This window comes from Drosophila albomicans, chromosome 3 (genome assembly GCF_009650485.2).
Source record: "Drosophila albomicans strain 15112-1751.03 chromosome 3, ASM965048v2, whole genome shotgun sequence".
NCBI lineage: Eukaryota > Metazoa > Arthropoda > Insecta > Diptera > Drosophilidae > Drosophila > Drosophila albomicans.
In genome coordinates, this window is record NC_047629.2 from 18,927,503 (window position 1) to 19,039,529 (window position 112,027).

General features: G+C 39.4%; 8 protein-coding genes across 11 annotated transcripts; 4 read left to right on the forward strand and 4 right to left on the reverse strand.

The window, feature by feature from the left end:
* Positions 1 to 29,377: 29,377 nt before the first annotated feature.
* LOC117569255 (netrin receptor unc-5) lies at positions 29,378 to 53,138 on the reverse strand. 2 transcript variants are annotated; one of them, XM_034250328.2, is made up of 10 exons: positions 52,216 to 53,138; positions 42,495 to 43,440; positions 40,973 to 41,257; positions 40,726 to 40,896; positions 38,005 to 38,058; positions 36,294 to 36,608; positions 33,260 to 33,388; positions 32,974 to 33,178; positions 32,025 to 32,098; positions 29,378 to 31,958 (listed from the first exon to the last, which is right to left on the reverse strand). In XM_034250328.2, exons 2-10 carry the CDS (start codon positions 43,156 to 43,158, stop codon positions 30,634 to 30,636), a joined length of 3,222 nt encoding a protein of 1,073 aa, XP_034106219.1. In that variant the 5' UTR covers positions 43,159 to 43,440; positions 52,216 to 53,138; the 3' UTR covers positions 29,378 to 30,633. The 2 variants fall into 2 exon arrangements, with proteins under 2 accessions (XP_034106219.1, XP_051860670.1); XM_052004710.1 differs by lacking the exon at positions 38,005 to 38,058.
* A 2,206-nt stretch (positions 53,139 to 55,344) lies between these two features.
* Positions 55,345 to 69,474, reverse strand: LOC117571363 (photoreceptor-specific nuclear receptor). Its single transcript, XM_034253472.2, has 9 exons — positions 69,429 to 69,474; positions 67,537 to 67,930; positions 60,640 to 60,743; positions 58,234 to 58,348; positions 58,092 to 58,147; positions 57,682 to 58,011; positions 55,845 to 56,212; positions 55,619 to 55,783; positions 55,345 to 55,558 (listed from the first exon to the last, which is right to left on the reverse strand). Exons 1-9 carry the CDS (start codon positions 69,472 to 69,474, stop codon positions 55,376 to 55,378), a joined length of 1,761 nt encoding a protein of 586 aa, XP_034109363.1. The 3' UTR covers positions 55,345 to 55,375.
* On the forward strand, positions 62,772 to 66,158 carry LOC117571304 (odorant receptor 42a-like). The gene is made up of 3 exons (XM_034253374.2): positions 62,772 to 63,728; positions 65,021 to 65,378; positions 66,023 to 66,158. Exons 1-3 carry the CDS (start codon positions 62,953 to 62,955, stop codon positions 66,107 to 66,109), a joined length of 1,221 nt encoding a protein of 406 aa, XP_034109265.1. The 5' UTR covers positions 62,772 to 62,952; the 3' UTR covers positions 66,110 to 66,158.
* Positions 69,475 to 74,271: 4,797 nt separating the features above from the next.
* LOC117567695 (ADP-ribosylation factor 6) lies at positions 74,272 to 76,461 on the reverse strand. Of its 3 annotated transcripts, none has more exons than XM_034247822.2 (5): positions 76,444 to 76,461; positions 75,313 to 75,426; positions 75,089 to 75,244; positions 74,875 to 75,021; positions 74,272 to 74,804 (listed from the first exon to the last, which is right to left on the reverse strand). In XM_034247822.2, the coding sequence occupies exons 2-5, from the start codon at positions 75,392 to 75,394 to the stop codon at positions 74,662 to 74,664; spliced, it is 528 nt and encodes a 175-aa protein (XP_034103713.1). In that variant the 5' UTR covers positions 75,395 to 75,426; positions 76,444 to 76,461; the 3' UTR covers positions 74,272 to 74,661. The 3 variants fall into 3 exon arrangements, with proteins under 3 accessions (XP_034103713.1, XP_034103712.1, XP_034103711.1); XM_034247821.2 differs by lacking the exon at positions 76,444 to 76,461 and adding an exon at positions 76,234 to 76,383; XM_034247820.2 differs by lacking the exon at positions 76,444 to 76,461 and adding an exon at positions 76,164 to 76,369.
* Positions 76,462 to 76,732: 271 nt separating this feature from the next.
* Positions 76,733 to 81,060, forward strand: LOC117567694 (uncharacterized). Its single transcript, XM_034247819.2, has 3 exons — positions 76,733 to 76,891; positions 76,989 to 78,299; positions 78,494 to 81,060. The coding sequence occupies exons 1-3, from the start codon at positions 76,847 to 76,849 to the stop codon at positions 80,513 to 80,515; spliced, it is 3,378 nt and encodes a 1,125-aa protein (XP_034103710.1). The 5' UTR covers positions 76,733 to 76,846; the 3' UTR covers positions 80,516 to 81,060.
* A 42-nt stretch (positions 81,061 to 81,102) lies between these two features.
* Positions 81,103 to 87,277, reverse strand: LOC117567602 (DNA repair protein complementing XP-C cells homolog). Its single transcript, XM_034247689.2, has 6 exons — positions 86,689 to 87,277; positions 85,800 to 86,626; positions 82,346 to 84,231; positions 81,770 to 82,237; positions 81,547 to 81,715; positions 81,103 to 81,491 (listed from the first exon to the last, which is right to left on the reverse strand). The coding sequence occupies exons 1-6, from the start codon at positions 86,895 to 86,897 to the stop codon at positions 81,214 to 81,216; spliced, it is 3,837 nt and encodes a 1,278-aa protein (XP_034103580.2). The 5' UTR covers positions 86,898 to 87,277; the 3' UTR covers positions 81,103 to 81,213.
* A 325-nt stretch (positions 87,278 to 87,602) lies between these two features.
* LOC117567603 (G patch domain and ankyrin repeat-containing protein 1 homolog) lies at positions 87,603 to 88,732 on the forward strand. Its single transcript, XM_034247691.2, has one exon. The coding sequence runs from the start codon at positions 87,680 to 87,682 to the stop codon at positions 88,679 to 88,681; it is 1,002 nt and encodes a 333-aa protein (XP_034103582.1). The 5' UTR covers positions 87,603 to 87,679; the 3' UTR covers positions 88,682 to 88,732.
* A 14,154-nt stretch (positions 88,733 to 102,886) lies between these two features.
* On the forward strand, positions 102,887 to 104,543 carry LOC117570388 (NADH dehydrogenase [ubiquinone] flavoprotein 1, mitochondrial). The gene has a single exon (XM_034252001.2). It carries the CDS (start codon positions 102,970 to 102,972, stop codon positions 104,476 to 104,478), a length of 1,509 nt encoding a protein of 502 aa, XP_034107892.2. The 5' UTR covers positions 102,887 to 102,969; the 3' UTR covers positions 104,479 to 104,543.
* Positions 104,544 to 112,027: the final 7,484 nt, after the last annotated feature.

Consider the following 112,027-nt stretch of genomic DNA (forward strand, 5'->3'; position numbering starts at 1 on the left):
TCAGTCAACTGTGTGTTGACTCTGTGTGTGCTGCTGTTGCGGCTGCTGCTGCTTCAGCTTCAGCTTCTGCCGCTGCCTGCCCCCGCTGGCAAAGAGTTGGGGGCACGATGGCTGGCTGCCAAACATGAATAATGCAACAGCAACAGCAACATCAGTGGCAGTGGCGGTGGCAGCAACGGTGGCAGCAGCCGCCGATTGTGGCATCACTTGGACCCCATGACAGGAATTTTGCGCTCGCTGGCAAAAGATGTTGGCTGGCTGGCTGCTGGCTGCTGGCAGCCTTGCTAACCAACAACTAAGAAGACGTTGCTTGTCTCTCTTGTTGTTGTTGTTGTTGTTGGTGTTGTTTCGTTATTCTTGTTGTTGTACGTTGTATATGCGTTTGCCTTTGGCATCTCTAAGGCTGGCCTCCTTCAGTACTTTTGCTGTTGCTGTTGCTGTAAAAGGCAAAAAGTTTTGAAGAAAATCGAGCAGGTCTTATTTATTTAGATTTTTTCTTTTGCCATTTTATGATATTTTTTTTTATACATTTTTATTATTACTTCGTTTTTTTTTTGTTGCTTTTTGCTTGGCTTTAAAGTTTTTTGTTGCTGTTGTTGTTGTTGCTTTGCTGTCGTTGTCGATTTCTTTTCTTGTACCTCTTCTGCATTGTTGTTGTCTTACTTTGATGGCTTATAAAAAAATCAAATAAAACTAAAAAAATAAAAAGCATTCAAGGGATGGCGTCTTCTCCTTCTCCTTCTGCTGCTGCTGCTGTTGGTGGGTGAGACTTTGGGTTGGAGACTTTTGCTCGCAAGTATCGGATTCGCATTGTCAGCTTTTCTTATTCGGTTTATTTTTCTTTAAAAAAGAAAACGAAAAAAACAACAACAAACATAAGTAGGTACACGAGTACATACGAGAAATGTTGAATACATATGTGTGCTATATCGTATATTATATACAACAAAACTTATATAAAAGTTCTTCGTACTCTGCTCGTTTCTTTTCTTTGGCTTTGGGCAAAATGTTTTCTGCAGTCGTGCAAAGAGTTCTGTTAAATGTTTTATGTTATATACACACAGAAGCATGGAGTGCAGCTAGGAAACATCTGAAAACTTTAAAAAACTTTAGAAAGTTGTACTTCCTAAAACTCGCATAATCCATTAGCAAGCTGTGCTACGACATTACGTATACGTCCCGTGGTATCTGCTTGTCATAACAATTTTATTAAAATGAGGTTACTTATAAAATGTAAAGTGTATTTCATTTTTGCAATGTTACAGTTTTTGTCGTTTGAAAGTTTCCATCTTTATTTTACTTTAAAAGTTGTTTAAGACTACTTTAAGTAGCTTGGTTCAATTTTTGTTTTGATTAATTAATGACGCAAGTGAGGAACTCTCTGATAGGGGTAGAAGTATCTCAACTTTCTTATGCTAATTCTGGCGTTTGTGGGATCCCATTAAATAACTTGTTATGTGGCTACATGGAAAACCAGAAAGCAAAACCAGAGGCAAACCAAAAATATATGCACCCTTTAGTCATATTTCCATATGGATTCATCCATTTCTTATGCATGCTGGATATGAAGACGAAATAAAAGGAGAGAAGGATCAATTAAAAGAATTGATAGATGCTCTCAAGTTGACAATGTGATTTTTATGCCACAATGGCGATGCTGGTGATGCTTCAGCTTCCACTGGAGGATGGATGGAGGATGCTTTCGCTCGGCTCCAGCTCCTGATGTTGCTGACGTTGATGTTTCTTGTTGTTGTTGTTGTTGCCGTTCTGTTGCTGTAGCTGCTGCTGTTGTCGTCGTAGTCGTTGCCGTTGTCGTTGTCGATGGCTGTCATTGAGTTTCGCATTTCAGAATAAAAATTCAAAAGTGCTGGGCATGTGCAGCAGCTTCAAAAAGGGGGTAACACACACAGGCACACACACACACACACCTGTTTTCTGGTTATCTGTATGTATGTGTGTGTGTGGCATGTTTGTACATCAACGCGCATATAACAAATAAACAAACAAACCAACATACAGAGAGAAAGAGGAGACTTTTAGCTTGTTGTGTGCGCTTGCAATTGTGAATAACAGCAGCAACAACAAAGAGAACTACAACAAGCACTGCAACAACAACAACAACAACAAGTAGAAGAGCCCAGCGTAAAACAACAATGTGCTGAAATCTTTTGCAAGTTTGCTGTTGTTGGCTGCCGCTCTCTGTTTTTCTTTTCTTTCATTTCAACCCAACGCAGTTGCCCCTTACTCGTATTTGCTTTTTATTTTTATTTTATTTTATTTTCATTTCATTTTTTTTTGTTTTTATTTGCAAGCTCTGTGTAGTAGGTTTTCTTGTATTTCTGCTGCTGCTCTTGTTGCTCGAAAGTGTTGAATGTCTGCGGAAAGTTACAAAGGTGGTGTCGTCGTCGTCGTCGTCGGCGGCGTCGTCGCTACTCCCCCATCTGCACCACCACCATCACCACCTCAATCCCTACATACATTCGTATACATGTATTCATCCCATTCCCCATTCTCAGTCTCACAGTCTGAGAGACCCATTGCTATGCTTAGCCAGAGCCTGAGGCACGCTCTTCAACATTTTCTGTGCCGCTTTGCAGTACATGAAGTTTGAATTTTTGTTATACCCTATAATCGCATGACCGAGAGTGATTAAGCGATTACAACGATGAGCTTTAAATGTATAAAAGTAAACAAATAGCAACAAGCAGCCACAGTGGTATAACATAAGACATAAAGAATGATAGTTAATATCCCTATAATTATACTATTTGGAGATGAGCTAAGCAAACCGGTGTAAGCTTTAAACATATTAAATTTAAATTGGCGTTATAAACTAGAACAGCTTTAAGATATATTAGGAACAATATTTTATAGTAAATCGACAAATAAAATAATGTAATAATGAATAAATAATTTGTATTCAATTTTAGAGTAAATCGAACAATAAAATAAAATGATTTAAATATTTAAAAATATTTCAAATTTTCGTTTTTTAGCTACATGTTTCTATTTACTAATCTTCTTCTGAAGATTCTATTTAAGTTGTTTAAAGAGATTTAACAAAATAAACACTAATATTATTTTTAATCTGTAAAACGTAGAAATTACTTAATTGTTCCACAACTTAAATGTAAATTTAATTTCCACATATTACATTTTAAACTTGTGCTTTTAAAGTGAACTCTTAAAATGTATATTTGGTTTAGAGTTTCCTCTTTAACAATTTCTACAAATTTTTACTGTTCTCTAATACAATACAGATATATTATACATTTGATTTTTTATGATTTAAGAATATAGTTTTGTGGAATTAGTCTTTCTATCATAATTTATTAATGAGTTTTGTAACTTTAAGTTTTTTGTCGCTTAAAAATCTTAAAGCAAACGTTCGAAATGATTATTCTTTATAATATACAAAATATTCTTGTAATGTAAATAGATCCTTTTATTAATTGCCAGGGTATCTGCAGATCATGCAACATCGTAAACAAGTCTTCTTTATTTGTTATCGTTTCTTGTTGGGCTTCTGGTACTTCTTGGCAGCTTCCTGGCACGTTTTGTGCTGGGTGTGGCAGGCGCACCCACTCATACTCACACACACACAGAGACACTCTTGTACTCGAACACACACACACACAGACACACACTTAGAGACAAAACATAGAGAAATGTATGGACGCCTGCCGCCGAAAAACCTGGACTTGAGTTTACTTGTCTTTTGCCGTTGAATTTGCCATTTCAACTTTTTGTTTTGAAACAGCTCCCACGTTGAGGTTTTCGGCTTCAAAATGCGATTGTGTGTGTGTATATATATACATATGCAAGTTTGTACGCTCCATAATATTTCCTAAAAGGATTCGAAACGAGGGCTTTGGTTTTGCGTGCAAAGTTTTTGTTGCTGTTGCAGTCGTTTTTCTTTTTTCTGTGTTTTTTGTGAATGCAACGCCAAAGCGCAGCACTTGTGTAACAAGCGTCGAACACACACACACACAAACAGCCACAGACACACTGAGAAGTGGAAACGTAATATCGGATTTTCGTATTTACGTAACTGCGGTTCCTTTACACACACACAGACACAGGCACACACACAGTAAAACACACACGAGAGGCAAAGAGTCGTTGCCGTCGCAGTAGTTTTTGTTGCTGCTTCTATGTACTTTTGAAACACCAAAAGGTTGCTTTTGTAGGGCATGCCCACTCACACACGCACAGATACACACTTGTCCTGCGCCGTGATCCTGCTTCGTCCTGCACAAAACAGCAGCAGCTACAGCAGCAACAGCAACAGCAACAACAAACAAAACAGCAGCACACCGCACTCGAAGTGAAACGTAAACTTTGACAACCATCCAGATGCCGTAGCCGATGACGACGTGGCGATGACGATGATGATGATGTGGAGTCCTAGCATCTGGTTGGAGCAAGGACCCGACCAGCAACCAGCTGCCAGCTGGCAACTACCGACACCGCCCGCAGTCACAAGAGCTCCACCTTGCAATTCCTTTGGAGCAGCTACAACATCATCAACATCATCATCATCATCATCGCCGTCACCCCTTGTATGTGTGTGTGCTGTGTGTGTGTTTTAGCCAAGTTTCAAAGGGCAAAATGGTTTTTATGTTTCTTTATGTGGGCGCTGGGCAAAAAGAATTTTCAACAGCCGCCATGTTGCCACCCCTAGCCCCATTTCTCCATTTCCATTTCCATCTCCCTTGTACCCCATTTTCCTTTTCCCCATAACCATCAAAGTTAAATAGACAGAAAATTGTGTACAATTTTGTGAGCTTGGATTTTTCAATTCGTTGCCTAGCATCATTGACTACTGAAAGACTCTGAAAGCAAAGAGCGTAGCGTATGTTTTTTTTATTTCTTTTTATTTATATGTTTTTTTTTTTTTGCTTTCTTTTTGTATTTTATTTGAGCCTTGGCTACGTTGAAAGCCGCGCACCACAAACATCCACAAGGGTGGCTCGATAGCTGCTGTTTGGGGGGAGAAATCTGCTCGATATAGAGCAAGGGGTATACGCATATCAATGTAAGATGGTGGATTCATTTTGATACTCTATTTTTTTCTCTTTTGGGGGACTGAGTTTGGCATTGGCAGATCTTCGGAGTGGGGGAGAAATTCACCACCAATGGGCGTGCCTTTGGGGTTTTTGTTATTTCTTGGCAAAAGAAAACTTTTTGACAAAAAGTTTCTCTCACAACAAAATGTGCGAGTATTGATGGACTTTGATAGTTTTGTGGATTTAATTTGATGATAAAATTTAACAAGAAGAAAGCTTTCGAAGTTTCTAAAAATGGATGAACATATTTATTCATTTTGAGTTTATTTTATTGGTATGCTTTTATAAAGAATTTGCTTATATTAAATAAACAAATACTGTTTGCAAGCTTAACCTTTTCCATGGAAAATTTGCCTATTTAACTTTTCTAAAAGAAACTTACAAAATTTTGTTTTAGCTTTTATAATTTTCTAAATAAATGATGTTAAAATTTAACAAGAGAAGAGCTTTAAAATTTTCTTAATGTTACCCACATATTAATTCATTACTGATTTAACTTATTTCTTAACAATAATTTATTTACATATCAAATAAATAAATTGTTCTTAGCAAAAACAATTGTTTCAACTTTAATAAATTTGCTAAAACACATAAATTCCGATGATAAAATAAAATATAACAAGGTTAACGTTTTAGAAAATTCTCAAATAGTGTAAACCTAATTCACTTTAAGCTCAACTTTTTTATAAGTTACTGGATATCTAGCTGAGGGAATAAAAATATTAATATTTTAATTTACAAGATAATATTTTGAATTAATTTTAATGATACAAAAAATCCCAACATTTACTTACGCAGACCAATATATGTAATATTTTTCGATTTTTCATTTCAAAAATTATTGAAATGAAATTCTATATTTTTAGTTAAACATAAAATGCTTCAACAATCTAAAATATAATATAAGAAAAACAAAAGATTTAGCAAACTTTTAGTTGATTTTTAAAACTTTGCTAGAATTAAAAAGTGGTTAAAAAAATTTAAGAAAATCTTAAAAGCTTATCGCTCATTAAATTTACTTTGGGACCCTGATACTTTCATTGAATAAGATCAACGATATCAATATTTAAATAATTGATACAAAAAAGTAAATACGCGAAAAGCGCTTTTTAAGGGTCACTAAAGCAATTGCCTAGGGAACGTGAATGTTGCATACAAAATTGTCTAGTATTGTGTTAAGCTCCTTTAAGCAGCTCATTGATCAACAAAAGCGATGCGATAACACAATAGAAGAGTGCACAACGAACCATATCATAGCAGACCAAAGAAGAGCAGACCTGAATACCAGACCGCAACAGGAGCAAAAAGAGGAATGAGGAAAGAGAAAAGTTTATGCCGCAGCACCCACTAAAATCGCACTCATTAATGCAGTGTGAATGACAATGGTAATGGCCATAAGTATGTGCGAGTGTGTGTGTGTGAGGCGTGTGCCGGTCATTTTGGTTGAACTTCTTTAATAGACAATGCGAGGAGGCGGCGAAACTGAAACTGAATTCTGTGTACCGAGTACCGAGAGTGCGGAGCGAAACAAGCGGGCGTGGCATGCGTGCGACCAGCCAAAGGTCTCTGCTACTGCTACATGCTACATGATACCTATTACTACCTTGCCACACCACCCGCTGTCCCGCTGCCCCGCATGCCCCTTGGTCCAACGAATGGAACGTGTACTCGTGCGTGTAACGCATCTCAAGTGATTTGTAAACAAATTAAAGGCGTGCACGTGTCGGCCTCGTTAAACTTCCACTCCGTCGGTCGCGTTCTCTCTCTCTCTCTCTTTCACTTTCTGGTTGTCTGGGCTCGGATGCGGATGCGTGTGAGCCGCCATCGTCGTCGTCGTCGTCTGATATCAACTACAATGCTGCAATAAGCTTTGCGGTGGGCGGTGGGCGGCATCGCCAGTCACCAGTCGACAATCGACAGTCGTTTAGTCGTTTTGTTTGCTTGGTTCACACAAAATGCGAACTGGGTTCATCATCATCACTCATAAGCATATTGTAATTATCGGTGGATGTAATCAGTGGCTCTGCACCCAAAGTCAGCAGCCCAAAAAAAAACAAACAAGATCCTCAAGCCTTTTGTTGCCGCTGATTGTGGTTTTAACTTTTATCCCTGCCTTGCCCCTTTGATGATATCAATTAACACGTGTCGTCCCAAAGAGCAAGTCAAGTGTTTGAGCATACACAAAACAAGAGTTATCAAAGGAATCGAGAGTGGTTTATGGGCTTATTTGGTAGTCAATTCAATGATTAGTTACAAGATATTAACTTACTCAGCAAATGGGAACTCAAAATCATTGAGGTATCTACATTTAAATCATTTTAAGCTGCGAGGGAAACGATTATGGACCAGCCTTTAGCATTTACATTAGAGCAGATAATTATTTTCATTCCCAGAGCATTAATATTGCAATTGACTTAAGCCATAGAGGAAGTTATTATCGACAAGGCAACGAAATTAGTTAAATTAAGAGCAGTACGTATGAGAAGGCTTAACTTGGCTTAATAGTAAAGCTTTAGCTTCTATGTGGTATACAAATTATGGAATAGAACAATTAATACAATTAATTTTGATTTTAGAGCTGAGAACATTATTTAAACGTAAGAGATATTTTAACTCAGATGTTAAAATTGGTGCAGACAGTAAACATTGGTATGCTTTTTACTCTACTATACTATATCAATATACCAAATAAATCCTTCGGTAAGTTTTAGTATTTTTGAAGTATGTTAATTCGGTATATTTTAAGAATAATACAGCACTGTTTTGATATTATTCACAATGCTTATCGGGTATCTCTCAGTCGAGCATACTCGACTGTAGCTTTCTTATTTGTTTTCTCTGTGTATGTGTAAAAATGTGTGTTAAAATATATTTTAGAGTATAATTTCTAATAGTAAAAATTTATAGAATTCTGATTTATAGAAAAATAGGTAAATAGTAATAATATTATATTATTTTCAATGCTCACAATCCCAAACCGATTAGTCGCAAAGTTCACTTCAATGTCTTTGAAATTTAAAATTTTTCTTCTTTAAAATTCTCGAGTAAACATGGCAAATATAAGACAATTAATTTTGGCAGCAAGCTATATTTTAACTCATTTGTTTGTTGATATTGATAACAAAAAGTTATATATGTTTATATTTTTGTTGTATAAATTTCTCTAATATTAATAAATATATTATTAATAAAGTATTGAACAGAGATTTCTTGAATGTACTTATATTTGGTAAATTTATGTTATTATATTTTAACAAGCTGAGAATCAGTCACTCCCTCTCTCTTTCTCTTTCTTTCTCCCTTTCTCTGTATCTCTTTCTCTCTCTCTTACTATCTCAAAAGTTATTTGAAAGCTTCGTCAAATATCAATCAAGTTGAATTTCTGTATTTCTCTTTCGCTTGCCAGTGGGAAGTGTTTCGCTGTCTAGATGCCAAATTAGAATCAAACATTTGTCAGCTACTCACGTCGCGTAGTCCGTTAAGATTCCCAGTTTGAGGCGAACAGCGACCGTTATGTGTTAGGACCCCGAGACCAAATAAGGTTGCCAATTTTTCTTCTCGAGCTGCCATATAAAAAATGTTGAACGCATGCAGAAGCCATTACAATAATGTGCAGTGAAATGTGTGACCGACTCGACTCGACTCAACGACGTCGACAGTCGACAGTCGTTGGTCGGCGTCTATTGGCCATGTTTATGGTTACTATTGGAGGGTTTTTTAAATAATTTGGTCCCCTGGGTCCTAATTTGTGACTTGCAGCGTATTGTGAAACACGATGTCCATGTCGATTGGCAAACGAAGCGATGCCGCCAGATTGACTCTTTGTCCTTATGGCACGAGATCCGTATACACAGCAGCGGCAGCAGCATCGGCATCATCGACTCTGGCGACAACTTTTATGTGTCCCTAAGGCACACAAGCCCAAGTGCTGGCAGTGCCATAATTCTTGGCGGCGCTGTCGTAAAAAAAAAAATGATTCCCGATGCTGAACACGTAATAACAGCCAAAGTAGGAACAGGATCCCCAGCAAGGTAAAGAGTGCAGAGCCAGAGATTTCATTGAAGCCATTTAGCTGATTATATGGCCGACATATGTTCGAGCATTTGATTTGATTAGCAAAACACATCGATGGCGCGACTCTGTTTACATGTGCAACACACACACACAATCTTAATGAAGTGGTCACTACTTGATTTGGCTTCTGATTCCAAGGGGAACGGAATCCAGTGTCAAATAGAGTTATGACTGCGATAATGCGCTCTAAAGCGTGCCGACAACGCCCTTGTACACTTCTTTTTTTGGGCATTGTGATTCCGTGTTTTGGGGTTGATTATTGCGGGGTGGGGGAGTGAGTGCAGCTGAAGCAAGAAGCAAGTTGCAAACAACCCTAATTGAAATTATGCGGCATGTCATTGCTGGGCGATTGCTCGTTTAGGCGTATTGCCAAGGGAGCGCTAAAGGATTTCATTCAGGAGTTGTTGTTGGCAGTGAACCTTTTGCGGCGGAACTGATTAGCAGACAATATGTCAAAAAGCTCAAAAGCGTGTGCACAGGTCCTGTTTGTCCTCAGAGAATACAGAGTGAACCAACCAACACACACACACACAGTGGAGAAGGGAACAAAGTCATGACAAATAAACGGATACATGTGTCGGCAATAGTTTTGCTCATTGCCGCGATAATAATCGACATGAAACAACAATGGCCTTTGTGTCCTGCCCGTTCGCATTCACCATCCTCAGTCCTCGGTCCTCGGTTCTCGGGTGCCCCCTTGTTGTATGTTGCAGGACTACGAAAATTACAGGATCGTTTATGGTACGTGGCAACGGGTACCCGCCGCGTATCTGTCTGTGTGTGTGTGTGCTTGTGTTTGTGTGTGTGTTTGTAGGCTTCAGTCGTCGACCTAAAAACAACCCTAAGGCGATTATCTCAAGTGCTTGTGCCCTGCCCGTAAAGTATGCAATGAGGACACACAGTCTGCTCGCCTCTCATCTCTGCTACTGTGTGTGTATGAGTGTGTCGGTGTGCGTGTGTGTTTGTAGATGGTTATCGATTACAGAGCGCGCGATGAAATCATTACTTCGAATTAAATAAACGTCATACTCGCTTTTCGTCAAAACAATTCCTGATGTCTCAATGCAAACGCTCGGAAAAGGGGTTCGCGGGAGTGCTGGAAAGGGAGAGTGGGGTGGGGGGAATACCCGAATACCCGAATCTAAATTTATGCTCTGTTTACCGGCAAACTCTCAAGCATATGAGTGCTTCGGTTTTGTTTACGGTAAACAAGCGGTAATTGTAATTAGTTGGGCTTTAATGAGTGCCAACCCATTGGTAACCGCCCACTTGTGGGCATGACCATTCAACTTTTTTGGGGTCTTTTGCTGTGACGTCACAATGTTAGCTTTCTAGCGCTGCCTGAGAGCTCAAACAGCTGTCCAATTGTCCAGTCACAACTCTCGCTGTCTACTATACAAAAATTATTATTATTTATTTTGTTGTGTACTTTACTGTTTTTTTTTCGCTTTTTTTTTGGTCATGTGTGTATTTTATTTATGCTCGTTACATTGTTTGGTAGCGCGTATTTGTGTATTTGTACAACTTTGTTGTGATTACGGCTGATAAAGCAGCCAAAGAAAAGTAAATCACAATAAACACCAGGAGTAGCAAACAGACAGCCCAACAGCAGACCATCTGAACCATCTGAACAGCAGACAAACAGTCGAATAGACCAAAAGACTAAGAGACCAAGAGACCGAGAGACCAAAGAGACAATCAGACAAGCAGACAAGGCGAAAGAAAGTGTGAATAAAGTCGCGCACAATGATTAACAACAATGGACACTAACAACAATGATATAGTATAATAATAAAAATGAAGAAATCGTAATAATAATTGTGACCACGTCATGAGCACGTCAGAGAATAACCTGCAAAAGAAACCGATGAACAACGCAAGCATACTCTGTAATTTGTAAAAGCAGTGATTAGAATTTTCTGTTTTTGATTGAAAATATTGCTTTTTTTTATTTATTAGTCTTTTTAAAAAAAATTTTTGTTGGGTTTTCTTTTTATTATTAAGCAAAAACAGTTAAACGAATAAATAATACACTTGGTTACAAACTACAATTGATAATAATACTTTGCCTTAACTTTAATTTAATTTGTTTCTCTTGAAAATTTTTTGTGGTTCTTTAGATAATGAAATGAACCAAAATTAAATAAATTGCTTAACTACACACTATAAATAAAATGAAATTTAGAATAAAACGTAGATTGAAAATATTGATTTTAAGAACTTTTCTATCTTAATAAAATAATCTAGACTTCGATGTAAAATTGGAATCTTAAGTTAAAAAATCTTATTTTTATATTATTATGTTATATTATTAAAATCATGCTTCAAGAATGTTTTATTCTGAAGAGAGATACAGCGAGAGAGAGAAAGAAAATTGCATATTAATAACTAGAATTAAAATCTTAAGTTAAAATATTTTCGATCTTAATAAAATCTGGAAATCAAGTCGTAAATTAATGAACATAAAAGTTTCTCAATAAAGAAATTGTAAAGTAAATAAAAACGTAAATTAAAAAATAAGGAATTAGATCAAATTTAAAGCTTAATACATATACAATTAAAAATAAAAAGAAACTCAAATTATACATTGCTTATATATTGTTTATATTGCTTTAACTCTAGAATGCATATACCCAACATAATGTTTATTTGAAGGAGTAAAACAATTGTTGGACACTTTCTGGGCCGTTGAGATGGTAGTGTAAATTAAGTTACTTTGTAGCCGGCTGACAGGCCTTCTTCCGTTTGGCTACTGGTCTTTGGGGGCCCCGAAAAAATATATAAAAAATAAAATAAAGAGAAGACCAAAGACCACAAATGAAAAACGCGACTGAAACCAGTTGCCGGTTGTTGTGTTGTTCATCATCGGTCAGATGGAGGCATTATAGCCATGTCGGATTCAATGGGTGTATGAGTATCGAGTGCGAGTGTGAGTGCGAGTATTTGCTCTCTGCATGCGTCAGCGTAAAATTAAATCGTCAACAGTTTTATTGATTGTTCGGTTCGGAACAATTTTTGCATGATCATTGCCGGCTTTTGATTTCATGGGCATTTCCTATAAACTTGTCGTGGGATTTATCTCCCCCTCCCGCTTCCAGCCCCAAGACAAACTGGCTTCCTCTACCTTCTACCTTGGCCCCGCCATAACTAAAATGCCGGCACGCACGCCTCAAATTATGAAAATCTCATACGCCTGCAACACAATGCGTTCGCTCTTCTTCTCTGGGGGCGTCGTAATGACACAATGCGCTAACTAAAATTGCCGGCCAAATTATAGCAATAGTCCAGGCCACAATCGATGACAGGAAATGCGAAATTCGGTAGCCCGTTTATTAACAAAAATATATATTGAGTAAAGTATTTCGCTGCGGAATGTTTTTTTGTATTTTTTTCTTTTTTTTTGGGCGAACCTGGCCGCAGGCAAACGAATCTACCTGCGTGCCACATGGAGGATCACATGATGATGATCACACGGCATAGGCGCTGCCATAAATTAGATGCTTATCTCTCTCGCTCAGAGTTTCTGGGAGGGGAGAATGAATAACATAGGAACGTTCGCATCGTGTCGCGTCGTGTCTCTGGGTGGTTGCCTCTCATTTTGTGGTGCCGAGCCAATTGAGTGGTAATTTTTATCATCTCTGTGGCGTCTGTGGCCCCATTTGAATCCTCGAATCCCAATCCCAACATCTTTTGGCGCATATTTGCTGACAAACGGAAGCGATATGTTCACATTGTTCGGCTTAAAAATACCTTAGCCTGTGACTGAGAACTGATCACTCTTTGGGGTCACTTCAAAGGAACCTTATGAGATTCTCTTTTTTGTTTTTATTTTCATTATTGTGTTGTGTGTTGTGTGTATTTAACCATTTGTTTACCCTGCGCTTGATTGACTTTTATTTGACTGTGCGAGTTCATAAAAAGTATTTAAGATTGCATTGCTAATCAACTGAGCACATAGATCGAAGCTGCTTTGTTTATATTGATTATATGCATGCCCATGGCGTAGGTGCGACTTTTGGTCACTCACCCAGTCCAGTCAGGCCTCCAATTGTTTGCCAATGGCTACGCCGATCGAGTATCGGTGGTCTCTCTCGATTTTGTGTAGGTGCAATGACAAACACTAAGTCGAAGTCGGAGTCGAAGATCAACGCCAACGCAGCGTGTAGTTCGGTAGTCGATCGATGGTTGTTGGTACTTCGTAGTTATTCGTAGTCTATGGCCTCATGATTGGAGGCGTACTTTCGGTTATGCCTATGGATTACATAGCACGTTAGCGGCTTGCTTCGGTTCAAGGTGTGAAATACTTTGATCATTTCTCTTAACCTCCGAGTAGGCTGATGTTAAACGATTGCCTTTTTATTTACTCGTTTCGATCGTTTTGTTAATAGCCGAAAGACTGCAGCGCATGCGTCAAACATTTTGAAATAAAAACCTATTGATTAACTTAATATTTAAATATTGATTTATTTATTTGTAAAAGTAGACAAAAAATTATAAAAAATCTTAGCCTACTAGGAGAAGAGTCATGTTAACTAAGGTCTTCGGCTACTAATAACATTCTTAATTTTACAAATTAATTATAAAGATATAGTTAACACTTAAAATTCTAGGTATGAATCAACAATGATGAAATATTTAAATAATCGATAGAAAATATAGTGAATATCAATATAAAATTCAAAGGAAACTTTTTGTTTTGTTAAAAATTATCTTGATTTTCACCTATAAATTTACTATATTGTATTTAACACACTAAATTTTTTAATTTCATTAATCTGTTGCAAATTAATCAATTCTCGATCACTTGTGAAATGAATGAATAGTTAATAAAAGTTACAATTGGTAATAGTGTTAGTATAATTTTGTTGAAATAAAATCATCGAATCGCAATTTTGATAAAGGTATGACTTTAGAATTTAAGATTTATTAAGATGAAGTTGTTTTTAATAATTTATTGTAACAAATTTAAATATGCAAATAAATATACTCAGTACTTTTAAAGTCATTACATTGTAAACAATTCTTTTTTATCGTTCTTATGTGTAATTTGTAAAGTCGCCACAAAAGGTAACAGAATACACATTAATTACAAAATTAATAAATTAAAACAAAAGAATTTCCATCAAAATTCCGAATAGTGTATTCATAAAAATTGATTTACAATTTTATTTTTGAAATTCATAATTCATAATATAATATTAATTAGTCATAAGTAAAGAGAGAGTTGTCTAAAGTACTCGTAAGCAAGCACATGTCTAAAAGGACATTGCTATGTCTATTATGAAAATCGCTGCTTTAATTGCTCAACAACCATTCAGTTAAAAATGTTCTTCAATTAATTGAAATAGCGACTAATGCATCTTCAATTTTCGTGGGTTTCAAGTAATTCAATCAAGCTGAAATCGAGCCCTAGGGATAACTATATATATTTCAGAGTGTGTATATCTAATTGATTATGGACAATATGCTGGCAAGTTTATTGCTCGCTCTGATTTGAAAGACGCCCCTGCAGGACACGCCCACCAGTTGGCAATGGGCGAAGTACAAGGGCAAAAAGTGTGTGTATTGTATTTAAACAAAAAAATCAGTAACTTATTATTGCTACTGAGAATTTGCGTCATTAAAAATAAATATGCTTGGCGTTTGTCTGGGGATTGGAAAAGCAACCGAATTGTAATTGAGGGGCGGGGCAGATGAGTGGGTGGGTGTCATGGGTTGAATGACGACGGCGACGACGACGACGACGACGTCGTTGTCGTGGTGGCTGCTGCGGCATTTCAGATTACCCAAGTGGTGTCAAATGACACGGTTTGCGTGCTTTAATCCATGGAAATACCTGCGGCGGTGCTGGCAACCCCGCCAAGGCTATTATACCGGTCACATGCTGGGTTTTTCGGGTGGCTGGGTGGCTGGATGGCTGCTTGGTGTTAGTGCAGTTGATGCTGATGCTGATGTTAATGGTGGTGGCTCTTTGCTGGCTGTGTTTGCTGGCAACTTGTGCGAAAATTTGTAAAAGTCAAAATCTATCTTTTAAGCAAACAGAAGCCTGACTGACTAACGCTCTCAGCACTCAGTTCAGGCAGTTCAGGTGGGTTGAGTTTGAGGTTAAGCTGCGCCCAGCGGGTTGCCCGGTGGGTGAGACGTCGACGACGACGACGCATTTGTACAAAGCATAATATTTTACCCTAAAGCTATGGCTTTTACATATACGAGTGCTGACTGACGTGACTGACGTAACTCTGATGCACACACACACACACACACACACACATATGGTTGTGCAGTTGTCGGTGCTTGATTATGTAAAATCCCGTGCACGTGCTCAAAGCAAAGATTTTTCCAATGCCGAACAAGCTGCACGTGTTTGACTGCTACCCAAAACCAAAAACGAGAGAGAGCAAAAAAAAAGGATCCCATACCAAAGTATCACCCACTCCCAAAATCGAGAAAACGCAACTCGACGGGGAGTTTGTTTTGCGCCGTGTGGCGTTTATTCTATTACACAAGTTTATTACGACAATCCTCGGCCGTAAGAAGAACATGGAACGTGTGCACATCAACAACATCATGCAAGTCAAAGAAACTCCTGGCAAGCAGGGCAAATTTTGCTATTAGGCAGTCATTAGAGCAGAAGAGCAGCAGCAGCAAGCTGCCACTGAAGGAGCTGGAGCATCTCAGAGCTAGCTGGCGTTTTTGATACGCTTCGCTTGCTCATAACCCAAGAGCACACCCAAATGCTGATGACGATGTTGATGACGATGTTGATGAGTACTAGTCGCAGTAGTATGTAGTATGATGCACTTAGCTAGCGTATGTGTGCTGGATACCCTGCTAGATCCTTCCCGCTGACTTGGGGTATTACAATTTTCCCGTGTTATCGTCGTTGTCGTCATTGCCGTGTCGAAAGTGTGTAATAAAGCGAAACGCTCCCACAAATTGAGGCACGCTACTTGAACCCTCAATTATGTGGCCATTGCCGACTCGCCGGTCCGGGCGCCCTCCTCCTTCTCTTCGTCCTCATGCTTTGTGAAATGAGTGCAACATATGTCTGTGTTTGCTTCATGGCTTTTGCTGCCGATTTGCACGCTATAATTGGAGCTGCTTTGACTCCCTGGGTTATGGGTTTTTCTCTCGTTTTCCTTTTTTTTTCGCTTTTGCCTTTGCTTTTGCTGTGGCTGCCTACTCGTCGGTCGGTGCTTATCATTGCTCTGTTTGGCAGCTGATTAAATTAAAATAAATCATTTAAAAAGGCGTCTGCAATGAATGGGGTCAGTACTTACACACATACGAGGAGGGAGAGACACTTGTGACAGGTGCAGCTGCACAGATAACCCTTCAAAAGGCAACGCCGCATTCGCATTCGCATTCGCATTCGCAGTTGCATTTTCAGTTGAATTTATGTTAATGATAATGGGGCGCTGCCAAACTGAAAAGTGACCTCAGCTGACAGCAAAGGGATAATCCAATGAGCAAACAATCCACGTGCTGTTGCTCCTGCATCCTTCCCTTCCTCTCCTCTCCCTTTCCCTTTCCCCTTCCCATTATATTTTCTGGTTCTTTTGGGTCGCAATGCAAATCGAAAATGGCTGCCATCGAAAGCTCAAAAGTTAATATAGCAACCTGTCGCTTTAGCCCTTCGTAACTGTAACTGTAACTGTGAACTGTGATCTATGACCAGTGTGACCAACCCCATCCTCGGGCATTAAGTTGTTTGTGCGTATGATTTGGGTGCTTTGTTTGGCTGCAAATGTTGTAACCAATTGCTGCGATATTCCATGAATAAAACCATGGCAAATAATGCGAAACCATGAAACGGGCTTTGATATATCGAGCCCCTTTTTTGTTGTTGTTGTTTTTGTTTTTTTGGTTTTGCTATTCATGACTGCTCGCATCGATGGACTCGTTTGCTGTGGGTAGTGTGCCATTCCAAGTGGCGTGAAATCACTTTAAAAATCAGTTTGTTGCCCAGCTGCAAACAATGCCTGGCATTTTGCACCCAGCAACAGCAGCAAAAACATCAACAACAACAACAACAACAGCAACAGAGACAACCCACGCACACGAACAATATGAACACGCAACTGTGTACAAAAGACAGAAAGATTGGATGTGGAACTGGGATTCAGATTCGGATGCGAATTGTGCAACAGCATAAAAAGCTATGGCACAGTGGATATAAATGCAGCAGATTATCTGAAAGTTTAAGAGGTATGTTCTTACTAAAAAATATTGAATGAAATGAAAAAGTATTTTTGAGTGCCTACGATAAATACAGAATGCACAAAAAACAAATAATATTGGCAATAACGCTTAGATTTGAAATAACAATTACAATTCAAACTGTACAACAATAAAATGAAAGAGAGAATATATCCATTATACCAAGGGGAAAAATTGGTTTCCTTTTTAGGTAAAAAATGATTTAACAGAACTTATGTTTCGATTTTAATTGGTCTTCTCAAAGCTTTAAGATGAAAACAAAATGAAAATTATATTAATAAATTATAAGAAAATTTTGTTAATCAATTTATTTTATAGTATAATAATGAAATATACATATGAAATAAGTACTTGTAATTAAGTTGAAATAAGTATAATCATGAAAAAAGTTAAATAAGTAAGTGGTTATAAATAAGTATAATAATGAAACCAATGAAAACAACTTTCGTTATTTTATTTTAATTTAAATATTTTATCAATCAAATTTTGTAAGCACAGTAATTTATTCTTCACAACTGTGCAAAAATATATAAATTGTGCAACATGAAAAAAAAAAGAATAACTGCTGCACAGTGGATACAATTACAGCAATTTTACCGAAAATATAAAATAAAAAACTTTTTTTTGTCAAAAGTGTGATGAATTAATAAAATAACTGATGTATATTGAAATCGTTCTTTATTCTCGTAAATTCAAGCTGTGTATGAAATCAATAAAGAAACAAAATATTGTTTATATATTCTTATAAATATTTGCTGGCGAGTGCCAACTTAGTTCTTAGCCCTTAAATAGCAGGAAAAGCTTAAAGAATTTACTTCTTTTCGTTCACCTCACCATTCTGAACGCCTTGTTGGGCATGAAATGCCATTGTGCGAGTAAAGAAGACATCACGGATTATCCCAATTATCGTTGGATTCAAGTGAATTTTTGCCCTGGCCTTTTCGCCCCTCAATTTCTGTGCTTTTCCCCTTCTCTCTCTCTATCTTTCTTTCTTTCATTTCTTTCCCTTTTTCAGTTTACTGTGAAGTGCTCTATCAATGCGTATCGTGAGCGTGTTTTGTGTGCGTTTTAAATTTCGCCTTTTTGTTTCCGACAGTGACATGAAATTGTATCAAATGAATTCACTACATTTAAGTGTATTTATTTGCGTACTTCGATGTGTGTGTGTGTGTGTGTGTAAGCATCTTAATGTTTGGATTTGTCTGTAGTCATTTGGTGGTCGATGTGTTGCTATTGGTTTCACTTAGAGCATCGCCGCATTTACAGTTTGTTGGGCGTGCAAAATGGCAGATTTAAAATGCAGCAGCTTAACAAATGCTAAGCCCATTGTCTGCCGCCTCTTGTGGATGCTGTCGATGCCAAGGCGATGTGGATGTCGACGTTGCTGCCGTTGGCGGTGCCGTTGCCGTTGCCGCTAAAACCAAAGTTGCCTTTTGTGTGTGCGCTCAACGTGGCGTATGCGCAATGCTGGTTTCTTGTGGAGAACGCATTGATTTTCCACGCTCTGTGCTTCCCAATTGAGGTAGCAAGCCAAGTGAAGTGGATAATGATAATGATGAAAATACTAAAGACGACGACGATGATGATGACGATGATGATGCTGATGATGTTAGGGAGCAGTGGCAAAAGGCAACGGCAACAGCGACGACAAAGGCAAAGGCAAAAGCAAGAGCAAAGCTAACGCATTTGGAAAATGGCTGCCAAAATGGAAAGACAAAAAGCCAGCATGACACCGAAAGACCAAATGCCTAGGGAGCAAGAGCATAAAAAGGGATTGGGGCTTGGGGCAGCTTCTGCGTCTGGATGCACGCGTGAGCAGAGGGAAAAACTATGTTGATGCTTGAGAAAAAGCTGTTCCAGCTGCTGCTGTTGTTTCTGCTCCTGTTGTTCTTGTTCTTGTTGTTGTTATTGTTGTTGCTGTTGCGCAAAACGAAACATAAACAGCAACATCGAGTGGAGAGACGACGACGACGACTACGATGACGACAACGACAACGACGACGACTACTTTGTTGCACAGTCAACCAGGCGACGAGGCTAGCAGAGAGGGAGCTGCTCTGAGCCTCACTCTGGTTGCCGTTGCCGTCGTCAACGTAGTCGTCGTCACCACGCCCCATTATGCGATTGGTCCTTGCGGCGTGTAGAAAAGAATAAGCATAAGAATTTGCGTGTGAAAAAATGATCGGAATATGAGAGCGAGCATGCGACACCGACACATTTAACGGCGGGGCACGACGGCGACGTGTGAAGTACGCGTGCGAATGGCAGCGCCGTGGGGCAGGAAGCAAGCGACAACAGCAACAGCAAAAGCAGCAGCACTACTCTGACTCCTCCACTCTTCTTTCCTCTCCTCTCTGAGCACTTTGCACTCGTCGTCGTACAGGGTGTCATATGCTCTGCGCAGTGACAGCTGAAACCAACAGCAGCAGCAACAGCGGGCGGTCGCTGGCGGCGCTTCGGCAACACTAGAAAAGTAACTAATAGTGAACGAGCAAAGAAGAAGGCGGCCAGCGATGGCATCGATTAAAATGCTTGCCCCCTCATGCCACACAGCAAAAGAAAAAGCGACCTTACGTTTGACAACAACGCGGCGACACAATTGTGCAAGTGCGCATCCCCCAACTCACCCCCAAAAAAACAACAAAGCTGTAAGGAAAAAAAAAACCCCATAGTCCAAGACGATGTCGCCTCCATTGCTACTGGGCACACAAAAAGTTGTTGTTGTTTATGTGCGCCCATTGTTCTTATTCGTGTGCGCCTTACTTGGAATTCTGTTCGTCGTTGGCTACCTACAGTTCCATGAAATCTGAAGTATTTACATTTTATTTGAGTGCTTTCCGCTTGGCTTTGAAAAGGTAGGTCGACTGTCGTCGACTGTCGACTGACGATTGCGAGAACTGAGAGTTACGCTGATTGAAGTGCATTGATTGCTAAAATGAATAATTGCATTGGTGCGAATCTCAAAAGTCCTAAATCGAAATTATAATTTCTAATTATCAAAAAAGTAAGAGTCACTTGTTATCATCAAGTTATTTTATTTTCCAAAAAAGAGTGGGATGTTAAGATACCTATCGAACGGTATACTCAGAAGTGTCCTTGATTCTAATTTGGTATTTTTTAAAAACAATCTGTTAGCAATTTAGTATTATCTTCTTTTCTTGGAATCATTATTTTTGGTAATTTAATATTTTATTTGTTGAATTGAAGCTTCAATTTGAAAAACAATATTTTAAAGAGAATTCATAAAGTTTGTTTTTTCGATAATTTAAGATCTTTTAACTAAATTTTATGTTTAATATGTATAGATATTTTGTATGATAGTATTGTAATATTATAATACTTTTTATTTAATACAGTAGTTAAATACTTACCTGTATTATAAAAAGAATATAATAATAATAATTTTTTTCTTCATTTATCTTTAGTTGTCATTAAAATAATTGTTTACAAATAACAAACATCGACAGTAGCTTGTATGTCTAAATTTCTTATCGCATTAGAGATCGGATAATTAAATTAATCTTGTTTGTAACTTCATCGTTGCATTTTCCCACACTAAAGACAACAAATATGCATGGATGCAAATGAATGCATGTGTAGTGTGTATGTTGTAAGTGTGTGTGTGTGTCTACGAAGTGCAAGTGTTGACAATGCAAATGCAAATAATGTAAATCAAAAACAGAAGAAAAAACAAACACGAGGAAAGGGGAAAGGAAAAAACGAAGAAACATGCATATTATAAGCGTTGACTGCGTTTTATTCGCACAATCGCGCAACGCACGCGATTAAAACAGCGAATGGCGAATGAAAAGCAATTTGCAATGTAAATGAAAATGAATAAACATTTTTTTTTCTGCAGCGCATGTGCAGCAAGGGCTAGAGAGGTGGAGAGAGGAGAGTGGAGAGAGAGAGAGAGAGAGAGCGAGCAAATGAGTGAGCATTGAGATTTTGGCGCTGCGACACCGACGGCACGCTAACCGCCAGACGGGCTGCGATGGGATGGGTTGGGGTGACAATCCCGCAATGGGCCAGAGAGTGTGAGAGAGCGAGTAAGAGAGAGAGGCGTAAATCACGCCAATGAATGAGCAATAAGCGAGCCACAAGACGCAAGGTAAAGGCAAACAAATTCATTGCGTTTTACAAGTGTCAACGACAGCGTGCACCGTATGATAACTAAACGAAACGTAAATTGCCGACTAATTGAATTAATCCGGAACCACGTACATACAAAAAACAAACAAACAAACAAACACACACACACCGTAGGCACTTGACCAGGTGCCATGGAATGGGCGTTGTAATTGTTGTTTTGGCGCGGTAATTAAAGTCACATGTTTTAGTTAAATTTACACTGGCGACGGCGGCGAATTCAGCGGCACAAGATCAACAGTCGAGACTTTAACACACATGTGTTTAACTATGAACAAAATTGCAAACCTACTGCCAGCATATAATGATGCTTCAAGTGATTGAAAAAAAAACAAAAATCAAACAAAAAATTTAAACACGTGTTCTGAGCAACTTGCCGCCGCAGCCGAGATCAAAATGCAAACTTGACCAGAGGCGAAAAACGTGCGCGGCGAATTGGGAGCCATGCATTGTGTGTGTGCTTGTGTGTGAGTGAGTGAGTGCGCTGCTGTTCTTAATTACTGTGTTCTGCTAGTATTGCTATTTCAGTCGTGGCTTCTTTAAAGGCGCTGTGCTGTGCTGCAATTACATCAACTGAGACTTTCGCCGCGTCGAGACACCCAACTTGAGCAAGCAAGGAAGCGGGCGGCAGGAGAGGGCAGCAGTTATGTTAAAAGTGAAATTTCTACTGCAACATTTACGTAGCATTTGCGGCCATTGAGCTAATTTGCAGACTGCAGCGCAGCCTCCTCGACGTCATCGTTGCCCAAGTTAACTTGCTAAGTGTGTCGTTGTAGTTGTTGTTGTCGTTGTTGTTGTGCTGTTGTAATTGTGGTCGTCAGACTGGCAATTGGCTCTCGTTGCTGCAGCTACTGCTTCTGCTGCTTCGGTTGTGACTGCTTCTGCTGTTATTCATTTTAGTGCATTATTTGTACGCCCGGTTGTTGCTGTTGTTGTTGGAGCTGTTTTTAATTAATTTAAATTCATTGCTGAAGAAATGCGCATGCCTGTGACCTTGAACAATTAGGCTCGGGCGTTCAGTGTCGGTGTCTGGGTCCAGGTCTGGCATATCCGTATCCATGAATGTTCCATATACCCACATACACACATACACCCAGCAGCATGTGTGTGTGTGTGTGTGTGGAGAGTGCGTGTTTGTGTGGTAAATGCGAGTAATTAACACTTGAAATTTTCAAGAGCATTAGACGCCGCTCTCGCTCTCTCGCTGCTGTGCGCTCTCTGTCTCGTTCACACTCTATCCGCTGTTTGTGTATGTGTGCGTCTGAGTGCTGCACTTGAAATGCAGGCGAACACACCCACGTGCACACACGCACACACACACACATTCACAAATGCAAAATAGTCAATTGAAAAAGGCCAGAGACCAGACCAGACCTGGAGCACGTCCAAAGCATTTCAGTTCAACGAACTTTTCAACAGGGGGCGCTGCGATTTTATCGATCCCGTTGGCAGAAAATAATAATACGAAAAAATAAAGAGGAGAATGAAAGAAATCATAAATACGAAAATATGCGAAAAATGGCAGCACTTTAAAATGGCCGCCATAATATTTATTGCAATTTGAAATATGCAAAATGGTATTCATTATTATACAATTTAACAATGAAAAAGCAAACTGTTGACGTTGACTCTTTTCTCTCTTTTTTTTCTCCATTTTTTTGCGGCAGTTGTTGATTGGATGTTCTTACTGATTGTTGTTGTTATTGTTGTTGCTGATGGTGTATTGTGTATGCAGTTTGTTCGGGATAAATACAATAGTTGTGCACTGAAAATTTACATAAACTTAACTCGGGGCACATTCATTGTATGCCAAATATTGCAAGTTATGAATAAAACATGCGCAAAATGGCAAAATAAATTCCAGCAGCCGGGCAAACAAACGAGACATGAAACCGAGAAGAAACCGAAAAGGAAAACACAAAAGGAATTGCAAATGGAAATGGAAATGGAAATCACAACAACATCCTTTGGTACAGCAACAAGAACAGCACCGTTTGTTTGGTGCCTTTAACTTCTTGGCTCCAAAGTAATCTCAATCAGAATCGCATATCGAATATGGACTGCGATTTCGCAGTGGCAGCTAAACTATGCTGTTACTCTTCTAGACCAGGCTCAAATAATAACAAACAAATTTAGGAACAGTCTTTGGTATGTACAAATCTATTTTTTCAATTCTTATGAAAGGTTTTAAATATGGTTATATATACTATGTTAAAAACTCCTTAGAAAACAGCATCTTAAGAATAATAAACTATTTTTTTGCATTTAAAATATTAATATGCCTGAGATAAGCAAAACGTAAAAAGTCTTAAATTTGGTTATATATAGTAAAAACTCCTTAGAAAACAGCATCTTAAGAATAATAAACTATTTTTTTGCGTTTAAAATATTAATATTGTTGAGATACGCAAAATGTAAAATAATTTCTTATAAATAACAAAAAGATTCGATAGAATATTAAATTTTCAATATTAATATTATTTCTGTTTCTTTTCCCAAACATTTGAAATTGAAATCAGAAGTGTTTTTTTTTGTATTTCCTACATTTGTATTTCATTATCTTGTTGTGTGAGTATTGAAACTATATTTATCCATAAAGTTTTATGTTACTTTTAAACATATATGATATTTAACGAGAATCTTATGCATATCCCATCATCAATTTATTTTCTATCTAACTGAATTTTAAACTTTCATATGTTTTAAGGTTGTAATTTATGTTCATCTACTTTTTTCTGCTTTTTAATGTTTCATGTGACTTTTTCACATATAATTGTTATTTGAAAATATTATTCTACAAATGTTGAATATTTATTTTTGTTTCATGTAACAATTTAAATGTGCATTCAACGAGTATCGTTTTCAATAAATATTAGATATTTATTTTCCATTTGAAAAAGTAGCAATTTTCAACTGGATGCTGTGTCTGTTGTCTGTGTGTGTGTGTGTGTGTTGGGAGGAGTGTGCGGTGGGGCAAACAATGGCTGCCTGATGCTGTTGACGGTGGTTGTGCCAGCAGCAACAATACGACAACGACAACAGCAGCAGCAGCAACAACAACAACAACAACGTCAACAATACATTGCTAACTCTTGTGCTCCCATGGCGACACACCAATACACACTCACACACACACACACATACCGTAAGAGGCACTCATACTAACGCAGTTGTGCGCACAGGCGCAGTGCAGAAGAAATGGCGGCCAAACTGCGAATAAAAGACATCATCATCATCATCATTATCATCATTATCGTTGTTGTCATCATCATTGGGTTTCGGGATCTGTTGAGCAAAGTCAGCAGGCATCAGGCATCAGGCAATAGGCATCAACAACAAACTTGAGGCACAAGGCAAACGCTTTTCTTCTATTGCGGCAAAAGCATAACTCATGACATTTGGCAGACGAGGCAAACGCAGCTGCCAAACGCAACGCAACGAAGGAAAGAAAAGAAAATAAAAAGCTGAAATGCTGCCAACAACTAGAAATAAATACATAAATAAATAAATACAATACGCAGCATGACAGCGCCAACTTGGCCAATGCCCATGGCAATCCTAAGCTGACGTTTGCTGCTCCTACCTGCTCCAAGCTATGTCCACTCTCTATCCGTATCTGTATCTGTAGCTGTATCTGTATCTGTTGATGTATCTTTTGCTACTTTTGCAATTCAACTGCGCTGCGGATAAAAGTCCAGTTGTAGCTGCCATTGCATATCACAGGAAATGGAGTTTGTTGCTCTTCGTGTCCATCGCTAAAGGTTAAACCACATTTCAATATTCTCTCCTCCTCCTTCCCCGCTATTTAAAGTACATCTCACTTATGGCATTAAACATAATTTCAGCACTTTAATTTCATTTGAAACTCATCAAAATTTCATCATAGATTTAATGGAATTTTTTCCTGCCAGTCATCATTTGCCATTTGCCATTTTTTCTCTTTTTATTTTGCCGGGAATTATGCAAATGTCGAAAGGAATCGGAAAATGAAAATTTGATTATGGCCCTTTTGTTGTCTGTCTGTCTGTCAGTCTGTGGAAAGTACAGGCTGCAAAACTGCCTAGTGCATGCTGCATGCTGCATGCTGCATGCTACATGCTGCATGCTAATGCAACGTTGCCGACAATAGCAACAATGTTTGCGGCGTGACTACAAACTCAGTAGTTGCATTAATGTGTCTGCCTGCTGCAGAGAAGAGTTCAAAAATCCACATAAGTATGAAAACAGTCTACACTGGTCGAAAAAGATGTGTGGCAAGCTTTTGCTAAGCTGCTTAAGCCATAAGCAACTGGAATTTCGTATACGAAGCGTTGGCTGCCAAATGTTTTGATTTGATTTCATTCTTTGTAGCAAACTTGAGGCGTTTCTTTTTCGACTGTGCTTTGCTCGTTTTGTGTTGTTTTGTTTGTCGTTGAATTTCACAGGAATTGAATTGAAACATTGAACAGAACACAAGCAGCAGCTACAATTCAATACAACAATGAGCAAGAGCAACAGTTGCAGCAGCAACAACAACAACAAAGAGTGCTGCAGAGATAGTTATGTATGTTGCCATTTCCAATGTCCGCTAGTCGATTTGTATGGCATTCGAAATGTTAACTGCCAGCAGCTCCTCCAGCAGCAGCAACAGCAACATCAGCAGCAGCAACAGTCGCAGTAGTCGCAACAGCAACAGCAACAACAACAATGGCCAACAATCCACATCAAAGTACATACGTGAGTCCTACGCAAACGCAGCGAATCTTTAAGGGGGGTTAAGAGGGGAACAAAAAGGCAGACATCGCATTGATGTCGAGGGTATGTGGAGGATGTGCAGCAGCGTACCAATTGGATGCCTCGAACGACGTCTGCAAAACTCAGCGCAGATATCAAATGTATTGATAAGCAGAAACCTTGGGCTCTGCCGGGGCCTGGCCTAGCCTGGCTTGTCTTCGCTTGGCCAAGACCAAAGCCATGCCAGGCCAGACCACGCCAGTTCAGTCTGCAGTCTGAAGTCTGGAGTCGAGAGTCAGAGCCATGCCTTTTTTTTCCACTGAAAACTGCAAAACATTGATGCCAGTTTTGCCTGTTGCTCTCTGTTGTTGCCTGTTTGGTGGAGGTCGCAACGTTGCACATTGTAGCCAGGGCAACAACAACAACAACAACCACAACAGCAGCAGCAGTTGACGTGCGGTGGCCATTATGTGTAGCTCCTTTGAGACTTGTGGAACCACAACAGCAACAGAAGAAGCAGAGCAACAACAACAGCAACAACTATAGCAACGGCAACAACAATGTCCCGATGGACGATTGACGATGGTTGCTGCTCAGGTAGATAAATTCGTAATACAACTGCGGCTGTCTGAAAAGTTGGACTGCCTCTCTTCTGGCCATGGATTGCAGCAGCAGCAGAAGCTTGTCCATTGTCCAGCCAAAGTCTGAGTTCTGGACACGGGACATGGGACACGTTGCAACAGCAACAACAACAACAACAACATCAGCAACAGCAGCAGTGGCGCATTTTTGTTTTTATATTTTCTTTTGCTTATTTGTTTTCTCCTCTGTTGTTGCTGCTGCTTTGGAGCATTTTGTATTGTTTTGTATTTTGCGGCTTATCCAGCGCTTTCAACGCCTCGCCATCAACGCTTTTGTGGCAACACGGCTCTCTGTCTGTCCGTCTTTCTGTCTGTCTGTCTGTCTGGCCAACAGTTCCATCGTCCGTCCCCAGCAGCATAATTCATGTTTCACGCCGTTGCCTTTGCTGCCGCTGCTGCTGTTGTTGTTGTTGTTGCTGTTGCAAGTTCAGACAAATTCAAAATGGCAGCTGAGAGGCAGCTGCTGTTGCTGCTGTTGCTGTTGCTGCTTATGCTGCTGCCCCAACAATTATTTGGGCTTTGAGTTTTTAATCAAAGGTTCGCATTACGGATTTGTTTTTGCCCACAAAATTACATGCATGCAGCAAGTGATTTGAGGCATGCAACAATTTGTTTGGCAGCTTAGTCTTAGTTAATGCCGCCCATCGACATCGATCCACATCTAGATTACAACCTGGCTTAAGTGATAGAACACGAAACCGTATCAACTGAAGTTGTTATTTTATTGCTGCTACTTCTGTTGTTGCTGCCTTGTGGCAACTTCCGCTTTTGGCTTTGGGCTTTATTTGCCCATTACTTGAAGTGCTTGTGTGTGTGTGTGTGTGGATGTGTGTTTGTAAGAGGACATTTCCTGCTTTTTTGCATATTTGTGCAGTTGTTGAGTCGGTTGTGTGTAAACAAAAAGCATGCTTTGAGTGTAACAAATGCAAATAAAATAGTCCATGGCTGCACCTTGCCACAGCTGCCACAACTGCCACATTGCCACATTGCGACAATGACCTTATCAAGGACCCCAATTTTATTGACTAGCCAAGCAGTTGACACCAGCAACAGCAGCAACAGCAACAGCAACAGCAACAGCAACATCGACTGCGACTGCGACAGCAACAGCCAAAAACAGCAGCAAGAAATTGTCAAGACTTTTAAAATCGTTGTTAGATTGGAATTTCGACCCAATTAGGAAATTTTTCAAACATTGATCGGCTGCTGCTGCTGTTGATGTTGCTGTTGCCCTTTCTGCGGAAAAATGCAAAAAACCTTCGCGATGGTCAAGGATGCGAGCACGGGGACACAAAATCGATGGCAAACAGTCGAAACGATACATAAAATATATTGTTATGTCTGCGGTGAGAAAACTAATTGACGATGACAGCAGTCGAAGTTGCTGTTGCTGCTGTTGTCATTGCCTTTCCCATCGCAATCGCAGTTGCTGCTGCTGCTGTTGCTGTTGGGCCAATAATCGACAAAGCTACCGGCTGGCAGCAGGAACAATTTTTTCTCTGCATTTGTGTGGACAGGCATCGATTCGCCAGCGCCGCAGCCGTTGCACGCTTTTTTCATCTGCCCGAACTGGGATTGTAAGTGGCCTTCGTAGATTTCTATTTGCTGCAGTAAAAAGCAGAAAAAAACAAAACAAAAAAAAATAAGAAACGAAGATAAAGTATATAAGAAACCCAAATCGTTTAAATTTATTTATTCGCTTGATGCTGTTGGATATAAAAGGCGCCGCCAATGCACCACCAACAACAGCAACAACAACAACAAAAGCAACAACAGCTGCAACAGCAATCATTTTGTGTTGCATGAAATTATTGATTTGTTATTTGTTGGGATCGTTTGCTGTGCGGCTTGTTAAAATGCTTGCCGGTATATGAGACTGTGTTGATTGCTTAAACTAATAATTGTATCTTAATTTTCTCTTATTAATGCCGAATGCCAATTGCTTGAAACTATGCTACAAAAATGTGGCAAGTGTTGCGCTATTACTCAGAAAAATGTATTGAATCACTTAAACAACTCAATTGCTGCGCTCAAAGTTTAATTGACCTTAGCAATTATTGTAAATACTTAAAAATAATTAAAATATTCTACTTCAATTTTCATTTATTCATAAATAATATACTTCATTTGCATTAATGGAGTTGTAAAAGATTTCGTTTTACGTAACATGCAAACTCTTAGCGAGATAACGCTTAGGTCCAATCAATAGTTTATTTTTGAATAAAATTTATTGGCGCCAATAGATTATCGATAATTTCTATTTATCGCATGAACCAAATCAAAGTGGCAACGCCACCCGCAAAGCAGCGCCATCTATTGTTCAACGTATGTTAGCCAGTCTTTACTAAGGCCAGTTCGGTTGATGTCTCGGCTTATACTTAGCTTGGACAATTTACCAAGCGCATTGTTCAACACTAAAAACGTTAGGTTTGAACTGAGCTAATTCAAATATTTTAGTTTGAATATATATTTAAAATAAAATAGTAAATACTTGTTTATGTTTTTACAGTAAGTAACGTCTTTATTCATTTTTATTTTCCATTGTGTTGTCATTTACTTAAATCATATATAAATACATAAGAACTACAGCAGTTAAAAAAATCGTTTATCTGTATCTCAAACAAAACATTTGCACAGTTTTCGGAACTGTGTCAATTCAGTTAGTTCATGAAGAATATTGCATGTTGCACGTTGCAAGTGTTGCATTTATGGCTAAATTCTATTCATATTTATAGTGTAATTAGTTTTTGTAGTTGTTTAACTTGGTTATTTGTTTTGCTATTATTCGATGAAATATTCATGGTTGATGTTGTTGTTTGTTGGATTAACGATTTAAACGACAGTTTATTGACTTATGAACTAAAGACAAATACAAAGATTATCACTTGAGTATGTCTAACAAGCTACTCGGTTGTTGTTGTTTTGTTTTTTGTTTTTCATGAAACTACCAACTAAATTCATAGACTATGTATGCGTTGTATTTATATGCGTTATATGTGTGTGTGTGAGTGTGTAGGTATAATCTAATGTTTATCATTCAGTTATATAGTTCGTGTGTATAGTTGTAGACTAAATCATGTCATTCCTGGTTAATCGGCTATAACTAGAGTCGGTTGAGAAACTCAACAATTTGGCAAACAGTTTGCAACTTCTTGACGCACATATAGACACAGGCTATATGTGTGCTTGAGCTTATCGGGGATCGGTTGGTTCTCTACAAATACAATATACAATACTCGTTCATACATAATATGTATATATAATATATATAACTATATATGGTATATATAAATATTTTAGTTTGTGTGTAATACTAGAATTTGAGTGTTTAAAACTATAAGTTTGCTAAGCCACATACATAACTTTTAACTCTAGAGTACGCGTTCTTTACCTTATATCTGTAGTATCAAAAATGCATGGCACCCATGGGGAACAGAGTTCGTTTGAGCAGTTGTAGTAGTAGTAGTCGAAGTCGAAGTCGTAGTACTTCACATCGTACTCACTACTCGCTACATCTAACTTATCTCTCTCTTTCTTGCTATGTAACTAGTACAATCTATCAACTAATGTGTCTATATAATGTCTACATCTAAACTTTGATTACATAATCATATTTTTTGAATTCTTTGCTTCAATTCGTTTCATTTCGATGCAATTTCGATTACATTTCTTTCGTTTTTTAGTGATTTTTTTTTCAAATAAAAGGCAACTCATGAACATTTTCGGTTTTGTTGTTGTTTCGCTTATAATTCGTGGTGTTTATCGCTCTATATCCAGAGCGGTCCAATTGTCTCCACAATGATGTCCAGCACATCCTGACGTCCCATCTCCTTGAGCGTCAACAGCAGAGCCATAATGGTGTTGGCATGCGAAATGGACGTGGAACTGTTACCGTTACCGTTGCTGCAATTGTTGGCCCGACACTCCCACAGATTGAGGATCTGCTCGGTGGGCGAGGGTTTGGTGGCAAAGTATGCAATATACCGATCGGTGCTAAGTTTCTTCGCCAACAGCCGCCAATCGCGCTCATCGGCACGCGGCGGATCGAGGGCCGCGCATATCAGACGCTTTGTGGCATGTGGCAGCTGGACAAAGTCCAGCACACAGCTCTCGTTCACATAGTTGCCCTGTCGATCAATCGAAATCGTCGTATTCGTCGTCGAGGCCAACTCCTCCGCTGAACCTCCCAGCGGCTGTGAGGGAATGCTAAACGTATAAAAGTCCAGATCATCGCCCTGGCCAAAGTCAACCCACAGAGCATGTTGATCCCGCTGCCGCACACTGAACTCACAGTGCAATATGGAATTGTTGCTCAGGATGTGCTGATAGGGAATCGCATGTTCGTAGGGCGCTGCATCGGCGTCGGTGGAACGCACGCGTATGTTCAAATTGCGACTGTTGAGCACAAAGGCAAAGACTTCACTTTCACCGAGGTAACTGCCACCCAATTTGCACTCCACATTCGCACAAATATCCTTGCTGTTGGGGAAATCCTTGACCACATAGATGCGTAGACTGCAGTTGGCGCTGCTTGGCGGCGTGTGCTGACTGAAGGCGAGCAGCTTCATCTTGATCGCCGGCTGCTGAATACGCGGCTCAGCGACCACCGCAAAGTGTCCCAGCTGCTCGGTCATGATGTAAACATGCGTCGGCTCCAGTTGCACAAACATCGGAGTATTGATAGTCTCCTCGCCCACAGACACCGCGCGTCTCCAGCTCACATTGAGATCGTCGTGCTCGCTATCCGCATGATAGATGTGCACATGCCACTGCTCTGGGGACAACAGACTGTGCGGTATCTTCAGTATCACGGGTTTCACAAAGCTGTAGTTGCGCGGGGCACAGTGCACCACGCTGCTGCACAGAATGGAGCTCTCGGTGGCACAGGCAATGCGACTGCACTCGTCGCTCAGCAGCATCAGCGACACGTGCTTCTTCAGATGCTTGCCAATGGCCAGTTCGGGCACAAAGAGAAGTAGTTCGCCTCCATAGAGTCGCAGTTGTCCGCCACTGCTGCCCAGCAGCTCGTAGCTTGTACTCTTCGAGGTATTCAGTATCGAGAGCTTGGCATTCATATCGAAAGTTGAGTTGGCTGTGGGCGGGAGGAAGTACTTTAGTTAAAGAGGCATTCGATTTTGAGGTGTGGGGTTCTACTTACAGGTGTCAGCTGTGGAGGAGTCGCCTGTGTCCGACAGGTAATCCCCGCTGAGATCGTCAATGGGATTTGTATAGCTGCAGAAGAGAGTGAAATGAATTAACAACTGAAGGCATAGCGAAGAGTAAATACCCTAACCTATTTAAGGCAACTTAACACTTTTGGAAAAAAAAGGTATTTTTCTTCGAGAAAACATTTCATTTTATCGTTAAATATATTCGAATATATTATTTCGATATTTTTCAAATTTAAGTTCATCAAAATATTTGGATAAAGAATCAAGTTTTCTTCAATATACTTGCATTCTAATTAAGTAATCCAAGTTAACTCAAATTTACGCAGATGAAACTAGTTATATATAAGTAAATTTATATTTTGCATTGAATTGTCTTTTTTTAAATTTCTTCTTCTAATTGATTATTAGATTTTAAATAAATTCTGTATGCTTTTTTATACTTTTATGCTGACTATTTATTTGCTGTTAATAATCTGTGCTTTCTATCTAAGTTTTCTTTGCCAGCTAGAAAATTGTAAGTATTTAGAACAAAATTCAAAAAGCTTCATATTCTTCAAGTGTAACCAGGATAATTAAGAACCTAAGAAGGCTGCAAGGACAAACCAAAAACAACTTGAATTCATTAGCTGATACAATTTTAGCAAATTTTGAAAATTTTTTAAAAATCGTTGTGTATTGCATGTAGTAAAGATTACTTTAAGGAATATAAAACTAATTTAGAAGAATAAATAAAAATTGTTTAACTTATAGCCACAGTCCCGATACTTTTTGCCCACTTTAATTCAATTAAACAGTGAAATCTTTGCTTTCTTCAAGGTGTTACACACTTCAAAACAAAAGTGTTTTACCCTCTTCCAGGCTATTAAGTTACCCTACAAGTCCTTACGTAATTTCATAAATCGATTAAGGAATCTTGTTTGGGTAACTGCAACTTACTTGGCCGACAGATTGGGCACATCGTAATGATGTTCGGTAACTCCGCCACAACCGACTCCGACTCCCATGCCCATGCCAACGATGTGCTCGCCAGGTAAATAACGATGTCCGGGATTGACATAATCGTATCCCAAATTGGCGGCCTCGATGTGCATGCGCATCTCCTTCTTGTCGACAACGCCGGGCATGTAATCCGCATCCATAACTGCAAACGAGTACGAAAAAGATACGCGATTCAAATTGGCGTGCTTGTTGTGCGGAATCGTCTCGGTTTCCTTCGACTTACCTGAACGTGCCATGTTATAGTGCGGATTGGCGCGAATGCCGCGTCGGGCACAGCAGATGAGGGCCGCTCCAAAGGCAAAGCAAACAGCCGTGATGAAGGCCAGACCCAAGTACAGTGTCCAATCGAAGTCTGCAAAGAAGAAGAGGGAAAGAAGGCGAAGCGGGGATGATAAGTAAAACTGCTGATTTTTGGTTTTTAATATACACTTTCAGAGCGGAGAGCTCCCTCGTCCTCTGTCAACTGCCTGCCTGCATGCCAATCTCAATCTTTGTCTTTTGTATTAAACAGAAAAAAAGAAGGAAAAAAGCCGTTGAAGATGGAGAAAAGTTGTTCATGCCGCTGCGTAAATTGTGCACCCCCATTTTTCTTGAACGCTGATGATGGCCATGCAAAAATTTCGCATCCCACACACACAGATTGTGAAGCGTTGAGTCAACCAAATGAAAACCAGAACCAAAAACCAAAAACCAATGCGAAGCGAACCAAATGCGGTCGCATCCTCGCATCCCGAAAGTTGTGTTGCCATCAATCCAAAGCAGCCATGCGTATCCGTATCCACTGTTGCTCCCGCTTGGATCAGCTCTCTTTATATGTCTGTATTTAATGTTTTATGTTTGTATGCTCATCCCCCAACTCTCACTGTCTCCATCTCCCCTTTCTCCTGTCCATTCCCATTACCCCGAGAGTCAGACTCTCAGTCCGGCGTCTATTTCGCATTATTGTTCGCTGTCGTCGCCCCCCGTCGCGTCGCTCTCCCCCTCACCATAGTCGCCCCTTGGTCGAAGTAGCGCCATTGTTGCGCTGCCTTGTTTCCGTTGCTGTGATTGTTGTCGTCATTGTTGGTGGCGCTGGCGGTGACTGGTTGGCGCTGTGCCGGGACTGCGACCGAGCAAAAAGGAATCACTGCAGCGCAAGGAATTACGAACGAATACGAATACAAATACAAATACGAATATAAGAGAGTATATGTGTATATTATGATTATTACACACAGACAAACACTGTGAACGACGCATTATACAATGTATGAAATGAGCAATTATATTCGCTGTAAATCAACGACAGTGATGCTGCCGCTTCTTCTGTTTCTGCTTCTGCTTCTACTTCTGCATCGGCAACATCCTTCTCAGCGCATCCCTTCTACTAAAATTCAAAACTTGAGACTCTTTCTTCTTGCGCTTTCGTTTTTCATTTCTGCATTTTGCATGCTGACTTTTTTTCCCTATTCCTATACCAGACTCCTGTGTGGGACATCAAAAGCGTATTTGTCATGCTAAGAGATTACCAGTGGGGGAGAATACCAAACTACCAAAAGTACCGAACAGTGAACATCGAGCACCGACCGACTGACTGAGCCACCCACCACAATAGCCGCATAATAAAGCCTTAGACTCGGCTTCAACAGTTGCTTGCCCCCGGGGGATATTAGCCCCGGGGCAATTGGAGCTGATGCTGGAGCCGGAGCCGGATTGGGAACCGGAAACGAGGTGAATGTAATAAAATGGCAAGGATATAAGCCAAAGGCTCAAGTCAAAAAACCAACAAAGTGTCACTCTTCATTCGCAGAAACTTTTCAACTGCAATCAAATAACGACAAAAAATGTAACCCGAAAAAAATCCAGTATGTGAGCGCTATAGGTTCGACTAGGAAATACCCTAGGAATAGGCATACAATACTCTGAATAAAGTTGAATATGGGAAAGGTTATATACTTCATCTAAATCACACAGAGAGAAAAATTTAGATTGAAAAGTAGTTTGCTAATCTTGATATTGTAGTATTTGGATCTTGATCTAAGAATTCAGATTTTAGAATTTCCTGGTTTAATTATGACATTCAATATTTTCTTATTGATTTTGGCACGATTTTTTTTTCATTGTACTTAAAAAGTATCAAATTATTCAATGGTTTACTTCTATCATAAGTAACCAATAAAAATTCAATTTGTGAATAAATTGAAACAAGTTTCAGTGTTACAAATGCCAAAAAGTATACAGCCAACACCCCTTTTTATGTACTCTGTAAGTGTGACATCAAAAATTGAAATGAAATCTGATATCCTTGTGGTTTAATGTATCCCACATGCAAAACTTGGAGTGTCTATCACTTTTAATCTCCAAGTGTCATGCACTCTAAAGCGCAGACAGACAGACAGCCGGCAGGACTTTTGACTTTCATTTGTGTGACACTTTTTTTGTGGGCTATCAATAAAGATACAAATCTACTACTGAAACACCCGCTGCCGCTTGAGTAGAGGGTATAATTAAGTGCGAATGGTGGGCAAAATGCCAAGTTGATCCTTTCAATTACGCACTGTGACAGTCATATAATTGATCCCAATGGACCGCAATCGTTCACCCTCAAACTATGTTTGATTTGGGTTCCAATCGCCCACGCACTTTGCTATTTCTACCCTGTTTTTGGCAAATTGAACTGAGAGTTGGAGTTGCTTTGCAGACGCCGCAGACGAGTCCAAAGAATAACAATAACACGTAAAAAGCTTCAAAGTGCTTGTCAGTCAGTCAGCATGGGGGGAAAAAGAGGAAAAGTGGTTCAGCTGTCGTCACTTGCCTAATTATCTGGCAAAGCACATAAACATTGGCCAAACTCACGCTTAATTCTTAATCTCGATTGGGGGCTGCGATTGATTTGCGACCCTTTCGGCGTTGAGAGTTGTTGGCCAACCAAACAAGTGCTGAACGAGTGGCCTGGTCTCTTGATTTATTTTACCATTTTTATGTCGAGAGTTTGGGGTTCGAGTTAAGAGCCGGGAAGGGCAACGGATATGCACAAACAAAATGCACTTGGTTAATTTTCCATTGTGACAATCAGAGCTGAGTGCTCGGCATTGTGACTGTGTGTGTGTGGTCGGTTGTGTTCTGTCTGTGACTGCGACTGTCGTGCCCACTGTGATTGTTATTGTTGTCTAACTGTCTACTTTGTTGCTGACTGACTGCCTGAACGGAGTGGCAGACAGGACAGACAGGACAGGAGAGACAGACCGACTTTCTGCCGTTGTCATAAGCACACTTACCATCCTTGCCAATCTGACACTGCTCTCCACGGCATTCGGCCGTTTGTATGTCTTTTCCGGCGCACAATGATTTGCCATATCCTGGACCATCAGCATCTCCGTTGTTGTTGTTGCTAGTATCGCTGCTCGTGGCGCCATCGCTGCTACTTCCCAGACTGCTTAGGGCTGCGGCGCCCACACCTCCAGGCAGCAGCTCGCCGGCTTCATCTGCCACATCGTTGTTGCCAGTGGCATGTGTCAGGCATTTTCTGCGACGCACTTGTATGCATTCCGCGGAACAGATGCTCCATTCGCTCCACGAGGACCAGCGTGCAACTACAACAAGAACAAGAACAATAAGAAGAAAGGCAGTTTAGAAATCAAAAGTCATATTAACATGATTTAGCACACATTCCCGACAGCGGCATGCCCAAATGCCATTTATCACAAACAGCGCAGCCAGAAGGAGACGCGTCCCGGAATGGGATTTGTAGGGAATATATTCCTGCCATACGTGCGTGCCTGCATGTGGCATACAACACACACCAGAGATTGAGTCGCTACTAGGGCGGTCTAGCATTACATTTTATAGCATTGCTTTGGCTAATAGATGCGTCGCAATTATGGCACCTTTCGAACGCTGAACGCTGAATGAATGGAGGCTACGCAATATTTATGGCCATCGAGGGCCCGCAAATGAGCCTATTTTCCCCATGGGCGAGAGCAATCCACTCAAATGTGCTCATCATATTTAACAGAGAGGCGCTTCCCCCAAACTCAGCTGTTGTCTGCTCTTCTACTCTATCTCTCTTGTATCTCTCTTGTATGTTGTGTGAGTAAAAGTGATTGTCATTTTAATGCTTTTCTATTTTCGCATTTTGCTTCATTTATTTCAATTTTTGCCCAGTTTTTTTCACTTTGCTTTGTTTGTTGTACAGGAGGGGGAAAGGAAAGTCCGAAAACTAAACAAAAAGCGCAAATTGTGCATGTTGTTGGCTAAAAAGATGTATGCCTAGGCTCGCATATAGTATAACATCGGCATTTGCCACTTCCTGTTTTTGTTCGAGCAGCCCAAAAACCACCCCCAAGTCGCCAGTCGACGACGTCTTCGGCGTCGTCGTTGCCCCATCATCACTTGGCTACACACACACACACTCGCACACTCGCACACACATTCGTTCGCATTCCTTGTAATATGAAAAAGGGACGCATCCTGTTGCCTTGCGAAGGGTCGTCGCCAGACTGTTGCATGAATCAGACAGCGTAAATCGTGGTAAGTGATTTTTAAGTTGCTGTTCGCAGTCAACAATGACGTCACCAAGCTAGCATACTCTCCAACTCTCTGTCGACTGCCCCAAAAACTAAGTAACAGACTCGAGCTTAACAGCTTTGAATACATGAATAACTCCATGGTCCGCTGGAGCAGGATATGATGCCGTCGCTGCTGTCGTTGCTGATGATGTTACGGCCTTCGGCTCAGTTTAACACAATTGTTTATTGAATTGTAAAGCGCAACCCCACACCGAGCGAGCGACCCATCCAACTAACAATTTCAGGCTTTGGCTCGTTAAGCATTCAACTTTAACGGCTGCCAAACAATGCCATATTGAACACTACTCGTATACTTGATAAATCTACCACCCCCCAACCCCGTTTTGGCCATTCCTCCCCTTTTGTCTTTTTTCGAATTTTTGAATGAGATGCACATTGTCAGGCGTTTGAATCAACTTACTGCGCTTACTCGACGAAATGTCAAATCCATCAGCGCTCACAATTTGAGTGTCCTCTGTTGTTGTCAGCATCAGGCAGTAGTCAGCAGGCAGCATCAGCGTAATCACAGGCGTCGTTGTGGGCGTTGCAGCAGCAGCAGCAGAAGCAGCAGCATCGAGGTAAATTCAAGGCAGTCGGAGTAGATGAAGCACCATAAGGTTGACACCGTTCCATGGGGATGAAAAGTCATAAGATGTAGATTGAACGTCACAACAGCGACAGCAACAACAAAAAAGAAAGAAAGAAGAGAAAAAAAAGCGAAACCGAAGCGAAATTTAAAATTAATTTTATGACACACTTTTCATAGAAAAAAGCAGCAGCAGCAGCAGCAGAGTACCGCGACCTCCTCCCTCATTCCCCACTCTACAATGCCACCCACTTGAAGTGTATTGCTATTGCTTCTTCAACAGCATCTCCCCCAACCGTCAGCATCGCCCCCCTCGTGTCTTTTTCATCCATGCTGCTACCGGGATGTCTGTCAACAATTGCTCATTGCTGTGCCCGCTGTGAGCCTGCGTGTGTATAAGTGTGTACGTGTATACGCGTGTGTGTGTGTGTGTGCGAGCACTACAATACAATGTGCAATACAATAAATTTACATGAATAAAAGTGAAGAGTCTCAAACACATGCCGCCCGTGCGTCTGTCAAAAAGAGCGCCCCATCGACCAGCCAACCAACCAACCAACGAACCAAGCGACCGTCCTTCTGTCTGTCCATTCGCCTGTGCATCCCAATCCCAATTCCAATTCTTCAATCTCTTCCCATTCCGGTGCCCAAAACTGCGTCCCTGCCCTTGCTCCGCCTCAATGCTTTTGTCACCATTTAGTCAGTGCCTGTGACTGTGACTCTCTGACTCTCTCTCTGGTATGCCGCCAGCAGACGCCCCCGGGGTTCCTTTCCCTCTCCTCCACTTCCCCAACAGCAAGTCCAATCTATCCATCTCTACGAACGAGTCTATATATGTATATACTATATTGTATATATCGTACATGTGGAGATATCTGTCGTCGCGTTTCAAAGGCACCATCAGCCACAAGAGCAGCCGCAGTCGAATGCGTGTTTTAAATGAAATACTCAGCGCTCACTCAAAAATGTATTACACTCCGCTTTCAAAATGCGGCATTACGACTTTATCGTGCGTAATGCCCGACTATTTCGAGTCCATGTAAAATGTAATAGACTTTTCTAATGGCTTGTGTAAGCGAATGTTGGGAACATACTGATAAAAGCCAATTGGCTATTGCATTCGGAGATAAAATGAAAAGTCTCTTTGTGCACTTAGTGCTTTCTATCACTACGCTTGGATATTATACATTCACTTTTTAATCAAATTCTTTGTTAACTTTAACAACTTTCTGTCTATATCTTATACACATCAGGAAAGTCATAAATGAATTGTTGCTTTGTCCTTTTCTATCTTCCGATTTAGTTAAATTGATCACTAATAGGTAAATCAAATACTTAAATGAAGAATTTGGGGGTCAAAACTTTAAATAAGCAATTCTCTATTTAAGAAAGTTGTAGATCAAAACGAGATTGCTTTGAGAATTTTATTTTGTAGAACGAATTGTAAATTTCAAAGAATTCTACTATACTCCCTTCTACAATCTGCTCCTAAAATATATGCCCCAAGGACTATTTCTATACACTAATATTAATAACTTGCCCTACACAATCCTGATTTAACTATGAAGTGGCTTGGGTATACTATAAATAACATTCTTATACTTCTTTAACTATTAACTATTATTAGGAAAGCACATAGAAATAATTACTAACCCAAGTAAGCAGCCAAAGTCATTCAATTCTAATATTAGTTGTAGAACTTTTCTTTTTCAACTATGTTATATACTTTTTTAACTTTCTTAACTCCCACATGATTTTATATTTCCTACAACCCAATTTTGTATTTAAGACTGACTGCAGTGACTCAAAAAGCAAAAGAGTTATTCCATTAAAATTAGGTAATCGTAGTTATCTTTAAAACCCATTCCCTTCACTAATTATCAATGGTCTTCACTACTGCCCCAATTACCATAAACTTACTTCCCCCATAATTATCAAATCAACAACTGTCTATCGACCATATTTTCCTTATTGCTCCACAACTTTAGTAGTTACTACCTGACAGTTAGTGTATGTATATAGCGACCTGCTATATTTTCTGTGCTACGCTTTTGTTCCTTTTTTTTTATTTTGGAGCGCCCCTTGAACTTTTGCGGCACATTGCTTTGTATTGGCCTCTGTTTTGCTGTCGCAGCTCTGCAGAGCAGTAAAGCAGTAAAGCAACAAAGCAGCAAAGCAGTTTCTCGTTGCCTGGTGTGAAAAATGTGCGTCGTTTTCAACAAATCCGGCAGAGAGTGTCGGAGGTGGAAGGGAGGAGGTTGAGGGAGTTGGAAACTGGGGTCACAGGGACGCAGGTGGCGCCGTTCCCACAGGCAACACTCAACATAGGGGGGACATTTAAATTGACAATTTTGTTGTTGGCACTTCAATTACGGTCACACTTTAAAGTTGCCAAAAACGCAAAGTGGGCGACGCCCTCGAAATGCGGAGGGTGAAGGATGGAGGGTGGAGGACAACGCCCACATTGCCAGAAGCGCCCACAAATGCCGCACAGTGCACACAATTTGTGGGTAGCCACAACCACAACCACTAGGAAAAAAGAAGCGTTTCACATACCTGGACAGGCGGCACAGTCGGCGGACTTCTGGATCTGGGGACCAGCACATTGGGCGCCACCATTCAAGGGCATCGGATTGGTGCAGGTGCGCGTTCGCTTGCGTCCCTGACTCGGTTTTCCACTGCACTTGCACTCACGCCACGGACTCCAGGCGCTCCAGCCGCCATTCACTGCAAGAGGGGAGAAGTGTTTGTGTGTGAGTGGGCAACACTCGTGTGTGTAGACCACAAAAATTCGTGTACTGACCATAGACAATGAGCACAGCCGAGTCGGAGACGCGTTTGCCAGCAATATTCTCCGCACTGCAGCTATAGTTGGCCATATGCTGCAGCGCAACCTGGCGAAAGGTGAGACTGCTGCCGGCCACAGTGATGCCTGGCTCGCCTGGCTCGACACCGATGACTGCATTGTTCTTGTGCCAGCTGAGCTTCGGTTCCGGAAAACCGCCGGGCGGCTCGCAATGCAGTTCCGCCCGGCTGCCCAGCTCGAGGCGCAGCGATGTGGGCGACTGACCAAAGGACTTGCGAATGTCTACAGAGGGGTGGAAAAAACGAAAGAGAGAGAGAGAAAAAATGCGACATATTCATAAATAAGTTTATTCGCTACACAGAAAGAAAAATCAACATACAATCAATAATTCTAAACTCTGCCTATAACACAAAATCTTTATCATCGCATTCATATTTACTCAAAAATCTTAACTTGCTTTTATTATTTAATTTGATTAACTCATTTGTTTTTCTTGGAAAGCGAAATTCGACATATTGCTATTCACATTTGATCTAAGAGCAATGAATAATCAACGAAGCTCCCCAAAATTCATAAATCAATTTGTTTGAGCTTGAAATTGTACGATCTGAACTCAATTTCTGATTTTGTTTTCTTTGTTGAATTTTTTATAATTGTTTGTTGGTCTTTATCATGCTAGTTGGGCCTGTTTATTTGTGTTCCTTGCCAAGCGAATTTAGTAATTCTATCAATAACATGAAAAAGCCCGATATAAGCACAATTAATACAAATCAAGAAAGCCACAAAGCTAATAAAGAATCCTGTTTGTTCGGGATAATTTACGATATAAGATAATTTTTAATAAATAAATAAATAATGGAATATTCACTTTAACTTATATATGGAAATCAATTTTAATCTGTTTCTGACACTATAAATTAATTTCTTTTCTGGAATGTTATTCAAAATGTTAGCTTATAGCTAAATTAAATTATATTATTTGCCTAATACAGTTTCCATTTTAACTGATTGTCTAACTTGTTTTCTTTGCATAAGAACCAATAATAATTCTCCACTTTAATATGATTGCTGATAGATTAAATATAAAATTGAGATTTGTTTGTATAATTTAATATTTTCTATATTCGATTTTTGACTTTATACAAAAACTTTAAACGAAGTCTGTAAACTAAATGATTTAATCAATGTTTAGCTACGCAAAAACCTTTCACTTAAATATATATAAGAAAATATATCATTCTGTTTTTTACTTTAAAATATTATTATATTAGCTTGAATATTCTACTTTAACTTATTTGCAGAAATCAATTCTATTTGTTCTTGCCGAGGGAAGTAAGATTTGCTTACTTAATTATTTCACTTCCAAATTCTATGTTATTCTCGAAACAGAATTTCGCCTAAAATTTGAACTTTAAAATATAAGTTAAAGAATTTCCTGGTTCTGCCTGAATGCAGTTAATGAATTTTTTCGCAGTGTACCGCGTCCCTACACTTCCCTCGCCCCTTGTGGTATACTCACATGCTATGTGCACCGTGGCAGCCTGACTCTTGACCACGCCGCGCGACGACCACGCCTGGCACTCGCACTTGAAGGGCCCCTTGCCAAAGTACTCATCGACGAGATCGCGATGTATGGTGGCAGTCACCTCCTCCATGTGAACACCGGTATGCGGATCCACGTGCTTGTCGTGCGTCGATGGCGGTGGCTGTGAACTGCCGCTGCATTTAAAGTGCAGCTGCAACGCATGCGACGCCTTGCACTTGAGCACCGCCGGTCGATTCTTCACCACAAACACGCTCTCCGGTTCACTGAGGAAGATCGGCAACGTGTTGCTCGCCTCGGCTGCACTCAGTTTGCCGCCATTGAACTCCTCAAGCAAGGTCCCAGCTCCAGCTACTCCCGCTGCTGCTGCTGCGCCGCCGGATGCGCTGCCAGCTGATTTGTTATCCTCGCCACTGAGTGCGGCATCGAGATTAGTTCGATGCGGTGATGCACTCTCCTCGGTGACCTGTGTGTCGATGACGTCGACATCCTCTATGGAGGCGGACATGCTGCCATAATCAATGCCAAGTGGCAGCTCCCGACAGCCGGCTAATGTTAGCCATATTAGCTGTAGGCTCACTAAAACTACAATCACATTTCCGGCTTTATTAATCACCGATGACAATGACGTCGACGTCATGCTTCGTTGTTCTTTTTGTTGCTGTTGCTGTTGTTGCTGTTGCTCTTCTCTTGACTCGTCGTTTATAATTCGTTGTCAGTGTGTGTTGAGTGTGTTTGTTTTTTTATCACTGCAAAGCACGTCGTTGTTTTTGTCTTGTCCTGCGTTCCTCTTCGTTTCCTGTACACCAACAACTGCACCTGCTGCTGCTGCTGCTGCTGAGAATGTTGCTGCGACTATTGCTGTTGCTGTTGTGTGCTGGCATTAGCTGCAGATGGATTACGTTGATGTCACAACGACGATCTGTAAAGTCAGATAAGAAATACATTTAAATGGCTTTTACCGGCACTTCACTTGCAATTGCATTCCACACGAGCACTTCAAATACTCGAATTGCCTCAAGCCAAGCTGCTGGCATGCAATTTGCACGCCACTTGGCAAAACCACAAGAGTGGAGACACTACTAAAAGTGTCCATGAATGGACTAAAGTGTTTATATCTTCAAAGGAACACTCCAACTAACAAACACACACACACACACACACACACACGCACAGAGAGTAACAAAGAGACATAAGCACATAAACCACAAGTTTGTTCATTAATAATCATTATGCCCAACATTGAATTATGTGCCGTCAATGCGACTTATTAATCACCTGCCACTGAGACAGCACAATTTATATACAAAATACTACGTATTTTCAACAAGTAGCTCAGCTCAGCGACAGTTTCGAGTGCTATTTTATTTAAGTATTTAAATTACAAGACAAATTAATTTATTGAAGCTCAGTTTAAAAGGTAATTGCATAGTGTTGAAGTATTTGTCTGTGTCATCAGCATTTGACAAATGAAGTTATTTCAACTCAGCTAAAGGCAGATTAGAATACAATTGTATTTAAATATTTATTATTATAAGACAATTTAATATATTTAATAAATTTAAGCACTGCTTAAAGCAACTTCAAATTCAAGTCAATAACTTTGTTATTATTATTTTCTAAAGCATAGCCAAAGATACTTTATAAAGAAATTTTGTGTTAATTAAGGGCTTTACTTTGTTATTAGAGTTTGAGAAATGTATTTATTTAATTACAATTTATTGGCAACTCATTTGATGATGCCACATTTCTCTAGATCACCAAAGTAAATAAATTAATGTAATTTGAAATGTCTTTACAGAAATCAGTAGTGTTTGCCAACATTGGAAAGCATTTAATGCAATTCATAAATCATAATGACATAATTTATAACGGCAATCTACTTATAGACATCTCATAGTGATTTTGACTTTAAAATGGATATAACTAATACGTTATAAGTATTCTCCTTCTTTTACCAACGAAAAAAAAAGTCAGACAGACAAAGAAAATGCATTTTTAATGGGCTCGGAAAAACCATCTTGCATTCTATTCTTACAACATCAAAAAGAAAACAAAATCTTAAAAAAATCTCAATTGGTAGTTCACTGAACTGTCATACTTAAAAAAAAAGCATGCTCTTTGAGAGTTGGAAACCCAATCCGAAAAACATTTTCATCAAAAATTTAATTCTTTTTTACATCTACCTAATGAATAGCGCACTAAATTTTAATATCATCACTCAAAGCATATGATGGCCACACAATTTTGTTTTGTGATGCTTTTCGATTACATTTTGATGGAGTCAAGTCTTGTCATCAATCAGTTGATTTTGTTTGAGGCGAAAGTTGAATCGATATGCCTTGAGGCCAAGAGCCTTGCTTGCGTTATGTGTAGGGCAACCGACAATAGGCCACAAGTTACAAAATGTGTTCTTATTAGTTATGCAAGTCATGTGTCAAGTTCTACGAATCGCTGCTACCTAATCGAAATATTAATAACAGCTATGAGTGCGGGTGTGAGTGTGAGTGCGAGTGCGAGTACTCAGAGTAGAGGAGTATGAATACGAGACGGTACTCGTACGATGGCATGACCACCTCTTCTACAATCTCCGATAGGCAGGACGTGCCTTGGTGGGAACTCTGCCTTTTGTCTACAGACTTTCAGTGTCGTTTATCGTGTCGTTTGTCTTTTGTCTTATGTCTCTTAAATGTTATTAGTTGTGGAGTTGTGTGTGTGTGTTGGCCCAAACCATTAAAATGTCCAACAGAACTCTCTACTATGAATTGTTTTGTACCTGCGACGCAGAGTTTATGCGTTTACCTATGTAATTATGTATTAATCATGCATAAGCTTAAACTCCACTTCAACCCGTTCCCATTTGATACGATTCCCAGTCGCATTTTTAATGACACGACGACGATGATGACGACGACGACAGCTATTAAAAGGCGCATAAGTTAAAAGCCGATATGTAAATGTTGCGGAAATGCTCAATGTACGAGTGTATGTGAAATGTGATTATGATTAGCCCATCATCATCATCATTCACATCATCGTGAACATCGTCGTGGGCTAGCATGCTCCACACACAGGCTATAAAATATCGGGTAATCAGAAATTAAAAGGAAATAATAATGCTCGTATATATTTGATAGGCGGCTTCGACTCTTTCCGCTCTTTCTCTATCTTGTCTCTATCATATCATCGCCATCGACATCGTCATCGTCATCCTCATCGCCATCGTCGTCGTCATCCTCGTGTTCGTCGTCACGACTGTCATTTCTTTTGCTTTAAGCGCCTTTTATGCGTAATTCAATTGGATTTACAGGGTGCTTGTGGACACTTGAGTGTCTGTCAATATTCTTCTTCCAGCTAGCTAAGCGAGTGTGTGTCCCCCTTCTCCCCTTCTCTTGTAACTGACCAGATAATAATAGTATTCCCTATGGTAATGCACACATACTCAGCGTTTTGTTGTTTGTGTGCATTCAATTATAGCTGTGGATATTGAAGTTTCGTTTTGTTTTCGATTTGTCTAGACCATTGTTTGACGAACGCTCTGGTCCAGCACATAAGCGCATTCATCGCCTGTATGCATTGTATCTATCATATTTGCTAGGCTGCTTAACGAAATTACATTTTCTGTTGCCCTGAGGTATGGCAAGCAGCAGCCTCCAAATCGATATGTTAACAGCACAAATCTCTGCTCCAAACTACAATTCGGATAGTAAATCGAAGTCGCATTTGTAATTAATATGTGAGAGCGAACAAAAGCGAAACACAGCAACTACCAGCAACTATAAACAACTAAATCCTTTGTCTAAGCTCAGCTGAGTGTAATATTTTGATAGCTCACTGCACTGTTTGTGTGTGTGTGTTAGTGTGCTTGTGTTAGATAATTCTAGCAAAATAATTATCATCCAATTTGCTGTGCTTAATAAGATACAAATGTAATTAAAGAGTAATATGAAACTTAATTATACACGTTATGCGGAAGGGAAGAAGGATGTACTTAAAGAGCGTCAATGTATGTTATGTATTAAATGAGCAAAAGTATTCCGCTTAAAGTAGAGCTCCGTCTGCCCGTCTGTCCGCACCTAAAAATAACTATATCTCGAAAACTATTGGAGCTAGAGCTGCTAAAATTGGTAACATTTTTTAAAGGAATTCAAATTACAATTTCACAACTTTTGTTTTATTAAATATGATTCGAAACTTGACTTTCCATACTATCTATTTGGATTGGGATAGAAGGGTTTTATACCGTTATGTATACGTTATGTAGATAGATCTATTCTTTCGTCTTTATTTGGCAATACTTGTTAAATCGATATACCAAATATACATTTTGACATACTTTAGTATTTTTCGGGTTTATTTATTTATTTATTGAGAACAGGTAGCGGGTATCTCACAGTCAAGCATACTCTACCACGAGCATACTCTACTGTAGCTTTCTTCCCAACTTCATTTAGTAATTTATTACATTATATATCCCAAAGTCAATTACAATACATGTTCTCAAATTCTAATAAAACTAGATCTCCTTAATTTGGCAATAATGTTGACATTCAAAAGTGTATTCACATTCTCAAACTTCACTCATTTAATTGTCGATTTCAAGTGTCTCTCTGTCGAGCTTACTCACATTATTTTCGCATGTGCCTCAACCTGAAAGTTGTGTGCAACATCCTTGCCAAATTTGTGTATCAGCTTCCCACAGCAATTTCCACGTAATGATGAAATTTATGACAATTATAATGGCATATATCAGACACAAAATGGCTATTAAAATTGTCGGCAGGCGCGTATTGTGAGAAGATTAATCAAAATGTGGCACAGACTCGTTAAATTCGAGATTCGCAGCACGCAGTTGTCCGATGACGTTATCAGTTTGTACATTTTTTTGTGTGCGTTGGTTCCATGCACATTTTAAATAGATTTTTAATGAAGTGAAGTAGGCCAAATGGATTGTGTAAAGCGCTTATCAGCGGCATTTCATTGTGTGCACTTTGTAATCGAATGGATTTTATTTATTGGAAGCCAAAGACATACACACGCATACACAAAAAAAAGAGAGAAAGAAAAAAGAACTTTGCATTGATTTTGGCACGCCAAGTCATGAAGGCGGAGAAGTGAACTGAACTGACAGACAAGTGAGAGACAGACGAGTGCTTTAGATTTATAGTCAGATACGAAAGAGGGAGATTGCGTGAGCATATAATCATCTTATATTGTATGGAATATGGAACTCTCTCTCTGGTGGTGGAGGAGGAGGAGGATGCTAAAGTTCCGCCTGAACTTTTGATGATTTCTCAACTTTGGCGGAGGAGTGCGACTGCTTCCTAGCATGAATGAATGAATGAATGAAAGATTGCGTGGGATAATCTGCGTCGCATTCAATTTAATTTCACAACTATTGCGGCTGCCACCGACGCTGCATCTAAAGCTGAAGCTGACGCCGAAGCCCTTCCTGTGTGCCACAAAGAACTTTCAAAACTTCACTGACGACAGATGAGAGGACAGAACAGAAAGACAGACAGACAACTAGAGACAGAGGGACAGAGCTATGTTATATATGTGTGCTCAGACAATGCGAGTACTACAAGCAGAAAACAAGTGAGCATTCTATAAAATAATTGATGACTGACTGACTCAGACCCCAGCAATAATTTTTATGCCTCTGGAGCACACACACACACACTTGAGTATACTACACACTAAAATCAAATGCCACTCGAAATTCAGCGGCAGTTACTACGCGACTGCCTGAAGATGAAGCAGAGAAACTGAAGCTGAAACTGAAGTGTATCTGGCAGATGCCGCTGCTTCAATTGCGTGTGACTTTTGTGCTCTGAGTGTGCGTGTGCATGTGTGTGTGTGTGTGTCAGAGTGTGTGTAGTTATGTTGTACAATCTCTGAACATCTGTAGCACAAATGAAATCTTCAGAACTCAAGGGACCGTGCTGCTTGGCAATGTTCTTGCCTCCGATTCTGCTTCTAGTTACTGATGGTTACTGTGGCAATCGCTGCCGCATGTGGAATTCACATGTTGCGCATTTTGCCCACACACTCGCACACACACACACTCGTACACTTTAACTCTCTAAAGTATATTATAGAGCCAAGGCAGAGGCAACAATGCCTTGCTGCTGTTTGCTTTTTGCTTTTTGCTTTTTTCGGGCCAACGCTGGCTTGTCTTGTAATCAAACAATTAAAGATGATTTTAATTAATCTATTTATAAGCGACGACGTGCACATTCACTTGGAAACCCGCCCTCCGTTTCAGCCTTCATAACTGCTCAAAAATTTATTCGACAGCCAGTTGAAGGGAGGCATCGAGAGGGGGAGGAGGATAAACTGAATGGGATGGCAAGCTGTGAGTTCCATGAGAGATAGAGGCATTAGACATGACGACAACAACAACAACAACAGCAGTAACGAAAGCAAACACAACAAACATCTTTAAATTAATTAAGCGTAATTGTTGTTGAATTAGAAACAAAAGTTTCAGCCATGAATTATGCTCGATTGCGCTGTGACGTCCCGTATCTGTTGTTACATGCAATCGTACATTGCGAACGCGTGTAGCTACAAGATACAAAGATACAACACAATAGATTAAACACACTCACTGAAAGAGACAGACGTAGAGAGCGAGATGCAAAGAGCGAACATATGCATGCAATAAGCAAATTATTTATTATGCCATCAGTTAAATAAGTGGCACAAACCCACAAAGAACTGAACATCTGATGACTCTTATCATTTGTATCTCATTAGAGAGAACTTCTTTCAATCTATCGTATGTAGCTCAAAGTTTCAGCTGCTGCTGGTCAGCAGCAGTTGTTGTTCGCAAACTTATTTGGCACACACACACACTCACACACAATAATTTATGATGATGCCCAGCAACAACAAGTAACAAATCGATGGCAACCAACTGATGATGATACCACACACACACACTCTCAGTGGCAATGTCAGGCTGTCGCTGAACACTGGCCAACACAGAAACAGAAGAAGTAGTAGTAAAAGTAAAATAACTTTCTACCCTTACTTAATACGCTTACCTCGAACAGATAATGCATGAAAGTTATCTAGCATATCAACGTTGCATTCTAATGCCCATTTTCTAAGCCAACAATTTATGATGGTTCCTCTAGGTGTTCCCCTATCAGCTACCTACTTTTCTGAATTCATTTCTTTTTGTTACGCATATCGATGATCGACATCTAATCCAATGTTAAGTCGCAGCCTATGAACCCAAATGCCCCGCTTCGTTGTTGTTTCTTCGCCTAGGTAAGAGTATTATGCTCTCTGTCAACGTCTCAGTCCCCAGAATATTTTCGGGCTCGTCTTACTTGTAACATGCGTTTCTGGTCTTTGGTCTTTCAAGTTGTTCTCAAATGACAATTAATCACCGCAGGAGTCAAAGATGTTCGATGCTCCTACAATCCCATTCCTTTCCATCTTTTCCCATTCCCATTCCCTTTCGCTTTCCGAAATTCCCATTCTCAATTCTCATCCCTCTTCCCGTTCCCATGGATATTGTGTGTTCGTTCGGATTCGAGTTCGAGGTATGCTGACACTGTCCTGAAACCAAACCCTTGTTTGCTAGAACGCTAGAAACAACAGCTGTAATCTAGTAGGGAGGAGAGCCAGCCATACACTCTATACAACCCCTAAAATTATGACTAGCCGCCGCCTCTCCTCTCGAGTCTCCATACATGTTCTTGTATTATTGTTATTACTCTGTGTGTGAGAACGTATGACAGGAACTTCGACTTGGAAAGGGTAACAGCTCGCGTAAATTGTTAAAAAAAAAAGAAGTGAAATGAAAGCCAAATATCAAAAAAGTGTGAGTATTACTCGTTCAAATCATTACCATGCATTTGTCAAGGCCTGAGAATTATTTTGAATGTCGCTGCTGGTTCTGTCAGCTTGTCTGTCCGTCCGTCCGTCCGTCCGTCTGTCTGTCAGTCAGTCCGCCTGACTGCCACTTTTGAAAGGGGATCATTATATGCCAATTGGCGATTGTTTGTTTCCCACTCGTTACATACGAGGGTCGCTAAATTAATACCCGCTTCTTCTCTTCTTGACCAAATTGCAATTACTTAAAATGGGATCATTGATTTCTGATCTAATGTTACACAATTTTAATGGACTTTTAAGTAAATTAATCGATTGATGTAGCGGCTCAATTTACATTCTGTCCAATTTAAATCATTTTTAATTGCTGCAAATTAGTGACACAATATTTTTGTTGGTTGACAATTCAATTACAACTTAAGAGTGAATTTTGGATGAAAGAAATGCACATTTGAAGTGAAATTCAATCTCACAAAACAAATAACATTAGCAATGTACAATCATGAAATTCAATCTCATGTTGGAAGCTGTAAATAAATAACTTTTCATCAAATAAACTAGATTGTAATTTAATCTTTCTATTCTGCTAAATAGACCGTAACAGACTTTAACTTGCGTTACTTAATCGTTGACATATTTTCACAAATCCCTCAATTATCTCACTTTTTAAAATTCCATCAACCAAATAGTTTTCTCATATCCAAATTTATAATTTTTCAACAAATTGGTATCCCACTGATTGTTGTTTTTGGTGTCGCATTTTCGATTTTATGGCTCGAAGTTAATGGTCACCATTTTTGGGGGCCTCATGTCAAGGTGATTCATTCATTCAGAACGTTTATTAATAGAGTGTGTTTTGTGTGTGTGTGTGGTTAGAGATAGCAAAAGTGTTGAACTGATAAGTTTGTAGTAACCCTCGCATTTGGGGGGTTGTTTAATTGCAGTACGCATTTGAATTTGAATTTGAATAACGGTTACATGTTCAAATTATAACAGTAATTGCGCGAACGTCGCCTCGTTTGTGGCATGTTCCATACTCTTGTTGTTGTTGCATCTCTTTATCAATGCATTAAGTGCCACCGACGCAGTCGCTCTCATTTATGAGGGCTCCCTCTCACCCTCCTCAGCCCAATCCACCCCAAAACTCAAATGCAATCGTGCCGCGCGCTGACAAGAAAAACAAAAATATACAAAACACAAAATACGAAATACACATGCAGCACCGAAATCGTAAAATAAAACAAAAAATAAATAAAAATGGAAATACACGATGGCGTTCAAAAAGGGCACGCTTTTCATAATAAACATTAGCGGGCGACATGCAGTCATTCAGTCGCTCATTCAGTCAGTCATTCGCTCAGTCTGTCGCATCGGAGTTGACCCCGCCATGCCCCTGCATCGTCTCCTGTTCGCTGTGGTCTTTAGGTCTCGGTCTCTCGCGCCTCCTTGGTCTCATGGTTCGCTGGCGTCCGCTTGTTTGTTTGTTTGTGAATTGGTCGTCTTTAGTTACACTTGAATACGTTTTGTATGTCCAACTGTCCGCTATGCGAATGTGTGTGTGTGTCTCTATGTGGTAGTTACTCTTCCCACTTGCACACTTTTCACACACACACATGCACACACGCTTTGCACTCCACTTCACCTACTTTGGCTGCACTTTGCAGTGCGCTTAAAATAGAATTGCATACTTAGCGGCGCAGGAAGCGACCACTGTCAACGCTTTTGCTAAGTTCCCTTTTGTCTTTGGTCACAAATGTCCACCCAAAGAGTGTGTGAGAGTGAGCGAGAGGGAGATAAAGAGTGAGTGTGTCTTATTATAGTGGTAAGCAAGGCGGCAGCTACTTACGCGTTGGCGTTATTTGTTCTTGTTGTCTGCTGCACTGCGGCAACGTTGCTCGAAGACAGGGACAGAGACTGAGCGCCTTCTTATGAGTAAACATGTATCCAGTTACAGCCTTGTATACTCCTTCGTATCCTTTTTAAGCCTGCCAGCAGTCTCTGTGTGTGTGAGTGTATGTGTTTAGGGCATCTGTAACCTTATCGCTATTCAGTTGAGTCTCAGTTTTTTTTGTGTTGTTGTTGCTGCTGTTTTGTTTGCACTGCGTCCTGCACGTCAATATTTCATAGTTGCTGCCAGCTGCATGTGTATTTGTGTGGATGTGGATGTGTGTGTGTGTGCGCGTATATTCATTTATTCATTAAATTGAACACTTCACATAATGTTGCCTGTGGTGCCGCAGTGCACGCAAGCAAGCAGACATACACATACATATACACATACACGCACACGCACACCGTTTCAAATATCCTGCTGGTGCTCTTGGCTCCACTCACAATATCAACAACATCATAACATCATCACTTCTCAGCATCGCAGCATTGCGGCATTGTTATTGTTATTGTTATTGCTAGCTGTTGTTGTTGTTGTTAGGTTCTTATTGTTGTTTTTTGCTGTCGGCAGCAAAACATTCGAAGCACTCAAACAAAACACACAGTCACAATCACGGGCACTCACTTGAGTGTAGCTTACAAAACTTCCCGCATAAAACACACACTTTTGATCTCGCTCGAACGTGCGATCTTTCGTTCAATGTGTTTGCCGAATATTATTCGTTTGGCGCGATAAAATTCGCCATTAACCGTTTTTCGTTTTCGATGCAGTTGCGCGACACGACGACGATTGCGCGATACGTGCGATTACGTTGACGTTACGAATTGAAATGAATTCACTCTCTCTCAGGCTGCTCACTTGTGGCACCGCTTACTGCCTGCTGCCTGCTGCCTGCTGCTCACAGCCACCACATAGCGATATACTCACGACACGCTCTCTCACGCGCGCTCACTGGCGCTCGCTCTCTCACTTCAGTTGGCTTTACGTAGAGCGCCCTCTCTCAGCTCAGTTGTGAAGTTGGCGCAGGCAAACGGCAAAAGGCAACAACAGCAGCGGCAATTGGCAGCATCCCCAGTAGCAATAGAGGAGAGCACGTTGCGTTTTTGTTGTTGTTGCTGTTGCTGTTGTTGCTGTTGGAGCTAGCATATGGGCAGGAAGTAGAAGTGGGGAGCAGCAGCATCAGCATTGAGCTGTTGCCGATGATGCCTCGCCTCTCCTCCACACACAGTGGAGAAACTATGGACGCACTTTACGATGTATGCCTCTTTGGCATTACACTAGTGTATTTTGTATCTTTTTCCTGTGATTCTAATTTTACACACGAAATTCCAGAGATGCTTTCATATTTTCGTTTGATGATTTATTGACTGCAGCGGCAATTAAAGGCCTTTTATTTCACTTTTTATCAACTTCATTCATTGACATTGACGATGGGGGCGCTGCTTGTGTGTTTTATTTATATTTTTGTTGTGCGCGCACCCACAAACACACACGCACACACACATAAGCACAAACACAAATACAGGAGGAGTCTTAGACTTTTTGTCTGGCTGCGTTGTCTTTTCACTTTTGGCTCAAACAAACGTGTAGCGGCATTTCACTTTTTGCAATCATATTCACAAATTGCAATTTTCACGGATTAATTTATTTTTCGTTGTTATTTTTTTTTTGGTTTGTTTGTCGTCGTTTGTTTAAGGAGCGCATTCCAATAGCATAACTCAGCAGCAGCGTCGCCAATCAGTACCTGCTCCTGAAGTTTACAGCATCCAACTGATATGAAAAGGTAAGTACGGCGACACCTAGCGGCTGCGCATGGCAGTAAACGTGTTATAGCAGGAAGCTTCATAATGTAAAGCACGCTGTTTCGATAGTGCGATATATTTCGACTCAAATCGATAAATTCGTTGAGTAATTTTCTTAGCTAAACGTGGTCGTTAAAAATCGTTCACTTAACTCAGTTGTCTACAGCATGTAGCCTAGACACAAACCTCCCACATTTTGAAGAATAATCGCAGCCTCTGAAACTTTGCTGACAGTTATATTCAAACCGTCATGTTTGAAATAAGTGAGATAAACATTTCCATCCCCCGAAACATGATTTGTCTTTTGGTTTTCTTATTATGTGATTTCATTACTTAATATCGCTACAGACGAATCCCGTTTTTGCGATTCTTGAGATTTAATATTATCTAAGCGGAATGCAAAAGTTACCACCATAAATATATTTTTATATTCTTATAATTTGTGTGAAATAAGATTTTAAAAATAAGAAAAGGTTATTCTCATAGCTCTAATTTAGTACTTTATTTAGATCTAAAAATGGTTTTAGAATTTTTTTCTACTTTAAGATAATTACCCATATACATCATGCATATACTCTATTGAATCTATAAGTAATTAACTCATTCACAAATTTGATTCACACAAACCGAAGCAGAAATTATTTTTATTTAGTGTAGATTAAAATGCCTCTTTGATAATGAACCACATAATTAAAGTAAATGTATACATTGTATACTATAAAACATGTTTCTTTCTATAAACATTATACCTACATGTGTATGTATATGTAGGTAGTAAAATAACCGCACATGCAATCTTGAAACAAGTCGTATACTTAATAATTTCAGCACAATCAGTTTGTTGTTATAGTATATATAGGGAAAAACACTCATTTTCTTCACAAAACATGATTCAATGTTTAATTGAAATAAAAAATATTGAGTTTACTTTTGTTTCACACACAAATAGGCAATTGATTTAGAAAGAAATTAACCTATTAAAGTGGAAACTCACTTAACGAACACCTTCACAACTTTACCTGAATATTTTTCTTAACGGAAACTTTGGCTTTTGCATTTGGTATAGTTGTCAAAGCAAGTTGTGGCCTTTTTCAGCAAAAAATGTGTTCTCGCTATTCAGAATTTGCAATTCAAAAATTACCTAACCTAATATATTCTCCAAAATCATCTCCAATCCCACCACAATCCCAAAAGCTTAGAAATTAGTAGCAATTGTTGTTGAAGATAAAGACTCGATGGAATTTAACATCCAAGACATAAAAACGTATTCATATATTCATTTAAATTACATAAAAACTTAAGCGTTAAATTATCTAGTTCTTATACATGTCGCAGAGCACCTTCTCCATGGGCGTGTTTCCAATGGTGCGCTGAAAGAAGATCGATTCGATCTTGTGGGAGTTGATCATGCGCAGCAGAGGCAGCATCAACAGCAATCGACCAAATCGAGCAATTTGCGCTGTGAACTGTGTCTTCGTGTGCTGCGACAGCATAACCTGTGAAACAATAAAGAAATTAATAGAATACAATATAAATGATGAAGAAATTTCACTTACATGAGCCTGATCCTGCAGGTTCTCGATCTGTGCCGGATCCTTAAGGCCACGGGTTTCGGGTCGGAAGAGCACAATGGCTTTGAGACAGGCGAACTCAGCGGGATCGACAAGCACAGCCTTGTACTTGCAGAAGATTTCATGCAGCGTTCGCACATCGGCAGCCAACTAAAAAAGAAAGAGAACAATCATTGAAAAAACGTTGTAGGAATGAAGTAAATTAACTTACTTCCTCCTTGGTGACACAATTATCACCGTTTGCATTGTTCTCCAAGTTGTTGCAATGCTCGGCCACCGAGAAGAGCGCACAGCCTGTGGGATCCAGGGGAATGCACCATTGAATGGCATTCAAGAGAAACAATTCAGACCACGATTCTTCCAGCAGTATAACCTGATCCCTAAACGACAGCCGGGCAAAGCTCGGCAGATTCTTGGCCCATTTAACTGCCATAAACAACAGTCTGGCACTCGTCTCGTAGACCGTCTCATGCTGATGATTGTAGAGATTGGGCGACATGAACTGCGGCATTATGAAGCTCGCATCGCTTCTGCTTCCCGTATTCGGCTCCTCATCGTTGGTCACATCAATCGAGTCATCTGCAAAGACAATTATAGAGAGGTGAGTAAACTGCGGAGCATTTTATAGTATTTAAAAATTCATTTAATATAACTTAACATTGTAGTGTAAGTTTTAAAACTTAAAATAATTTATACATTTCGCCAACGATCTTCTCCCTAATGCACTTTTACTATACTTTTTAGTTATAGTATTAGTTGCAGAAAGTGATATGTTTAATACTCTAAAATAAAATAAATGATAAAAATAAGAAACAAGCTAAATCCAATTTAAAGAAATTGCACAATAATCTATTTACGTTTCTTAAATCTAAAAAAATGTTTGTTAAAATTAAAGTAATTTAAGTCATTTTTGGCCATTTTTGCTATTACCATAATTACCATAATTTCCGCTTTTATTAAATATTTAAAGAAGATAATATTTGTATTAGTTTAACTCTATTCTGTATTGCTGTATATATTTTATGTTTTAACCTTTTCGGAACCAAATCAAATTTTTAAACTTTAAATAGTTGTATTAAAAATAATATGAAAATATGTATAATACTAATCTATACGACATTTTGACAAAAATAAAATGCAGACAATGGAACACTTGAACAACCTACAGAATATATATAAAAAAAAATGCCAATGAGATTTTACTGTACTTTAAAGAAATTGTTAGCTATGGGCATCGCTGGTCCCGAAATGATAAATTTAAGCTTATTTAAATAATAACATAGTAATTTACGTGCAGTGTAATCCTTACATTTATTTTAGGATTATCGAAAAAGTATAAAAACACACAAATTTAAGTCAATTATCTTCAATTTTGTTGTAATATTTTTCTTTTTTGTTCATATTATTTTATGATGTTTAATCAAATCAAATATAACTAAATATATTTTCTTCTTACTTAAAAAATTAAATGCTGTGCGTAGCATAAAAGAATATTATAAGATAAAACATAAATATAAAATGAATTATTCCAAAAACAAATAATTATTAATAATATTTAATTATTATTCCTTGCTAGCCTAAAGGCCTCAGTCCCTCATCTCATTGCAATAAGGAATTGTTTATTTATTCTAAAGTTAGATTATAAATTAATTTATAACATAGCATAAATTTACTAACGATGCCTTGGCCTTTGGCTAGAACAAGGACTTGTATTCGTTATTGCAATCAAAAATAATAATAATATTAAGAGTCCTTACTATTTCTATACCCGTTACCTTGGCTGATAATGTGGTATATTTTGCACTCTATGGTATATTTTAAATGGTACTATATCAATATACCAAACACATAGCCTTTGACATGTTTCAGTTTTTAGCGGTATATTAATTCGGTATATTTTAGGAATAAAACGGCGTTGTTTTTATTCAAATTGTGTAACGGGTATCTCACAGTCAAGCACCCTCGACTGTTGCATTCATTCTTGTTTTTGTGTTGTTCTGTGCATCAATAAATGAATAAATAATAAAGAAGTTATTATAAATAGTTACCATCATTATCGTTCTCTGGCATTGGACTCGCGGAGCTGATGGAGGAGACGCTGCCGCCGGCATTGTTGTTATCATTGGCCGCATCTGGAGCCGGTGAGCTGGGATCAATGGAGTGATTGCTGCTGGAGTTGGTCGAGTGCGAGATGTTGCCGCTGCTGGACAACTCCATGGCGACGCCATAGGCTGCCTTCTCCTTAGGCGAATGGTGCAGTCCAGCGCTGTTGAAGATGGGAAAACCGCTGGCATGATTCATGTGATTCGTGGCCAACTGCATCGATGAGCTGAGGTGATTGTGGTGCAGCAGACGTCCCGTCGGCAGGCTGCCCAAAGCTACAAAGTGAAGCACAGACATTAGTTTCACACACATACTAAACTAAGGGGCAGTTGATGTCGAAGGAGGAGATACTCACAGGGCGGTGGCAGCAGGCTCGAGCCGTAGCAGGGCGGTGAAAGTAGCACAGGAGGTCTGCAGATTTAGGGCGTTACATAAGAGAGAGAGAGAGGGAGAGTTATGCAAATGACAGACAGAGTGAGTGGCGAGTGAGTACTTACCCAAAAACACCAACGGCTACGGCGGCTTCTCGCAGTGCTCGACCGTGTTCCATCTCCCGCAGTGTCTCCGGCCGTATAGTGGCGGTGTTGCGGGGCTGTCGCTCATTTTGCACGGCTGTAATTGGAAAACAAATGCGAAGCACACATAAGTAACACTTCTCTCTTTCGACCACACAACTCTGCTTTAGCTGCTGCTGCTTTGCCTAATGTGTGTCTGTCTGCATAATGAGGAAATGTCAGTGTGACAAAATTGCTTGACGCCTCACTAAATTTTCAGCAGGTAGCGCAGCGCGTGCCTTCGCTACGATTCTCAATCATCGCCGCCCGATTTCAAACCCGCCCCCGCCCCGCAAAACATGCTAAATTGGTTTTGTGGTCACGTGCCGTTCACGCCCACAAATTGTTTTCCCATTTGTTTATGCAATTCTGCCACACAATGAGCTCGAGTTGGCTTTAACCCTCCTCCTCCCCCTCCTTGCAGCTTCCCCCCTCTCCGCCCGCACACTGAGTGTTGCCGTTTTGCATATGCCGAGCATAAATTATGGTTAAATAATTAGAGGCTGCATATCCGCAATTGAGTTGCGGCTATTGATTCAAACGCTGTTAATAAAGCACTCAAATTACAAGCGTGTGAATATTCGAATGACGAATACCCGCAGTGATATCACACGAATACTCCATCTACACTATTTGTTCAAATGTTACAACTGATTTTCAACAATAATTAGGAAAAGTTCAACGAGTATAAAGTGTATTCTATGGCACTGTGTCTAATTATATTTTGAAATTTATACAGTGAAAACTTTCTTAGCAAACACTTTTTTTAAAGAGGAACCCTTCTATGACGTTCGTCTGATAGAGTTTTGAGGTCAATATTGCATTTATTATTCAGACTTTATTTTTAGAGCTTCTTCAAACAATTATCGAACTAAACTCAGTCTTTAAATTTGTTGTACACCTACATTGCAACTTGTGATTTAAGAGACATTTCATAACCAATACATGTGTTGAATAGTAGAGAAAATAAAAAAATATTAGATGTAGAGAACAGTGTCGATACACTGATAAAAAATATATATGTTCTCGTTCTTAAATGAAGACTTTTGCGTTGTCAAAACTTCAAGGAAACGGAAAATTCTTGTTTAATAAACGTAATCTTCCATTTAATAAATACCTTCATCAAAATGTTCGATCTTATTTTAACCAAAATTAAGCTGGTATACATCAAAGTACAAAGTAGTCATAGTTTAAACTTCGCAACTCTTAATTTAATAATTTTTTTCTCATTTTAAAATGTATAGCAGTCATAAATTCTTGTATGAACAATTGGTTTAAAAAATAAGAAAATTTAAGAATACATTTTTAAACGGAAAAATTTTTGGTGAATGTATTGTAGTGCGTTTTTTTTTAGTGTAATGTCAACATCATCAAAATTAAGAAAATATTTTGTGAAATGAATTAGCTAACATTATTATTCAAATTTGAAGTAAATTAATTGAAATTTAAGTAAATATTTGAGACGGCGATAAAAAATATATAAAAAACCAATCCTAGTATTGTTTTAACCAGATGCTCCTCTTGGACGGACAGAAGTGGCCCGACATTGGATGTACAACCAAGAAAGTTTTAATTAATGAAAAAAAAAAGATTTCCGCCTCTTAAATCTTGTGACAATAGCGGAGACATTACTACTGCAATATTTCTCACAGAAAAGAGATTTCTGTTGATTCATTTGCAATTGCTAAACCTAATTAGAAAACTTTTAGTTCAACAAAAATGTTGAAGCATTTTTAAAATTTGCAAATAATTAACTTTAATCCTTTTACGTAGTATTTTCTACTAATTTTGCAAATATATTGTATTGTACAAATTTAGTGTTATTAACCGAAAATCAGTTGAATCTTTGTTACTCCAACACGTGAGTTGAAAACAATTCGTGAGCTTGTCAGTCCATCAAAGACTGATCAATAGTCGAAGTATACATATAGACATGAGAAGAGACAATGTGTGCTCATTCAAGTGCCGCAAAGCTCTTCAAAAATCTGTCAAAGACAACAAACCAGTCAGCAGGTAACAAATCAATTGAGTGAGCAATATGTAAATAAAGCGCAACGAAACCAACGAGGACAACACGACACGACACGCTTTTGGAGATGAATCCTCCCCAGGAGACTATTCGAAAATATAATATATATTTTGCCGCTGCTCATTCGTGGGAAAGGGTTAAAGGTAGAGCTCTTCATCTGTTGATGAGCGATGTTTACATTAGACGCGTGTGCAGCTCTGTCTCTCTTTTGAGCATCAATTAAACGTGCTTCAGTTCATTAGAGCGTTGTCGGGATTATCAATATGAATTCGAGGTTAATAAGTACAAACTAATAGTCACTGCTCTGTTGTGTTGCTTACCATCCTTGTTCATGCCCATTTGGAGGCACTTCTTAAGCCTGCATGCCTGGCATTGATTCCGATGCGCCTTGTCCACAATACAACGTCCGGTGCCTGCCTGGCAGCTGCAAATGCGAAATAGAAATGAAAAAAATGCGTGTTTCCATTAATTCAAGTTGAATTTAACGACCTCGGTCGTAATTGAGTTATACTATACAGTCTGATAACAAGATTTGTCGTGTCAAAAATTGCAACATTTGTCAGATCCCGAGCAAACGAAGCGAAAGAGCGTAAGACCTTAGGACAAAAGCCACTTCAGCAGCAGTAGAGCAAAAAGTATCTCTCAGTTCGTACTCGTATCTATCGGCCTTTTGTTCGATGGCTGAGTCGGAGTCGGAGTCTGTGTGTGCACTTGTGGCATTTTAATCAAATCACGATTCAGTCTGAGTGGCGTGCATGAAATCATTTGCTACCCCCTCTTGGCAATCGCTTTGTCACTTTAGCTTAGTGCTCAGTCCTTGCATCCCTTTCGCACTCACTACCCAGCAGACAGTCACAGAGCAGACAGCGTCTGCGCCAAAATTCAAAACACAAAAACACAAATGGCAAAGGTTCTTAACTGACAGCGACTCCTTTAAGAGGCAGAGCAAGTGTATCCATCCATTTCTATTTCCATCTTTTTCCTATTTTATGTGTTTTGTGGCGCCGCTGCTAAAGTTTTGACTAACTAACAAAGCACTTAGCCAAATGTATCTCTATACTACTCAAACTCTACTATGGCATGTGTGTGTATAAAATATGCAAATTCTTCGATTTCGAAAACAAATCACGTAGATTGAGGCTGGGCGGCGACCAGAGTCAATTATTTTACTTTCACGTTCCGTTCACGTCCTTTTGCAATATAAATATATGCTTTTATATACTCGTTTACTCGATTATCAGTTTGGAGCCACATCAAAATGCAAATGACATAATTGAAATAGTCAAATGTGTTTTTTTCCTCCATATTTGACTATTTTAATTATGTCATTTGCTTTGTTATGGGTTTATAAAAGTTTAAGGTGCAATACTTATTTATCTATATTATTAAATTTGAATGTATAGTATTATATATTAATAAAGTAAGTAAGAATAACATAGCACTAATGCCATTTAAAAGTTAAGTATATAATTGCTATATAAAAATATATTTTCGTATATGAATTTGTAGTGTGCCTTATCAAAGTCAAGAGTTCAATTGCACATTTCTAATCTAACTCATGCAATTTTAAAACACTTTCAAATAAAACCAAATAAAAAAGCCAGAGTATGCTCGACAATGAGATACCCGCTACCAGTTTTGAATAACAGCAGGCAAAGTGGTAATATTCTTAAAATATACCACATATACTAAAGTCTCTAGCTTCATAGCTTATACATATGGTATACTATATGTATATGTATTTTATGCCCATCTGCTGAAGATGCCAAAAGATGAATAATATGTTTCGAAAACAATGCAATATCTGTGCCAATTTCTAAAATACAATTGAAATTATTAATAAACCGTATACTATAACTTGAACAAAATACCAAATACAATTTATAAATGCAAATAAAATAGGTCATCCAAATCATAATAAATTATTTTTAAAGTAAAATAAAATGATTGGCTTACTATGAACTAAACAAAATACAAAATTGCAAAATTTATAAATATATAAAAAGAACGTTATCAAAACCAGAAAAATAAAGAAATTTGGAATAAAAGCAGATTAAAAAAGTTGCAGGGGGTAAAAAATCAATACAACAAATTGCTAATTTGAAACTAAGAAATATGAATCCAAATAAACTATGAATTTTGTTAGCTCCGAGTGTGTGCCAAATAACGTGAACTTATAAAATTATAAAACGAATGAACTCGTTTAATAAACAAAATATGAACACTGAGAACTAATGCAGCCTGTGAAGTCAGTCTGGCAGCTTTGAGGACACATCAATTATTGATGGCCAAGTGTAAACTTTTACACTTCTCGAAGCGTTACGTGACCAACAACAAAACAACAAAACAACAACTTTGTCTGTCTTCGCTGTGGCATTTACAACGTTCTCAATACGCTACGCGATGTGAGGACTCAAAGAAGGAGGCCATTGGAGAGTCCTTGCAGCCGCCTTTGGTGTCCTGCTGCGTAAATTGAAATATTAACTTTAATTGATTTCAACTGATGTTAATAAATGTTTCATGATGAGTTTACGAGCATAATCACGCCATTTGTCTGCCGCATATAAAAAGCCAATGCAATCGCATTGAAAATTCAATTTCAATTCCAATTTCAACACAAACATTCAATAGGAATGGTGCTACATCGACTCTTTCCGGCCATGTTCCCGGCCAAGGATACAGAACCGGCCAAGTCACGGAATGCAACGCTTTATCTACTGCGCTGCGTCTTCTTCATGGGCATTCAGTCGCCGCCAAAGAACTTTTTCCTCGTCTACATTCTGTGGTCATTTGCCCTCAATTTGTGCTCGACCTTTTATCAACCCATTGGCTTCATATCGGGCTTCATCAGTCATCTGTCGGAATTCTCACCAGGTGATTTTCTCACCTCCATGCAGGTGACCTTTAACGCGTATTCGTGCTCCACCAAAGTGATCATTGTCTGGTTGCTGCACAAACGCTTCGAGCAAGCCAACTTGATACTGGATCAGATGGATAAACGCTTAACACAACCGAGAGAAAGGAGCAAGGTTCACAGTGCCGTCTCGTTCAGCAATCGCATCTTCTTTGGCTTCATGACCGTCTACATGGTCTATGCCACCAGCACCTTCATTAGCGCCGTCTCCTTTGGCCGACCACCGTATCAGAATTATTATCCGTTCCTCGACTGGCGTGCCAGTAAATGGGAGTTTTGGCTGCAAGCCGGACTGGAGTATTTTGCCATGCTGGGCGCCTGCTTTCAGGACGTTTGTGTCGACTGTTATCCCATCAACTTTATTCTACCACTGCGTGCACACATGCGGAATTTTGCGGATCGTTTGAGGCAACTGGGACAGGATCCAAATGAATCACCGGAAGAGAGTCACGAGAAGCTCATTGAGTGCATACAGGATCACAAGGTTATACTGCGGTTCGTATGAATTTAGAAGATGCAAAGCCTTAAGAACATTCTTTAATGTATTTTTTTGAATAGTGACTATTAAGTGAGAAAAAGGTGCTGATAAGTGCATTTTTGGTGTATTTAGAAACATGCCTTGTTTGATGTCCCTAACTGCAATGTTTCATTAATAATTTTTTTAAGTAACTATAAAAGTGAATTTTACTGGAGTTTTCTATTCCTTGTTTAACGGACACTTCGATTCTTAAGACATACACTTAACGGCCCACATACTTAATACTTAAAATTTTTATCTTAACTGTCTCGTTCAGTGAATTGTACAATTTAAGATAATTTTTCACTTAACGGCCACATTTTATACTAGTGATTTATACATGGTGCGTTCCAAAGTAAACAGGACTTTTTGAATCTAGCGCCCTCTGGTGGCGCCATATTTATGTCAACTGGTGCGTTAGAATCTGCTATCCTTTATCGACTTCCAGTAAAAATTTCATGACATTTCATCTATTGGAAGTGAAGTTATTGCCTTTTAAGTGTCAGTATGTTTTTGTCATCGGTGCGAGAATGAGCTTCGAACAAAAAACCCAACACTAAATTTTGTTTTAAAACTTTTACCGAAACGTTTCAATTGATGAAACAAGTTTATGGCGATGGTTGCCTATCCCGTAGCAGAGTGCACGAGTGGTTTCAACGTTTTCAAAGTGATCGTGTGGACATAAATGACGATGAACATGTGGGCCAACCAAAATCCGTGATCACAGAAAATTCCATCGAAACTGTGCGTGAATTCATAAAAAATCAGACGAAATCATCATTGAAATTAATGGAAATAGAATTGAACATCTCCAAAACATCGATTTATCGCATTTTGGCCGAACATTTGGGTGTGTGCACGGCTTGTTCCGCAGAAATTGACTGTCCAAAAATTGCTCAGAATTAAACATTCGAAGGACCGACTATTTGACCAAAAATCACATTTTAACCATCAACCACTCCCCGTATTCACCTGATATTGCACCGTGCAACTTCTACTTTTTCGGAAAAATGCATTTGCCGATGAAAGGAAAGCGTTATGCAGACGTCGAGGCCATTCAAAAGGCTTGCACCGGCATAGAACGCACCTTGTACTAGTGATTTTCACACATTTAAATTCATGCAATAACAAAATTTTAAGGAAAAGTCACATAATTAGCGAAGAACATTTTGTGCAGCTTCACCACAAGTCTCTTTACCTAAAGATGTTATTTATCATTTTTCCAGTTCTAATGTACAATCAATCTAATTCTACTGTTTTTGCCTTGCAGCTTTTGTGATACACTGCGTCCTGTCATCTCGGGCACTATCTTTGTGCAGCTGCTTGTTGTGGGTTTAGTGCTGGGCTTCACCATCATTAACATTGTGCTTTTTGCCAACTTTGCTTCTCGCATAGCGGCACTTTCGTTCATGACAGCTGTGCTGCTTGAGACTACGCCTTTCTGTATACTCTGCAACTATCTGACCGATGACTGCTTCGATCTGGCAGATGCCTTGTTTGAGTCCAATTGGATTGACAAGGAGCAACGCTATAAGAAAACTCTGATTCAGTTCTTGCAGAGTCTTCAGAAGCCAATTGTTTTCATGGCAGGAAATGTGTTTACCATTTCCGTTGCCACCAATATTAGTGTAAGTATGACTATATGATAGTAAAAAAATAAAAAATTCATTTTGAAAAGTCAAGTGATTTTGAACCTTTTTGTCCAAAAACTTTTTGGTACAAATATTTTAATTAAAGACTCTTTCAAATCTTCATATATTATATATAATATATATATATATATATAATATATTATATTAATAAAAATCACCAGCTGCTTAACTTCTTTATATTCTTTGCTGAATAGTGTCGTAAATCCAAAGGCTATGCAGTTAATAGTACCATGACAATGAACTTTCTACAAACTTTAAAGCAGTTAAAATAGTCTATTTTTCAATTTAAAGCTTGAATTTCAAATATGAAAAATATAACATATCAAAAACTAAGAAGAATTTTAAATATGAATTTATTCCACTTAAATTTCTATTATTGAAAAATATTTAGAATGGAAATTGTGAATAACATTCAAAATAGAAAAATTCCTTGATTTTTATTTAATTTTGTTATTATATTAAATCTGGTATTTAATACTATATTTAATAGAGAAGAGAGCACTGGCTGCTGGGGCCTTCGAATAGAGATTTTTAGATCGCACTTTTTTATTTAAAAGTTAATCAAAATGCCAAATATATAGTAAATACTTCAATAATACATTATTTATCCTTTCTTGCAGGCCACCAAATTTTCATTTTCTGTTTTCACGCTGGTGAAACAAATGAACATTGCCGAAAAACTATCCCAGCCAAGTGCAATTGAATAGAATAAATTTAAATAATATTACACTTATTATTAATTCAATTTAATTTAATAAACTGCTCAAATTTTGATAATAAAATGTTTTCAGATTGCAGCCAATTGACAATAATTGAAATCTCCGGTACCAGAGGGATATACCTTGTATATATACATGATATAGTATACAAAGCAAACCCATTTTTTTTGGGAGCGCACATTGACTTCGCTGACTATCGGAAAAACACGTCACGTAGCAAAAGAAAAATATACTCGTTTACTAGTTCTGGTCCTCTAGTTGGTCCCTAAGCCATTTGTCTGCATATGAGTGTCTGTGTGTGTGTGTGAGTGTGTATGTGTGCGTGTCATACCCTCGTCGTGCAGGACTCACAGGACTCTGCTCCATTTTCGTTTGAAGGGCGAATTGAGCCGCCCCTTTTTTTTGTCTTTTTTTCTCATCTTCTAACTTTGTTGCGATTTGGCTTAGCTTGGTGCCTGCTGCCTTGCTGCCTGGTGGGTGAATGGATGAGAGGATGAAGTTCGCGCTTCGAAGGTCTGTTGTGGCATGAAACTAAGAGGGGGCGGAGTGCGGTCACATTTGGCCAAGTGTTTTGCGCTTAAGCCCTCCATATCAATCTCATGGGACCGCAAGGATATAGAGATTTCGACGTTTCTGATTTACCGTCACAAAGTTTCTGGATGGGGCACGAAAACACACACACACACACACACAAATCTGGGAATATACATTACGAAATCATAATTTTATGTTGACTGCAAAGATTTTGTCGCCAAAGTTATTTGTCTGTTCCACGATGATTTAATGATAATTGAAAACGGAAATGGAAATAGAAATGGAAATGGATACTGACAATAAAATAGTATACGATTATGACCGCAATGTGTTTGCCTACAAATTATGCTAGTTTTCTCAGTCTGCGTGCCAAGGACAATGCCACTTATAGCCAGAGCAAGTTGACAAACAAATGGCGTCAACGTTCTAGGGGAAAAAGTAAAAAACAAACATAAAATAAAATCCGCACTTTAAATTCAATTACATTTTGCGCCACTCGCTCGGTTTTTTCTACATCAAAAAGAAAAAAAAGGCGGCAGCAAATGGATTTGGAAGCTGCACATGATGCTCGGCCAGAATTTGCATAGAATTCAGCTGGAGTTCAAGTTGCCGCGACTTCAACGAAGTCAACGATGGCAAATGTGCGCATTCAAAAGTTGACGCGCCAAATCCCAAAGATTTGAATAATTGTAATAAATTTAGGAAACATTTCGTAAGCCTCCAGACACCAGGCGAGGCACATTCAACCACCCAACACCCAACGCCACCACCCGCCCATTGCCATTAGCCACTTGCTAAATGGCAAGCGACATTTTATGGTCATGGGCGGGTCAGCTAGGATCAAGTAAGAGTTCTTTGCTGCTTTTTGTTATTCTACCTACCGATAAATGAGCTTGCGTCGCACGCTGCGCTTGAAGAAACCCGAGCAACCATTGCACGCCAGGATGCCGTAATGTTTGCCCGAACTGGTGTCGCCACACACCACACAGATGAGTCCCAGATTCTGACCCTTGAGACGCGGCAATCCAGATTGATCCCCCGATGCCTGACTGGCTGCCTGATGATTGGATGCAATGGATGCCGCGGCAGCTGCTGCGGCTGCAGCTGCACTGTGATTCCATCCAAGTAGGCGACTTGGAGTGGTCAACGATGGAGCCGCCGAGACCGGAGTGTGCGCTGGTGTTGATGGCGGCGGCGGTTGTTGTTGTTGTTGCTGTTGTTGTTGTTGGCCATGTGTTGGCGGTGTGTAGCAATGACGCGCTGGACTGTGCAGCTCTAGAAACAGAAAAGAAAAGGGGATATGCAATAAAAAATCACTTATGTAGTTCATTTAAATTAAATTGCAATTTGTCAAAAGGCGCAGGGGGGAGGAGGGGTGGAGAAAGAACCTTTGCTCGTCTGAGATCTAATCCCTGCGTGCCGACATTGACGCCCTGTAATCCGCAAATATATTTACACATTCAATTAGGGTGCCATTAAGCCAAACGGCTCGAAGGACTTCTCTGCCCGTCTGCTGCTCTCGGGGGACAATTGTTTTGCCATCACACCCTAATTTGATTGTAGTTTTCGCTACTGATTTCTTGATGCACTTAACCCTCAACTCAATTTCGACTTTGTTACACTCGCCACTTGGCCGTGCACTGGAGCGATTCTCAAATCTCTGGCATTCATGCAGTCTGTTGCCAAACTCTCTCTCTCTCTCTCTCTGTCTCACTCTCTTCCTGACTTCACTTGTCTGTCCGGCGGCTTTACTGGTTTCTTGTCTGGTACACCAACTGTGGTCTAATGCCAACCGGATTAGCGTCATATGCTTGCATTTTGCCTTTGTTAATTTTATGAGCTCGTTGAAATTCACTTTAGCGTATCCTTCCGGCAAAAGTGTTAAAATATATTGCAGCCCGCCCCCGATTTCTGGATTGTGTTATGAATTTTGAAATTTTGGCAGCCTGACTCGACATCTAATTCAATTTGCTGATTATCGTAAATTGAATTTAGCTTGGTTCTTTCGTGCGCCTGTGATTCGATTTGAATATTCATTTTCTTTGAACTTGTTGTATTTTTATTTATAAGTATAATATCTAGGGTTCAATAGCTACTTTGGCACATAAATTTATTTATTTCATTTGCTGCAAGTACAAATTAGATGTAAATGAATTTTTTATGCAAATTATTCTGAGTGTGAGGTCAGTCCATTTTTAATTATATTAGTAAAGCACAAAAGGGACTAATTTAACTGCGCAGGTTTTTTCTTTTAGAATAAAAGAAAAGGATGAGGTTAATTTGTGTATTTATGCAAACAATTAGCTGCTCTGCATTTCAGAATTTTAATGGTTTTTTTCTAAGATTTTATTTTACTTGCTTGACAAGTAATGTAAGAACTTTAATATTTAAAAGAGTTATTAAATGGGTTTTAACTTTTACTGATCTTTTCACAAATAAAAAATGTCTCTTTGAAAGTACAACTGATTTGATAATTTCCATATATCATTTTTAACTTTCTATGCTGGCAATGTAAACATTTTAATATGTAAGATATTTATTTTTCTCCTTTAACTTTTGCTCAAGTTTTCACATTTATAAAATGTCTTTTTGAAAGTACAATTTAGTTGATTAGTTTCTATATTTTATTATTAACAAAATTTATATGTTATTCTTAAGAATTTCTTCTTTAAAAATATTGTAGACAAACACTTCTTGTATTACAGTACTTTTATCACTTTAGTTTCCTTCTGCTGATTTCTTTTTGCTGTTGCAAAACACTTCAAAATTTTACCTTGCGATCCTGGACGCGTGTCCGATAAACTTTCTTCTTTATTCATTGTAATTAGTTGGCAAATCTAACAAGTATTTTTTTTTACTTTTTTAGCACACTAAATTTGTCACGCTTGATTTATTTCAATGATTTTTGTATTGGTTTTTATTGATTGTATGTTAATTGAGCACTTTGATTTGTTGGCATTATAGATATATGAATATATTTTATCCGTGACAAAAGGCAAATGTTAAGCGACGGTTACGCGCACGGTCCAAAAATGAAATGCGAATCCGAATGTAGGACGAACTAAGCAGGACACACTCAGTGTTTGCAAGGCTCGTGCTGCTCCGACGGCGACAACAGCAGCAGCGGCGACGATGGCAACGATAGCGATGATGATGTTAACGTCTCGATGTACGATTTCAGATTTATCATAAAACCATGACAGAAGCTAAACAGTCATGTGTCCACTCCAGCAGCCAGGCAGCCAACCAGCCAGCCAGCCAACCCCGAAATAGGAAAAAAATCCTGTAGATATAATCCGTGCTCGGTGAGTGGGCAGAAGTCGGCCATGTGTGTGTGTATGTGTGTGTGGCAGAACAAAAAGCACACCACCAGCAAGGCCAACACAACAGAACACAACACCACAGCATAGCATTGAGTAGAGCAGAGGACACAAACCATGCCATTGCCACCCACCAAGCTCAATAAGAGCAGAGAGCACGAGCAGCAGCGAGCTGCCTGTTGGCAACAAGGATAACCGCACCCGCAATACACACACACACACACCCACCCACTTTCCTGCCCGTTCTTGTCCAGCCAGCGCCCTCTCTCTATGCGAGTTCTCCCATATTATGCCAAAGACTTTTAGTGGCAACTCTGGTGGCGCATTTGCTTGTTGGCTTGCTTTGATTCGTTCCTTCTTGATGCTGTGGCAACGTCGACGCCGATGTCGATGTCGATGTCGCTGCTGACGTCAGCGTCGACGACGCTGCTGTTGTTTGAGTGTAGGTAAGCCAAGCCGCAATCTCAATCTCCAATAAACACCAGAGCTCTTGCTCTCTCAGCGCTTTTGCTCTTGCTCTGACACACACACACACACTCGCATACATACAAAGAGCATGCTGGCCGCCATCATTGCTAAAGCTGGCGAAGAAGCAGCAGCTCCAGCAGGCAACAAAAGCAACACCCTCTTCTGCCCACCCACCTCTCTCTCTCGCTCTCGCACACTCTAGTTGAGGTCTTGGTGTGTGAGTGGGACGCAGGTGCGCGGGCTGCTCGCTCACATAATCGTCTTGGGTTTTGACATTTTGTTTTTGTTTTGTAATACCTTTGTGATGTTAGTGCTTTCGAATTTGCCCCCTCTCTCGTTTTTGCTTTACTTCTTCCTCTCTCTTTCTCTGTGGCAGCCAACGGTTCTTCGAACCCGATGCTACCAGTTAACTGTAATTGAATTGAACGCCAGCCTGTTGGGTGGGGGGCTGAGGACCAAGGCTTTTTGATGCTAGCTTGTTCGGCTTGTTTTTACTGTTTTAAAGTTAATTTCCCTAATATACCAGATTTATTAGCAAATTCATAATGAAATAATACTTGTGATTAAACCTAATTACAGTTCAAGATAGTAAAAATCTATATTTCTTTTGATACGTATACGTAATAAAATGTATTCCAGTTAAAAAGAATATTTCATTTGTTGCATACGTATGGATGATATACATGGCAGAAATAACATAGCAAATATATCAAATACGTTATATTAATTATATAAACTGCAGATATAAATAAACTACAAATATTTTGGAATTTCATTTTATCAATATGTATCGAAAATACAAATAGAATAGTATCTAAACTATTTTTATTTTGTAAACCAATTTCTAAATATTTATTTTTGGAAATTCACATTATAAATGAATGACACATTTGTGTAATATGGTTTAGATATGGAAAAGCCGGAAAATATATTTTCCATTGAGTAATAATCTGAATATTTCCCTTAATTTCCTATCGTTCCATCAACTGCGTTTTTGGGAGCATCGCAAAATGTATTCAATGTTCAAGAATAGCAGCTGGAAATGGTTGAAACGCTGAAGCAAATCCAATAATCGATAAAAGTTCATCCAGCCACATCCTCTTAACGTGTCCCTTTTTGCTGTGGCGCTTTTGTTGTTGAGGCTTTTGCTGCGCTTAATACGCCAACATTAACTTTGTAACAAATGAGATGTCGGAATACAACAATCACCATCACCTACCCAGCTCCTACACTCTCATGCTCGTCACCCCCGCGTCCCTCCTCCACATCACAATATTTCTCGCATTCACTCTCTCGCTCTCATTGCTCTATCTCCCTCACACCGGAGAAAGAGAAGAGGAGGCATGGCGAGGACACCTAACGCTCGCTGGCAGAAGTTTATGCCCAGGATAAAAGTGAAACAAACGCAAAAGTCAAAGCGCTTTGCTGAGCGCTGGCCACGCCCATGCAGTAGGAGGAGCGAGCGAGAGCGTTATCCTGTAATATCCGTGCATCAAAAATGCCCGCCAGCAACAGCAACAACAACAACAACAGGCGGCAGCATAGAAAATACTGTCACTGCTCAACATCGAGCACAAGCGAGACGGCTGCCGTTGTGCGAGCGGGACGACTATAGTCAAGAGGGTTGGTTCTTGACATTTGAACGGGCGACATCTCTTCTCTGCCTGGATACAAGCACACACACACATTCACGCACAGCGTGGCTTTTAGTATGTGTGTGAATGTGAATAAGAGTTGCATTTGTTTCGTCTTCTTTTTGTTTTTTCTTCTTTGGTTGCTGTTTTGTTTTGTTGTCCTTTTTGGTTGGTGGTATTATCAAGTGCAGTATACTTTATTTAATCAATCAAACTTCGAAAGTTGAGTTCATTTTCAACAGTTCAACGAAAATGAATATAAGAAAATTATTTCCAACATCAAATTTCCTATATTAAATCTATAAAATATGATTATTATATCATGAATTTCAAATTGATTAATATAAAATATATTCTAAGCAGTGGAAAGTAAGTCAAGAGAACGTTTCGAAAATGTATATACACAATACGATAAAAAAGATTAATTGATTTTCTAGTTTCTCAAATATAGATAGTAAATTAAATTTTGATTATTATGAAACTTCGTCCAATCTAAACTACTTACCTGTAATGCAAATTATTTTATTATTTAATTTTAAACTTGCTGTTAACAATAGATGGAAATGCATGAATATATAGTGTCATTGTGTCTTCTGTATAGAATTTAAAAATATACATTTCTATTACAATTTCCGGATTTCTTTTATTACGAAATACATAGTACACTTAGTTCTATAACTACTATGAATTACTTGTAAAGTAATTTAATGTAAGTAAAACTAGTATGCTAAGAGTTTCATAGATTTTGCCCCATCTCACCAAAAAAAAAAAGACAATTTCGTAGATCATTTTATTACATTTAACTCTTTATTAACATAACGTGTTTGTCTTACAAAATATTCATTCAAATTAAACTCTGAAAATAAGGTGAAAATTCATTCACAATTGGTTTCCGCTATTGACAAAATGATTTGAGGGAACATAATAAATACTATGCTAATAAGGTAATAAAACGTCAGATCTTTCTTATTTGAATTGTTCGTGGCCAAGAGATTTGGTCTGATAAGCCTAATAAACAATGAATTATGCATAAAAATAAACGTACATCTTGCTTTTCTCATAATTTATATTCTTTATACGAAATGCCTTTCCGTCTGCTTGAGGCCCGTGTATATATACAATCTTTTGATGATGATGATGATGATGACGACGATGAAGATGAGATATACAAACTGAGTTCACACAATTTTTGGGATAGCACATTGCTTGCTTGAATTGCTCTAACCAAAACAACAATAAATACACAAAGTCACATATAGAAATACTAATACAAATACGAATCAAAGTCAATGACACGTGCCGTTTTCAGGTAAATTCATGTATCTACCACAGCAGACGCACAAAACCAGTTTACAAAATAAAACAAAACAAAGAACAGTTTTAAACGCCTCGTTTAGCAATTAATATTGCTTAGCTCCCTCACTCCCCACTCAGCCTCCGCTCGTCAGTTATTTGTATAATTTGTGGCCATGGACTTGGCATATTTACTTTTCAACTTTCCATCAACAATGCATAAGGACACGCTGTGCTCTGCTCTTCTCTGCAACTGAAGTTGAGGCTGCCACAATCGATGCCACACTGATTGACAAGACAACACAGAGGGGATGAAATGGAATTGTAGAGAATTGTGCGGATGATAATAAATAGTCGTGACATCTTAATCAAGTTGTATTGAAGAAGCAAAACTACCAACAAAGCAAATAATACAAAAATTCCCAAGTCAATGTGAACTGCAAAGAATGGAAAAGAATTAGCGACATCCAAAAGAAAGAAAAATATGAGAGAAGCCCACAACCAAAATGAAGAAGACTTCGACTTGATACACAATTGAGGAAGGCACAGTTACTAATCGTTATATTTGAAGACTATGTTTTAATCTATAGCAATCAATAGGTTTGTTCTATTTATCGGAGTATATTGTTGCTTTCTCTGTTGTAGTTGTTGTTTGTTGTTGTGGTATATGCACTTTAATTTGAATATTTATTTACAATTTATTTATTTTATTTACGACTTTCTCATTTCAAGTCAAATAACAGTTGCAATAAACAAGCATTCAACTTAATTGCTTACGTGGCTCATCATTATAATTTACAAGAAAACTTACTTAACACTAAATTTGCGGTTGTTATACTGATTTATTTTTTATGTTTTTTTCTTCTTCTTTTTTTTAATTTTTTGTATTATCATTTAATTATTTTGTTTTTTTTTTTTTTCGTTTCGTATGGTTGACTGTGCTTGAAGTTCTTTTATTTATTGAGTTTGCATCGTTTGTATGTGTATTTTTTACTAATGAGAATATAGATTGATTAATTATGTATACATATACGATATATGTATAATTACTATATATGCATCTATACACACATATATATTATCAGTGTAATATATATTGGCTTCTATATATATATTGTTTTCAACTCTGTTAATTTCTGTTCGATTTTGTTGGTATTTGTATTGATTTTTTATGGTTTGTTGTTTTGTTTTCACTATGCGTCTTGCAGTTTGTATAAATAAAAAATATAATAATTTTGCTTCGCTTCGCATCGAATAATACATGCCATAGAAATACGTAGGATTATGATTCTCATAATTTATGGTTCGAAGTTAGCCACGTTAGACCTTCGTAGAGGCCATCGCCGCTTGTGGCACATGATGGTTGGACATACCAATTGCGATCTCTTATTCTAGTTAAGCCTAGTTTTTCCTGGATTTCATGGGGTTTCATTGCTGCAAATGGAAAATATCACAATTATATTACTTAGTTCATGTGTTGTATTCTTTGCTTGTAATTAATTACCATCAGCTAGATCCTGTTTATTAGCAAATATCAGTATAATGGCGTCCCGCATCTCTCTATCGTTAATTATCCTATGCAGTTCATTGCGAGCTTCGTCTATTCTATCTCGATCCGCACAATCCACAACGAATATAAGACCCTGTGTACCTGTTTAGAGCAAAAGAACGTCTGTGTTAATCTAGCTTCTCCTTCGAAATGGGGATATTAAGCTTACCTGTGTAGTAGTGCCGCCAAAGCGGTCGAATTTTGTCCTGTCCGCCAACATCCCAGACATTGAACTTTACGTTCTTGTACGTGACAGTCTCGACATTAAAGCCTACCGTTGGTATCGTTGTTACTGATTGCCCCAGTTTTAGTTTATAGAGGATCGCTGGAAAATATCAAAATGAATCAATTAATGTACTTGCTATAAACTTGTAATTTCAATGGGATGCTTACTTGTTTTGCCAGCAGCATCCAAGCCGAGCATAAGAATTCGCATTTCTTTGTTGCCAAAAATTTTTGATAATAACTTTCCCATGATGATGTGTCATCCATTAAACGCTCGCCAAACTGTAAATACAAATAAATAAAATGCATCTCGTAAGTATCGTTTGTAAGTTCAGCATTATCACCCATAGAGATCATTATGCAGTCGGCGGCGAATTTGCTTGATAATGTCATTGTATTGTATGTAATAAAAAAAACTGCCCATTGCCGGAGTTGAGTTATCGTATCAGTGTTTTTTGTGATATAAGCACGTCGCTACAAGGCGCGCGCTCACACAGTTAAACATCTACACACACACACATAGGCACACATTCATGTGTACTTAAACATAATGCGTCAACGGAAGTTAAGAGCATTATTTTGCATAATAATTCAACTTACATTGTGCTTGCTGTGCACAACAACTACAACAGGCGACTACAACAGCGTTAAGTTCTGAGAGAATTTATCGCTTCGACTCTCACTCACACACACACACACATAGACAGAGGCGCATAAACTCAAGTACAATTGGGCACGCATATAACACATAAACAGTACATAAGCGAATGATCATAAATTAAACAAAAGTTATCTCAATGACCCCCAACTTTATACAACATTCGTTTAGAGGGCAAAATGCAACCGAGTTGTTGCCGTTGCCGGCATGGCGGCCAATTCCTTATGATCCTTGAACCAATTTGCCATAAAGTGCTGCTTGCTTGCTGCCTTTTGAGATTGTGTCTGTGAGCGTGAGCGTGTGTTTGCTCGCCGAACACGTCACATACACGCCCGAGTCACACACATACATACATACACACCCAAATTCTAGACGACAATGATGTGATGAGATTACGCTGCTTCGTTCGACACACTTCCAAGTTGCTTTACCATTAAACGATAACACGTTGCGTTTTATTTGTGCAAACAACGCATTTGCAAAATAAAACTAATAAAAATAATAAACTATAACAACAACAAATTTTGCACTAAAGTTCTCATATTTGTATGTTTTTCTTGTTTTCAGTGTTACCATCAGCGTGACCGCAAGCACAATTTCGTAATCTACACTTTTACGTCATAAAAGATACTAAAATATACCTCTGGCTAATTCACTAACTGGTTACACTTATTAGTTTTTTTAAAATAGTTTTAAAAAACTGATTGTTTTCAAAATGTTATTGTCTGTTTTAATAAAATAAAAAAAAACAGAAAACTGCAGACTGTCTAGAGTGTTTGATTTAGTACTCTTCTCTCAACAAATATGAGTAACGGCATTTAAAGATTTATATGTGACAGCAGGCAAAAATAATTTTTCAGTATTTTAGCTGCAGTGTGGCAGCCCTGACTGAAGTGCTGTCAGTTAAAATAGCAATATAGTTCGCTTACCAGCACTGCTTCCAATAGATGGCGTAACAACAAAGAGCATTAATAGATTGCTCAATGATTATAATAAAATAATAATGGAATTAAGTTAGTTACAAAGTGCAAACACAATAACAATATGGCTGGCATTTATCCCAGAGAGGCGGTACGCGTCAAAGTTAAGGTATGTCGCCGCGTGGCCACGCTCATCCCTTAAACGAGACAACAAAGGACTGACATTTTTTCAACCATTCTTCTGCTTTCTCCCACACACAAAATAGAAAAATGAAGCCACCAGACCGCCAGAATGGCGCAAATTCTCTGTGGATCCACAAATCACCACATTGGAGGTACTCTACTCATTGTTGGCGAAGGCCTTTGACATTAAATCAGACTTTGCCATCAAGTACAAGGCCTTCGATCCAGCTGGCAATGAAATCTATCTTGCTGTGCTCTCCGATTGGGATTTGGACGCTGCATTTCTTCGCATACACAATATATCCATACAAACCTCCTCAGAACCGTGTCTAATGCTGCAAATCGATGTAAAACCCTTTACCGTAGTGCGTGAATGTGACACAAGCAACGACACAAGCGCTTCGGAGCGCCGAGTCTCCAGCAACAGCTCTGCATCCTTGTCCGCCAGCGTCTCGCCTCTGCAGTCTTTGGGCGTCTCGCAGAAGTATGTACAACATATGCAAACGAAACTGCCGGGCCTGATTATGAATCAAATGGAAAAGACCTTTTCCATAGTGCAAAAGGCCTTCAATCTTTCCGACGAGCACATGGCCAATTTGCCCCCACGTCCGCCCATGTGTGACAGTGAGTTTCGTTTATTCCTCGATGCGTTGGGACAGATTCAACGCAACGATGAGCTGCGCAAAATTATCTTTTTGGGCGGAATTGAGCCCAGTTTGCGACGTGTTGTCTGGAAGCACTTACTCAACGTGTATCCCAGCGGTGTGCATGGCCTGCCCATGGATGGGCATCAGCGTATGGAGTTTATGCGTCGCAAATCGGAGCAATATTGCAAGCTGCGCGATACGTGGAAGACGGCGGTGCAACGTGGCAATGTGGCCGGTGAGCTAGCGTATGTGACGAGCATGGTGAAGAAGGATGTGCTGCGCACGGATCGATTGCATCCGTTCTATGCAGGCAGTGATGACAATCAGAACATTGCGTCATTGTTCAACATACTGACCACATATGCACTGAATCATCCGGTGGTCAGCTATTGCCAGGGCATGTCGGACATCGCATCACCGCTACTCGTCACCATGAATGACGAGGCGCAGGCTTATATCTGCTTCTGTGCGATTATGGCGAGAGTGCGGGGTAATTTCATGCTCGATGGCGTTGCCATGACACAGAAGTTTGCCCATCTCACGGAGGCACTGAGTTTCTATGATCCGGAATTCTGGGAGTATCTCAAATCGCAGCAAGCAGATGATTTGTTGTTCTGCTATCGCTGGTTGCTGTTGGAGTTGAAGCGGGAGTTTCCCTTCGAGGATGCGCTGCGCATGCTGGAGGTGCAATGGAGCTCATTTTGCTACGAGAACAATGGATCCAAGGAATTGTCACTTTTCGATAAAGTTGGTTTTCTTTTTATTTAATTATTATGCAAGTCGATAAACACGTAAATTTAATTGCACAGCCAAGATAGTTTTATGGAAATCGCAAATAGTAATTCGTAACTACTCCATAAGGAAATATAGTCTAGTTTCATATTCATATTAAGTTTCTTATATTTTATATACTTTATTAATATTCACATTATTAATTGCAGGAATTTGTGCCTGTTGCGGAGGCTTCGGCGCCGAATAGTGCGAGCACTTTCTCAACCTCGTACAGCGCCACTCCAACAAGTCCTTCGTATCTGCTGACCAAGCCACGAGAGAATCCTTATACCAAAGTGTGCGCATTGCGGCGACAAAGCTCCTCGGCATCGTTGAGTTCACTCAGCTCCTCGTTGGGTACAACAGCTGGCGGCAATAATGCGCTGGACAACTCGAAGCGACTGAATCACAGTCTGGATGACAATATGTCACGGCATGCAGCGCGTCGACAGCGACGCGTCTCGTCCAAGGCACATCAGAGCTTGGATGAGTCGAAAATGTTAGCTCTAATCGAAGGTGGCGTTGCCGAAAGCAATGCGAAGTCAGTGCAGGAATTGTCGGCTAGCGAGGACACCGATGACGATGTGTTTGATCGCAAGGAAGAGATGTTATCGGCATCGCCGCCGCAGTTCCATGAAACGAATCCCTTTAAGGATGACGCACTGCAACCGAATCATAACAATAATCCGAATGCCGCACGCGCCTTTTTAAGCAGTTCGTCTTCGTCATCCAATCAGCTGGAGGGAGCAAAGGAGAGGGAGAGTAGTATGGCCGATAGAAAGGCCCAAGGCTTGGCCAAGTTGCAGCAGAAGAGCATTCTCAATGTAAGCAATATCATTGCCAAGCAATTGGCATCCAATGCCACCACAGTCAGTGAGAGCGTCAAACGCGTCAGCACCACAAGCGGCGGTCATTTTAAGGATCTCAAGGAGAAAATTGCGGCCACCAGTCGCATGGGCATGTCATTTGATGGCGGCGGCGGTGGCGACGATAGCACCACTAATAAGACGCCACCCAAACTGGTCAAGAACTTTAACGAATTTCTCAACTTTGCAACGATTAACAAAAATCGCATTTCGGATCGTTTAGCAACGCAGCTGCAAATCAGCGAAAAGCCACAGCAGCAAACACAACAACTGCAACAGCACATCAGCAAACCAGTGGTACAGTTGACCAAGAGCGGACATCTGGGCAGTTCACTAGATGAATCCGATTCCTCGTCCATTCCCGAGACCAGCTGGAGCGCCTCAACAGCAGCCACAGCCATTCAACAGGCGCAGGAACTTAGTAGCTACAGTCTACAGCTCGATCTCAATGCAGTGTCGCCGGAGCAAGCGCAGACTGTGGAGCAACAGCAGCAACCAGAAGAAAGCACACCCGATCAGGATCAAGATCAAGAGTATTATCCCATGACAAACGCCATAACGCGTGAACTTCGACTTGAGGCTGAGAACTTGGATCGTCAAGTGTTTGGACTGCCGTTTACGGAAAAGCAAATACCCGTCACTGTTGTCGATGACATTGAGTACGAGAAACTCGACAAGGACACACTCGACATGGTCGACGATCTGAAGGAGAATGAGATTATCACCTGCCCCGATGTGAGTGAGTTGCACATGCGACGACGACAGCGTTTGACTGCCTCTAAAAGCAACAGCGTGCAACCACCCGATACGCACACGGCAAATCCCTTCATCGAGGACAGTTTGCTCTTGGATGGCAGCGGCGGCGTCATGCGCAACAGCAGCAGCATGCCCGAGGTCATAATGCCCATCTCAACGGAACCCAATCGCGTGGCAGCGCCCGCCATGGTGGAGATTGCAACGAATGCGGACGATGAGAGCGCCTACACATCCTACTCCCGGTCACCGAATCGTGCGACTGCCTCGCCCATGAACGGATTGAATAGCTCAGCGGCAGCATTACCGCCGCCCAGTGAATTTGGTGGCGGTAATGCGTTCCTGATGTTTCTCTGCCTGACGCTGTTGCTGCAACATCGCAACACGATCATAAAGGCGGCCATGGATTACAATGAGATTGCGATGCACTTCGATAAGATGGTGCGCAAACATGATGTGACCCGTGTGCTCAATCAAGCCAGACGCATGTACTCCGAGTATCTGCAGGCACAACGCAAAGAAGCGCAGAGCAGCAACAGAGGCGCTAGCAACACTACAGAAGCCACAAACTAGTCGAAGAATTGTTAACGAATTTGATGATGATGATGATGAGAATCCAGCACGTACTTGTTGAAATTATTTATTGCTCACCAAAGTTTTAATTTGTAACTATTATTTTGTTATTTGCCAAGCCGAACACAAACCATAAATGGTTATGTTGCCAAACGTATCTCTGATTTCCCTATTCGATTTTATTTCATTTGTATCTCAACATCATTTTCTGCACACAAAAAATGTACTTATGATAGAGAGAATGATAGCGCAAAGAATCTGTATTCAATTCGCTTACAATTTCCAAGAACACAAACGAAGAGTCTTAAACTAAACCATTTACTTAATGTATATCTTATAACTTTTAACTATAACTGTAACTACTATAGCCATTTCGGTATTATTGTCTCTAAAATCTCTTGTTCCATTGAAGACATCATTTTGTATATTATCGGAAGATAGGAATTTATTTTTAATAATAATTATGTACTTATTGTCTTTATATTTATGTATGTAAAGTTAAAGCAAAATGCAATTTTAAACAATCGCTAAATAAATGCATTCCAAACCTAGTTCCAAACTTTTTTGATTCTTCCACAAAAAGAAAATAGATTTCGAATGTAACTCAGCTTGTTTATTTTAACATTAATACAACTTAGGTAGAAGTACAAAAATACAATATAACACAAAAAAAGGACGTTAGAACCACATTTTGCTTTTTAAAAGTTGTATTTCTTCTTGAGGCGCTCGCGAATAAGCAAACCCTTAATCAATTTCTTCCAATTGCCATAGACACGTGCCTCATATTTCTCCTGCTCCTTGCGCGCCTGCTCCTGTTGATCCTCCTCCCAGGCGGCAGTGACCAGCTCGCCAAATTCTTCGCACACAATGAATCCATCGTACATGGGATGACAGGCGCCCTGATGGAAATCAAAACCAATCACAGCATTGGCGCAATCAATGTTCAGCTTCTTGCAGACACGCATCAAACCGGGCACTAAAAAAAACTTATTGAATCCAAATCTTTTCAAATAGATAGACTTAAAACTCACATCTTAGATGCACGGTTTTCTTGGGCAGCATGCACTCCTTAAAGAGCTCCACATTGCCGTAAGCATTGCGCGGCACAATGCCATTTTCAGCTGTGGGCGGCTCATAATCTTGCGTTTGCCAATAGCCAAATATCTCCAGCGGCTGATCCTTTATAACAGTGCGCGTTAGCTACAATAAAGAATACCATTTAGTCTAGTTATTGAGTGAGTAAACTTGGCTTACCCTATCCCATTTGGGGCGTGCCTTGACAATCTTGTAGGGCTGTTCGCCCAGCTTCACCACACGCGCACTCTTCAGCCAAATGTCACGCGAGTGCAGCACCTGAACGCAGTCACGTGAATATATCGCCTCCCCACGTATGAAGCCCACCGTGGGCGCATCGGCCGGATAGATGGCCTGGAATTTAAGTAGATGTCTTTCCAGCGCATACAACGGATGATCCTTGAACTCGCTTATGGACTTGGGCAACGGCTTGTCGGAGTGTATGCGGCGCATCTGCTCATCCTCGCATATGTCGCGCTTGGTGCGACGTCCCAAATATGGGGCCAAAATCTCATTTAGCCAGGCTTTTTCCACACGCGATTTGCGCACTGTTGTCGTCCAGCTGGAGCAGTAACGCGCTGTCACATCCTTGAGACTCTGATCGTCTTGGAAGGCAAACACATAGGCCAGATTCGAGGTGGCATTACGCTGCAAGCTCAAAATGATCAGACTTGGGGTAAAAAAGTAGCATGGTGTTGAGGATAGCAAGCGAATCTAGCATATCCTTTTCGAGCCACCTTTATAAACCTAGCTTACCCTTATGGTGTCGACGCAGTGCAATTTTCCCTTGAACAAATCAATGCATATCCATTGCTCCTCCACATCGGACCAAACCTCCACCCACATATCCGAGGCCGTTGTCTTCCGCTTATCCTTGACACTCTCATCGTCCGTGGAGAGCACACGTCGATCCTTGCGTAAGTGCTGCACCGCCTTAGGCAGCACAGGAGCCTTCTTAATTTGCTTTGTGGGCGTCGACTCATCGGTATCCTCCGTGGATCGGCTGTGAGCCTTGAGCTTCTCCAGCTTGGGTCGCTTCTTAGGCACAGGCAGACTATCGTCGCCGCCATCGAGTTGTGGAATGCTTTGCGCCTTTGCCCGCTGCTGGCGTGTGCGTAGCTGGGCAGGCTCAGCTGCTTGCAGAAATGTGGGTGAGATTTTAGGCTTCACATCGCCTCGCCTGCTCTTGACTGCTTTGCTCGCTTTGGGTTCCTCGGGTTCATTGCTGTGGCCTTTAAGAAACACGGGTGATATGTGCACTTTGGGCGATTTGCTGCGCGAACGCGTATCACTTTTAGCTGCCAGGGTTTGACTGGGATTGGCATTCTCTGTGTCGCTGTGCTTGGCATTCTTCATCTTAGCGCTGGGCAGCACCAACTTGGGTATGACGGGCGAGCCAATTTTGTCCGCCGGAAATGCGGCCACGTTCTCTGCACCGGCAGATGCTTTGCGGGTGCGGCGAGCTATAGGCGTTCCTTCGATTTTCAAGCTCAACTTTGGTTTCTTTCTGTCTTCTGTTTCAGCTGGGTTGCTGCTTCGTTTGAGACGCGTCAACTGCGGCTTGGTAGACTTCTCTGCGCTGCTGCTGTTTTCTGTTGCCTTGCGACTGGAGGAGATAGATCTGGAAGTGCTGGGTTTCATATCCAGCTCGGAGTTGCTATCTAGACTCTTGCTTGGCAAGACCTTGGATTTGGAACTGCGACCAGCACTTGATCCACTCGCTTCGGTCTCTTTCTTAACAGTTTTTGTTGCAGCTTTCGAGATTGTCTTCGACTCCTTTTCGGTCTCTTTGTTGACGGTTTTTGTTGCAGCTTTCGAGCTTGTCTTCGTCTCCGTTTCGGTCACTTTGTTGACGGTTTTTGTTGCAGCTTTCGAGCTTGTCTTCGCCTCTACTTTAGTAGTAGCCTTTGAGCTGGTTGCATTACTTTTAAGTACTTGTGCTGATTTGCTTGCTGTAGATTTTGCCTTTTTGGGCTTGCTGTCGGACTCTTCATCCGTCTCCGACTCCGCCTCATCCGCATCGTTCTTTGCTTGCCCTCTCTTGTCATCCGGCTTCATCTTAATTGTTATCAAATCACTCGCTTGAGGTTTTAGTGCCATTGGCTGCATGTTGACAATGAGGCGACAGTTCATGCCCATGCTACGTGCAAGTACAATGAATATGAGGATCATATCCTGCTTGCAACGTGCCTCCTTGCGTTTGATTTGCGCCAACAGCTCGTCGATAATGCCACGCTTTGTGCTTGCCGTCTTGGCGGGATACAAGTCTTGGCTGCGCAGCTTGATAGCCACTTTAAACCAGGTGATAAACGACTGAAGATACTTCAATTCCACGCCACGTTCGGTGGGATAAGAATTCTTGCTGGGCAGTAGCTTAAGAGAAGCCTCCATCAAAGCGGTATCGCTGAGCAGTCGATTGTATTTGAGGCTGCGTGATATCAGACACAACAGACTCACTTTGTGCATGAGCAGCTGGCGATCTTTGATGTCACGATTCATGCGACGCTTTAGTGCATTCTCCAGTTCAAGCTGTGTCTTCTGCTCTTTGGTGGGATGACGCGATGGGAGTCCCACATGGATTTCCAGATCACCAGATATGTTTGGTGTGGCAGCATCCTCGTTGTCGCTGCTCAGTTGCGCGTCTGTGAATGGAAGTGGGGGAAGTTGGGTGTTTTGAATGAGGCGACGTTCTAGGTATTGATGATTTGGAGGAGCAAAAGGAGAGCTACATATGTATGTTCAATCTAGTTTTTGTTGCTAGTTTTAGTTAGGCAAGCACAAATGCAAAACAAAAGAACTTTAGTGAGTTTCTGCTCATTTTTAGTTAGTTTATTTCATTCAAACACTTTGCATTTATTTATTTCATTTGATGTGCATTTCAAATTGTTAATTAATTCTTGAATTAAATACATTTAACATTTACTAAATTGCGCTAAAATTATGCATTTATTATTATTATTGACTTTATATCTCTTTATTTTTTGCATTTCTTTTTCGAATGCATTTTATTTATATGTATATGTTTTTTTAGTGTTTTTTGTGGAATGAATACAATTTTGCTAAAGTAAATTCGTTTAACATCAGTTCTAATCAGTTAGCTATTTATTTCCTTCGTCATCATTTAATATATATTTGTTTTTTTTATTTTGTTTTTTAATGTTACTGAAACACTTGAAATTGCCATAAAGTAAGTGCATTTTACGTATTCATTTTTATCTCTTTCGTTTTGTATAATTATTATTCTTTATTTCGAATTTAGCATTTTGATTTCGATTTCGATGCGCTCGCTAGTCTTTTTACTATCTTAGGCAAATGAAATGAATTGAAATCATTAAAATAAATGCATCCTTGAAGTATACAACTTGTTAATCCTTAATTAGTTCGTTTCATTTATTATGTGTGCATGTGTGCAAATAATATTTAAAGTATGCGAAGTATTTATGTTTGCATATATGTATTTATGTATTTATTTTCAACCACATTTAGAATCGTTAATATGTTTGCTATTGTTACGATTAAACAACAATTGAGACACAAACATCTAATCAAAGTATTGTGTTTTATGACATTGAGAAGCTTTTAATATTTGTAGTTGTAGTTTCATTCCCGTTTTTCATTGTCTCTCTTCCGATTTTGTTGTACGAAAATTAAACGAACGTAAATTATAATTGGATTAAAAAGCATTTAAACTTTTGAGATCGCTTAGTGTTTGGAGTTAGTTAAGAGTTTAGTAGGTAGTATGAGTTTTAGTGAGTATTTTTTAGGCCGCAGTTTTGTTTATGGAAGGGGAGCGTTTAAGCGTTTTTTGTAACTAAAGCCGTTTATATCTTGATTTCAACGCTATTTCAGTCTAATCGACTATAAGATCTAGGTTCCACACAGTTCAGTTGGAATATATATAGTACTGACAACTAAATATGCAAACTGTGAGAACTTAGCTTATTTGTAATTTATGCATTACACTGTAGAAATATAGTTTATATATATGATTTTTTTGTCATATCTTGCACACACTCTCAAAAAACACTACGCAGTCTCATACGGAGCAATTTGGAAGCTTTTTTTTGTGTTTTGTAATCAGATACAAGGAATTCTAACTACCATTCAACAAGACAACAAATAACAAACAACCCTTTTTTTGTTCGCTTACACATTTAAAACTACTTCGGCAATCATTCTTTTTTTTTGTGTGTCTAATTGCGTTTCCTACCTGCAACTTCCTCAAAGTCAGAGTCATCGGTGTCGCCGCCAGCCACCACAGTGGACGCTGGCCGTGTCTTTGTGTGGCGTTTGATGCGCGTCGATTTCGTCTTACTGAGTCGCGATGGACCATCGAGTGGTGGTGGCTGCGATGCAGCAGCTCCACCTCCTGCTACTCGTCGGCGATCCTTAGTCACTGTTGCTGTTGTTGTTGTGTCCGTCTCTTTTGCGTAGTTTTGGTTTTCGCCCAATGCAAGCAATGCATTGACATCCATTGTGGCAGCGTTTGTTGTGAGATTCCCATCGGGGCATCCAGATGATGTTGGATTGCACGTCACATTGCGCTTGCTAAGCAGTGCCTCTCTGGTACGTTCCAGGCTGTTGGCATTCTCGAGTAGATCACGAAAATCGAATGCTTTATTGCCAGCAGCATTATCTTCCATGCTGCTGTCGTTGTTATCCTCAGAACCCGAACCGGAATCTGTGAGATTCGTGATGCCTGCGTTGCAATCGAATTGTGGCGCTGGCGACTTCTCTTTGGTGGCCGTGAAGAAACTGGATCGTAGATCCAACTCTGCCGGATTCACTAAATAATCCTCAACACTTGATTCGCTGCTGGAGTCACCGTTGTTGCTTTCATTGGGCGTTTTGGCGTTTTTTGAAGCCGTTCCTCGACTGTTTGAACCCGATGCCGTTGGCGAGTTCTGTGTGGGCGATGTGGGAAATGTTTTTGGCGGCGGCCGATACTTGTTATACAGTTTGGAGCGCAATGATTGACCGCTGGGTTTGCGTTTCTTAACGGATGCTCCTTTGATGCCGCTGGGTGACTTTTGTTCTCTGTGACAATGAGATTACTTAAATGACATGGATACATGGAAATAATTTCTGACTAAACTCACCTCTTTTTGGATGCACTCGACGCCGAAGAGCGTCCGCTGGCGCCAGCAGAAGCTGCTCCTCCAACTGCTGCTTGGGGAGGCAGCTCCTCAAATTCGCTGTCATCATCGTCGGACGATTCGCCACCGCGTGCATCTTTTGTTGGCTTCCACTCGTCCTCTTCACTGGCCGAGAAGCCCTCGGACAAGGACTCTTCTTCTTCGTCGGACATGGTGTGTTTGCTTGTTGCTCGCTGTCGAACTGTTCTTCCTACCTCTCCGTGTGTGTGTGAGTGCCACTTACAGTTATTGATTTTTACTGCGCAGTTTTTGGAATGCTTAAGCTTCCTTTACTGCTGCCCACACACATTTAAATTGACTTGCATTCGCATTTGTTATTTGTTTATTATCAACACAGCAAAATACAGAATTTAATTCGCTTTTGTTTTCAAGAATTTAACGATTTTGCGAAATTAACATTTCCGCGCTTGGTTTGCTTGGCGGCGGAAGCGGGGAAATAATTATCGATGGCAATATCGATGCTTCGATGTTTTTAAAAATGATTTAACACATCGATTTTCATAATACACATGAATGTTTTGGCCGTTAAAATGAATTAATTAAACAATTTAATTAATGTTTCAAACAATTCTAATAGATTTTCGATTTTGTTTGTTAAAAATAAGCTTTTCTTAAAGCTGTTTTATTTGACGAATGTGCCCAGGCAAGATTTCGAAAATATGCATTTTAACGGCGATGCGATATACAAACATATAGAAAAAATCGCCAGGTTTTTGAAAACACATGTGAGAAAACTGTTATATTGCTTTCGACTTGGCAAAAAACTTTTAAATAACAACAAAAATATGTGTTTTGCAATATATCGATATATTGATATGAAGAGTGACCGTAAATTGTCAACCTTTCTTATCAGTGGAAATTTGTGTGGCAACACTGGCCATCATTTGTTTATTTTTGTTCGAGAAATAGAAATGATAAACAAATAAAATTTGACATGAATTCTAATGGAGACGAGCTGCATCCAAACTGGCGAGCACTGACTACACTGCATGTGCCATTAAAACGCTTTATACGCGCTGGCGCTGCTGAAGAGGCAAAGCAGCAACCTGAGAAGCATAAAATCGATGGCATCACTGGAGGCGAAGTGCACCAGTTTTACCAGGAAGTTCTCGAGACGCCAGCAACCGCTAGAAAAGTAACCAAAAGTCCTTCAAGGCCTAAGGAACCCCCAAAGTTGCCCTACGATAGAAATCGATTCTTCCGCTTGGCCCAGAGTAACAATGTGAATGAATTGCGTAAAATGCACGTTGCGGAGGAGGCAGACTTAAACGCTTGTGATACTTATGGCTGGACAGCATTGATGATGGCAGCTTGTGAAGGCGCCACAGACTCTGTTGCCTGGTTGCTACAACTTGGTGCAAGTACTGAAATCAAAGACAAAAGCGGAAACACAGCTTTACAACTTGCAAAAAGAAAAAATCATGTAACTATTGTGGAATTACTGCAGCAAGGAAATTTGGTTGATGCGACAGATGATGCAGGTGATGATGAACCTACAGCAATGACAACGCCATTCTTCTGCGACCTCTGCCAAAGGGATTACAAAGAGTCCAGCTGGCGCACACATCAAACCTCCACCATACATCGTTTCAACAGTAAATCCCATGTGGCCGCCAACAAACTCCAAAAGTTCAACATTCCGGGCAAGAATCGCGGCCTGCAACTGATGGTGAAGCAGGGCTGGGACTGCGAACATGGCCTGGGACCCACACAAAGCGGACGCCTCTATCCGGTGAAGACGGTGCTGCGCAAGCAACGCACCGGATTGGGAATTGAACAATCCCCGGCGCGAGTGACACATTTTAATGCCTTTGACACGGAAGCCACAAGGCGACGCAGAGGGCAACAGCCACGACATCGCACACGCAATGAAATGAGGCAAGAGAAGTTACAAGCTTGGCGACAGGAACGCAGACTGCGGCATGAGTTGAGCTGATGTTGGAATTGTAAATAAACCACAAAATAATTCGCATTTGATTTATGTTATGTTTGAATTTAGGCTAATGTCGCTGCAACACAACATTTTCGCGGTTGCCTAGGTCAGGACAGCAAGACAAAAACACACCCACACACGCACACACACTGACACAACAAACATTTGTAGCACGTGTCGTGCTGACCTCCTCAGGCAAAAGCCGAGCTACGCGTCGCCTATGTGATGTTTTTTGGTTGGGGTGGACACACTGAACCGTTGGCCATTGCAGGCTGTTGCTTTTGTAGATTAAGAATGGTAGAGGGGTGGTAAGGTGGGGAAGGGGTGCTGCGTCGTGAAGTTTCCCCTGGAGTTGCGAAAGCGAAAGCTGTGTTTGCTTTACAGGCCAAAGGCTCCGCTCTCACCCTGCAGCTGCTGACACCGTTTTCGCTTTGCGCCTGCGCATCTTGCGCTGCTTAACCCCTTGAAGCCGGTGAGTATCCTTGAGGTATATAAAGCATGTTTCCGAATTGTCAGTTCAGTTGCGTTCGGACTGTGGCTGTGTTTAGACGTGTTGTTTGGCTGCGTTTCGTCTGCTACGCCTGTGTTTAACTACTAAAAACAAAAATCATAACCGTTGTGCGTGTTAAAATAATACAAAAAAATTCTTCTGCACGTAACGTACATAATTAAATTGAAAGTACGAAGGTCAGCTAGGTAAACGGTAAAAATGTAATTATTAAAACATGCTCACATGTGAGACGTATAATTATTAAGAGCATTCCGTTGTTATTCCTTGACAATTGCAAAGCAACTACTATTTAAATGGGGGCGACGCTAACGTTTTTTTCCGTATTGGAATTGGGCATTTTTCGGTGTGGTAACACTGTTCTTACCCCAGTTTTGATCAACAGCTGTTCGGCGGCGCAAAAGCAAAAACAAAAGTAAAAAAAGTAAAACGCAAAGCAAACGTTGGCGCTCGCTCAGCAAAGAAAAGAACATTAGCGTCGCATTTGTTGTGTTGTGCTTTTATTTGTGTTTGCGGCCCCAACGTGTTCGGTTTATGTTCCGCGGCAGCAGGCCAAATTAAAATAAAATTCAATTTCATATCAATTAATAACTTAAATGCCGACGTTGTGTTTTATTTTGTGCGTTCAGCATTTTGTTGTGGCGTCGTGTGGCTTAGTGTAAATATTAAACAAACCAAAAAGAAAAACAAGGTATGCAGATATACAATAAATATTACGCAAAACTTACAAAGTTAGCGACGGATAACAAAAAATTATCGAATCTAATTACAAAAATGTGAATTCGGCGGCATAAACAAAATAAATGTTGTGCATATTCATTCGCGTCGTACCCGCCATGTGATTTTTCGAGTGCGTGTGCATTGAACTTGACAACAATTGAATAATGCTAATAATATATATGGAGTATACACATACACAATAAGAGTCTAGATGTGTGTGTGTGTGAGGTGCTGCTGCTGTTGTTGCAAAATATTCAATGTATATTTGGTTTATGGTTTATTTCGGTAGAGCAAATACAAACGCATAGCGTTTATTTTCGTGTGTTTTGTTTGGTTTACAATATATGTACAAATGTACATGTGTATGTAGAATGTACCTTGGCTTTTTATCTCACAATCTACGAACAGTCAGTGCGTGCTCTCCCGCCTCCTTTCCCGCTCACTCTGCTGCTGTGCGATCTGAATGATGCCCTATGGACCGCTCGCTCTCCATGAACTTTGCGAGAGCCTTTCAATTCGTTTGATCTGTCATTGCATTTCCATCTCGTTTTCTCCACTTTACGCCGCAATCTCTCGCTCTCGCTCGTCACTTCGCCCACATGTGACGCGTGCTCGCTCTCGTTTTAGCTACTGAGTGAGATGAATGCAATAGTGGGAGTGAGAGCGAGAGAGATGGCGAGTGGGAAGGGGGCGAATGTACTCTGATCGTTGCATTGCAAATGCATTTTCTAATTTGCTTTCCTGTTTGATTTGAATTAATTTGTATACATTTTTAATGAAGGCAACGTTTTTAGTGTTTTTCCATCCATTTATTTTCATTGAATATTTGGTTATTTATATTTATGACCACAAAAGCGATTAAAATTAAAAACGTTTAAATTTTGCCAAATTAACACTGCGGTTTAATAAATAACACTTCTGAATGGATTTTCACGATTATTATTGCTGGCAACATACAATATAAATATCATGAGATGTACTCTTTTTACACATATATTTTCTATATGTTTATGTAAACAAAATGTTAATGAGCAAAACTAACCATAAATTACGCACTTTATGTAGTGTGTGAGTTTTGTTTAAAAAAGGTTTACAGTCACATGCCTTATTTTTTTTGTTAGTTCTTCTCAATCAACAAGGCCAAGAACCCACTTGGATATTACGTATACACCACATTATATAGTTCGTCTTCATGGAGGAGATCTTAAATAAAACACGTCAACTAATCTCGTAAATCTTTAATATCGTAAACCAAACAAATACGCGAAAAACAAGATCGAAAAGAACAAATGAAAATCCAAGATGTTTATTTTCATATGAAACAAAACGTAAAGTACTAAGTATACTACATGCATACTATATATTCAGTATATAGACTCAGGCACAATCACAAGTTGGGCGTACAAACAACATAATTGAGATAAATAATTCTTTTTTCGGCCAAAAAGTTGTTCCGGGTTATTGCCAGGGCCAACTCAACTGAATCTTTTCGACTTTAACTCGAAGCTGCTGAGTTTAACGGTTTCCTTTTGTGCTGCTCAAGACAACAACACTCAAGGAAAAAGACAAACAAATAAAGTAATTTGCAATAAAAAATAAAAAGAATACAAAAAATACAAGAAAAAATGCTAAATAAATACTAATTAAATGAAATTGAAATTCCACAATTGAGAAACGAAAAGGCGAAAAGCGCAAGTGAAAATAAATGAAAAAGTGCTTAAGGAATTGTATTTGCTTTTTTGGCTAATGAACCTTTGAAAATGTTGTAAAACCGTGTTAGTTTGTTTATCTAATCTAAAACTGTGTGAAATTAGCAATAACAATAAAAATAATAATAAAAACAATTATAAACAATAAGCTGAAACGAATCTAATAGACAAGCAGATAATAGAATTATACTACGCCAAACAACAATAACCAAATCAACAACAACAACAACAACAAAACGAAAACAACAATAATTGCTATTTCAGCATTTTTCGACGCTTCGTTCGCATCGTTCCATTAAGCACGGCAAATGCCAGGAAAATCTTAAAGGTGAGTCGAGTACGAATAAAAGATTATGTATTTAAGCAAAATTGCGATGTGAAATGAAACGAAAGAATTCTCCTGTCTATCTGTCTGTCCCTGGCAAATGACTTGAACAGCTAGATAGTACAGTGTACTATATATAAATATGTATATAGAAGACTCGAGGCCAGTGCCTCCATTTGTGCAATTGGCAGCCTAATGGCACTGGCATAAATCTCTCACCTGCTGGAATTTTCTAATAACGCGAAAAGTGTTGCATACCCAGCAGCGCATGAAATGAGAAATTTGCAAAACTTTCAACATAAATTACTACATACAATTAGGCGCAAAGAACACACACTTATCCACACACACACACATATTAACATTACATGCACGCGATGAGCGGCGCTTAAAGTTTACCAAAAAAAATGTATAAAAGTTGTACGAACTTTCCCTTTTTCCTTTTCCTTGGCACTTGGCGCTTTCCACTTTCCTTGCAAGTATCAGTCGTCGTGTCTGTTGCCTGCACATGGTAAATTAACAGAAATTAGTCCTGAAGTTTTGTTGCCAAACTCGACCAAAATTCTGCGGTGGCTTTTAGCTGATAAGGATCTTAAGCTTAATCAGCCGTAATTAATGTCAATAGCGTGGAATACAACTACTTGATAAATAGCAGCCATGAAATAATAGTCAAAGTCACTAAATGATGTATAAAGTGTAAATAATAAAACAAAGCGAAAGCTCTAATAAGTTTTGATGCATATGAGAATAAGCTTAAAGTATTGAAAGTGGATTAAATAGTACGAAAAATGCAATCAACAATTTAATGTTTGTAGTTGAAATTTATGGAAAAATATTCTTTGCTTTAGTATATCAAGAAAGCTGTTATAAAACTTTAAAAGCTGATTAAAACGCAAGTAAAATGTAAAAGTTAAATGCCTTTTATTTAGAACGTTTTGATTTTTTCTATGGAAAAAGCACACTTTCTTCGTGTCGATTAAAAGACATTTAAATATTGAAAATTTAAATTAATTAATTTTACGCTTTCCTTCATTATTTTAATGAATGTAAAATGCTATAGAAAAAAAGCATTTAACTTAAATCTTTGCAGTTTTCTTTTTAACGAAAAACTACTTGTAATAAGGTCTAAAAAGTCAATTTTAAAGCAAGTAAATGGAAAATGTAAACAACAAATTATGTATATTAGTTCTTTTTAGTTTTTCTATAGAAAACAGTCATTATTCAGCTTGACTAAAAGATATTTAAATATTAAAATTTAATTGATAGCTATGCAGTTATTTTATATTTTACCATCAACTAAAATATAGATAAAAAATGAAATGCATTTCTGCTTTTCCTATAAAATGCATTCACTTTTCAAGTTAAAAATGAAGAAATATTTTCAATAGTTTAGAGCAAGCTAAAAAGCTTAAAGTGAATTTTAAAGCGAAATGTAAGTAAAAAATGGAATGCATTTAACTCAGAATTTTTGCAGTTTTTAAGTTGATTCTATTGAAGTTTATTAAAAATGCATAAAACTTTAAAATTTAATTTAAAAGCAAGTTAAGTTTAAGTTTAATTCATTAAAATTAGCATTTTTGCAGTTATCCAATGCAAGTTTATATAAAAATTTGAAATTTTAGGTAATACAGAGCAAGCTTTAAATCAAAATATGACTTTCTCTTCTACTTTCTACGTTTAATTTAAGCTAATAAAAATTGAACAACAATTTAAATTGTGTTCATTTAATTCTTTTACAATTGTCATGTATTTTCTATGGACAAAAATAACATTGAAGCAAGGAATTTAGCATTGATGTTATTAAAATATGTTTTGACACTTTCAAATATTATTTTGACAACACTTTTGTTGTACGCTTAAGGGAGAACAAAAAATGAAATGGCGATTTTGGAAATGAAAATCAAAGCTTTGACAATTCATTTTAATATTCAAATTTTGTTTGCAGTTCTGTCAAGATTTACACTCGTAGAGTTTTAACAAACGACTTGCGTATGTGATTTAGTGTTGCCTACTTGAAGGCGCACAAACTTTGCAGACGACTGTGCTCAAGGTCCTTTTGAAAATATTTGCATAAATTAGCCATTGTGTGTATAGTGTATGTGTGGGACTTGTTAAGACGCTGCTGCTTCAGCTGCTTGTTGAAAAACTTCTCGTCTGTTTGGGCCTTTTTTTGTATTCATTGTGCACGCCCAGCCATTCATTCATTCATTCAGCCAGTCTGGTGGCTTTGCTTATTGGTAGCCCAAATCATGCATACAATAACTTTAAATCATGTCAACAAACAGCAACAAAAAGCAACAAAAAAAAAATAATAATAGAAAGGAAAAGAACACTTTTAGGCCTTTGTGAGGCGAAAGTGTAAGGAACGTTGATTTCGTAGAATTTAAGGAACTTGCCTCAATCAATACTTTGAAAGGATTTTAATTGGTTTAGAAAGTGCACAAAGTACACAAAGTAACAACCAAAAAATTTCTTTTGAGTTAATTTAGTTTGCCCTTTGACTTTTATCAGATGCTGCCGCTGTGGCTGTTGCTGTTGCTGTTGATGGCATGTGGGTGGGTCGCTGTTTAAGGAACTTTATTATATTGCTCTCAGATTTATATTAATGTTTGTTGTTGGGCAAGTTAATTAGTTTTCATTATTACAAAGGTCGTTGAGCAACATTTTTCCATGAAAAGTCCTCTCAAAAAGCAAACTGTCAATTAATTATGAATTCCAGTCTCATCAGAATCCTCTTTTGTCAATATATAAAAATACATGCACACACATATATATATAGAACATTGAGCCTAAAAAAATGCGATTTTTGTGCGTATGTGTGTGTGCTGAAACTGGCCAAATTATTAACGTTCGATTGAGTTTCGACACTAATTTTCGTATATAAATAATATAAAATATATATATTCTAGTTTACTTTCACAATGCGAAAGGCGAAAAGCATTTGATTGAGCGTATAAAAGTGGCTTAGCTAGCGAGTCCTCAAATCCTCGGAGCCAAAAACCAAAGTCACAGTTGTGGCAGCAACAAAATCCATTGAAGCGCGAAATCAACTTAATGCAATAGACGACGACAAGAAGAAGAGGCAGAAGAAGAAGAAGAAGCAGCAGAATACTGACAAAGCCGCAAGACAAACTCGTATACTCCCACATACGACTAAGCTTAAATATAGAATCCCTCACTCTCTCTCACTTTCTCTTACTCTTACTCTTACTCTCTCAGTCAGCAAGCCACGTAAAACAAACATCTGCAGCTTATGTTGTGCTTAAGTATAGGTGTATGCGTATGTGTGTGTGTGTGTGTGGGCGTTTATTCTATTCAAGTGGCCAGCTCACGTCATTGTCACAAATTCAACACGCTTATGTTGCTAGCATCAAGTCAAGTTAAGTAAAATTTTAGCAAGAACTCCACTTTTTGGGGTATTAATAAAACATTGCTCTGGATTTTTCAAGCTGTCAATATTCTCTGGGTTTTTTTGCGATATATTTTTTGATTGCATTTCGAAGAAGCTGTCATAAGAATTTAATGCCGCCGTCACGCCATAAAAGCTCTACTCGAGGACAGTGCACTGCATTTTGCAGTCAAGTGTATTGGCTCGAAAAGCAAAGAAGCAAAAAAGAACACACGCATTTTCATATCGTTTGCCTCATTGCTATGCAAGCTGATAAACTTGAGACGACAACGACGACGACGACGACTACGTCGACAACTACTAGTCGACAACAAGGCGCAATAAAAACAAACACACAGACAGACAGTCAGACAGACAAACAAATAGACAGACAAACTGGAAGGAGAAAGAACAGGGCGCGACGTCAGCGTCATGAGAAGAACAGCGAGCAGCTAAGCTAAGCGGCAGCTGACAGGGCAAACATAGAAATATTTCAAGGTACACACGTTTTGAATGTCAGCTAAAGTCAGTATTTTGTGATTTAGATAAAACTCGAAAAATAATAAGATATTTTCGCCTTGCGTCACAGCAAGCCGCAATTAAAACTGTTTCATTCTGTTTGTGTTTATACGAGAGTAGTTCAGCATTTAAAACTTTTGGAAGAAGTTCGCAAAAACTTGAAATGTTTACAACTACATAACTTTTGCACATCTATAATATGTATACTAAGTTGTTTGAAAAATTCATCAAATGTGAATTTATTCTCAGTCAACAAAGTATGATCACCCGGCGTATGCGCAATAAAACAAATTTATTGCACAGCGCTGCTGACAGCGATGAGTGAGAAAATTGTGATATATGTTCGAGTAAAAACGTAAACGAAAAATTTCACTTTCCATCCGAAAATGTTGTAAGTGCTTCGCAGAAATTTGTTGATGCATGGCCAATTGCATAGTCATGAATTCAAATTGAATACTTAAATGCAACTGCAAAAATCTGATTCAACTGCTGCTGCTATGAAAATGTTGGCGATAAGCGACGAGCGAATGTGTTGTAAAACTGCTGTTTATGGCCCAGAGGCAATAAAAACAGATTGTTTAATGTTAAAATGCCCAAGCGTTCACATGATAAATAAATATTAGTTAATTATGGCAATTGAGGCACGCTCAAAGCCTTTTACTTGGATCATATGAAAATTGTAAATAAATTAACGAATTGATGTGCGTTAAGTTGATGCCAAATTGCGAGTGACATGGCAATATTTGAGAATGCGGGGGATGTCAGGCTGCCGTAATTCGATTGTGTGATATTTGCATATTAAGTATACGCACTGCTGACCGCACACAATAACATCAAATGCCAATAAACCCACTAGGATTCAGCCTCCCATTTTTGGGGACTAGTATCAGTTTCGTTTCCACAATAAATACGAACCCCATAAATATTGATGCCCAAATGACGTTAATGAACACAAGAGAGAGAGAGAGAGAGAGAGAGAGAGCAAACTGGTGGCTGCATTTGTATCTGTCCGAAGGACAACACACAAACACGCACACACAATTTGTGTGACTACATCTTCTGTCTGTTCTGTATTATTGCCAGTCATATACTGCAGATGGTTCAAGCTCGTTACCCCATTCGTAGCCACATGTTTGCTTGGTCATGTACATACTTACAGTTTGATGGCAACTGCAAGTTTTTCATTGGCATCTTATTAGCCAAATGTTTGCCTACGTCTTCTAACGCTTGTATTGATTTTGAGCTGCAGCCAAACCGTGTGCCAAAATGCATGCGACAGCTGAAGGCCAAGAACCGAAAGTGAATTTCATGGCAACATGTTGACATAGGCGCCCCCAAAAGTATACTATAAATTTTTGGAGCTGGCCACAAAAATGCGATTATCGCAGTCATACATTAAATTGCGGCTTGATACGCACATTTTTGCAGCTGCCATTGTTAAGATAGATGCTTTCTGCTACTAAAGAACTTTGTGTGAATTAACAATTTATGAGCGGCTTGGGCACGTTTATACTCTCTATACATTTACGACATTTGCTAGCGCAAAATGTTTACAACTTCATCGCTTTTCGATGCGCTTTAAAACAAAATTTGTCGCATGTCATAAACACGAGTCTTGATTTTGCACATTCATTTTTTTTAATACCTTTCGCAGAGGCGAGTCTTAAATTTTTAATGAAACACAAACATATTTTGTAATAGCTTCTCTTTTTTTTTTTTTTTTGTTTGCCCCACTCGTGTTTGTGCTTATAAAACATTTCGAGGCTCTGAATATCTGTTGTAAATATGAGTGCAAATCCTCGTGTATTGTTGACTCATGCCAAACAGTAACCGAACCGACCATTTAACTGTCCCACCACCCACTTTTCTTTTCTGTTTTGTGTTTTGTGAATGGCCAAGTGGGCAAATTGGCTCTTTGTGTTTTGGGGTCTGGTTTTGTCTGCCCCTTTGGGTATCGTTTGCTATGCTTGCCCCCCTGTGTGATGCGTTAGTGTTGCGGAAATACATACGGAGTATATGAAATTAATTCTCGTGTTATTGCAACTTAACATTCAAATGGAATTCATCAAAGCTACACAAAGTTCAAAAAGATTTTTGCATTCCTTGTTTTTTTTTTTTAAATTGTGCGCCTGGTTTACAATTGAATATTTGCACACACCCACACACACACATACACATTTTTTGTTAAGCAGCTTAGTTTTGACCAAACCGGCTTAAAGCATTACGTCACTCAACTCTCTACGTGAAGTTTTGGATTGTACACACCCATTAAGCAGTTGTCACGGCAAAGTCAGCAAAGCAAAGCCCAAATGTGAAAAATTCTCTCTTCTTTTCTCCTTTTTTTTTCTTTCTTTCTGTGTTGTTCAGAAAACAAGAAACACAAGAAGTTTGCAGCCCAGTTACGTGCTCGTTTTGGCCAAAAAGTGCCAAACTTTTCTATTTACCACAAGATTGTGAAAAGCAACGAACATTGCACTGAATTCACTGCTGGCACCTCGAACACTCTGTAGAATTTTCTCACTTAGCAAAAGACACCCAAAGTTAGTTGAATTGAATAGCTTATAAAGCTGCTTCGTACTTTGTAGGCAGGGTATAAAGGACATGGCTGACAACGTCTTATTTTATAGTCGTCGACCTGACATTGCCAGTGCAAGCGAATCAGGTCAAATTAAATTTTTTTTGGGAATTTATTTATGCACGTGCCCCACAACAAGCGAGAAAGCAGACACCAAACTTCGTTTGGAGCGGCTGGAAAAACCGCATACAAAAATATGCCATTTGCATTTCTATTTTCTGTGCATTTCAATTTTGACTTTTTTCCCAAATATTTAGATAGTTGAATGTCATTTGCATTTATTGTGAAAGCAATTTGGTTTTGATTTAACAAATATAATAAGATAGTCTGTTACTTAATAAGACAGTAGGCACCCATATGTGTAGATACACTTTATTAGAAAATCCGATAATTACAAGTGCACATGATGTAAAGAGAACAAAAGAAAACAAGAAAAGATAAAACAATGTGTGGAATATAATATACAATTTGGCAATCATTTCATTTTCATTCATTTGATGTTTTTTTTTTTGGCAATGTTTTTCGTTGTTGTTTTTTTGGGCAACCTTCAAAAGCCTTGCCAGCCGCAGTTTTGAGATTCATTTTCATTTTCATTTCGTTTGTTGCAGTTTCGTGCGCCATATTACACTTGTATTCGCATGTTTTTCTCTTGTTTTATGTGTGTTTTTTTCACCCACTAGCCATAGGGCAAAAGGGTATTATATCTTTGTGCCGACAGGAAATGTCTGTATTAAAGAGAAAGTGGCATCTAGATCTTGCTCAGCATCAACAGCTGATCTCAAGTGTAGTAAAGTATTTCAAAAATAATTGTATGCGGCAAAAACTGGCTAAGAGGTCGGATTTTTATAGGTTTGATATATTTTGTTCTCTATAGTATATTTGAAATGTAGTAGTATACCGCTTCACCGCATACATATAATATATCTTTTGGTATATTTTGAGTGCTTTTACACCCTTATACGCATCTATTTTGTAGTATATTTCAGTACTTTTCAGTATATTATTATTCATCTACTTTAACCTAATAGAAATTGGATAGCGGGTACTTCGAAGTCGAGTACACTAGCCTGTAGCTTTCTTTCTTATTTTGTGTTTTTTTTTTTTTTTTGTAAGGCGTTGTAAGGGCGTATCTATGGGGCAGCTGCAGCAGCCGGAGGTCAGCTATGTTGCACGTCCATTTGTGTGTGTGCTAGAGTGTGTGTGCGTGACTTTTCATGCCACGTGATTAACTTGCATGACTCTTAATGTCAGCGCTGTGCCCATTCCCGTTTACTTTGTGGCTGTGTGTGTAGCTGTGAGTTGGCCATATGCAAATGACCATGAGTTGGCCAGGCCAGAACCGACTAGGGGACCAAGTCCAGTCTCGGTCTCGTGCTCGGTGTGGATCCAATGCGCCGCGTGTTTGCATGTTATAAATACTTTCAGTTTTGTTTATGGCTCTCCAACAACTTGCATATTACACTCGCATATACACACACACATACTCCCCATAAACACACACACACATATTTGTAGGTGTGCGCGACTCTGCGTGAATGCGAATTTAACGCTCTTTACCTGCGGGCTTTCATAACTGAGATTGCAAAACTGTTAAACCTTGTGGAGCTTTGTTATTTTTTCCCCATTTTTTGTATGTTATGCTTTCTCTTAGTTTTCCACTCTTTTTATGATTGTTTTCTTTTTCAGTAATTATAATTTGCTGCGCGCGAAAGCATGCTACAAAAGATTTGTAACACTTTTGAAGAGCTTAGTTTCGTCAGTGCTTGTCAAAATGTGGCGATAAACAGCGGCCAACAAAGTCAATCGCCAGCTGGCCAGCAAACGCATTGCAACAGTTTTGCGGCCACAACGTCGCAACCCTGGAGACACTTAGTGCTGATGCACCACAACCACACACATATACAGAGTGTGCGACTAACTGTGCAGCTGCCACGTTCACAACAATAACTTCAGTCTGCGGCAGCTACTCTGTGACAGCTGGGCAAATTGTTTGGGGTCGGGGGTCACAGACAGACAGTTTATTGTTGTTGTTGTTGTTGTAGTTGAGTTGTTGCTCGTCTCTGCTGCGAGTACTTCACGTTCCTGCACATTGTCATGTGTGTGCTGCATATGCAAATTAGCTAACTTTCGCCACTTGGCGGCACAATGTGCAGGGTCCTTGAGGTGCTGCTGTTGCTGCTTCGTCTGTTCTGGCGTTTATTGATTGCTGTTCAGCTGACGCCTTTTGCAGCTGTTTAACACGGCCAAAGTGTGTGAGTGTTTAGAAAACGTGCCGTTAATGCAGACAAATCGTTTCATTATTGCTGTTTGCTATTTATAGGCAAACCTTTTTCGCCAAAGACGCAGCTGCTTAGCACATTAGTTTTGTTTCTCCTTCTCTGCATCCTTGTGCTGTTCATTCAAATTGTCATCAGCTAGCGTAGTGTTTGTGTGTGTCATTAGCTTTTAGCTAGGTTTATTTAGCGATAAGCTTTGCGTTAATTGCATGTGACATTATGGCTGCGGGCATTGTTATCCACATCTGCATTGCCATCGAGCACACAACGGCCAAATGGCCAAATGGCTGGCCATTAACCGCTTCGTGTTGCGGCAACACGAATAAAATCAATACACAACACATTTTATAAATAAATCGTGTGATTATGATCGACAACGAGCAAAAAGCACAAAATACGAAATACGAAACACAAAACATGTTGTTTCAACCTTGTCGGAATTCCATTAAATTTAAGCCTTATTTGCCCCGAGTTGAACAATGGTCGAAATAGTTGGAAATAAATGCATAGCAGGACATCTTAATCTTGAGCTACTCGCAGCGAATAAGCCGCATTTTTAGTGCAAAGGGGGAAGAGCTTAAAAGGGAGAAAGGCAAGAAGCGAGAGGCCACTCCATTAGACTTAATCTGTGTGCATTACGGTCGTGCACTGTGCCACTTTCCGTGTTGTTTTCGCTGTCACGGTCATGGCGCGGCGCACGAAAGTATGCAACGTAATTTTTTATACCAGCCATTGCTGCATATAAACTCGGAAACGAGGTGAGACGAGTGAGAGCATAGCACACACAATAAAATAATAATAATAATAATGAAATCAGAAAAGCCAAACAAATGGGCACATAAAGTAAACAGCATGCGGCCAACTGGGACAACACACAACAATAATATACCATAGAGCATAAATAAACGACGCAGACAACCAACATTGTAAATGGTACACAATACATTTTCGCACGGCAGTTTATTGAACTTGTGTGTACTTGTTAAGGGTACTTGAGAGCCAAAAGCTTGCGGTGGCCAAATTTGCCAGGTGCATATCAACTTGCGTCTTGCGGTTTGCTTAATCAGTTCAAAATCTTGTTTAATTGCATGCGACAGTCTTAAGAGTTTCAACAGCTGCTGCTGATTTTGCTGTTGCTGTTGCTGCTGGTGGTCGAGTCATGCGGCATTTGCCCCATTATGATAATGAACTTGCCGCCGTTGCAGCTGCGAGGGAAAGCATAATTGCTGCACTGAGCACTTAGAGCAAGAAATATATAACAAAAAAACGTATTTTTAAAGTTGTGCAATTCATTAAGGGGGATGGAACAGACAATCTAAATGCGAAGGTGGCGCCATAATGCAACACGACAATGTCGACTAATTGAGCATCGTTAGGGGGCCGTGGGGCATGGGGCATGTGGCTGCTTGCTGCCTGCTGTTTCTGCACCTGGCAGTGACACATGCGATTGCCTTGTTCCTGCTTGAGTTGTTCTTGTTCTTCGTCTTTCACTCTACCATTGGAGCTGCCTTTTGTGCTACATAATATTAAAGTCTTCTTCGCATGGGCGCATAAATTAAATGAGCTTCGAGTTCGAGTTATTGTTGCTGTTGTAGTTACCCGGCTGCTGCTACAAAAATTGTTGAGATTGTCCGTTGTATGCTCGCAGTGCGCACAGCAAATGTCGATTCAGATAATATTACGTATACGTACTCGTATACTTTTTCACAGCACGATAACTGCGTGGGCTATTGTGTGGGAGTGAGTGTGTGCATGTGTGTGCGTGTGTGTGTGTGGGTGAGCTCGAGAACTTTTGCAGCATTTGTTGAGCATTAGACGCAATGGCTTCAATTTGTCGTCGTTTGCTTTATGCGCACCTTTCGGATATACGTATAATAATACAAAAAGAAAAAAAATAAATTTTCTTTTCATTTTCATTCTTCGCTACACAAATTTTTTTCCTGCTGGCTTTCAGTGAATTTAATTTTGTTCTATGACCATTAATTTTTGACTGCGTTTGCTTGTTTCCATTTTGAAAAGGATTAGTGGTGAATTAAGCTCGGGTTGAAACAATATATACAAAAGCAGCAAAATTTTAATTATAATAAGTGAAAATGCTGCTGCTGGGAATACGTGAAAAATTCTAGTTAAATCACAGCAAACTTAAGCAATTGCTTCCAATTTAAATAATTTATAGAAATGCGTTAAAAATCAGTTGGTGTTATTGAAATTATTTGATTTAGGAGTCGGTTGACTAGACACAAGTATATATTAGTTTTTCATTTACACAAAATGCTTACACACTTTCTGAGGGGATTGCCTTACTTGCGCACCGTGACCAGGAATGCAAGCAAGACACCACCCAAGGATGTCCCAAAGACTCCTGCCAGGGATGCCCCAAAAACTCCTCCCAAGGATGCGAAGACACCAGCAGCAGCAGCAGCTGCAGCTGCGCCTGAGAAGAAAGATGTGGTAAAGAAAAATGCTCCTCCCGAGGGCATGCTAATGAATACGAAAACCGAATTTGGACCACTCAAAGATTGCGATCGCCTCTTTCAAAATCTCTACGGACGCCACGATTGGCGTCTGAAGGGCGCCTGCAAACGTGGCGATTGGTATCGCACAGCAGATCTGCTCGAGATGGGCCCCGATTGGATACACGACGAGGTGAAGCGGAGTGGATTACGTGGACGCGGTGGAGCTGGCTACTTTTCGGCCACCAAATGGAATTATTTGAAGAGCGTCAAGGCCGATAATAAAGTGATTATTATCAATTGTGCTGAAGGTGAGCCGGGCACTTGCAAAGATCGTGAGATACTGCGCCATGAGCCGCATAAAATCATCGAAGGCGCCTTGTTGGCTGGCTTCACCATGGGCTGTGAGAAGTGCATAGTCTATGTGCGCAATCGTTTCTACAACGAGGCATGCAACCTGCAGTTTGCCATTGCCGAGGCGTATCGTTATGGTTTGCTCGGTTGCAATGCCTGTGACACGGGCATCAAGTTTGACATGATGATGCAGCGAGGCGATCGTTATTTGACCGGCGAGGAGACAGCGCTCGTCAACTGTTTGATGGGCAAGATGGGCAGACCACGACGTCGTCCGCCATATCTGCACGAGAAGGGATACTTTGATCATCCCTCGGTGGTGCTGAATGCCGAGAGTGTGGCTGTGGTGCCCACCATCTTGCGACGTGGCGCCAAGTGGTGGACGGGCTTGGGCAGAAATTCGAATTCGGGCACGAAAATATTCAATATCAGCGGACATGTGGTGAATCCGTGCACCGTGGAGGAGGAAATGTCGATGCCGTTGCGAGATGTGATTGAGATGCATGCCGGCGGCGTTTGCGGCGGTTGGAGCAATCTATTGGGCGTCTTTCCGGGTGGTTTGTCCACCCCATTTGTGGGTCAATGCTCTGCCGACGATGTGCTATTGGATTTCGATTGCTTGCAGTCGATTAATAGCAGCTTGGGCACCGGCGGCATCATTGTCGTCTGTCAGGATTGTGATCCGTTGCTCGTGATGCAGCGTTCCATCGAGTTCTACATGAAGCAGACGTGCAAACAGTGCACGCCGTGTCGGGATGGTGCCATTTGGTTGCCCGAGATCTTTAAGAGCTTTAGCAAGGGAGAATCGCATCCGCATATGATTCAGTTTGTGGACACGATTCAACAGAAGATGCGTGGTGGCAGCTGCATTTGTGCCTTGGCCGAGTCACAGGCGAATGTTGCTGTAGGTTTGATTCAGCAATTTTGTCCACTTATCGAGCAGCGTATTCTGGAGTATGGATCAAATTGTTGACAGTTCTGACTCTGAGTATGTGTGAGTGTCTGTTTGTTTGTCCAATAAATTGAATTTGAATTGCATATTGATTGGATGAGCATAACACAGGGCACCTGTTTTGTTAGCCACCCAGTGAGCCAGCCAGCTAGCGTGTATCCTTGGCCGCATTTTCTGCGACTTCCTGGCATTTGAATGTCACACGTGCCATTGACGGAAATGGCAGACAAACAGCCAGTCAGTCAGGCAGCCGTCAGCCAGGGGCAAGGATGATGCCTGTGTGAGTTGCTGTTAAATGGCTACTCGAAGACTCAAGCTGTCGTTGATATCCTTTGCCATTCTTGCTTGCTCTTGTCGCTCCTCGTTAGTTTGTCAGAGTTTTATAGCGTATTTGTGCTCAATGAATGCGCTATTATCACACTGGGTTGAACGAAACTATTTGAAAAAACAGCCAGGAAGAATGCTAGAGTCAAGTGTTGACACTAAGAGACCTGTTCACAAGGGTTTAACTGTGTAATTCTCAAAGTCATTGTTATGCAGATTGCATATTGATTGATTTAAGTGTGAGTGCAATTTTATTATGATTTAACTATTTTTGTGGTAGCTGATATAATAATTGGCAATGAATTTTTATACTCGTTATCAAGGAGTATATAGAAATTTAAGAAATAATTTTATATGAACGGCTGCTTCTATCTGGTCTTTCAATATACCAAATGTAACCATCAGTATATCTTAGCATTTTTTTTTAAATTTGGTTTACTTTAAGTATGGTCTATTTTGAATGTAATACTATATCGATATACCAAATACAGCTTTTAGTATATTTTATTATTTTTGGGTATATTAATATGGTATATTTCAAGAATAATGAATGGTGAAAACGGCAGCTTATATCTAATCTTACAATATACCAAATATAAACGTCAGTATATTTTAGCGTTTGTGTGCATATTTTGAGTACAATACCATATCGATATACCAAATATAGCTTTAGGTACATTGTAGTAGTTTCGTATATTAATTCGGTATATTTTAAGAATAATATCAGGAATAGACAACGGGTATCTCGAACACATTTGACTGTAGTTTTATTACTTATTCTGACTGCAAAACTTTCATTCACATTTCACTTTCGATAAACTTAATAGAGCTCTTACAAAGGCAAACAGGTTTAAAAAAGGTGAAAAAGTGCTGCAGGACATCAATTAAACCTATATTTAATAATCCTTTTGATGAATTTTTGAGTGTTCAGTGATTTTGCGTGTAATCGATTACCTGCCATAACCTCTTTTATTTTAATGGCTTTAAATGAAGTTTCCTGTTTTCCATATTGCCACTGGCGATAGTTCATTAGCAGAACAGGATATTTAACAGGATGTGGGGAGAAGGAAGAGCACAAATGTGAAATTCAAGTGAAGTACTATTATGAAAGTATCGCAATGCTGAAGGATGCTTTGTTGGGCTGAAACAAACACTAAGCCATTTGTCTGCAGCTAAACGATAAACACACAACGAGACTGTGTTTCTACTTTTCTCTCTGCCTCTGTCTCTGTTGGACTTTTATCCTTCTTGTTGGCCAGCTGGTTTAGGTCAATATGTAATCAGGTTTCGACAGCAGTACACATCCATTACCATTGACCTTTTTTTGTTTGCCACTGCTAATTTGCTGCTAAGCGCTTTTGACCAACCAGCTATAAAAACTACACATCACTCTTACGACCTCTTCTTTGTTGGTGCGTTTGTGTGGGTGTGTGTGTAAAAGTGTGTGTCTGGGGCTTGTGTATTGTAGTTGACAATTGGTTCGGCTCATTTTTCATGAGAAGCTGAAGTCTTATCTCAATTACGAATTCATTCATACAGACAGCTGAGCACACTTGACAGTTGATGACGTTTTGTGGCTCAAACTCAACTCAGATGCCGCCTCCAACTGTGTCCTGTCTATCTTCTCTGACTGATTGTCAGTCTTGCCTTAGTGTTGCCAACTAATTGCCACAAAAGAAGCATAAAACAAACAACCAAAAAAGGCTAGAATGTGCCTAAAATTAGAAGGGAAAGTAAAACAATTATTATTTTAATGGAATAGGTTTAGGTGGTGATTGGACTTGTTTAAATGGTTATAAGAAGTATTGTTCTTAACCTTATTTTTGTAGCAGCTACTTTTCTGTTGATGATTTTAGACTATGAACTTATAATTGTTAGATAATTGAACCTTCCGAACTTTAAATCATAATAGCTAGAGAGTAAGTTAACATAATTTTTGTCAATGAAATATAATATGTTACATTTTAAGAGATTAATTTTTGATACTTGGCAAGAATCTAATATTTGGGAAAAAGAGTTAAATTCCCATCTATCTTAAAAGTTACAAATTAAAGGTTTCCTCATAGAAATATAAAATAAAGGACACACTTTAGCACTCTCCTAAAAAGAAGTTACTAATACCCCCATTCTAAACTTCTAAACTTTTCCAACCCCCAAATCTTTAAAAAATACGAAAAATACTTTAAAATTCGTTACGGCTGAAGCAGTTGAAAACCATAGAAATCTAACCGGAAAATAGCTGAGTTGAAAACCCTGTTTTTACCCCATCACACACACATCATGACCACGGTTAGACAACTAAAGTGAGAAATCTGTAAAAAACGTGACGTAAATGCGGGCTTGTGAGTACGCAACCATCACTATACTCTATATATATATGAATTTCACACTCGACTACTGCTTTTCTGCTCCTTTCATGTCCTTTTACGCGCGTTATTGTTGGCTGACTGACTGATTGTGCTAACTACTCACCCGCAGGCAGCCAGGCATCGGCGTCGTCGTTGTCGTCAAGCACTGAAACTGAGGTTGCGACATTGCATTGCGAAATTGCCGATGAAAGTGCTACATAAGAAGAAGAAGCAGCACTGAAAAGTTCGAAAGTTTCTTTATAAGTTACCTTTAAGTTGAACTAGCTAGTTGACAAGAAGAGGTCGGCTTGAGGTTCGTTGTGAGAGGTTGTTCATGGTTCGCTAGCGGCACTTTTGTTGCTTTGATGTGTATTTGAGCAACGCGTTGAATGATGTATTAAGTTCTCGTAAAGCGAATTTGAATAATACAATTGCCACATAATGGCTTTCAGTTGCACGGCGTATAAAATATGTGTCATGCAGCGCCAGTTAGAATTTTGGTTTCGATTCAAGTGCGAGTAACAACCACCTGTGAAAAAGTGTAGCATACTTTACAGCGCAGCATAAGCTCAGGCTCAATGCCAGGATGAACGTTGAGTATCTCTGCTTATTGCTTATTTTATCTCTGCTTGAGACTCTCAGTTTTGTGCCTCACACATCGACGGGCACGCAATTGCTTATTAAAGTCAAATTAGAACTTTGAGCAATCATTTGAGTAGAGAGAAAAGAAAAGGCACAAAACTTAGTTATCCAAAATAACGACAGCCGACGACGACGACGACGAGTACGTGTCTGCACAATATTAAAATGTCTTTTGTTCATGCATAAATTTAATGGGCTGTTATCTTAATTTTGTGCCTAACTGACTGCACAAAAGTTAATCACATACGTTCGCTGCTCCTGAGGCGTATTTAAGTATTGATTTTGGCTTGATACTGAGCTGGGGGGAGAATAAAAGAATGAGAGTCTGTACTCTGACTTCTGTGAGCATATCCTTGAGTCGCATGGCCAGTGGATTATAATACGCACATAATCTCAAATGAAAGCGAATTTCTTGAATTCCGCAAATTAAGGCAGCTCAGCGGCGGCGTCGGCAACAGCTACAACAAAAATAACATACGAAAAACTTGGCATTTTCTTTCACGTTACACGTTTTCTTTGCTTTTCATACCCTGCTGCCAAGCTGCTTGAGAGATTGGGTATGCAGCAAGCAGTCTGACTGACCTTTGTGTGTATTTTAGTGTGTTTTTGATTGACAGCACCGGGGCAGCATTTGTCAGTGATTACCTTCTGTCAGTTTTCTGTGTGCGTCCGTCTGAGAGAAGAGCCAGAGTCTGCAAATTTAAACTGACATGTGTAAAATTAGATTATAACGCAAAGGTAAAGAATGGGTAAATTTAAAGTCGTTATAATTAAAAATTGCTTTCGTTTAAGTGTTTTTGCTTCCTAGGTGTTGACTACTGCCAGGGCATCCCTTTAGTCAGTTACATTTTGAGGGCTTTTTTTTGGTTTTTTGTTTTATTTGATGTTTCACTTGTTTGTTTCTTGCACTCTGTATTGTGGCGCTTGTGATTCAAGCTAAGCTGTTGAAATGCTTGGCATAACTTTTACTGCTTGCTGTTGCTGTTGCTGCTGTCACTGCGAACATTTCTTTTATTTCAAATTTCAGCGGCATTCGGAGGGAGCAACATTTGTCGCGTCTTGTTTTCTCGTTTCTTGGCCTTGCGCGAACTCTCACAGCATCTCTATGCCCCACATCTCAGTTTTCTTCTTTCGCTGACTGTGTCTCAATGTATTTGTCTTTGTATTCCACTTACTGCAAATGAAGCTGTGCGTGGGCAACTTGAGCTAGCGACTGGCCATGTGTCAGTCTAGCACATTTGCTGACGCCTTCGTTGCAAGCAAATGCGGGCGGGCAACAACATTTCACATATATTTTTATACCCGTTACCCTTAGGGTAAAAGGGTATTATAACTTTGTGCTGACAAAAAATGTATGTAAGTGACAGAAGAAGGCATCTCCGAGCCAATAAATTCTTGATCAGCGTCAACAGACGAGCCGATATAGCCATATCCGTAATAACTAATAATAATAATAATAACTATAGTCTTTTTAATTTGGATGAGATTAGATACAAATGTTAGAAGTTATAAATGAAATATTTTTGTATGGGCAAACGCCTAATTTCTACGCTATGGCTGACAGTCTGGTATATTTTACACTCTATGGTATATTTTAAATTTAGTATTATATCAATATACCAAATATAGCCTTTGGTATACTCTTTAGTATTTTTGTGGTGTATTAATTTGGTACATTTTAAAATTTATTCAAAATGAATAACGGATATCTCACAGTCGAGCACACTCGACTGTAGCTTTCTTGTTTTGTTGTCCTTTTATTATCAACATGGGTTCAACATGGCAGCAGAGCACAGACGGTTGACTATACATAGATATATAGCTGTAGCTGCGGGCCCAATTTGCATGGCAAGTGTTTTATTTTACACTGTGCAACGCGAGACGTTAATCGACATTTAACAAAGTCATTTGCATTTTAATGTTAATATTTTTGGGGTGTAGCCTTTTTTTATTTTTTGCTTGTTTATTTTTAGTACAACATTGGACGGGTTATATTTGCAACATTCTGGCTTTAACTCTTTATGGGTCTCGTTTTTATTTTTTCATTACAGGCGCCTTAGGAAGAGAAGCCAACTGCATCTTAAGCACTTAACTCTTTTTGCCAGCGAAATTGCTCCATATGTTGGGGAAATTTACATCGAATCATGTCCAGGTTTATCATCAATATTCGCGCCCTGTTACCGTAAAGAAAATCGTAAAGGTAAGTTCGCGATGTCCTCAATGTTTTCATAACTCTGCTCTGCTCTGTTATTTTTCTGCCTGCATATTTAATTCACAGATTTATTTATGTTGTTGCCTAAGTAAACACAATTAGCATAGCATCATGCATTTAGGTATAATGCCTTCCAGGGTTAAAATCCTATGAGGCAATCACTCTTCATTTACATTGCGTTCAGTTTTTTTTTTTTTTTTTTGTTTCTGTTTTCTGTGTTTTTGTGTTTTTGTCATTCATAATTGGGTGCTGGGAGGTTCCGGGGGGCTTTCTATTTGTCCTTTTCTGTTTGTTTTGTACATTTATTATTAACATGCCCACGCGTTGCGTTTTAAATGTAATATTTTTACTTACGTTTCCTTTCCATTTCTTTCACTTCAACTTCCACTTCCATTTGCTTTGCTGCTCGCTCCACTCTTAAAGTCTTCTTGCATGCCAGAGGGGATTATTGCGAATGACACAAGCTTTAATATGCACAAGTTTTAAAAGCAAAACATCTTTGGGTAAAACAGTCATTCAATTATATTATTTACAAGCTTTTGCTGATGTCACCGAGTCTTTAGTATTTAATTAAAGCATTTTGCAAGCTTCGCACAAAATGGTTTCGAGAGCACGTTTTACGCATGCATGATTAAAATAGTATTTAAAATGAAATCAAAAAAATATAGTTTATCGAACATAATTATATTTTTCTTTTTCGTCCTCTTCATTCCCCTTCGCAAGAACCCTGTGAATTGTGCTCATTAAATAGAAATCAAATTGCCAGGATTATTCTCGACTAGACAGCGTTATCATCATTAACAACAGCAACTGCAACTGCGACAGCAAACGTGACAGAACTTTGGAGTGTGTTTCTGCTTCATCGGTTTCGTTCTTTTCGAATATACATATATATATATCTATATCTTCTGTGTATGTGTGCGTCCCTGTGCGTCCATAGCGGACTATGTTGAAACCAAAACGATTGGCCAAACAGAAGCCCAAAGCAAAACCGGTAAGTTCAATCAAAATCTTCACACCTCTCAATCACATAACATAAATCAAAATTACAATAACTCAACCAATCAAAAGAAAGAAAAAAAAGAAGAAAAATACTTACTTTTTAACCTCTCTTCTCTAAATCTGTAAAATTTCCTCAATCTATCCAATCTATCGAGTAGCTTTCTATCTTCTTCCCCCATAAAATGATATAACGCATATGTTATTATTTTTCGCTTAACTCCTTCCTGAATCTTTCTCTGCTAACTGCTACATTGACTGACTGCCAAACTGCTTTGTTGCGAAAGCAAAAAGAAAATTAATCACATTAAAAATGAAGGAAAAGTCAACGCTTTAATTATAAAGCGTTTGCTTTTTTCCATTGCGATGTCTTCTTTACGTTAAATATTTGCTATTTTTCTACTATTTCAATCTATGGTTGCCCAACTTTTTGGCACTGGCCTTGAACAACTTTATAATGAAACAGCATCAAAGTTTTAAGTAGAAAAACTATTTGCGAATTGTAGCTTAGTTGCGTTTTTGTACTTAGTTGGCTGCCTGCCTTGCATATCAAAAATATTTATACGTAGATTGCTTTTAAAATAAATATTAATTATCGTAATTAAGTATGATTCTGATTCTGTTGATCGTTTATTCAATTTATTAAGAGTATGCCAAATGGTAAGCCTAAAAGTATGCACTCAATTTGTTGAACGCGTGGGCGTTCTATATTTTTTTTTCTTCCAGTTTTTTGTTTCTCTTTTGGGTTATCTTTTCTTATCAGTGACTCCCGCTGCTGCTGCTTCTGCTTATCTGCGCTGCGCTGCAGCTGTGACGTCACCGGACAAGAAATATGAGTAATTGCAAGACGAACTTTAAATTGCTTAAAGTTGTGGGGGGTCATGATATCAACATTATTATAACAGTTGCCGGCTTTTATGATGTACATTAAAAGTTTTGTGAGCGCGCCCACAAGTCCAAAAGTTTTATAATGAAGTTTTTTTTCTCAGCGATCGCAAAAAGAGAGCAACAGATTAAGAGCGAGAGAGTGAGCAAGCGTGTGACT

What these genes read in the sequence shown, in the direction of transcription:
- LOC117567602 (XM_034247689.2), bottom strand. Translation starts at nt 86,897, where the DNA reads ATGTCCGACGAAGAAGAAGAGTCCTTGTCCGAGGGCTTCTCGGCCAGT. An exon ending in ACTGCGTCGACACCATAAGG is followed by an intron (nt 82,238 to 82,345) that starts GTAAGCTAGGTT and finishes TTGAGCTTGCAG; the next exon opens with CGTAATGCCACCTCGAATCT. An exon ending in GAAAACCGTGCATCTAAGAT is followed by an intron (nt 81,492 to 81,546) that starts GTGAGTTTTAAG and finishes AGTTTTTTTTAG; the next exon opens with TGCCCGGTTTGATGCGTGTC.
- LOC117567603 (XM_034247691.2), top strand. Translation starts at nt 87,680, where the DNA reads ATGAATTCTAATGGAGACGAGCTGCATCCAAACTGGCGAGCACTGACT.
- LOC117571363 (XM_034253472.2), bottom strand. Translation starts at nt 69,474, where the DNA reads ATGAATAAAGAAGAAAGTTTATCGGACACGCGTCCAGGATCGCAAG. An exon ending in CGACGCAAGCTCATTTATCG is followed by an intron (nt 60,744 to 67,536) that starts GTAGGTAGAATA and finishes TCGCATTTGCAG; the next exon opens with CTGCCAGGCAGGCACCGGAC. An exon ending in GAGCCTGCTGCCACCGCCCT is followed by an intron (nt 58,012 to 58,091) that starts GTGAGTATCTCC and finishes TTCACTTTGTAG; the next exon opens with CTTTGGGCAGCCTGCCGACG.
- LOC117570388 (XM_034252001.2), top strand. Translation starts at nt 102,970, where the DNA reads ATGCTTACACACTTTCTGAGGGGATTGCCTTACTTGCGCACCGTGACC.
- LOC117567695 (XM_034247822.2), bottom strand. Translation starts at nt 75,394, where the DNA reads ATGGGAAAGTTATTATCAAAAATTTTTGGCAACAAAGAAATGCGAATT. An exon ending in TTGGCGGCACTACTACACAG is followed by an intron (nt 75,022 to 75,088) that starts GTAAGCTTAATA and finishes TGCTCTAAACAG; the next exon opens with GTACACAGGGTCTTATATTC. An exon ending in TAAACAGGATCTAGCTGATG is followed by an intron (nt 74,805 to 74,874) that starts GTAATTAATTAC and finishes TTCCATTTGCAG; the next exon opens with CAATGAAACCCCATGAAATC.
- LOC117571304 (XM_034253374.2), top strand. Translation starts at nt 62,953, where the DNA reads ATGGTGCTACATCGACTCTTTCCGGCCATGTTCCCGGCCAAGGATACA. An exon ending in GATCACAAGGTTATACTGCG is followed by an intron (nt 63,729 to 65,020) that starts GTTCGTATGAAT and finishes TTTGCCTTGCAG; the next exon opens with CTTTTGTGATACACTGCGTC. An exon ending in CCGTTGCCACCAATATTAGT is followed by an intron (nt 65,379 to 66,022) that starts GTAAGTATGACT and finishes CCTTTCTTGCAG; the next exon opens with GCCACCAAATTTTCATTTTC.
- LOC117567694 (XM_034247819.2), top strand. Translation starts at nt 76,847, where the DNA reads ATGGCTGGCATTTATCCCAGAGAGGCGGTACGCGTCAAAGTTAAG. An exon ending in CGGTACGCGTCAAAGTTAAG is followed by an intron (nt 76,892 to 76,988) that starts GTATGTCGCCGC and finishes CACACAAAATAG; the next exon opens with AAAAATGAAGCCACCAGACC. An exon ending in AATTGTCACTTTTCGATAAA is followed by an intron (nt 78,300 to 78,493) that starts GTTGGTTTTCTT and finishes TATTAATTGCAG; the next exon opens with GAATTTGTGCCTGTTGCGGA.
- LOC117569255 (XM_034250328.2), bottom strand. Translation starts at nt 43,158, where the DNA reads ATGACGTCGACGTCATTGTCATCGGTGATTAATAAAGCCGGAAATGTG. An exon ending in GTGCCCAATCTGTCGGCCAA is followed by an intron (nt 32,099 to 32,973) that starts GTAAGTTGCAGT and finishes TCTCTTCTGCAG; the next exon opens with CTATACAAATCCCATTGACG. An exon ending in CTCCTCCACAGCTGACACCT is followed by an intron (nt 31,959 to 32,024) that starts GTAAGTAGAACC and finishes TCCCGCCCACAG; the next exon opens with CCAACTCAACTTTCGATATG.